Source organism: Melospiza melodia, chromosome 1 (genome assembly GCF_035770615.1).
Source record: "Melospiza melodia melodia isolate bMelMel2 chromosome 1, bMelMel2.pri, whole genome shotgun sequence".
In the NCBI taxonomy this organism is placed as follows: Eukaryota; Metazoa; Chordata; class Aves; order Passeriformes; family Passerellidae; genus Melospiza; species Melospiza melodia.
Genome location: NC_086194.1, coordinates 172,148,585 through 172,287,932, shown reverse-complemented (window position 1 = coordinate 172,287,932; position 139,348 = coordinate 172,148,585). Strand labels below are relative to the sequence as shown.

At 48.6% G+C, this 139,348-nt stretch overlaps 6 protein-coding genes across 8 annotated transcripts; 5 read left to right on the top strand and 1 right to left on the bottom strand.

Moving 5' to 3' along the window:
* Positions 1–27,226: 27,226 nt before the first annotated feature.
* On the bottom strand, positions 27,227–53,002 carry RHPN1 (rhophilin Rho GTPase binding protein 1). 3 transcript variants are annotated; one of them, XM_063175140.1, is made up of 15 exons: positions 52,140–53,002; positions 44,175–44,293; positions 40,226–40,354; positions 38,016–38,091; positions 37,659–37,736; positions 36,676–36,800; positions 35,848–36,014; positions 35,201–35,388; positions 34,939–35,095; positions 32,755–32,874; positions 30,688–30,882; positions 30,372–30,448; positions 29,514–29,660; positions 28,488–28,646; positions 27,227–28,401 (listed from the first exon to the last, which is right to left on the bottom strand). In XM_063175140.1, exons 1-15 carry the CDS (start codon positions 52,227–52,229, stop codon positions 28,204–28,206), a joined length of 2,025 nt encoding a protein of 674 aa, XP_063031210.1. In that variant the 5' UTR covers positions 52,230–53,002; the 3' UTR covers positions 27,227–28,203. The 3 variants fall into 3 exon arrangements, with proteins under 3 accessions (XP_063031210.1, XP_063031218.1, XP_063031226.1); XM_063175148.1 differs by having other exon boundaries at positions 44,175–44,290; positions 52,140–53,001; XM_063175156.1 differs by lacking the exon at positions 52,140–53,002 and adding an exon at positions 45,268–45,473 and having other exon boundaries at positions 44,175–44,290.
* Positions 53,003–61,850: 8,848 nt separating this feature from the next.
* Positions 61,851–74,723, top strand: TOP1MT (DNA topoisomerase I mitochondrial). The gene is made up of 14 exons (XM_063178625.1): positions 61,851–62,800; positions 64,634–64,749; positions 65,981–66,102; positions 66,678–66,800; positions 67,111–67,298; positions 68,052–68,196; positions 69,513–69,656; positions 70,182–70,367; positions 70,847–70,915; positions 72,052–72,166; positions 72,643–72,770; positions 73,452–73,546; positions 74,011–74,160; positions 74,360–74,723. Exons 1-14 carry the CDS (start codon positions 62,127–62,129, stop codon positions 74,460–74,462), a joined length of 2,358 nt encoding a protein of 785 aa, XP_063034695.1. The 5' UTR covers positions 61,851–62,126; the 3' UTR covers positions 74,463–74,723.
* Positions 74,724–87,108: 12,385 nt separating this feature from the next.
* Positions 87,109–90,812, top strand: LOC134430731 (lymphocyte antigen 6E-like). Its single transcript, XM_063178616.1, has 3 exons — positions 87,109–87,220; positions 89,287–89,406; positions 90,311–90,812. The coding sequence occupies exons 1-3, from the start codon at positions 87,169–87,171 to the stop codon at positions 90,466–90,468; spliced, it is 330 nt and encodes a 109-aa protein (XP_063034686.1). The 5' UTR covers positions 87,109–87,168; the 3' UTR covers positions 90,469–90,812.
* Positions 90,813–105,397: 14,585 nt separating this feature from the next.
* Positions 105,398–109,465, top strand: LOC134428409 (lymphocyte antigen 6E-like). The gene is made up of 3 exons (XM_063175130.1): positions 105,398–105,601; positions 108,074–108,193; positions 109,017–109,465. Exons 1-3 carry the CDS (start codon positions 105,550–105,552, stop codon positions 109,223–109,225), a joined length of 381 nt encoding a protein of 126 aa, XP_063031200.1. The 5' UTR covers positions 105,398–105,549; the 3' UTR covers positions 109,226–109,465.
* Positions 109,466–112,004: 2,539 nt separating this feature from the next.
* On the top strand, positions 112,005–118,396 carry LOC134428403 (lymphocyte antigen 6E-like). The gene is made up of 4 exons (XM_063175118.1): positions 112,005–112,208; positions 112,890–113,215; positions 116,963–117,082; positions 117,770–118,396. The coding sequence occupies exons 2-4, from the start codon at positions 113,164–113,166 to the stop codon at positions 117,976–117,978; spliced, it is 381 nt and encodes a 126-aa protein (XP_063031188.1). The 5' UTR covers positions 112,005–112,208; positions 112,890–113,163; the 3' UTR covers positions 117,979–118,396.
* Positions 118,397–120,479: 2,083 nt separating this feature from the next.
* On the top strand, positions 120,480–130,466 carry LOC134428395 (lymphocyte antigen 6E-like). The gene is made up of 3 exons (XM_063175106.1): positions 120,480–123,183; positions 127,633–127,752; positions 130,200–130,466. The coding sequence occupies exons 1-3, from the start codon at positions 123,132–123,134 to the stop codon at positions 130,409–130,411; spliced, it is 384 nt and encodes a 127-aa protein (XP_063031176.1). The 5' UTR covers positions 120,480–123,131; the 3' UTR covers positions 130,412–130,466.
* The last annotated feature ends 8,882 nt before the right edge of the window (positions 130,467–139,348 follow it).

Below are 139,348 nucleotides of genomic sequence, written 5' to 3'. Positions count from 1 at the left end.
GGATCTCCAGACACTGGGAGAGTTCAGGACCAGGTCAGGCAAAACCTTGGAAGGGCAACGTGGATCCTGCTACTCCTCCCTGAGGAGAGGGAACGACTCCATGGAGTCATGGAATGGTTTGGGTTGGGAGGGACCTTCAGGACCACCCAATTTCAGGGACACTGTCTGTTGCCCCAGCTTGCTCCAAGTCCTGTCCAACCTCTCCTGGATCACTTCCAGGGATGGGGCAGGCACAGCTTCTCTGGGAATTCCATTCCAGGGCCTCCCCACCCTCACAGGCAAGAATTCCTTCCCAATATCCCATCTATCCCTGTCCTCTGGCAGTGGGAAGCCATTCCCTGTGTCCTCTCCCTTCATCCCTTGTCCCAAGGCCCTCTCCAGCTCTCCTGGAGCCCTTCAGGCACTGGAAGGGGCTCTGAGGTCTCCCCAGAGCCTCCAGTTTGAACATTCCCTACTCTCCCAGACTGGATCGAGAGCAGATATTCCAGCCTTCTCTATGACCCTTTTAGTGACTATTCCATCCTCTTTTCCAGGTTTTTTTCCAGGCTGTTTTTCCCACATAACCAAAGCCCCAGCTAGAGAACAGTCACACCTTTGGTTTCTGCTGATCAAAGCCCGGCTCAGAGGGCTGATGGAGCTTCCTGACTCCAGGATCCCTCCTCAGTGCTTCCACCTCTAATGAGCTGTCTGGGAAGAGGAAACGGAGACAGGAAGGTGCTTTGCCATCCTGAGGTGACATAAACTTGTCACTGATGCCTCCTTTGAAGGCCTCTTGCCAGGGAATGTTCCACAGGGATGCTCAGCTTGTTTGGGACTTGTGTTTTCTATCCCTCATCATTATCAGGCTTTGATGAGTGACAGCAACAAGTGCCACCCTTTGGAAAGAGAAATCATGGAAAGTTGCACTGGCAGAGGATTCATGCAGCAAGAAGCCCCCAAAATATGGTCCTGTGATCCATCCAGCTTCGTTCAGAGCAGGCAGGAATGCCCAAAAACCAGGGATGTCACCCACGACATCCAATTAAAACAGACCTACTAAAAAGGAGCTTCTCTGCTTGTCCCATTCTCCCTGTCCAGATCTCTTCCCAGATGTGGCAACATTCCATGCAAATGTTGTATCCCCCTCTGCCTGCACAGATCCATGGGTATTTTCCAGCTCTGGATGCAGAGTCCCTGCTCCATCTCTGCCCAGAAAGGATACAGACACATTTGGGAGTGGAGGTCATGCCTTCCACAGAATCCAGGAAACACATCGCTCCCAAAAACTCAGGATATGCCACATGGAATTCCCCCCGGAATACACCAGAAGCATTTGCCAGTGAAAGTGATCAGATGTTTAATCAGGGACTTAGAGAAGGTTTGGGATCTTCATCCCTGGAGGCAACCAGATCTCAGCTGGAAAATCATGGGATCATTGAGGTTGGAAAAGACCTCCAAGATCGTTGAGTCCCACCTGTGACCCCAACTTGTCACCCAGACCAGAAGTGCCACATCCAGTCATTCCTTGGATACCTCCAAGGGTGGGGACTCCATCACCTCCCTGGGCAGCCCCTTCCAATGCCTGATCACCCTTTCCATGAAAAAATTCCTCCCATTTCCAAGCCTGAACCTTGCCTGGAGCAGTTTGAGCATTTTTTTTGTGTTGTCCTGTCCCTTATTCCCTGGGAGAAAAGGCCAAGTCTGAGCATCCTGTTCTAAGTCTAAAACTGAGTGTGTCTTCAATGTTGAGGGCTTTAAGCAGAGCTTTGGACAGGAGATTGCCAGAGGTTTCCATCCAAATATTTTTGGTTTCTACAATTTAGACAAAAAACTGTGGAAAATTCAAAACTGGCTTTTAGCTGTGAGATTAATGAGGATTTTGAGTGCTGGTCCTTCTCTCCAATCTCTGGGGTTAAAAACCATTCCCAAAACTCCTGCCTAATGCCACGTGTGATTCCGTTCATCAGTTTCCATTTCCATGGGATGGAATCCCATTTTATTAATTTTAAATTGCCCAAATAATCATTACCCTCTTAATTGCCTGCTTAATGAAGACCCTGATCCCCAAGGGCTTATTGAGGCTTATCTATTCCTGGGTGACCTGGTGGGTATTGATTATTTGCTCGTTAGTCTTCATTAAGGATGGGTTTTAATCAACCATTGGAAGATAATCCAGAAGCCAGCAGAGGCTTTTCTTGGGACACATTTCTCAGCTCCAGATAGGACATCCCCAAAACAAATTATGTTCATTTGCAGATCTTACAGGGAGAAAGCTGGATCTTGAATTTGATTTCCTGATATTTTTATGATCCCATCTTGTTTCTGCTTTGTGGTGTCCTCCAAAATGCGCCAAAATCAGGAAAACATCCTTAAAATTGGACCTAAGTTGCCGAGTTTGCAGCCTCTCAGAAAATTCAATTCACTTTCAGTGGGATCCCTGGGTTTTCCAGGCTGGATGTGACCAGAAATCACCAATTCCCTGTGTCCACAAGCTCTAATCCAATGTTAAGGGAATACCAGTGCCCTTTGTTCCAGGAATGTTGTGGATGTAGAAAAATCTCCACCCTGGGAGAAAAAAGGAGCTGCTTTTCTGTGTCTCCCTTGGTCCCCAGATGGTGGGACAGGACCAGCATCCCTGAATCCATGGGACACGGAGAGAGGGAAGATTCTGTATAGGATTTGGGATGGTAAACACAGCTCCTGCCTCTGTTTTTCCTCCCCAAGGCACCTCTTTCTCCTTTTCCCCCCAGGATTCCAGTGTGGGCTCGGTACAGAAATATCAGTGTGAGATCTTTGTGGAATCTGGGACACCCTCCTGGGGCTGCCACATGTTTTATGGGATCTGGAGGGAATTCCTTCTGGATCAGAAGCAGGAGGTCAGGCTGGGGAATGAGACTTTGCCCAGGTGAGGCTGCCAGGGAGGAGCTGGGCAGGTGTGGAGGTCTGAGGCCCCTCAAGAGGACCTTGCCAAGCTTGGTTTCTCACCTGGAAGAGCCAAAGATTTCTGGTATGTGGGTTTTCCACCCTTTCCTTCCCAATGGGAAGCACTGCCTTGCCTTGCTGCATTGGGGAGGGGGTGATTTTAAAGGCAGAATGATGAAGAGGTGGGGGAAAAAAAAGCAAGATTCCTCTTTTTCTTGGGGGCCAAATTAATGGAAAATCAATCCAGCCTCAAAAATCCATTAATGGTGGTAATGCACTGGTGACGTGGCAGGAAATCCAATAGTGGGAATTAAAGTGGGGCTCTCCCACTTTCCTGCAGCCATGGGAATTTGTGGGGATCGTGCTGGGGGCAGCAGATTCCAAAGAGTGCAGAAACCACTTTGCCTCTTTCCAAGATGTCCTGGATTCTCACCCTGGCTTTCCATGGCAGCTCCCTCTGTGCCCAGAGCGTCTGCTTGGAGGGTTGAAAATCCCTCAGGAATTTATTCCATGGGTCACTCAAGGCAGGATGGGATTAATTTTTAGCAAAAATCTCCATCTGGATGCGCCAGGATAGAGACAAACCCATCCTGATCACAGTTTGGGGCTCTTTGGAATTTGGATCCAAGGTCTCAGAGTCCCAGAGTATCCCAGACACCCTCAGGAAAACAGGTCCTGGGTTGCCTCTTCTCCTCTGCTTGCCTTCCACAGGGATTGGATACAGCTTTGGGAAGGAAAAAAACCTTGGATCAGGGCTGCCCCTCTGCAAAGAGGTGAAACCACACAGGGAAAAGTCAAAATCCATGTCAGCAATCTCCAGGATAAACACCACATAGTGCCAGGAATTTCACCCCTCTGCCAGTTTTGGGACTAGATGGATCAGTCTCACCAGGGGTCATGGAGCAGATCCCAGTGTGTCCCAGCACTGTCCTACAAACCCAAGGCTTGGGAAGATGAGGTGGCCTCTGGAATCCACTCTTGGATGAGCATCAGCCCCCACAAACATCGCATCCACATCCCCGCTCACTCCGTTGCTGATGGATCTTTCCAGTTCCACATGTAATGGAAGCTGCCTGGCAGGTCCATCCAGCCCCATGGAGGTTCCCCCTTTCCCCCTCCTTCCCCCAGCTCTGTCTGCTCCCCCCCAGCCCTCAGATCCCAGGATTTATGAGCCAGCCTTGCATTATGAGGTGAGTGACTTATCGCTCTGTCAGGGCCGGCGTTTTAAGACAGAATTATATGGGAGAGGGAAAAGATTTTTACCAAATTAATGAAAAATCAATCCAGCCTCAAAAATCCATTAATGGTCATAATGCACTGGTTCCAGATAGAGAGATAGCGGAGAATCCAATAGTTCCTGTTAAATACCTCTCCTGGAATGGAGCGCCTGGGATATAACTCATTCATTAGGCTGCCGATGTTTACTTTTTAAAGTGACACCAATCCCTGTCCCTGCAGGATTCCATGAAGAATTTATAAGCCCACATTCCCCCAGTGCCCATCTCCGGGGCCCAGCCTGGAGGAATTGACCCTCTGATCCCTTTTCTCCCCCTCCCTGGGACAATCCCTGCTGAGGCAGGGCTGGGATGGCTCCTTTCCTATATCTGATGTTTTCCAGGCTCCCCTAAATCCCAGGTTTCACCCCAAACTGCTCTCCCAGCATCTAATCTGCGCTGGGGTTAGAGTAGAGCTTGGCTTAATCTCCTCCCTGCTCAGCCTGGGACTGATCCTGCTCCCTGCCCAGCCTCATCCAGCTGTGGGGAATGGGGGTGGCTCCAGGGAACTGGGAATCAGTGCTGGTGCTTCCCCATTTCCCAGCTTTCTCAGGATGAACTGGGATCGCTCAGCTTGAAAAAGAGAAGCTTTGGGGTGACCAAGTTGTTGGTCCAGTTGGACCAAGTTGTTGGTCCAGTTCCTGAGGGGAATTTACAAGGAAGATAGGGCCAAATTATTCCCAATAGAAAGGAGTGACAGGAAAAGCAGGGGTGGGTTCAAGCTGAGAGTAGGTTTAGTTTAAATATTGGGAAAAGGCTTTTTCCTGGGAGCGTGGAGAGAAACTGGAACAACATTAAAACCTTAAAACCACCAGTTCATGCCATTCCTCCTCCATTGCTGATTCTCCATGCAGAGTTCCAGTCTTTTGGAGAGGCCTGATTATGGGGATTACGTGCCACTGTGGTGTGTCCTGTTATCTTTAGGATGCTGAGCCCCAGAGATGGAAGAGAACACATTTTAATTCTGCAAAGTGCCTGATATTCCAAGGAGAAAACTTGTCTAAGGCATTGCTCAGCATGAGGGGGGTTGGATGGACCATTCCCACTGCCCAGCATATCCTGATCATGCACTGGAGTAGATGAGAATTCTGCTTTTCCCAGAAACTGAACCAAAGTCCAAGTGCTTGGCGAAGTGAAGTCAAAAAAGAGAGACTGAATTTACAGCTTTTTATAACAAAAATATTTCCCCTGAAGGGGGTCTCAGTTGTTGCTCACTAGGAGGATCCTTGGAGATCATCAGATCAAACTAATCAAGCTCCAGCATCCTGCACTGGATGTTCCTGCTCTTTATCAGGCCTGAGAAAATCTCCTTGTCATGGAAAAGTGCAGAACTTTCAGTTCAGTCTTGTCCAGGAGCCAGAGCTGAGTTGTACTTTTGGATCTGCTCTGATCTCACCTCCCTTTGCTTTGCTGCTTTCCCAATCCCTGGGATTCCTGCACTGCCACAGATTCCTTCCTGATTTACACTGGGCTCGGGAAAGGCGGGATCAGGACCTGGCACACTGGGATGCAGTGCCTGGATACAGAGTCAGGTCCACACATCGACCCTGCTAAATGTCATAATGCACCAGGCTTTTGTTTCCTTGGAATCTTTTAAAAAGCAATAAAAGGCCCCAGAATCCCGGGAGCACCAAACATCCAACAAAGTGACAGCCTGTCAAAGCTGCCTTCCCGAGAAAACCCTGGGCCCAGCAAATTTTAAGCAGGAAAATTTATTCCCGTGTCGCTCATCTCTCCGAGTGAAAAATGGCCAGGGCTCCTCTTTTGCATGAGGGCTGGAAAACTCCACAGTGCTCAAACAAGCGGAGCGGCCTCCAACAGGACCATTCATCATCCGGAAAAGGCAGCGGCGACAACCCCAGCACCAAAAAAAATAAAAACTGGAAAAAAAATTAAGTTGTGGGTTTTATCCAAGCTTAAATGATCTCGGCCATTAATATGACACGACAGGCAGAGCACCACGCTTCCCTGGCTCCCCTGGTTTCCTTGGGATCTAACAGAGGTCTCCAGGACAGCGGCTCTATTACCTGGTCACCTTTGCTGCTGCGGTTTCCCGGTTCCAGGGGAGTTTTTCCGGGGGATTTTGGTCCCCAATGTTTGTGTTGAGCTTGTGTGGATTTCTAGGATGGGCACAGAGCAGGATGAGGAGTTGGGAAGGAGACAAGGGAGCAGTTTCCGAGCAGAGATTTCCACCCAGTTGGGAATAGATTTTTTCTGGAGATGGTTTGGAGTAGGAACACCCCAGATTTGCTAATTTATTTTTTTTTCCACAAGCCACACTTCCAGCTTGACTTCTGTTGAACTGTCTGAGCTTTGGGATGTTCCCCCATTGCCAGAAGTGCTCAAGACCAGGTTGGACAGGGCTTGGAGAAGCCTGGGACAGTGGAAGGTGTCCCTGCTCATGGCAAGGGTTTGGAATGAGATGATCTTGAAGGTTCCTTCCAACCCAAACCATTCCATGATTCTGTGACCACTCCTCAGCTTGGAGGGCACATTCATTGTAAAGCAATCAGCTGTCACGGTCCCCTCTGTTTTCCTTGTTTGTATCCCATAGGATTAGTCCAAACCATCCTAGATCTTCTCTCCAAATATCCAGGGCTAAGATCCTTCTGTCTGTCTTGCTCTTTTCCCTCAAGATGCAGAATCCTGGAATTATTTGTTTGGAAAACACCTCCAAGATCATTGGGTCAACCTGGGAGCAATCCCTACCTTGTCACCAGCCCAGAGAGCACTGAGTGCCTTGTCGAGTCATTCCTTGGATACCTTCAGGAATGGGGACTCCAAACCTCCCTGGGCAGCCCCTCACCACCTTTTCCATGAAGAAATTCCTCCTGATGTCCAACCTGACCCTGCCCTAAATGATCCTGTGATCCTGCATTTGGGAAGGCGAATACAGACTTTTCCAGGAGGTGACAACGACACCTCCAGATGGTCCCAGCTGCATCCTGAAGGTCTGACCTTCCTGCTGGGCACAGGTGAGATTCTCCCTCCTCCCGCCCTGCTGGGACTTTTCCAGGTGCTCACATGGGACCCATCACGGGGAGCACATCCGTGACCACCTGCGGGACCATTCCTTGTGTGGCAGGAGGATGTGGATCAGGATTGTATTTAGAAACGCTGACTGATAAGGAGCTTAGATCCAGATCCCGTGGATCTTAATCCTCTGGGAGTTTTGAACGCAGAAATGAAATCAAAACCAGAAGAGGAAACTTTCACTTTCTTCCCTCTCCAGGAGCTCTTGGAATGGGTGGGATTGGTCCCTTGTCAGCATGAGGGAGCTGAGTTGATGGGAATTTCTGGTCACTCTGTGTCACCCTCACCCAGCTGATGTCATCACTAGGTCAGGGAGACTTGAGTGGAACTTCCTAGACTCAAAAAATCTTTTCCCAATATTTCCTCATGGGCTAAAATAAGCCCTGAGGTTGCCCAAAACCCGGGTCCTGCCCTTGTGAGCCATCCTGTGCCTGGTGACAGTGACCTGAGGGGCTGGCAGGAGATTTGTCACCTGCAGGGCTACGTGCAGTGGATCTGTGGTGACGTTTTGTCCCCAAGCCGGCTGAGCTGTCCCACATTTGCAGCTCCACGTGGTGACATCACCCCTTCCACAACCCCACGTGAGCGTAAGACGCTTTCAGGGGCTTGCAGGGTGACGAAAATCCCAACAGGAGTCTGAGGATCAGTTTTACCAGTGGGAAAGTTTCCTCTCCCTGGGTGGAGACACTTTCCCACCATTCCAAACATTCAGCTTTCCCACTTCCTCAAGCCCAGGGAGATCCTGGAGAGCTCCGAATGTTGCAGCCCAAACCTTGAAGTGCCACTCACAAGGGTGGAAGGAGAATCATGGAATGGTTTGGGTTGGAAGGGATCTTTATGATCACGGAATTCCAACCCCCAACCATGAGCAGGGACACCTCCCACTGTCCCAGGTTGCTCCAAGCCTCATCCAGCCTGGCCTGGAGCAATTCCAAGGATGAGGCAGCCACAGCTTTTCTGGGAACTCCATTCCAGGGCCTCACCACCCTCACAGCCAAGATTTTCCCCCCAAAATCCCATCTAATCTCACCCTGTTCCAGCTGAAAGTAATTCCCTGTGTCCTGTCCTTCCATCCTTTGTCCCAAGTTCCTCTCCAGCTCTCCAGGAGCACCTTCAGGCACTGGAAGGGGCTCTGAGATGTCCCTGGAGCCTTCCCTTCTCCAGGCTGGACATTCCCAGCTCTCCCAGCCTGGCTCCAGAGCAGAGGGGCTCCAGCCCTTGGAGCATCTCCATGGCCTCCTCTGGATTTGCTCCAACATCTCCACATTCCTTCTGACATTGGAGTTCACAGAGTTGGATGCTCCAGGTGGGATCATCAAGGCTTCAACACCTTCAGGGCAGATCTCCAGATCTCTCTCTCCCTTTTCCCAGGATTTTACAGCTCAAACCCACAAAGGATTCTCTGTAGTTCAAGGTCTTTTCTTTGTCTGTCCTGATCTTTTTGATCCCAAGGATTGCCTGATTGCTGGGAGGGCTGAACAGGGAACAATGGGAATGACATCATGATGAGATTGATTTTATATTTCTCTTCTGTTGTCTCAGATCACGCAACAAAAAAAACCACCAAAACCCAGACCAGCTTTTCTATTTTAAACCAAATCTCTACCTTGGGCTTAGCCACGCTTGAGAACACCTCATAATTTTTCTTTAAATCATAAGTGGAGCATTTGTCAAGACAAGAAAAAGTGGGAAAAAGTCAAAAGTATAAAAAATCAAAAGTATCATTCTAAGGTGTTTGGGAAGCTGAAAAGTTCCTCATTACTCAGTCATGGTATCAAACAGCCTTTTCCCCATCCTTATAAAATAATTCCCTGGATCTAAATTTAAACAATTTTAGGCCATTTTGTGGGAAATCTTGGGGAAAAAAATTTAACTGGTGTCTTATGAAAGTCAAATCGAGTCAGGTCTTTTTCTTTCTTTTTTTTTTTTTTTTTTTTCCCTTTTCTTCAAGGTGATTTTCCCCTTTGGATTTTCTGGATCTTGGTGTTCTTCCTAAGGGAAGCAGGAACAAAGTCCTTGGGAACGGACGGAGCTCTTCCTTGGCTGCTTTCATACTGAGCTTAAATCTGAGGAGGAAATTCAAACAGATAAATTTATAGATAAGGATATGGGTATATGTGCAGGTATGTGAGCAAAACAGACTTAAGACAGGTCTTTGCTTTAGCTTAAAATATTAATATTTAAGCTGAGCTCCCTCTCCCATCCGCCTCATTCCCAATTTAATCCACTTTAGACACAGGGGAAACTGAGGCACAGCCATTCTGCACAAATTCCCAGTGACCCTGATTGCTCAGCTCTTTGCCTGTCACCTTTTGGGGCCGGATCCCGGTCTCCTGGAGGATGAGCATCCTCCAATGACAAGGAACAAACCTCGGGAATGTCACGAGGCAGAACCGCTCGATGACGCCGAGCCCATGCTGGGAAGTCCCTGTGGCTCCTGAGGTAATTTCTAAGCAATTCCCGACCACTCAAGCATTTAAATCCTTTGCAGACTCAATTAAAAGGTTTTGGGGGAGTTGCTGGGGTGTTTTGGGAGGTTTTTTTGGTTTTTTTTTCCCTAAAAACCTTTTAAACGCCACTAAAAAAGTCTTTCCTCATTTCTGCCGTGGGATTGGCGGAGTGAGGACAAGGAAAGCCTGGGGTCATTCCAGGAGTCATTAATCCTGCTGGACAGGAGCTTTGTTGGCAATATTTCCCTCTCCAGCTGGGTGAGATCCCACTGCTCCCGAGAGCCTGGAGGAGTCAGGCCCAGCTTTGGGCCCAGGCTGGAGCAGCAAAGCTCAAAGTCACCCAACAACACTAAACTGGGCTTATCTTTATCTTGTGCTGTGAGGCACGACAGGGTAGAGACAGAAATTTCTCCTTGCTGAGGAAGAAATCCGTGGTTGGAGCAATCTGGGATAGTGGGAAATGCCCCTGCCCATGGAAGGAGGTGGAATGAGATGGGCTGGAAGTGCTTTCCAAGGTGACCCATTCCATGATTCTAAGACATTTCTCCTTGCTGATTTAACTGGCCCCATAAAATGGGATCTTTCAGCTGTTCTGGCTTTCCTTCCAGGCTGTCATATCCATGTGGGAAATTCCCTACAGATGGCAGAAGGCAGGACACACATTGGAATGCTCTCAGAACCAGCCAAACATCTCCTGGCTTGGAGAGGAGGAAAAACTCTTCCCAAATCTCTGCCAATCCATCCTGGTGACCAGGCTGCTCCTTCATCCCCCTCCTGGGATCAGTCTTGGAGCACTTTCCAAGCAGTGGGAAGATGCTGTGAGTCCCCCTTTGCTTCCCCTTTCCCACCTGGGATTGTTTCTTGCATTCCTGGCAGTTTTGGGTCATCTTTAGGAAAAGCAAAGCTTGATCCTTCTCCTCTTTCCGCTCATCACTCCAGTCCTTCCAGGATTCTGTCCAGAGCAATTCTCATCCTTGTCAATACTGCCTTGGATGGCCAGGTCAATCTGGTCAGAATCCACCCCAGAATAATTTCCAGGCATATTTATTTTTTATTAATTTATTATTTTATCAATTTATTAGGGATAAAATTATTTTATTAATTTATTAGGGATAAAATCCATCAGCCCATGAATGACTCATTCCCAGCTGACACAGGCTGGGCCACCTGCATCCCATTGTGGGGTGACTTTTTGGGACAAACGAATTTTGTTTTTCCTTGCTCCACCTCAGTTCCCCCCCCAACCCCTTTCCCTCCAAACATTCCTGTTTCCCACCCCAAGCCCTGGAAGGTGCCTCTAAGGAGCCAGCTGGGCTCCATAAGCCCTTAAGCAGCTCGGGGCCATGCCCACGTCACCAGAGGCGCGGCTGGGATGGCCGAGGTGAGCAGGACAGATTTTCGGGAGCTCATCTCCCACCGGGATGCTCCAGGGCTGGGACAGACGTTGGATTAGGGGTTATTATCCCTCTCCAATTATAGCAACGCCTAATCCAGGGATGATGCTTTTGACAGGTGGAGATGAGGGATGGATCCATCCCTCCTGACATTAAGGAGCTTCCAGTGGCTCTGGCGCTGTCCAGACTTCCTGTTATCCACGGGGATCCCAGATCTGCTCCAGGTGAGGTCCTTGCTGCTGCTGGACCCTCACCTGGGGATAAAATTCCCCCCAAAAGAGTTTGGAACAGAGTTTCCAACAGGGAGAAACAGGAGGGATCAAATCCAGGCCCTTTTTCCTGAGGAAAGTGGCTTTGGGACACAGCAGCTCCAAGGATTTTTCCTTCAGTGCAGCACCTGACATGGCACTTTTGCATCTGTGTCCTAACGAAGCAGTGATTAATTAGCACTGGGATCCTCCAAAAAACAGCCAGCACATCCCAAACCCGGCCCTGGCTCCCTTGAAGTGGGGCTGGGCTCTCTCTTCTCCCCCTTCCTTGTTTTTCCACTCTGCCTTCCCTCTCCCACTAAATTAATCTCCATTGCTCCAAAGGTCTCTCTGGCACACGCCGCTGACCCAAGCTCAAATTGATTTTTTTCCCTCACCCCTCACCCCTCCCTGTTTTCTGCCAGCAAAGCACAGCGAGGATTTTATTTTTTTTTTCCCCACCTGGAATTATTTTGATTTTTTTTTAGTTTTGGAGGGACTAAACTTTGACCCTTTAGAAGTGAAAAGGAATTATTTCCATTTGGGGAAGTGGGGAAGGAGCCTGGAGGGTGGGGGCTCTTTTTTATGGCTGTTTAAAGGGTGAAATTATCGAGGCAGCTCCTGGGGATTCATTTTTCCTGTTTTTTCCCTGCTTGTCCTCATCCAGCCGTGAGTTAAGGCAACCGATTTCTCCTGTTTCCAAACAAATCAGTGGAAAACCATCCTGTCCCGTGGCTCAGGGGTGTTCTGGTGGCCCTGGTTTTCCTTTTTTTTTTTTGGAAAATCTTCAAATTAGGGAGAAATTCCTTATTCAGAGGGTGGTGAAATACTGGACCGGGTTGCCCAGAGAATCTGTGGCTGCCCCATCCCTGGAAGTGATGAAATCCAGGCTGGATGGGAGTTGCAGAAACCTGAGATAGTGGAAGTATCCCTGCCCCTAGAAAGGGGTGGAATTCCATCATCTTGAAGGTCTCTTCCACCCAAAACCATTCCCTCATTCCATGACTTCACCATTCAAATCCTCTCACTGACAAGAATGAAGCTCCTCTGACAAATCCCTGCCTTTGAGGAGGTTTTCCAAACCTCTGGAAAGAGATGGAAATGTTTCCTGCGGGTTTCCCTCCAAAGGTTCCCATGGGAATTTAAATTTTTCCATAAAAGAAGAAATGTTCCTGCAGATGTAGAGCAGGATGGTGGGATGGGACCTGATCCATTTCCACTTCCAATTTTTCCTCTTCAAGGAGGAAAATCCACCAGCATGGGCAGGAAGTGTCTCCATGAAGGAGAAGGAAATAATTATTATCCCTGTTCCATAAATTAGGGATGAGTTAAGAAAAAATCATGTTCATGGTGTGCCAGAGAATTCCCAGGATATCCCTACAGCACCAGCTCCCATTGGGAACACAGAGACTGCCAAGGGAAAAGAGGTGGATGTAGAGAGCAGGAACATCAAGGAATTACTCTGATCCCGTGGTCTCCAACTTGGATTTTTCAGCACTTTTCTAGGGAATTTTTCCTCCTGGGAAGTTGAAGAGGGATGGAGAGATGAATGTGGTGCTGGATCCAGCTTTACCTGCCTGGGATAGGCACTGGGAGAGGGAATACGCCTGCATTCCCAGGAATTCCACATCTTTTGTGGGGTCTCTCTTTCTCTTCCCATTTTGGAGTCTGGACACGCTGCAGGAACACCTCTCATGGAGGAGCACGTGGGAGCTTTAATCCTGGATAAAACATTCCAACATCCCACTTGCCGTGGCAGGGCAGCCTCCCTGCACAGCATTCCCAGGATGCTGCTCCTCGATGTGAGGCAGGGTGTTCAGGAATTCAGGAATGTGTTCCATGGGATGAGAGCAGCGTTCTCAGCCCTGGCATGAAACAGTGGATTCATCTTGGCCAAAATCCAGGAAAAATAGGACCCTATGGATCTTCTCATTCCAGGGGTTGGACAAGGAGCCAGCGATGCTCTTGGCAGAGGCACTGAGGGCAGTGTTAAACTGCATCAAAATCCAAGAACTTTTTGTCCAGGGAAGGGTCTTCCTGCTTTTTCTGGGTCTGAGCAGGTCTGAAAAGGGAGTGGGAATGTTTGAAAGCTTGGCCTGAGCCCACCACGGGATTTGGGAGCAGCATCCTGGAAGGGACAGGACATTCAGCATCATCCCAAGGGTCAGCCTGGTGTTGGATTTCAGCTCCAGGGCCCAGGTGGGGAAGCTGCTCCCAAAATTCCTCTGCGCAGCCAAGTCAGCAGCTCTGGAATTGGCTCCTCAGCAGGATCTGGGGGATGTCTCAAGGACAAGGCTCCCGCAGAGGCCACACGGGGCTGGGGACACCAGGATGTCACACACGGCACAGTGTGAGCAGGGTGGGATGGGTGGAGTGAAGGGAAGGCGAAAAGAGAGAATTTTGCAAGGAATTTTGGTTGGATTCATCCCTAAATTTGTATAGGACTGAATTTTGGATAGGTGGAACTGGGAAAGTGTCATCTCTAGAAGTGTCTTGGGGACATTCGTCCTGCTGAGAAGCACCTTGGGATTGAGACATTCAGGACATCCTTTCCTACATCCCTAAAGCAGGAATTCTGGGCAGAATCCCTGATCCAAGTGGTCTCCAAGATGGGACCTTCAGGAGGGGGAACCTTGGAATCAGCCATTCCCTAAATTGTGCTCCTTGCTGGGAGCTGGAAAATCCAGGTCCCCCTCCTGAGGTTCTTTACCCTTGACAGTTCACGTTCCAGAATCTGGTGGTTTCAGAAAAGGGTTGAAACATCCAGACAGGAAATATTTTGGGATTCATCTCCCGGACAAAACAGATCCAGGTTTTGTGGTGTCCTCAGGAGCTGCTCAGGTTTCTTTGGCTTTGCTGAGCCAAAACCCCTGGAATGGAGGGCAGGAAAAGGGAGAAGTGGTGGCTGGGGAGGAGAATTCCCAGCAGGGCTGCTGAGAAATACTGGGATGAAAATTCCTGTGTAATCCTGGCCTGCAAATGAGGGGTTGGAGCGGCTGGGAGAGGATTTAGGGAAGGGCTGAGACCAGGAGCTTCCCATGGGATATGGTGGAGTTGGAGGAATTTTGTCACCATCACATTTTTTTGGGATGTGCCCATGTGTGAGGATGTGCCCACAGTTGAGAGGATCAGTGCGGTTAGTCTCCAACAATCATGGAATGATCAAAAATAGACACAGCCCTGCTTCCAGAGACTTTGGAAAAGCTGGAAAATGGTGAAAATGGCAGCACATCCTGCCAGGTTAGAGCCGGGCCAGGCACTTTGGAATGATGCCGCAATCCTGGAGGAAAAATCTGTGTAGGCATTCCCTCCTTGGAACAGGATCCCCAGGGAATGGTCACAGCTCCAAGGCTTCCAGAGCCCTGGAAAAGTCTGGAAAATGTCCTCATGGTGGAATTATTGGAGTTGTCCTGTACAGGGCCAGGACTCAGACCCAGTGATCCTTATGGATGCCTTCCAAATCCAGATATTTTCATTCTCCTCAGGAATTGGGGTGATGGAGAGAGGGCAAACAGCAGTGAATTCTCCAAATGGAGAATCCCCTGGAAACCTGGCCTTTCCATCCCAGGAGAAGACGCCTATCGCTCCAATCCCAAGGATCCCCACCTTTCCTGAGGTTTTCCATGAACTCATGGCTTGCTTTTCCATCACTCATGAAGATGTTCCTGGGATGGGTCTCTTGCATTTTTGGGAACAAGTGGAGGCATCACCCCCCAAAGTGTCTCCAATCCCAATCCATCACCATCGACTCCAGGGATTTTGTGTCCCTTTTGCTGAGCTGGTTGGAATTCCAGGTGTGAGTTGGCATCAGGATCACATGAGCAGAGGGAAAACTTTCCTCTGGACATTGCTTCCCTTGGGTTTAGGATGGAAAAAACCAAAGTGGATCAACAAAAAATTCCTCCTGCCCTGAGGAAACGTTGCTGTGGATTTTAATCCCAGCAAATTCCAGACTGGATCAGGCCAGCCCCATTTTCACTCATTAATTAGTTAAAAATCCATTAATAAGGGCACAAAAATCTGTGGATTTACCTCAGGTGAGATTTTCTCTCATTCATCTTTATTTTTCCTGAGACTCTCTGTGTTTTCCATGAGAAACTGAAAAGGCCTCAATTCCCAAGATTTTCCTAAATGAAAACATTTCCTATCAAGTCACCAGAGGAAACCAGATGGTTTTTTAAAAATACACAGAAATAATATTATGGGATCATAATATCCTTGGAATGTCTGCAGAATTTGGGCTTTTAAAGTCCATCCAAACACCACTTTTTCTGGGAAATTTCTTTAAACAGCAAATTACAATTCCCAGCTCTTTCTTATTCAAATTCTGGAGGGTTTTCACTTTTATTTTCATTTGTCTTTTCCTTTTTTTCCATTTAAAAAAAATTCATCTTTTCATTGGATATTCCTGAAGGAAATCCACCATGAATCCACTCAAATTCTACAACTGAGGGCCAGCAGGTGTGTGGGGACAATCCAGCAAAAATGCCACAAATAGATTCCTAAGGGGAAGTGAAAATCCTGATAAAATATTGGCTGTGATTCTCTTTCAGTGGACTTGGAATGTTTAACATCCAGGGAGGATCGTGGGGAAAATGTGGGATCATGATCTTGTTGCCATTCCATAAATACAGGACTGGGGAATGTGGTTGGGACTTTTCCAGCTGTGGATGTTTGGGATTGTAGGAACAGGAGCAGTGATGCTTGTGTGGAGATGCTGGGGAGCATCATCCAGACTTTTTTGGGTGGAATCCATTAAAATCTGCTAGGGTCACAAAAATCCTTCCTGGTTATTACCAGTGAGACCTTCAGGGATGGGCACAAGGAAAATATTCCATGGGGAATGGTCAGATGAGGGATGAAATGAGTGGGAATTATTTGGGAAGAGGGAATGACTGTGGGATTCATTTCCCAGACTAGAAGGAGAGCATCTCCTGCTGCTGGAGGCTCTGGAGTTATGGGATTCATCCCTACCTTATGCCCGAGCTGCAGAAAGGATTTCAGATTTCTGGGATTTGCTGCAGGACACAGACCCCCCCCCCCTCCCCCCAGTCTCCAAAATCCTGGATTTTCTCCCTCCAAAGCTGCTCCCAAAACAAAGCAGCTCCGCGGGCAAACAGGGAATTTTGGGAGTGTGCAGATCCACAGGATTATTCCTGACCATCCCCACCTTTCTGAGCTGGACCTCACTGGTCCTTCCCCTCCTGATCTGAGTCTTGCACAGGAATTTTATATTCCAGGATTCCAAAGGATGAGGAAAGGGTTAAGAGGACCGGGAGCTGCCGCTGTGGGGCCGGGAGTGGGGGTTGAGGACACTCCCGGGAATTCTGCCTCATCCACAGCCCATTTCCAGAGGTTTTTTCCAAGCTTTATTTACCTGTTCAATATCAGGGAGCAATTCCCGCTGCAGCCTTAACATTCCACGCTGCAAAGTGCAAACTCCACAAAATCCCCGCTCCCTCTTAAAGGAGCACATCCCACAACCCCCTGCATCCCTCCGTGGGGCATCCATGCATCCCTAAAAACGCTCCATGAGGCACCAGCCAGCTGCAGGGACCATCTGCACACGGATTTGCACGCACAGCACTTTTCCAGGGAATTTGTGTGTGCTCGGAGTCGGATCCAGCCCCACTCAGCAGGAAAAGCTCATCCGTGGAAGCGAGGACTGAGCACACACAGGGAATTGGAGGGGTTTTCCTCAAATTCTGCCTGGGTGGGAGTTCCAAAGTGCTCATTCCAAGCCCATCCAGCTCTGAATGTGTCCCTTGGAGGTTATCCAGGGAGATGTGGAAATGGGATCCCACTGCGGTGTCAGGAAGTGAAGGAAAAACAAAGAACTACAAAGAAGGAGGGAGAAGAGGAATCTCAGAGCTCTCTGGGATTCTTCAGTGGGATCTGGTGAGTTTCAGGGAAAAAAGGGGCTGGAAAGCCACTGCCAGGATGAGGAGATGCCCCAGGGTGGAATTTCCATGTCCCCAGCAATATGTCCATGATCCAAAGGGACAGACAAGGCTCAAAAGGCCTCACTCAGCCCTGGCTGCTGCACTGGGAACATCGTTCCCAAATCCTGTGGAAAATCCAGGATTCCTTGAGCCACCAGTGTGTGACATCCCTGTCCCTCCTCATCCCTGGATTGTATCCAGAGTGAAAAATCCCATCTCATCCCACTGTCACCCCAATTCCCATCCCTATGAGGGATACTTGCTCCAGCTGCAATCCTTCACTGCAGCTCCATTCCCCAAACAGGTGCTTTTTCCTGGAAATCAGGATAATGGAGGGGTTTTTCTTGGACAGGGATGTCCCCCCTGCCCCGCTGCCAGATGTGCTCCACAGCTGGTGGCTCCAGCTGCCGGTGGCTCCTCTCCTCGTGCCAGGCTGATGGATGGGTTTTCCCAGCAGGAAATTGCTGGCAGCAGCTCAGCTCGATCCATCAGCTGCTCCTTGCTCCCCATTTTTCCATTTCCCAGCTGAGCTTGGCATCCTTGTCCTTTCCTCAAGGCTCAGAAAGGCCTGGGAATGGGGAATGGTGCAAGGAAAGGAGGAGCTGTTCCCAGGAAATTGGGACATCCTGGTGGGATTCGAGCTCCCCAAGGGCTTGATGTGGTTTCAGTGATTCCAAACCTGCCAGGAATCATCTTCACATCCATGTATTTATTCCCAGATTTTGGATGTGAAACTCAACACACCCCTGTTGTGTTGATGGGTTTTGCTTCCTTGGAAAACCGGATAAGAGGGGAGGGTTCCTTCTTTCCCCTCCATCCCTGAAGCTGGAAAATGGGTGGTGGAGAAGGGCAGAGGGGATGGAGAAGGGATTCTGCTGGGAGGATGCTCCCTGCTCCTTGGCAGAGCCGGAGCCTCAGGATTAATGCTTGTCCTTGCATTTCCGACGGAATTCTGTCTGCTCCGGAGGAGCCGGCTCGCCTGGTACTTTTCCTGCTGGAGCCGGAATGCTGGGACAGGGAAAATCCTTGCAAGGTGAGGGGGAAGGTGCTGGGGCTCCAGCTTGGATTCCTCATGGCATGGGAGAGCAGCTCTGGAGGTCGATGCAATGTGGATGCCGGCCTGGATTTGGAGGAGGAAAAGGGCAAATTCTTTCATTCCAAGGGCAAATGTGGAAGGGGCGGGATGAGGCTCTGAACAGCCAGATCTAGTGAAGGTATCCCTGATTATTGCAGGGAATTGGACTGGATGACCTCTAAAGGCCCTTCCCAAAACCATCCTGAACTCATGGAACAGGAATTGCACAAAATTCCAACCCAGCTTTGAGCCAAGACCCTCCTGTTCCCTCTGCATGAGGTTGAAGAGCCCAACTGGTCCTCCCAGCTCCCAAAAGCATCCTGGTGCCTCAGGAAGGGTCTCCCTGGAGAGGGAACTCCCAGGATCCTGCATCCACACAGAGATCCCTCCTTCCCACCCTCTCCCAGTGCTAGGATCAATCGATACCTCCGGATCTAACGAGTCACAGGAGCGGAGTCCGTGTGGGCTTGGGCAGGGTAATGGATGGAAAAAGCCCGTTCAGCGAGAGGGAAAGTGGGAAAAAAGGAAGGAAAAATCAATGGGAAGATTGAGATGACATCATAGCACCATTATTATGTCATCAGCCCCACTCCGAGAATTTATCGCTCTGGCTGTGGTTTTCTTTGGAGCTTCCTGCCCTTCTCATTCCAGAGCTTTCCCAAAGCTGCTCTTGGCTTTAAAAAAACAGGGAACAGGGACATTCCAGACCTTGTGTGCCTCCCCACCCACTGCAGGTGTTCCCAGAGGAATTTGGGAAACAATGCTGCTGGTCCTTCCCTATTTTCCTTTTCACCTTTCATCCTTTGGGAATGAGCCTGGAAGCCTTCCTGAGCCTGACCTCTTTTCTCCAACCATCTTTTCATCCTTTTCCTTCCTTTTCCTTCATTTTTTTCCTTCCTTTTCCTTTTCTGTGAAGAAAAACATGGAAAACAGAGCCCAAACCTCTTGGAATGGGCAGGTTCAGGGATCAACACCCTTCTTTCCATCATCTGTTCTACTGTTCTACCTGTCCTGATATCGGGATAGAAATCCAGCTGGATGAGTTTCCCACTTTCCCAGTTTCTTTTCCCATTATTTTCTGCTCAGTTTTGCTGGAAAAAACCATCAGGATGACACAACACCTGCAGTGTTTCCCTGTGGATAGGGAAGGGAAAAGACTATTTTGGGATACCAAAACCACAGGAATATTGGTGTTTGCCTCGGCCTGATTTAAAGGAAAGATTTAAAAAAAAATTTTAAAAAATCAGGATAAAATCAACACATCCCAAAATGGGTAATTAAGAAACCTAAGTCTCTGTAGGACCATTATCCGAGCAGCATTCCATGTGGATGGCAATTTTAATGGCTGTTCCAGCAATTTAATATCCACTTTAATATATCTGTGTTTTCCAGCACACAGAGCCAGGGCAGGGAGGCAGATTTGGGCTCAGCAAGGATTAAATGATGGGATTGTGTCCCATAAAAAGCTGAGGGAACAACTCCCATCCCTCAGCCTGGTGATTAGGGAAGATGAAAGATAAGGGGCAGCAGCAAAGCTGCCCCCCATGTGCCTCAGTTTCCCATCCCTATGGAGCAAATCCAAGGGATTTAGGGGGTCCAAGCCAACCAGGCATGGAAAAAGCCAAATTTTCTGGCAGGGCTGACCTGAATCCAAGGAAAACCCACCCAAATCCTTGCATGCCACAAAACCCTCCCTATTTTCTCCAAGCTTTGAGTCACCTCCTACCCCAACCAGTTCCCACTGTGGGAAGAGACACTGAATTCCCAGCTCTCCCAGTCCCACGTGCTGGAAATTTTTGATCTTTGCCAGGTGGTGACTCCCTGGTTTTCCTCACATCCCACACCGTGGGAACAGCTCCGTTCTCCCAGTTAAACCTGGATTTGTTATTTGATCCCGAAAATTCAGCACTTCCAGGCTGCGGAGGTGTTGAGGCTGCACCTGATTTCCAGCAGGGTTGGGCAGCATCCAGATGTGCTGGGCTGGATTTGGAATCCAGCTGTGGCAGGCTCTGGATTCCCATGTGGAGCTCAGCATCCAGATGTTCTGGATTCACTTTCCAGCTGTGCCAGGCTCCTCAGTCCCACATGAGACTCAGCACCAGTTCAGGATCAGCGCCCCCCATCATCCAGATGTGCAGAGCTCAGCATCCAGCTGTGCTAGAGCCATACCCAGCTGTGCCAGGCTCCTCACGCCTGTGCAGGATCCATGCCCAGCTCAGCATCCAGCTGTGCCACATCCAGCTGTGCAGGATTTTCCCGGGGCATTCTGGCCGTATGAGGCAACAGGTTTGGAATTGTTTTGGATGTTTTTGTCAGACATTCCCACTAAAAAAGGACTCCTGGGAGAGGCAGAGATAATCCACAGCTGGTGACTGACAGCGATTCACTCCAGGGAAAGGGCAGGGAAAGTCTGGGGAGAGTGGGAATGTCTCATCCCCGAGATATCATCAGGCTGAGATCTTTCCTCAGGGAATTTTCTTTTAACAAAACATTTTCCGAAGAGCTTTTCCTTGTCCGGAAGAAAAGGATACCTGCGTGTTGTGGGGATTGCAGTTTGGTTTTCCTTCAAAAAGTTGGGATACTCAGCTGAGCTGGTGGCTGGAGGTGACAATGCCACCACCCTGACCTGTCCCCCGGGCTCCGGAGGTGGGAATTTCCCCAGGGCTCGGCAGCACAAGGTTATGGACTCCGTGATTTTTAATTAATGCCATTGATTCTGAGCGTGTTGGGAAAGGGAAGGGCCTGGGATGGGAAATTGTCCCTTGGAGGGACAAAGCCTGACAACCTTGTCATCCCCAATTAGCAGCTAATTACCTCCATGACGAACATCTTTATTAATCCAATTAATAGTGCGGGTGGCGTGACCTCGGCAGAGCTGCTGACTCAGGGTGGGGCTCGCCAGCAGCGGGATGGGGGGAGGAAGGAGTGAATTCCTCCTTTCCCAACTCCTCCTCTTCACTAATTAATGGCTGATTCACACTGATCTCCCAGCCTGATCCCAAATATTTCCTCTTTCATTCCTCTTGTCCATCCATCTGCTTCTTGTCTGTCCCTTTATCCATCCAACTTCCAACATTTTTTTAGGAAAAATAACCCCATCTCCGGGTGTTAAACCATGGATCATGATGATCCAGGACACTGGGATGTCTCCCAGTTGGAATGTTGTGCTTATCCCTGGTCTCAGTGTGCAAATCTTCCCTGAGTGGGAAAAAGCTCGGGATAGATGGAGAAAGGGATGGAGCAATGGATCAGTGGAAGGATGGAGGTGTGTGGATCTATGGATGGATGGAATGATGGATGGATGGATGGACGGATGGGCAGATGAATGGATATATGGATAAATAGGAAGCTGGATTGGTGGATAGATAACTGTTAGAAGTGAATTAATGGATTGATGGATGAATGGATATTCATGGAGTTGGAGCAAATGGATTGATGATGTTGATGAGGATGGGACCAAGAATGCAATGGGAATATCTGGACACTGAAGGGTCACTGGAAGTCACGTGCAGGTCAGACAGGTGGGATGACAGGTCCTCATTCCTCCTGTGAGGCCAGTGCTGCCCAGTATGGACGGAGGCACTTCCAGCACTTCCCACTGGGCTTTGTGGATCCTCATTCCTCATCCCAAACTGGGATGTCCCCTCTCAGGGAAGGCACAATCCCACGGAGGCACCATTGAATGTTCCACATTCCCAGGGCCACCACCAGGGCTGGGAGTTGCTGCAGGAATGTTGTTTTTTCCCCCCAAGCTCTCTTGTGGAGTGACCTCTCCTCCATCTTCCCCCACAGATGGAGCCTCAATTAAATTCGGGAATCCATTTTTTAATAGGACTTTCACCTCAGCTCCCTGCCGGGCCATTAAAGCCATTATGGCAGAGTTAAGTAAGGAATCCTGGGAGCCTCTGGAGCTGTCATCCCATGTTTATGGCCCAGGCAATGTTTGCTTTATTAAAGATTCAGGAGCCATTTCCGAATGCCTCCGTTCTGTCCTTCCCATTACAGGCTGGACCCTGGCGAAAGGGTGACTGCAGGGAAAAAGAGGATTGCTCCTGAGATGGGAAAAAAAAACCAGGATGGGGTTGCTGGGAGAGTGTAAAGGCATGGCAGGAGCTTGAGAAAAGGAGGAGAGGTGGGAATTTCATCCCAAAGCGGTGCTGGGTGTTGCGATGAAGCTTTTCCAGCTGCTGCAGGGTTTGGTTTTCCCTGGTTTCCAGGGGTTGAGCAGGATCCAAAGGTAAATCCCTGCCTGGCCCAGCCACACAGGTTACCCAGAGAATTTGTGGAATCCCCATCTCTGGAATTGTTCAAGGCTGGGTTGGACAAAGCTCTGGAATAGGGGCAAAGTGTCCCTGTTCATGGAAGGGGTTGGAATGGGATGGGTCCCAACCCAAACCATTCCACGATTCTGTGATCCAGCCCTGCAGAGTGAGATGACACCACCTAGCTCTTTCTGAGCCATGACGGGGTCTCCACTGACTTCCAGGCCCCTAAAATTCCCTTCTTCCCACCAAAATCACCCATTTCCCCATTCCATGACCATCCTCCCTCCTCTTTTAGAATACAGAGCACAGACCCTTCAAAGCCACCAATATCCTACAGAAAACAGGGATCCAAGGAGATTCCCTTCGGCATCCCTGTCTTCCTGCCAAGCCAGCTCCACCTGGGCCAGGCCTAACCTGATTCCATATGGGAGACATTTGTTCCCATCCACGGGAATATGATGAAGGGATGGGATGGGATGGGATGGGATGGGATGGGATGGGATGGGATGGGATGGGATGGGATGGGATGGGATGGGATGGGATGGGATGGGATGGGATGGGATGGGATGGGATGGGATGGGATGGGATGGGATGGGATGGGATGGGATGGGATGGGATGGGATGGGATGGGATGGGATGGGATGGGATGGGATGGGATGGGATGGGATGGGATGGGATGGGATGGGATGGGATGGGATGGGATGGGATGGGATGGGATGTTATTCCCAGGTTATCCCCAAGTTCCCATGCATGAGAAGCTGGTCAAGCACTCCCCATGGATCACACATGGGATGGGAAAAGGGGTTATCCCCATCCCAGCTTTTGTCCCCCATAGAAAGCAGCTGAGGATGAGGAGCCTCAGGGACAGGCAGGTCCCTGCTGTCCCTCTGTCACCCCAATCCCAATTTTTGGAGCTGAGCACCCTTGGGTGCACCTGAGCCTCCACCTATGTGACACCCAAGGGTGGCCAGAGGACGTGGAGCTACACCTGTGTCCCACATGTGACAATTTGGGATCAGAGTGGCTCAGGGTGATGAGGGGAATGTGGAGAACAGGATCCAGCGTGTCCCAGCTCTGCCCTCTAGTGCAGCTCCACCAGGCGCCATCACCACTCCTGAACCTGCTGGTGCCACCCCTGCGGGTCCCACTGCCACTCCTGAACCTGCTGGTGTCACCCCTGCGGGTCCCACTGCCACTCCTGAACCTGCTGGTGTCACCTCTGTGGGTCCCACTGCCACTCCTGAACCTGCTGGTGTCACCCCTGCAGGTCCCAGTCCCCCAGCCCTGGTGGCTCTGGGGGCTTCACACCCCCCTGGTGAAGCCCCTCTTGGTGGCCTGATGAACTTCTCGGTGTTTTCTGCCACCTGAGGCGACACAGAAGGGATTTTGTACTTCCAAGGTGTTGGGGGGACAGGGCCAGGAGGGGACTTGGTCCAAAAGGGGACCTCGGACCAAGAGTTGACCTCGGAAATCTCAGAAAGCACCTTGGCAAAGCTTTTAGGATCAGCCCAGGGGAGCAATTCCCTCTCAGGGGGATGAGGGATGAACGCTCCAGCTTTCAGGAGCAGAGTGGTGCTCCCACAGCTTCCAGGAAAATTCCAGCCCTTCCTGGGATGGGGCTTGCTGTGAGCTCAGGGTGCAGCTGCATGACAAATGTTTGGTTTCGCTCCTTGCGCGCTTCTCCCAGCAGGATTTTTCAGGATATAGGGACGAACCCCGCTATTTATGCCCCTTTTTTTTTGGGATGCACCGGACTCCAGAGCACCCCAGGGACACCCGTGCCCAGCCTGGGGTGCCAGCGCGGGTGGGGGGTGCCCGGCTGGGCAGATCTGGGGGGGGCTGTGGGCAATGGCTGCATTGCACAGGCTGCTGCTGCCCTCCAGTGGGCTCAGGCTGGAGAGGAGCCTGGAATTCCACACGGACGCTTGGGAAGGCAGGGGTGGGGCTGAGGATGTCCCTTCCCATGGGGTGGAGCAGGCGCCGGACCAGGGACGATCCCAGAGGAGAAATTCTGGAGCAGGAGAAATCCTGCTCTGCCCCATCCCTCTGCTCCTGGACCAGGAGTGGTTGGAGGCAGCTCCAGCCCCAGATCCCTCTCAAAAATTCAAAATTTATTTGATTTATTAGCAGTGAGAGCACCTGGCCCGGCTCCAGCGTCCCACCACCAACCCACATCAGCTCTCTTTCGCTCTTTTCCCTCTGTTATCCCCAGGGAAAAGCAGGAGCAGGGATTTGGAGCCAGTGACAGCTCCAGAGGAGCTGCTGTGTGTCACGGTGCCAGTAGGATGTGAAGGGACAAGGACAACACAGGGACCTTCTCCTCTTGTCTTGTGTCATTAATGAAGGAAAGAATCAAATCCCCTTCCCACCAGGCTGGAAGGGATGCTCAATGGGCTGGGAGATTTTTATTATGGAGAGTGAAGCTCCAAGAGGAGGAAAATCAGGAAATTTGGGTGAATCCCTGTGGTTTTCCAGGATGGGATTTTCAGGCTGTTTTCTGACTCAAAGGCCCTGGAAATCATCAGTGATTTAAAAAATCCCCAAAATCCTCTTTCCATCTCCACTCTGGTCATAAGATCTGCATGAACTGGTCCCAGTCCAGGTTATCCAAACATTCCTTGTTTGCTGATTCCCCTGGAGCTCCTCTCTGCATGGACAGAGAGATCTCCATTTCTTAGTAAGTGTAAAATTATTTTTGCCCTTTTTTTTGGTGGTTTTGACCACGTTTCACCCTACAGAACCTCTCTGCTTCCTGGTCAAGCTGGAGAAGACAGGCATGGGCAGATCCAGCTCCATGGATTTCAGGAAAGAGGGAAGGAGCAGCAGGCTCTCGCTGATGGAGCACAGATCCCATCTGAGCACACGTCACCAGAGCGGGGAGGCGATGCCAGCTCCGGAGTCACGAGTTTCCCACATCCACTGGACGTGGGTGGGAAAAGGATCTTCAGCAGCACAACGACTTCAGTGTGGGTGGCTTCTAAAACCTGGCACAGGAGGGCTGATGGAAGGGGAAACTCCTTCAATTCCAAAATTATGTCCCCCCCCAAAAAAAGCTGTTTTAACCCTGGCTTGGTAGACAGGATAAAAAAAGCTCCCACCACATTCCATAAATAAATCTGATTTTGAAATTTCTGGCCTTGTTTTTTTTTTTTCACATTTAAGGGGCTTTAAACCCACCTTTCTCCTGTGGGATGTGTGTTCCCATAATCCAGCCCCAAATCCATGGGTTTGGTCATGCTCCCAGGATGATGGGGAGGTGGTGTCCAGGACACAAGGGAAAATAGGGGGTCCACCTGCAAGGATTTGCTACTTTCCAGCCTAAATTCCAGTTGATGAACTCTTACAAAAAAAAAAGGAATCAGAAACCCTTTGTGGAAGCAGAATAGCAGTTTAAAACCTGCTGTGTGAAGCAAAAATTACTTTCTTGACCAATTCCCTTTCTTCTTTTGCAGGGAAAAGCCCCCACGGGATCCAACCTGAGCCCCACCCTCCACTTCCCACATAATTTCCATGAATTCACATGACAAAGCCACCATCTCCCATTGCATCCCCCTGGAAATGGAGACCACAGCTCAGCAAACTTAATTTGGATACTTGGGACCTTGGTTTTCCTTGGAGCAGCCCATCCTGGACCCAAAGGATTTCTCCCAACAGATTTGTGTAAAAATGACCCAAAATTGACTCTTTAGGAGGATCAGCCAGGGCTTGTTTCCCATCATGGGTGGTGCACCTGTAATTCCCAACAAAAATGCTGCATACTGGATTTGAATCAGTGCTTTTTAATCCATAAAAGGTGAGAGTCCATGTACAAATTAAAAAAAAAAAAGGCAAAAAAACAAAACAAAAAACCAAAAACCCAAAACAAGCCCGACATAAAACCCTGGAATTAGGGAAATGACCCCAATCCCACAAAACTCAACCCCTTTGCCAACGCTGGGGTTGGGTGATGCGGGCGGAAGGCGACGGCTGCTCCTAAATCAATCCCTCTTCCAGCTCGGAGACGTCCATGTGGCATCCCACGTTTTTAGGGTGGTGGGAAGATGCTGCTGGGATGTTTTAAGGGCAAGGTGGCCTTTTCTGAGACCCCACCCCCTCGTTCCCTTCCCGCTCCCACGCCGAGCAGCCGGGAAGATGACGTGGGGAGCTCGGCTGCTACAGATGGCCCCGCGCTGCAAGGCGGATCCGGAACCTGGTGTGGTGATGCCTCAGGATATGGAGAGGCCTCTTGGACAACAGCAGAGATTAGAACCCCTCCTTGAGCTCATAAAATCCCAGGATGGGTTGGCTTGGATGGGATCTTAAAGCCCATCCTGTTCTAGCCCATGCCATAGGACAACTTCCACCACCCCAGGTTGTTCCAACCCCGTCCAACCTGGCTTTTTTTCCTGGAAGTTTTCCTTCAATAGAATCAGGGTTAAGGGCTTGGAAAATGGACAAGGAGCCACTAGAAGAAGTCACAATCCCAGGGGACACTGTGGCCACAAGATCCCATTGCTCCTTTAAACCATCCCTAAAAATTCCTTGAAAAGTACAAAAATACAATTTCATCTGTCCCAAGGGGAATTTCTACCTCCCAAGATCATTCAAGCACTGAAGACCAGACAGCTCCTCAGCCCTCAGAAAAAACAGCAGGCAGAAACAGGATGGAGGACATTTTGCCAATCTGTTTTGTGGATTCAGAGTTTCCCAGTGTTTCCAGGACAATTACCAAGATGCCTGGATCCATCAGGCCAGCCTAGGAATGCTGACAGCGGTGTTAGGGAATTAGCAACATGTGCAAGATCCAACAGTAGCACAAATTTAGGAGTTTAATAATCTGGAGGAGATATCTTCCTGGAATTTTAATCTCCTCCCAGGAAAAATAAACCCCCCTCAAGGCTCTTAGCTATTAATCTCCTCACAGAATATTTAGGGCAATCCACGTCTCCTGATTAAAAAAGCCAGACAACAACTGCACGTTAAGTCCTTCTCTTTTCTTCCAAAGAATCTGGCTGGGCAGCTGGGCTGGATTTTCTGAGTCAAGGTGGGAGTTCATTCCCCCCCAAAAAAACCACCCCAGAAGCACTAAAAATGATCAAACCATCCTGCTTTGTGGGGATAGCCCCACCTGGGAGATGAGGCCTGGGTTGGACCCGGTGATGGGATCACCACAAGTTATCAATGCCTGTGCTGTCCCCTCTCCCAAAAAATGGGAGTCTGGGAGGATTCATCTGAAGGATTCAACTCCTCCAGTAGCTCTTGGAGAGCAGCTCCATCTTGTACCTCGCAGAGAAAGCCCAGGAGATGCTACAGAAGGTGACACTTTTGCTTTAATGGCTGGGGCTGGCTTTGGCCAAGCAGAAGACACAAACCGGGCCCTGCTTTAGCACAGCTTCCCCCAACCCCCTTGAAAACAAAAAAAAAAATCATCCCAAAATTAACAATAAACCCGAGTTTCCCCCAGACTGAGGGGATCGTTGGACACAGGAGCTGGGAGGTTGGAGGTGCCTCGCTCACCTCTCGGCGCGGATCCGACCAGCGGCGCATTCCCGGGTCTGGGAGTCCTCACAGCCCAGCCAGGCTTGGGAAGCCTCCCGGGCAGGCAGCCAGTCCTGGAGCTCAGGGGACACCACGGAGCACGGTCAGTACATGGCCTCGTTGTCCCCCACGGCGGTGAAGGGGACACCGCTGTAGGTGCTCTTCTTGCTCCTCTTGCTCTTCTTGCTCCACACCAGCAGCGTGCTGGCGCTCTTGCTGTTCATCAGGCTCTTCCTGCTGTTCTCCTTGTTGCTCTTCAGCATCCCAGATCCCGAGGACATCACTGCTGCCTTCCTGTCCATCTGCTTGGGAAAGGTGGAGAGAGGAGTGAAGCCAGGGCAGCACCCAGAGAGCTCCAAGGAAGGAATCCCTGCGGGATGTGACTTACGGCTTTGGGACAATCCGAGCCCTGCAGGGTGATGACTCCAATGTCCACCCCCTCCTTCCCGGAGCTCTTCAGGAGCTGGACAACCTCGGCGTGCTTGGACCACTTGCAGTCCTTGCCATTCACTGAGATGATGTAGTCCCCCTCCTTCAGCCCAGCTTCCTGCAGGGATTCAGGGAAAACGTCCAAGAGAATCTTGGAATGGTTTGGAAAGGACCTTCAAGATCATCCAGTCCCACCACGGACTTCCTATCATCCCAGGTAGCTTCATGGACACTTCCAGGGATGGAGTAGCCGCAGCTTCTCTGGGCAACATCTGCTAGGGCCTCACCACCCTCACATCCAAGAATTTCTTCCCAATACTCATATAACCCTGCCCTCTGGCAGTGGGAAGCCATTTCTTCTCATCCTGGCACTCCATCCTTTGTCCCAAGCCCCTTTCCAGCTCTCCTGGATCCCTTTGGACACTGGAAGGGGCTCCAAGCTCTCCCTGGAACCTTCCCTTCTCCAGGCTGAGGAGACGACACAACTCTGCTCCAGATATCGACCATATCCGGTCCATATCCCAGTCTTTGGGGAGATCTGAGTTTTCCAAAGAGGAATGAGATCCTGCTGCTAAGGAGAGTGTTGTTCCAGAGATGCTGGGATTTGGATGGATGGGTTGGGAGTGGAGCAGAGAGACCCTTAGGGAATCTCACCAGGATTCTCCAGCATCTTCTCATGGAAAACAAAGCTACCCCTGTTTTTTGGATGTGCCATCCATTTCCAGCCACTGTCACATCCCAACACGAGGGACAAAGGAGCTGGATGGGCTTCCAGCAGTTAAAAACAGCAAAATTCCATGTTTTCTCCTTAGCTATCTCCTAAAAATTAATCATTTCATGACGCCCACCTGCAAACCCCAGGCTGAGCTCCAGCAGGGATGAGTCTCCTCCTGAACCGTTTTAAGACCTAAAAAACACCTGGAATCCCTCCAGGCAGCTCCCTTGTGGCATTCCCATGGGAATAGCAAGAAATTGGGGTACTCACAGCAGCGCAGCCCCCCGGGATGACCCCGGCAATGAGGACGGGGGAGTCTCCTCGGAGCGTGAACCCAAAGCCGTTCTCTCCTCTCATCAGGTGGACTCTCCGAGCTGGATACCACTTGTTCTTGGCTGAGAACACGGACAGGGGGCCCTGGGATGAGGCAGAAACATGGAATGCATCTTTTCAGCTCCCTGGAACTGTGCACCCTTGTAAAATCCCAATTCCAGGGATGGGGAGGGGGCAGCAGAAGAAATCCTGTCTTGCAGGGAAAATAGTTCCTTCATCCAGGAAGAAATGATGGGGGCTGAGGCTGTCTGGATCTGGGGGATGCCACCAGGGGTTGGTCCAGGAGCAGGGTGGTGGGACAGGTCCCCAGTTCATGGTCACTTTTCCCCAGTTCTTTCCAATTTCCTCCTCTTTTTCTGCTTTTCCATTCTTACAGGAGCAGGATATTCCTGCCTGCCCTGGGGCTGAGATGCACAAACTCTCCCTGGGGTACTCAGGGGATGACCCCACCACAGATCCCACCACTGTCCTGAATCCCAGGACCCTAAAAACCTAAAGAGAGCATGGATAAAGTTCCAGTGGGATTTTCCTGGTGCCTGCTGCCACCAAAACCCTTCTTCCCAAGGATCTCTTGGGAAAAGCCCACCCAAAATTCCCGTGCCAGAGGAGCTTTGTGACCCATTTGTGTCACAGACACAGATCCCAGCCCTCCTCCTGCTGCTCCTCCTTGCAAAATTGCTGGAGACAGGGAGAAGAGGCTGCAGGAGGAAGGAATCCAGGCAAGCAGAGCATGCAGGGGAGGAGGAGGAGACGGCTGCTCCCTCGGGATATTCCCGTTCCTGGAGCTGTACGTACCAGCCTGTGGAAGAGGTCGGTCACCTTCACCTGGGAGAAGTTGGGGGATTTGATTTCGGGTTTCTGGTGCGTTTTGGCTGATGGGAGGGAGAGAAAAGCACAGACAGGGGGTGACCTCAGGCAGCTGGGGACGCTGCTGCCATCCCAAAGAGGGACAGCATGATCCCATAAGAGCCAGGACCTCAAATCCTGGAATAGTTCAGATTGGAACTCAGAGATCATCCAGGCCAACCCCCCTCCACAGCACAATTCCCCATGGAGTCCTTCCCACCCACAAACCCCCTCCCCACCCTCAATCCCAAAAACCCCCACTCACGATGGATGTCCGGAGCCTCTCCCGTCTCAAAGAAATCCTCCTCGTGGTCAATCTCGGAATATTTGCTCAGGGAGCGTTTGTGGGCAAAGGACAGGACCTCCTGCAGGATATCCATCTTCCTTAGGATCTTGCACAATCCATGGATCCTCATGGCCTCCTCGTGCTTCATGATGGCTTTTTTGAGGTGAGCTTTGCCTGCGAGGGAGCAGAGGGAGCTCAGCCCGACGGAGCGGCAGCTCCGGCGCCGTTTCCCGCTCGGCTGCCCACGGATTTCAGGAGCGGTGCCACCACCCTGCTGTGATTCAGGGACAGCCCAGTCACGTTCCCAGCCCTAAATGGGGTCGGTCCCAGCCCGATGGAGGGCTGGGAAGGGACCTTGAAGGGTGACCTACTTCGCTCCCCTGACGGCAGAGCTGGCAGATGTTCCTGAAAAACCACCCCCGACGTCCCTCCTCACGCTTAACCTCAATCTCCTGAGCAAATTAACTTCTCTCCCTCGCCTCAGATCCCTCGGGAATGGGAACACGGAGAACAAGCCAGCCCTGTCCTCCTTGGGAAGGTGCAACACATCCCTGTTTTCTAGGCTAAGCCTTTTCCTTGTCCTGCAGGTCCTGCCCTCCACCCTCTGCTCTTTGCTCCTCTCCACTTGCCTTCAGCGTGTTCCCACCCTCGGGAAATGGAAGTGGTCGGGAAAGAGGAGCTGAAATTCCACTGACCCACGGATATCAACGCAAAGCATCTCCTCCGTGGGAAACTGCAACCAAGGCAGCCGTATCCAAGGCTAAACTCCCAGAAAAGCTCTCTCCGTGTGTGTCTCATGGAAACACGTGTGCCTGTGGCATTTCACGTTCAGGACACACGGTGGCAACAGAATCCAGGGAGATGAGGGCTGCTCCAGACTCGCGGAATCCACAGCCAGAGGAACTTAAATACCGAGGGAATGTTTTGGGGTTGGATGGAAAACAGAGAGGAGATTCCCCCCACTGAGAATTTTTATAAAATCTATAAATTGTGAAATGATGAAATTACGAGATCTAATTTATGAAATTGTGAAATCTATAAATTGTGAAATAATGTGTAATTATAATAATAGAATCATGGAATGGTTTGGGTTGGAATAGAACATAAAGCTCATCTCATTCCAACCCCCGTTCCATAGGGAGGGACATTCCCTCATCTCCCTTCCACCATTTCAGGTTGCTCCAAGCTCTTTGTGGCCTGATCTTGGACCCCTCCAGGGATGGAGATCCACAACCTCTCTGAGTTTTTCCCTTCCTGTAAACCAAATCCAAGCTGAGCTTGGTGGCTGCACATGTATTTTTTACCAGGAAGGTTGAACAGAGCCTGTTTTCCCCAGGAAAATCAGGCAGAGCTGGAAAAGCTGATGCAAACCACATCTGAGGGTGTTGGGGTGCTGTCACCATAAACCACTTGGATTTTGGGGTTTATTTGAAGGTTTCCAGTGAAAACCTGGCTGAGCATCCTGAAGGATTTTGCTGAGGCCAAACTCATTCCTGTTGGGATCAGCCTCCTTCCACACGTGTGCAAGGAGGGAAAAGAGCTCCTGGAGGAGGCAACACCCCAAATTCTGAGTGCTGAGTTTGCTTTTGGTGCAGCCTTGTTGAGGAGGGGCTGCCAAAACACGACTTCAGCTGAATAAGCAGCGTCTGTTCTTTCCCTGGAGCTGAAATCCCGCATGGGAAGAAGTTCTTGTCTCCCAAGAATTCGCTGCAGCTGAAAAAGCCACCCCCTGAGCATCTGCTGTGTCTTGTTTTCCAGCCAAGTCAGCCCAAACCAAGGAGCTTCCAGGATCTCTGTGTCCCTGTGGATTTCTCTGTAGTGTTGGGTGATGTTACCTGGTTTGGAATACCTGGAATTTTTCCTGTCAGAGCTGGACAGGTTGGGACAAGCACCACGAGTTGGTCCTCACACCCTCGTGGGGACTGTGATGATTTCCTACTTCCCAGGAGAAGAAATCTCCTGAGCAATTCCTCTTTGCATGGAGAGATCCCCCTAAAACCTCATCATTTGTGGGAATCAGGATGGGATCCAGAAATTCGTGCTCACCCAGCTTCCTCCTCTCCTCGGGATCCTGCAGCAGGACACGCAGTGATGGCCCCTCTGGCATGGTGACATGGAATTGCAAGAAAGCCTTCTCCTGCTCCAGCAGCTCGGCGTCCGAGGGAGCTGTGGGAAGGAAATGGATGGGGATGGGATTAGGGAGAGGTCAGGGCCACCCAGCCCCTGGTGGCAGTGGGGACAAGGAGGTCACATCCATATTCAGGTGGCCCTGGCAGCACCTTCCTGTCTTTCAACCACAGCCTGCAAGGAATCGGGGATGGGCCTTGGGATGATTCCAGTCAGGGATGCACCAGGATCTGAAGTTAAGGGCAGGATTTGTCCTGAACACGGCTTTTTTAAATCCTCTTTCCTGCCTTCCTTTGCTCCAGTGTGGAAGCAGGACTGGGAATAGAGAGCTCTGGGAGGTCGCTGACAGGGAGACAAATGAGACAACAAAATCAGGGAATCATGGAATGGTTTGGGTTGGAAAAGCTCTTAAAGATCATCTAATTCCAACCCCTTTCCATAGGGAGGGACACTTCCACTTGGCTGCAAGTCCCAGCCATCCTGGTCCCGGATAATTCCAGGGATGGGGCAGCCACAGCTTCTCTGGGAATTCCAGTCCAGGGCCTCACCACCCTCCCAGAGAAGAATTCCTCCCCAGTATCCCCATCTATCCCTGCCCTCTGGCAGTGGGAAGCCATTCCCTGTGTCCTGGCACTCCATCCCTTGTCCCAAATCCCTCTCCATCTCTCTAGGAGCTCCTTGAAGCATTGTAAGGGGCTTTAAAGTCTCCCTGGAGCCTTTTCTCTATCTCGCAGTGCAACCAAGGAGGTCATTCCATGGAAAACCAGAGATGGATGCAATTTTCCCAGGCTCTCCAAACCCCACACTTTAAATCCCACTTTTTAAACCCATTTTCCAGCCCAAATTGTTCCTAACCCTCTTTGGCTCACTTAGAGGCACAGCAGCCTCTTTCCCTGGACACAGACTGGGATAAGAAACAACCCAAAATATTCCTGGGAGTTTTGTTGCTCCAAACAGAGGATCTCAAAGCCTGGTGGACACAGGGATCCAGAGGGTTGGGAACTGGCAGCTCCAGGGCTGGCTCTCCCTGTGCCAGCTCCTGCCATGTCAGCATCCCTGAGGGACGAAACTGCAGCGTAAGGAATTTATTCCCAGCTGGTTATGGAAGCAGAAGATTTGTTATTCTGACAAGGGAGAGGTGGGAGCAGGAACATGAGATCCCAACAGCAGGCAAAAAAAAATCCTAAATTAGGCATCTCCTGCAGATTTCTGCTTCCCACAGTGCCTAAGGACAACAAAAATTTTAGGGGGAAGGTTCGCCCTGCCCCTTGGTACCCCATGGAATCCCATCTCCATCATCATCCTCTCCTGTTTGGATCTTTAAGCCCTTCCAGCTCCACATTATCCCCCCTCTCTCCCATCTCCTTGCTCAGCCCAGCTTCTGCAACGCCCACATGGCACAAAGGAAGATTTTGGGCAGGCTCTGGAGTGGGGGAGGGTGTGAGGACAGTCTGGCAGCCGCTGGTCACAGCGCTGGTTTTGGCAGCCAGCCCTCAAAAATCTTCCCAGCCACCCACCAGGTGTCACCAAAGGCCACCAGGAACATCTGCTGCCCACCCCCGGATCCTCTGCTCCATCCCAAAATTGCTCCCAGGGTGTTGGAGGTGGCAGAGATGGGGATCAAGGGTCACATCTTGAAGTCACGCTCCAAGTGACTCCATGGAACCACGTGTACCTTGCTGCCACCACCCTGAGGTTCCCAGGACGTCCATCCATGAGGCTGGAAGTTAAATCCAAGGTATTTTTGGATTTATTTTTGGATTTTTGAAGCCCTCAGCTGGTCCAACACAAGATGACCCAAAGCAGGTAGGTGACTTCTCATTCCCCACCCAGCCCCAAAGGGGACAGCAGGTGACATTCCTCCAGCAGCTTTTTCTTCCCCTTCTTAAGGACTTTTCCCTGTGGAAACCAGGAGTATGGAAAAATCTGCCTTGGGGATGAATTGCTGAGTCCACAAAGAAGATCCTCAGCTCAGAGCATTCTAAAAACTTTGGTGTTATACCCATAACATCTTTTTTTCTGGGAAACCCTCCTCAAAGCCCAGGAATAAAGTGGAATTAGTAGCTGGATGAGCAGGAAGCTCCCTCCAGGCTGGACACTCACCGGGGCAGTCACAGAGGGCGATGGCAGCGAAATAATGGGAGAGGGCTTTGAAATGCTCCGACTTGACTTGGACCATGGTGGTCCAGGAGAAGGGAACGTAGTCCTTGACGTGGGGCTGGCTCATGGTCTGGTGCACCAGGGAATAAACATCTTCCACCTGGGAAGAGGAGAGGGAGAAGAGATGGGATGCAGGTTGTACTCTCTGGGAAGGTCCTGCCAACCACAAAATCCCACCAAATCTCCTCCCTCCTAAAGTCCTCACCCTTGCTGCCTCCTGAGCCAGCTGCAGGCGGGCCAGGAAGTCGTTCTGGGCACGCAGCAAGGTCATCTTCTCAAAGACACACTCCTGGACCTGGGCCACCATCAGCCTCACCAGCATGGTCAGGGAGGCTGCGCTCATGTCCAGGCTGGGAGCGTTGGAGAAGTTTTCCTTCAAGTAGTTAAAGGCACCTGGAGGAAGAAAAAAGCTCCTGGAAGTGAGCTTGTGAGGGAGAGAATCAAACTTTGGGATCGGGCAGGTTTCCCTCCAAGAACAGGTTCCCCTCACCATCAGTGGTGGGTAAGAAGATCTAAGGTCCCACCCTTGCCATCTAAACCACAAGGATGGTTTAGATTCAATTCCTTATCCAAAGCCCTGAGTGATCCCAGTTCCAGGCTCTGTTTTTTCTACAGGGAGATGGATCAGCATCTCTCCTCTCCACAACTGGGACACCCTTTTGCACGCCATCCTTTTTGGCTGTTGGACCATCCCAACTCCTCTTCCCAACCCACACAACCAACGTGGAGCCACCTCACGCTCCATCTGTGACCCCTTGGGAGCACCTCTTCTACAACTGCTCCCACCCCTTCCTGAGCTTCTGTGGATCATTCCCACCTTTGGGAAGAGGAGGAAGAGGGGAAGGCACTCACCAGCTGCCTGCTGGAAGGCATCAATGGCCTGGTTGAGGCCGGGCAGGGAGGCGCGGTCCTGCCGCGCTCCAATCTGGGTGTGCAGCGCTCCCAGGTTGAAGAGGACACTTCCCTTCTCGAAGGCCAGAGCCCTCTGGTGGGATGGGACCCCCGTCAGGGAGTCGTACCTGGAGAAGGGAAGAGCCAACAGCTGCCCATCCCCTGGTCATGGTCCCCCATGCAGCCAAGCAGAAGTGTCCCTCCCCGTGGAAAGGGTTGGAATTGGACGGTCTTGCAGGTCCCGTCCAACCCAAACCATTCCATGATTCCCTGTCTCGTTTGTCTCCCTGTCAGTGACCTCCAGGTGGGGAAATCCCAGGGCTCTTCATTCCCAGTCCTGCTTCCACACTGGAGCAAAGGAAGGCAGGAAAGGGGATTAAAAAAGCTGTGTTCAGGACAAATCCTGTCCTTAACTTCAGATCCTGGTGCATCCCTGAGCCCATCCCTGATTCCTGTCCCTGTCATGCTCCACACAAAGTGTCCTCGCCCATGGAAAGGGTTGGACCTGGATGATCTTGTAGGCCCTTTCCAACCTAAACCACTCCATGATTCCCATGGATGCAGGAGGAGCCTGAAGGGTTTTCAGTGCTCAGGTGGGCTTGCAGACATCATTCCCATCATGGTACATCCCATGGGATTTGTGTTTCCCTTTCCCACCCCAAATTAACCCACCCAAGGCAACAGCAAATCCAGATCCTGGTGCCCACCAGCTCTGGCAGAGATTCCATAATGGAAATTTGGATCCTGACTCCCTCGCCACCCGGGTGGGACAGGGAAAGCTGCACCCACCAGTGGAAGAAGACGCCCAGGGTTTTGGAGGGAGGGAAGAACCGGCTGTCAAGGAAGTAGAGCTGGTTGTAATATTCCATCAGGAGCTCCAATCCGGCCTCGTTGCGGCTCGGGGTGCGCATGGCCTGCGGGAACGGGAGAGGAGACAGGGATGGGAAAAGAGGGACAGAGGGACAGGACACAGGGAATGGCTTCCCATTGCCAGAGGGCAGGGATAGCTCAGATATTGGGAAGGAATTCTTCCCTGTGAAGGTGGTGATTCCATTCCATTCCTGGCATGGAATTCCCAGAGAGGCTGCGGCTGCCCCATCCCTGGAAGTGCCCAAGGCTGGGTTGGATGGGGCTTGGAGCAGCCTGGGATAGTAGAAGGTGTCCCTGCCCATGGAAAGGGTTGGAATTGGATGATCTTTAGGAGCCTTTTAAACCCAAACTATTCCATGATTCTGAGTTTCATCCAAGGGGAAAGTCTGGGTGCTGGGACACTCAAATGTGGAAGCAGCAGCCTGGGAGTTGTGCTGGAAAAATTAATGGAAATTCTGATTTTATAAATCCTAGGGAATAAACAGGATTTTTTCCCCTCCTTTCCCAGACTGCTTTAAACTCCCTCTTCTCCAAGCCTATCCAGAGAGAGAGAAGTTGTTCAGCCTTGCCAGGTGTGAATTAACATCCATAAATAATGATTGTACTATAAATTTTATTGCTGCTCATTTGTAGGTCAGCAGGGCACTGAGGATAGGGAAAAATGAACAATTCCTGAATAATCTGTAATGTTTTGGAACCTATAAACCAAGTCCAATAATATTATGGAACCTATAAACCAATCCAAGAACCTTTAAACATTCCCAAGTGGGAATGCTGCAGCCTGAAACGCAAGGACAAATATGGAATTTGAAGAAAGGATGAGGGGATCCCCCAAAGGAAATGTGGCATCTCCAAGGAATGATCCCGGACAAGGCAAACTTTGGAAGCCAAGGGACACCAACCTGTCGCAGCTCCATGAATTCCTTGATTTCCTTTTCATATAGGACACCCTCCTCTCCATAGTGCTCACTGATGAAATCCTGGATTGGGAAACAAAAGAAAATCTTGATTTTTATTATTTAAAGGGATATTTCTGGCAATTTTGTGCAAGAACTTTTCACTTCTGCCCACAAGAAAACCTCCACTAAGTAATAATCTCCTCCCTTTCCTGCTCTCCAGCATCTCCAGACCTTCATCTCCTACTTTTCCATGTTTTAAGTCCAGTTCTTTACCATGCATTTATTTTTTTGGCAGCTTTCCCAAATGGGAAAATGAATTTCAGCCGCTTCAGCAACGATCCATGAAACCCCAAAGCTCACCTTGAGTGGTACCAGCAAATCCAGCTCCTTGGTCTCCTTGAGTCCCAGAGGGATCATGGGAACGCTGATGGATTCACTGCAAGAAGACAAGAACCTGTTTGGTGGTTGGATTAAAAATCTTGGATGGATCCTGTGGGTTGGAGATTAAAAGGAAGCAGCTCCTTGCCCTGGGCTGGTGCTGCTCCTATTAAGAGACTCCACATCGAAAAATGCTCTTCCCAAAAAGATTTGGGAATGGCAGCACAGGAGAAGAAGTGCTGAAAAAAAAACCCAAAATCATCTTATTGTTCCAGCTCCTGATTTTCAGAGGAATCCTGGATGTTGGGTGGGCAAGGCAGGATCAAGCCCTCACCAACACAACAGCTCCCTCTCATTATCCCCCCAGATTGCTGGTAACTCATTAATCAACCATTAACTGGGGAAGAAAACAAGCAAAGGAAGTTATGAAAACCAGGAGAGCAAGGCAGGGAATTAGCACCCACATTTTCCTTGGAACAAACAGCTCTAGGAGCTATAATTAGTGCAGAAAGCCATTACTGCTCATTTCCTAACGAGAATTCCACTGGAATCCAATGTCTGGAATAAACAAAGGGGTGTTTGTTTGGCCTGGGCAGGGTTTGGGGTTGTTGTTGCTGCTCCTGATTTCTTTTCAAACCAGGGCAAGCAAGTGGCAAATTGGGAAAACTGAGCAGCCTTGATAGGGAATGTGCCTGGAAAAGCACGTGGATGGACACAGAAATGTGGAATTGTGGAACTGGGGAATGGGTTGGGTTGGAAGGGGCTTTAAAGATCATCCATTCTCACCCACTGCCATGGATAGGGACAACTTCCACAGGATCAGGCTGCTCCAAGCCCCATCCAACCTGGCCTTGGACATTCCAGGGATCAGGCAGCCACAGCTTCTCTGGGAATTCCATTCCAGGGCCTCACCACCCTCACAGCCAAGATTTCCTTCCCAATATCCCATCTAATCTCACCCTATTCCAGTTTAAAGCCATTCCCTGTGTCCTGTCCCTCCATCCCTTGTCCCAAGTCCCTCTCCAGCTCTCCCGGAGCACCTTCAGGCACTGGAAGGGGCTCTGAGGTCTCCCTGGATCCTTCCCTTCTCCAGGCTGGACATTTCCAGCTCTCCCAGCCTGGCTCCAGAGCAGAGGGGCTCCAGCCCTTGGAGCATCTCCGTGGCCTCCTCTGGACCTGCTCCTGCTGTTGGAGCCCAGAGCTGGATGCAGAATTCCAGGTGAGGTCTCACCAGAGCAGGGCAGAGGAGCAGAATCCCCATTTTCCACCCTGTGGGATGAGCCTGGGACAGGGGGAATTTTTGGGATGTGAGCACATGTGGATGAGGCATTTCCAGCCTTTCATCCATCAACACTCCCAAATCCTCCTCCTAAGGGCTGCTCTCCTTCCCTTCACCCCCCAGCCTGGATTTGCGCTCGGAATTGCCCCATCTCAGGTGCAGGATGTTGCACTTGGCTTTGTTGAACCTAATGAGGCTCATGTGGAGCTTATCCAGGTTCCTCTGGATCCCATCCCATCCCATCTCTCAGCCACATCACCCACACAACACCTCACGCTGCCATCCAACACCGTCCACCTCAGGAAGGGAAAAGGAGGAAAAGAATCCCAGCATGCCAGAATTGTTTGGGCTGGAAAAGATCTACAAGATCATTGAGTCCCACCTGTGACTGATCCCACCCAGCCCAGAGCACTGAGTGCCACATCCAGTCATTCCTTGGCCACTTCCAGGCATGGTGATTCCCATCACCAAAATATCCTGTTGGGAAGAGCTCTGGTGGGATTGTCAGGAAAGGGGATCAGTACAAGGGAAGATGGTTCTTTCTTCCCTATTCCTCCTGCTTTGGGACATCAGTGTCCAAAGGATGCTCCATCTATCCCAAAACACCCCAGTATCCCCTAGGAAAAGCTGATTTTTCTCTCCTTGCAGCTCTAGAAGGGAATCAGGATGAAAATTTTCCAGGAATTCTGGCCCATGCCCAAATCCTCCCCTAACCTCCAGCCACCACCTTGTTGTCCCTGACCATGGAAAGTTTGGGTTGGAAGGGAACCTCTGAAGGTCATCCCAACCCTTGGCCATGGGACAGGGTGGACAAGCAGGGTGGACAAGGTGAGACCAGCCTTGCTCTCAGAAAAATTCCATAATAGCAGGAAAATGAAATCCCAAGGGAACAGGCTGCTCTTCCCAGACCCACCTCTCATTCTGATACACATCCATGCTGCTGTTGAGCTCTTCCAGCTCCTCCTTCAGGAGCTGAAGGTTGGAGTTGACGTAGCTCAGCTCCAGAGCCACCGTTTCCTTCACCTTGTGGTTGCTGGTGGCCCTGCAAGAAACCAATGGATCAAATTTCCCTCTTTTTATCCATTCATTTATTTTTTCCACTTCAAACTCAGTTACCCAGCAGGGCAATCCATGTCGAGCCCAACCCTCCCACAGGATTTTGCCTCTGGTTCTCCAGGTGATGCTGGAAAAGTTTGGATGGGACCTTTGAGGATCATCCCATTCCATCCCCTGCCATGGGACACCTTCCACTATCCCAGGATGCTCCAAGTCCCATCCAACCTGGCCTGGACACTTCCAGGGATGGAGCAGCCACAGCTCCTCTGGGAATTCCATTCCAGGGCCTCACCACCCTCACAGCAAAGATTTCCTTCCCAATATTCCACCTATCCCTGCCCTCTGGCACTGGGAAGCCATTCCCTGTGTCCTGTCCCTCCATCCCTTGTCCCAAGTCCCTCTCCAGCTCTCCTGGAGCCCCTTCAGACATTGGAAAGGGCTCTGAGGTCTTCCTGGATCCTTCCCTTCTCCAGGATGGACATTCCCAGCTCTCCCAGATTTTCAGGATTAGGGAAGTAAGTCCAAACATCCAGGTAGAGTCTGAGCCCAGGGAAAATCCATTGCAGTGCAGCATCCAGGCATTCCTGCTCCAGAGCTCCCCTTGCCCATTCCCACTTCACCTCCAGTGCAGTTCCAGCTTGGGCTGTGACCAGTCCAGGTGCTCCCCCATCCCAAATAAATGATGGGACTTGAGGAGAAAAAACTCATTTTTGGGTGCAAAGAATCCTTGTGGAAAAGAAAGGATTTGCGAGCTTCTGCCCTCCCTGCCCGGCTCCCAGCAGGAGCTGTAAACACCAGGGATTGATTCCAGCTGTTCCCAGCAGGACAAGCTCCCAGGCTGATTATTCCCTGCTTATCTCCTGCAGAGGAAAGCAGGCAGAGATAACCCAGAGCTGAAAGGGGCTCTGGCTGCTGAACCACGCTGGGATCCAGGGAAAACAACACATGGACAAGCTCTGCTCCACCAGGAAATGGCTTCCCTCCTGCTTTGCCAGAGTATTGCCTTTGCCATGGATTTTTTATGGATTAAATCCTTCTGGGCCCTGCCCTGCCCTGGTTCAGGGCAGCAGAAGGAGCTGCAGGGTTTTCCTTTGAAAATCTGGTGGTTCAGAGCCTCCTCCTGCCTCTCCTTTGCCAGGATTTTTTGATTGTAAACAAATGAAACCAAACCACAGCACATCCAAAGATCCCCATGGCTCTTCCATTGAAAAATCCTTCAGCATTCCTGCAATTCACCCTATGTTTCCATATAAACCAGTATTTAATTCACATAAACCAAGACTTAATTCCTATTTATCTCCCCCACATCCCAACACCTCCAGGACACTGTCAGTCTGATTTTCATCCCATATGGATTAAGGAGAGTTTTCCCTCCTTGTTCCCAGCTGCCAACAATTTTTTTTATTTTGCCCCTGATTATTTCCCAGGTGTCTTAGCACAGTTTGAGAAGGATCTGCCCATGATTTTGTCAGGAATCTGTTAAAAGGTTTTCCTGGGGTACTTGCAAGTGCCACACACAGCAAATAATCCTGGAATGCTTTGGGTTGGAAGAGACCTTCAAAATAATGAAATTCCATTCCTCTGCCACAAGCAGGGACACCTTCCATTATCCCAGGTTGCTCCAAGCCCTGGCCAACCTGGCCTTGGACACTTGCAGGGATGGAGCAGCCACAGCTTCTCTGGAAATTCCATTCCAGGGCCTCACCAACCTCACAAGGAAGAATTCTTTCCCAATATCCCATATAATCTCACCCTGTTCCCCAGTTTAAAGCCATTCCCTGTGTCCTGTCCCTCCATCCCTTCTCCCAAATCCCTCTCCAGCTCTCCAGAACTCTCCTTTTCCTGCTGCCCACCCTGTGGGATGAGCCCAGGACACTGGGAATTTCTGGGATTTATTTTGTGATTTATTTTTCTTTAGTTCCAAAACCTGGGCATTTTTATCTCCCCCGTTCCTCCACTCCATCCCAGTGTTTGAACAGGAAGGAAAAGGTTTCCTCTGGCTCTTCACATTTATTTACCCAGCAAACAAATCCACTGAGCAAATACCGCATGGAATTTTTTTCACAACACCCCATTCCTGCCAACTTTTCCAGGAAAAAACATGGAAAGGCTGAACAGGATTGTTTTTACCAAGCATCAGGCCAGTTTGTTTTTAAATTTAAAGGCAAAATCCCAGCAAATTCAGCTCCAAACTGCTCCAGGCTGGACAACCCACAGTTTTTTCCACCAGCACCAGGCTAAAGATCCAAAGGAATTTTATCCATGCACCACAAATCTTTAATTTCGAAGCAATAACCTTTAGACTTGCAACATAATCCCCCCCCCCCTCCTCCTCATCCTTGAATTTCAAGCTTGATTATTCCTTTTTCCAAAATTTCGTAAGCTCAGAGCACCGGAATGCCGAGAAATCGACTTTAATACTCAGCTGGATTTGTGGGAGGGCGGGAGGGAGGGAAAGTGGCTGCTCCGAAGGACACCCAGAGTGCTGAGCCAGCACAGAAAGAGCCCCCTCAGTGCATTTCCCTGATAATTAAGATGTGTTTTGCATCCCGTTTTTCCTCACTCCCACTTGCCACAGCTCCGGTTCCAACCCGAACCAGGCTGATTTCTGCTGAGCCAGCACATTTCCCTCTGTTGTTTGTTTGGTTTTGGTTTTTTTTTTAATATAACACAGGAGAGGCAGAAGTTGGGTGGTTCTGTGGCTTTTTTTCTTTAATTAAATGAGGCACAGCAGTGTGGATGGAGCAGTGGGATCTCCTCCCCCAGGAAAATACCAATTTTTTTTATGGCTTAACCATTATCCCCTTCTTCCAGGAACACTCCATTGATGTTAAATCACTCCAGTTCCAAAGTGGAAAGTTAATTTTATTTTATTTTATTTGGGATAAAAACAATCAACAAGTTAGTAAAATATTCCCAAAAGATTCTATTTTAAGGCAGATTCATGGGATTTTTAATACTAATGACCTGTCCAGCCTGGAATGTGCTCCAAATATTAAGGAAAAACGAAATAAACACAAAAGATGCTAAAAAAAGTTGTCCTTGGGATAAAATCCCTGTGGATGTGGCACTTGGGGACAGATGGTGGCCTTGGCAGTGCTGGGGGAATGGTTGGACTCAATCCTGATGGGATTTTCTGAGCTATTTATGATTCTAAGGCTGGATTTCACGGAATGGTTTGGGGTGGATCTTCAGAAACCTCCAGTTCCACCCCCTGCCTTAGGCATGGACTTCTCCCTATCCCAGGTCTGTCCAAGCCCCATCCAAGCTGGCCTGGACACTTCCAGGGACGGGGCAGCCACAGATTCTCTGGGAATTCCATTCCAGGGCCTCACCACCCTCCCAGGGAAGAATTCCTTCTCAAATCCCATCCATCCCTGCCCTCTGGCAGTGGGAAGCCATTCCCTGTGTCCTGTCCCTCCATTCCATGTCCAGATTCCCTCTCCAGCTCTCCTGGAGCCCCTTCAGACATAGGAAAGGGCTCTGAGGTCTCCCTGGATCCTTTTCTTCTCCAGACTGGACATTCCCAGTTCCCATCCTGGTTCTAAAGCAGAAGGGCTCCAACCTTTGGAACATCTGGACTCACTCCAGCAGCTCCATATCCCTTGGATCCATGTCCTGGGTTTTCAAACCAGAGCTCTGCATTCCAAGCCCAATCTCAGCCACAAATTCATTCCCATTATCCCATCTGCTCCCATCCTGATTTTTAACAATCTTCCACCAGCTGAATCTTGGATATCAAGACTCTATTCCTGCCTCCAACCAAATTCCAGAGCCAGGGGGATGCCAAGGGGGTCAGGACTCACCGGAAGAGGTTTTCTGCTCCCGCTCTCATCCTCATTTCCTTGTTGATCTGTTGGTTGATCCGGGCCCGGCGGTGCTGGAGTTTGCTGCGCTGGGTCTGGGCAAAGGGGTCACAGCCCTGCTGAGAAACAAGGGCAGGTTCTCATCCCAAATCCACATTTTGGGATTCAAAGAAGTCCCATCAATTCTGTAAATTGAGCACTTTCAGAGCCCAGAGTCACGGAATGCTTTAGGTTGGAAGGGAGTTTAAAGATCAGGGAATTTCATCCCTTATCATGGACACCTTCCACGGGACCAGGTTGCTCCAACCTCACCTTGGGCACTTCCAGGGATGAGGCAGCCAAATTTTCTCTAGGAATTCCATTTCAGTGACACACCACCCTCACAAGGAAGAATTCCTTCCCAACATCCCATCTAATCTCACTCTATTCCAGTTTAAAGCCATTCCCTGTGTCCTGTCCCTCCATCTCTTATCCCAAGTCCCTCTCCAGCTCTCCTGGAGCCCCTTCAGGCAATGGAATGAGCTCTGAGGTCTCCCTGGAGCCTTCCCTTCTCCAGGCTGGACATTCCCAGCACTCCCAGCCTGGCTCCAGCCCTTGGAGCATCTCTGTGGCCTCCTCTGGAATTGCTCCAGCAGCTCCACATCCCTCTGCAGTTGGAACCCAGAGCTGGATGAAGAATTCCAGGTGGGGTTTCCGCACCTGAGCAGGGCAGAGGGGCAGAATTCCCATTTTCCTGCTGCCCATGCTGTGGGATGAGCCTGGGACAGGGGGAATTTCTGGGATGTGAGCACACGTGGCCAGGTCACATTGAGTTTCTCACCCCCCAGACCATCCCCTGCCCCTGGAATAACCCTTTTATTCCCTAATCCCACGTGTTGGCAGCAGGGATTTCTTTCCCTGAGCTCTTCCCAAACTCAGCCCTGAACAAGAATTCCACATTCCATTCCCAGGCTCTGGACATGAGCCAAGACCCAGGGGGGCTGGAGATGAGCTCAAAGCGACCCCCAGAGCTCAGGAGGAGACGTGATCCCAAGGCCATCTCCAGGATGTGGAGCACAGGGAGTTCAGGGGGACGCAGGAACGAGGGGCTCACGGCGCTAAATTGATTCCATCCTTTCCGCGGCTCCGGCTCGGAATTTCTGCAGACGGGGAAAACACGCTGGATTCCCGACTTCAGGAAACAGCAGCCACCTGATTTCCCTCTGGCTCACAGGGTTATTATGGGATGCCTCAGGGAATGGGGCCTCTCCAAATCCAGGGCTATTAAAGCTCTGCCCAAGTGGGGATGGCTCCCATTGAAGATTCAGAGGGATGAGCCTCTGGAAGATCCCTGGATAAAAAAAATCCCTGGTTGGGAAGGCACAAAGCTGGGAAGTTTAAGAGTATGGAAAGTTCTGAGCCTGAAAATCACAGGAAGATCCCAAAATCAGGGAATGGTTTGGGTTGAAAGACACTTTTAGGATCATCTCATTCCAACCTGGCACAGGTTTCCCAGAGAAGCTGTGGATTCCCCTGGAAGTGTTCCAGGCCAGGCTGGATGGGGCTTGGAGCAATCTGGGATAGTGGGAGGTGTCCCTGCCCATGGAATGAGAGGATCTTTAATGCCCCTTCCATCATAAACCATTTCATAATTCCATGAAACGCCTGATCACCTCTCCAATGGGACCTGACAAGGAGGAAATAGAAAATTTTTGCATTTCCATGGACTTCAGCTTCCTTAAAATTAATTCCTCGTATTTGAAGTCCACCGAGCGCTGCTTCCTTTGGAAAAGGGTCTGGGATTAACAGTGGGATTTTCATTTAAGGGAAAGATTGGATCTTCTAATTGGTCCCTTGGAGACTGAGGAATCAGAGACACTCCAGCTGGTCCATAAATCTGTGGGATTAATGCTTTACAGTGATCCATGAATTTGATGGAAAGGAACAAGCTGTAAGCATAAGACCCCAATTATTCTGGAAAAGCAGTGGGATTTGAGGAAAACACCCCAACACCTCCATAAATATTGGGTCTGAGATACTCAGGAACACACAGAGGAAAGTTTGATCCAGAATTGTAATTTCTGGATTTGTCCTGGGGGGAATCCATCCATCTTGTTGGATCCCTAGGGGGGAAAAAAAAAATCTAGGAACCAGAGGAAAAAAGGGGAAAGGATCAGGAAATCAAGACAAGATGTAAAGAGAAGGTGCTCATTAAAATTTCAAGGTTTAATTTCAAATTTCAAGATGAAATCTCAGAGCACGACAGAACCAGAGACAAACATATGCAAATATATGCAAATGAGACAGTTCCAGGTTCCCTCTCTGGGCCTCCAGAGCCACAGAAATCCATGCAAAGCTCTGGAGGTGGGAAGTTTCTCTTCTCCATGTCTTCCTGCAAATTCCAGCACCCTGGAGTCCTTTCCACCTCTGGCAAAGATTTATTTAGAAGCAGCAAGAGGATTTTAGGGAATTTTTGTGAGGAAAAGGACCAAAAACCACCTGGAGACACAGGGAAGAGGCCTGGGAAGTGCAGGTGGGACGATGGAAAAGGCACAAGTAGAAGGATTATCCAAACCCAAAATAAAGATTTTTGCCTGGAGGGAAAGCAGGAAGGTAATGAAGGAAAGAAAGGAGTGGGATGCAGAAGACATTGGGATGGCTCCCCAAGATATTCCAAGAGGGGTTAAAAACCTCTTCCCTGCAGGAGCCATGAAAAGATTTAGCAAATTGATTTGACTTCTCCTGCTGGGAAGCACTAAAGCTGTTTGCAGAGCTCAGGGTTTTTTTTTCCTGGCTTCTCCATCAGATTTAATGGGATGAGTTCTCAATCCCTATCCAGGCTCCTAAGCCAGCAGCAAAAAGGTGCTGGAAAACCAGAAGCCCCTGATATAAACGCAAAGCCTTGTGAGGTTAAGTCAGGAATTCAAGGATTTTTTGTCATCTCCACACATTTTGTTTTCCTCTACATTTATGAGGCTGGAAAGGTGCAGGAATGTGAGATTGCTGCACATCTTCCCTCAAAAGGCTCTTCCTCGATCCCCAGAAATCATCCCTGGCTTGCACGGATCAATAGAAACATCATTCCATGAGGAACAACCCAGCTCCATCTGCAGGAGCTCCTGGAGCATCACAGGACTGTTGTAATTCCACAAATCTTGGAGCAAGGAGGAAATTTGGCTCCAGGAAAGCATAAAAGGCCATCTTTAAATCCAAATATAAATGAGGAAAATAAGGAGTCAAGCAAAGAGTGTTCCACCTTCCAACAGCTCAAAGGATCCCAAAGCTTTTCCTGTCAGAGCTCCAATGAAAACTAAAAACCAGAGAATGAATTTCCAGGGATTTAAACATGACTTACAAAAAGGGAAAAAAAAAATCCCACCAAAATTCCACTGTTGGGTTCCAAAAGGGATTTTCCTCACTGAATTCTTTGCTCAAGCTCTCAAGGTCACCCCTGTAAGGTCAGAAGAAAGAGAGGCTCTTTTATCCAGGCTTTGGGGTGTATCCTGGGGACACCTGGAAAAGGGAATTTGGGGAGTTTAAGAAGGGGCTCTGGAGATACTCAGACTTTTCCCTCCTGGTTTTAAAGGAAGAATGAGTACAGAACTCTTCCATAAATTGTGGAGGAGCCATGGAACAGCAGCTTTTGTTGGTACACAGGGAATGATGGATCAGAAATCCATGAAAATGAGCGAGGCGTGGCCAGCCCTGACGTTTATCGCATGTGACAAAGCAGGATTAGGGACAAACATTGGACTCTGTGATCCCAACAGAGTCCATTCCAACCCATATCTAATGATTTTATTGGAATAAGGCTCTTTAGGCCCAGAAAAATCAGGGGAAATCCCTCACATGGAAGCGACAATGGAACCAAAAATCCTCATCCAGCCTCTCCACATGAGGCAAAAAAAGATTCCCTCAGACCCTTTCCAGAGGGAATCAAGCTCCCCTGTGAGGGAGGGCAAAGATTCTCCAGCCTTATCTTTGCAGGGAATGTCTGGAATGACTCAAGGGCTTTTGTCACTTCCAGCCACCTCTCCCAGTTCCAGAGGGCCCATCCAGGGTGGCAATTTGGAGTCCTTAGGGAACGTTTACTCAGCGTGGACTTTGAACTTCCCACCGGCAGGAGATGAAGCCTTGGGTGACTCCTGGGTGACAGCCACACCCTGAGCGTGATTTGTGACCTCAGTGACAAAGACAAGGCACCAGAGACAAACTGAATCACCTGCAGGAAGATGTGGAAGCCAGTAATTCCACGGCAAAGGGATTGTTTCTGCTCCTTTGTAGCTGGAAGCAACAGAGGAGAAATGAAATGGAAGGATATTAAGTGAAATGTGGGAAGGGAAAAGGGGATCCTTGGAAGTCCTGCTAAAATTTCAAGGAATGGAGAAATGGAGACCCAGTTCCTGAAGATCAGGAATGTGTTGGTGAAATCCAGGCACAAATCCCTCCAGAGAAATGAGGAAGGGGGTGGTAACTGGGAGTTATACCTCCAGCAGGAATTGCAGGAAAAATCTCCTGAAGAAATGAAACTTGAAAGTGAAGGATATTAAGTAAAATGTGGGCAGGGGAAATGGGATCCTTAGAAGTCCTGTTAAAATTTCAAGGAATAGAGAAATGGAGATGAAGACCCAGTTCCTGAAGATCAGGAACGTGTTGGTGAAATCCAGCACAGATCTCTCTACAGGAAGGGGTCGGTAACTGGGAGTTACAGCCCCAGCAGGAATTGCAGGAAAAATCTTCTGAAGAAATGAAACTGAAGGATATTAAGTAAAATGTGGGATGGGAAAATGGGATCCTTGGAAATACTGTTAAAGTTTCAAGAAATAGAGAAATGGAGATGAAGACTCAGTTCCTGAGGAACTGGCAGAGATCAGGAATGTGCTGGTAAAATCCAGGCATGGATCTCTCCAGAGAAACGAGGAAAGGGTTGGTAATTCCCACCAGGAATTTCAACAAAATCTCCTGGAGATACCAGGAGAACCTGGCTGGATCCCAGAAGCTCCTCCACAGCTCAGCTGTCCAAGACTGGACCAAGCTGGGCCATGTCCAAGGCCAGTTTTGGCCACAAAGGAGTCGCCAGCAGGATTCCTCCCAATTAGGGAGGCTGGGGAATGCCCAGAGAGAAACTGAGGAAGTTTAATTTGAGCAGAGACTCGAGACATCCATAATGTGGGAAGAGGAGTCATCAGCTGGTGCTGAGCTCAGCTCCAGGAGACACCTTCCTGTTCCCAAGGACAGGGAATGAAGGAGAGCAGGACTCCAGCCAGTCTGGATCACTGTTGTGGGTGTGAGCAAACACGTAGAGGCACTTTCCTGACAGGAAAAAGGATATTGAAGGGATGATGGAAAGGTTTGGGTTGGAAGAGACCTGCAAAATCATGGAATTCCACCCCCCTGCCACAGGCAGGGACACCTTCCACTATCCCAAGGTTGCTCCAAGCCCCTTCCAACCTGGCCTTGGATATTCCAGGGATGGGGTAACCACAGCTTCTCTGGAAATTCCATTCCATAGCCTCAACACCCTCAGAGGAAAGAATTCCTTCCCAAAATCCCATCTAATCTCACCCTATTCCAGTTCAAAGCCATTCCCTGTGTCCTGTCCCTCCACCCTTTGTCCCAAGTCCCTCTCCAGCTCTCCTGGAGCCCCTTTAGGCTCTGAGGTCTCCCTGGATCCTTCCCTTCTCCAGGCTGGACATTCCCAGCTCTCCCAGCCTGGCTCCAGCCCTTGGAGCATCTCTGTGAACTCCTCTGGAATAACTCCATCAGCTCCAGGTCCTTCTGCTGTTGGGGAGCCCAAAGCTGGACCCCAATCCACGATCCCAACCCCATCCTCTGGGCCCATGGTCTGTGGCTCCAACCTCAACCCCATAAATTTCTCCCACTGAACACCTACATCCCACTCCAAAAAAAAAAAAAAAATAAATCAGGGATTTATTTCCCTGCCCTCTCAGCAGCACCAGCACTTCCTCACACAGATTTTTTTCCTCCAAACAGGAAGCTCCCAAGTGCACAGATGATTCCAGGCTGGAATAGGATAACTCTGAGCACCTGTTTTAATTCTACAACCACACTGATCTTTAAAGGATTTCCACAGAGTCACAGCTGTCAGCTGGAATTTTTATTCCTCTTTGGAATCCACAAGTTTTTGAGTCAGGCCAGCACAGCAGAAGTGGCCAAGTGACCCTGCTTTAGCCACATTATCCCGTGGGACAGAGAGGAAAACAAAAGCCAGGGAAGCATTCCACACACAAAAACAGGCTTGGAAATCCTCCTTTTTTTTTTTTTTTTTTTTTTTTCCCAGGGTTATCCAGAATTTCTTTCCTTTTTTTTTTCCCAGCCAGAAGCATTTAAGAAATTAATATGAGCTGTTATAAGACAAGCAGGAAGTGACAACAAGTGGGTTTTTACTCCCTGAAAATCCATTTAGATAGGAAATTCCCTGCCATGGAATTAATCTCATGGAGCACCCTGGCTCCGAGCTGCATTTCTGTGGGAGACAGGAGCAGCTAAAACCTCTAAAACCTTTTATTGCGAATATGGTTACATCACAGAGCCTTTGAACAAATGAGGGGAGGATTAAGGTTTTAAATTTCCCAAGTGGCCTCACTGGTGGTTCATGCAGTCAGCAAGAGGAAGGAAAAAAAAATAAACCCAGGGTGGGAATAAAAAATCTGGGGGATTGGGGGTTTTTAAACAGCACAAACTGCAGTTAAAAATTGAATTTTCGGAGAGTGAAAGTGCTCTAAGGAGGTGGAGGAAGCAGAGAGTCAGGGCAAGGTGCCAGCAGGAAACAGGTGGATTAAGTCTTCACTCCTAGGACACAAAACTTGGCAAAAAAAAACCCCAATAAGGATTAAAAATCACTTTTTCAGCAGCATTCAGGATCCCCTGCAAGACAGAAAATATGGATCCACGCTCCTGATGTTGTCAGGGTGATAAAAACAGCAGGAAAAGACTGTATTGATAATTTCTTTTACATAACAATAACAAAAATAAAGTAATACAGCCCATCAGGTGTTCTGCTGCTTTAATTAAAAAATAATCATATTATGACAGAGGCTGCTGATGGCCCTGCCCAGTTCTCCCTCCAAAGCTTGGCAATATTTTCCATGTTTTTCTTTGTGCTCCAGACCCAAAGAGAACAAATTGGGGAAAAAATTCCCAAATCCCTCCTGTTAATCTTCCCCCACAAGCAGCACCTGCTCCTTAGACAAGGCCCCGAGTTAAACCCCGACCTGGTTTAAGGTTGCAACCTCTTGAGCTGCAGCCCAGGCTCAAGTGACTCCAGATCAGATTGATCCAGGGGGGAAAAAAAAAAAAAAAAAAAAAAAAAAAATCCCTTCCAGAGCTTGGCTGAGTTCCCCTTTCTTGGTTATTTGGGATTTTCTTTTTTAAGGGTGTTTTAAGGTTTGGGACTTTTTGCAAGAAGAGCTCCGATTATGGAGTGAACTCGCTGCTGGTTTATCCTGTTGGACCTCAGGGGGCAAAACTAATGGGAAAAACACTTAAATAGGTTTAAAAATTAATGTTTTCCACATTTTCTTGCTCCCTAAATCCTCCCTGACCCCAAGAAATCAGGGGCTGGTGGCAGCCTGAGGACAATTGCCACTGATTCCATCCCAAATGTTGGTCATTGAACAACAACCCCAGAAGAGCAATCAGCCCCATCTCTCCTGCACATCCTGACTTTCCCAGGGAACACCTGCCTGGATCAGCTTCCCAGGGGCAAGAAAGAGGAAAAGAACCCCAAAATCTCAGGGAATGAGGTGAAAAGCAGGTGCTGGGAAGCTTGGGGATGCAGCCAGCAGAAAAGATGGGATTCAGGAGCAGAGTTTTAGGGATGAGGTGCTGGGAGGGAGTTGCTTAGGGCTGTTTATGGGGCAGCAACAGCATTTCCAGCCCTGGCAGGGGTTGGACATCCCTGTGCCCCCATCCGTGGGCACAGCCATCCCTAGGGATGGGACAGGGATATGGGGCCATCCTCACCTTGCGCGTGCTGCCGCTCTTCGGGCCGTGCAGGAGGACAAGGCCACCGTCCCTGTCCCCATCCGGGCTCTCCTCCTCGGGGGGCATCATCTCCAGGGATGCGACATCCACAGGCTGGGAATGGGGGGCTGGAGCTGGGGGGCTCCTGCTTGAGCTCACAGGGGGGTCTGGGGGCTCGGTGACCCCACCGGGGTCCAGATCCCAGCCCTGTCCTATCTAGGGGCTTAAACCCCTCCTAAGCCCTGCTCTGTTCTCTTGCAAAACCCCCTGCACTCAACATCTGGCCAGATGTGAGCCCACAGCTTCCCTCCGAGCAGAAATAGTTCAGGGAGAAGAGGGGACACAAACCCCCTTTGCAAAGCTACCCAAGGTAGGGGGATGTTAAATCCCACCAGACCCTAAATGGGGGAAGTTTAAAACTCCCCCAAAACCCGCTTGGATAAGGAGGATAAGGGAGTTATCCTGGATAACTGGATAAGGGAAAGAGAGAGTTTAACCCCCCCAAACTCCCCTAAATAGGGGGGTGTTTAAACTCTTACAAACTCCCCGTAAAATAGTTATTCTAAATGGAACTGGGAAGGGTTTAAACGGAGACCCGGAATGAGAAGGGAGCCAAACCCTCTTAAAACCCCTTTACAGGGCTGCCCCAAATGGGGGCGAACCCTCACAAACTCCCTTTTAGAACTATCCTAAATAGGGGGGGAGGGAAGTTTAAACCCTCCCAAAACTCCGTTTTAGAACTACCCTAAACACACCGAGTTCAAACCCACCTTACACAGCGATCCCAGACGGGGCGAGGGGTTAAACCCCTTTTCCCCTCACAGCGTAAATACCCCCAAAATCCCCCTCCCAAAGATGCCCCAGCAAAAGGGACCCTCCAAAACCTCCTTCCAGAGCCAAACCACAACTCCACAGCCCCGCCCCACGCCGGGGTGCCCCGGGACCCTCCGGCCGTGCCCCCGCTCACCCCCGGTGCCCCCTCAGGCCCCGCCAGCCCCGCAGCGATCGCGGCGGCTCCGCCGAGCGCGGGGCATAAGCAGGGCGGGGGGGCGGGGTTTAACCGCCACGCAACCAATAACAGCGCCGTGCAGCATTGATGGACAGTAGCGGTACCCAATAGATGCGCGGAATTGGGAGAGGCGGTAGGGGGGAGGAGCGGAGGGGCCGTTGCCCGTGGCAACGGTGGGAATTAGAACGCGGGTGACGTCACGGGAGGCGGGGTTCTACGCCCCGCCCACAGGCGCGGCTGGAGTCGGGCCGGCCCTCACGGCTCCGCAGCTGGGTGGGCTCCGAGCCCGGGCCGGACACATCTGGACGATCCCAGCTGAAACAAGGGGCGCCTTCCGCATCCCGACCACATCTGGAAGGCCCCCGACTCCAGCCAGGCGATTCCAGCCGCGTCTGGGCCTGTCCGCACTCGCTGCCTCACATCTGGGTGCTTGTATGTTCCTACCACGGGCACGTCTGGATGACCCCACTTACCACAAGGAGCCCCCAGCTCCCATCTCAGCCACATCTGGGCTGCTCAACTTCAGTCCTCCGCCACCCCCCTGGCCACATCCCTCCCTCATTTTGCCCCTGCACCCTCCTCTCCCTGGCTGCCCCCTCCTCTCCTCAACATCTGGGCTGCTGTGCCCTTGCCCCGTTGGTAGCTGGTCCACTGTAAGCCATAGTTTAATATTAAATGTAAGGAAAAAATGATGAAGAAATAAAATCAAATCCACTTTATTCCTTTTTGCAGGCAAATCCTGCCCCGTATTCCTGCTCTGAACCTTTGTCGCCGGCCACAAGAAGGTCCCTGAGTTTTACGTGGGCCACAATGAAATTAGTGAGTGATGAATCCCATTCATATTAATGGGACACAGGGAATTCTGTGCGGATCCAGCTGCTTATTGGGTGGAAAATGTTAGCCCAGGATGCATTAAATATTTTAGAGGGTGTGGATTTATTTTATAACTGCAGTCATTATGCCTGTTCTGCCTTTCTCAGTTATTTTTTCTCATCAGGGCTGTGTGATCCCAGGGAAGGGCTTCTCTCCCTCCAGGATTTTCCAATCCAAAAGGAACAGATGTAATAGAAAAGTGGAATTACTGATTAATCTGGAATATTTCATGGATACATCCCCCAACAGCTGCTGTGGAGTCACCAAACAGTGCAGGGATCCCATTCCACTTTGGTTTTCCCTAAGGATGAGCTAAACCCACTTTGTGCTCCAATTTTCCCAAGCAGAGCTCCAGTTGGAGCTCCCATTCAAATTCCATTTCCAATTTCCCATTGCAAAGAGCATCTACGAAGGGAAAAATACACAAAAATACACAAAAACTCGGCTTAATTTTTAATAGATTCATCCCAGGTTGTGCTTGGGTGGGACTGAGGAGCAAACTGGAGCTGCTCCAGTCTAGGACAGGTTTTGCCCAGCTCACATCCCTGCAGAACCCATAGTGGACATGGAAAACTTGGGAGAAAGCTGAGTAAATCTCATGGAACTCAGGGAAAACGGGAGAAATCCAAACCCAGGCTGCCCTTGGAAGGAGGCGGACAAGGGCGAGCAAGCCCCGGCTTGAATTTGTCCTTCCCTGCTCCCTTCCCCGGGGCTGGCTCCCATCCCTGGACAACCTCCACTCATCCAGCCAGAAAGGTGGCTTGGATGTGTTTTTTTTTCCTGGGATGGCGCAACAGGGATCAAAGAGGCTTTCCCAAATCCAGCCCTTCCTCCGGGGGTTTCCGCTCCCGGCCGCGAACCGGGCGGGACCTTCCCAAGGGAATGCGGGGTCCCCGCTCCTCATCCTGGCTGGGGATTCCACATGGAGCAGTGCCCTTCAGTGACCCAAATCCCTGAGTTTTCCTGCAATTATGGCATTGGTTTGGGTTGGAATGGGATTGAGAGGTCATCCAGTACAGAGGGCAGGGAGACCTTCCACTAGAACAGGTTGATCCAAGGCCTTGGACATTTCCAGGGATGAAGCAGCCACAGCTTATCTGGGAATTCCATTCCAGCCCCTCACCACCCTCACAGCCAAGAATTCCTTCCCAAAATCCCATCTAATCTGACCCCATTCCAGTTTAAAGCTCTTCCCCTTGTCCTGTCCCTCCATCCCTTGTCCCTAGTCTATCTCCAGCTCTCCTGGAGCTCCTTTAGGCCCTGGAAGGGGCTCTCACCTCTCCCTGAATCCTTCCTTTTTCCCCTAATTTGGGGAAAGCTTTTGCCCATTATCCCGATTTCCCCCATCCCATTCCCAGGTGTGCTGCTCACACCTGGTTTGGGATGGATGAGGACATTGGGAGGCTCAGCTGGGATGAGTTTCTTGATGACATCAGGGGCAGGTTGGAAGCAATGGACTTATCCCATGAAAAGGGCTGGAGAGGAGTGGGATGGGTTTCAGGATGAGGGTTCTGGGCAGTAGGACCCAGTGGGATCTAGATTCCTCTATATGCAACCATGGAGCTCTGATGAATGAGAGGCAGCTGGGAAAAGTTGGATTTGGGGATTAATTTAATTATGTAATTGAAGAGGAAGCATCTCCTGCCAAGTAGGTTTTTCCTGATTATTTTTTAAATCCATATTTTCACCCCCATTCTCCACCTGAGGGGTCCAAAGTATTTCCCTGCTTCCCAGGTCTCCTTGCTGAGGAGCTGCTGGTTGAGGGACACTCCCAAAATTCAGCTTTTGGGCTAAAACTTCATTTCCCAGGGTGCATCCTGGGCTGGGAGCCTCCAATCAGGATGAGGGACACTTTTAAGGAGTTTCCTGGGAGAGGGGGGACTTCCCTTAGGGAAGCAGGTGGGTGAGGAGTGAGGTCTTCTCCAGGGTGGCTGGGATTGGGAATGTTCTCCTCTACCAGCTGAGCTTCATCCCCACTGCAGCTGCAAATGCTCTTGGCACAGCAAAGCCTGGTAAAATAAGGAATTTTTCTAAGTGTTTTCTACTCCCAAAAACTTTTTCAGGGTATTTCAGACTGTTTTTATTTAACTCTTTGAGAAATACTGGGGGTTTTTCCCTCAATGTAGAGGTTTTTAATGGATGGGGACTAGGAATATGACCTGTATTCCTTGCATCCTCTTGAGTTTCTAGGGAAAACAGGGATTTAGGAGAGTCTGGCTGCTCCATGAGAAGAGGAGAGGGGAGGAGTGGTGGTGGGGACTCAATATCTCAATTTACCCAATTTCTCTGCTGTGCTTAATTGTTATTAATTGTGGTGGTGGAAGCTGTGAATTCCTGAACTATTTTAGGGAATTTCCTCTTACTGCCTTTTATTTTGCCACTTCCAGCAGTAGTTCGGGGACTGAGTTTAAGTTTTTTTCAACATGGGTCCTCATTAAATCTGAGCTTGGCCCTGTGGGCTCCAAACTTTGGGATTGAGCTGTTGGGGTTTCCTTGGAGATCAAAGCTGCGGTGGCACCAACCCTGTGCTGTTTCCATCTCGTTCCAGTGACCATCCTTGGATTCTGTGCCTTAGCACTCCCAAGAAATTGTGAATGACGGGGCCATGGGGGTGTCAAAAGCCAGCGAGGTGAAGAGCAGCAGGTGGGTACCATGGGGCATGGCAGGGAATTTTGGGGGGGCTCCTGCTTTGTTATCCCACTGGTTTTCCTGGGAGCTTCATGCTCAAGCAGAGAAATTGCTCCGGAATTCCTTTTGGGAAGCATTTTTTGGTGCTGCTGGGCATAAGGATTAGGAAGTATGGCATCATGCCATGGTTTGTGGCTACCACCAAGGGGTTGGTTTCAGTGGGGTCAATTCTTCCTTATCCCAGGAAGCGAAAGAATGAGTTGGAAAATGGGCAGGACAAGCCAAAGGAGCTGGAATGCACAGAGAAGGTACCACAACCCCCATCTGTGCTTTGGGGTGACCCTTGCACTTATCCCAGAAAAAATCTATGGGATTCAAACCCATGGCATGAACTTCCTTTTCCTTGATCCTGCTCTGTCCTGGTGCGAAGCCTTCCACAGTAAAAGGGAAGAAGAAAGAAAAGTCAAAAGCCAAGGAAAAGCCACTGCAGGAGAACATCATCAGCAGGTCAGTCCTTGGAATGGGCTTTTCCATCTGGGATATCCCAGAGTTGTGCATGGGAATGCCACAATGTCCAGCTCTGCTTTCCTTGTGTTGCCTTGATTATCAAAAGGAGTTTTTAATAGGGAAAAAATAAAGGGCATGCAGTGATGGGAAAAGGGGAATCACCTTAAGGTGAAGGATGGAAGGTTTCGATTGGATATTGGGAAGGAGTTCTTCCCTGGGAGGGTGTTGAGCCCCTGGCAGGTGCTTCACAAAGAAGCCATGCCTGCCCCATCCCTGGAAGTGTCCAAGACCAAGTAGGATAGAGCATGGAAAAACCTGGAATAGCAGAAGGTGTCCCTACCCATGGAAGCAGCATGGAACAACATGATCCCTTCCAACCCAAACCATGATCCTGAAATATGTTTGTGTCCCTTCTCTGTCCCCTTTGTGGCCAAGAAGCTCCCTGGAGCAGGAGGCTGTGGATGGGAACAGCCTTGGCTCGAGCCTCTGGAACGGGATCCAAGCCGAGGAGGGAGCTGCACCCTCGGTACGTGGTGGTGGTCGCTGTGCTGAAGGACTGGGGAGCATTCCTGGGGTTTGTTCCCAAGGGAATTGGGAGGGTTCTGTCTTGTGGTCTCCTTCCAGCTCCTGGAAGGAGCTTTTGAGCACCTGGAATTAAATTAAGGAGGGAATTTCCTGGTTTTGGGGTTTAATACGTCACATTTTGGTGGCACCTGTGGGGAGCGTCAGGATATGGGTGACTCTGACGTCCTAGGCAGGAGGTTGGGATTGGGAATCTCTTACTCAGGAATTTGATTTTCACTGCTTTCCTTGTTCACACTCCCCCTGGAAGTGTCCAAGGCCAGGTTGAATAGGGCTTGGAGCAACCTGGGATAGTGGGAAGTGGGAGGGAAATGAGATGATCCTTAAGATCCTTTGCAACCCAAACCATTCCATGATCCTTTCCTTGTGCTGGAGAGCACAAATCCCAGGAAATCCCCGCTATATTTTGCTTTCTCCTGTGTTAATTTCTCCTCTTGGTGGAGATCATGGATCTGGACACTCTTTGTCCTGTTGTGTAAATCCAGCAGAGATGCTTTTCCTTTTTCCCTCTTTCCATCCTTCTCACAAACAGGATCCCAAATGTCCCCAAACTCTCCTGGATGGATCAAATTCATGGAGAAGCCTTGAAACCCCCTGTGGTCCCAACATTCCCAGTACAACCATCCAGGCATTTTCAGGCAGGAATGACTTTGGAAGGCCGTGCCTCTTCCTGAATTTCCCAACAGCTTTTCTGAAGGATTGTGAATCCAAGAGCAGGCGTGTTCCCAGGGAATGAAAGTTTATGTGGACCTAACCAACCTGTAATTAACTCAGGGTTTTATTTTCCCCTTAATGAGTTCACCCAGCAGCTTTCAGGAGAAATCCCTCTGTGGTTTTGGCTTCCCTTGAAAGCCTTGGGAAGAGAAACTTGAGGAAGTCGGGATTTAGAGTGAGAACCTCGGAGCTTGGCAAGCCCTGGATGAGGCTGGGATGAGTTTTGGGATGCCTCGTGTGGTCAGGAGCAGGAGAAGATGGTTCCAGCTTGGAAAACAAGTGTAAAACCAGTGGGATGGGATTTCTGGTGGCCTCGAAGGGACAGAATTTAAGTCTCTGTGTGCCCTACAAGCTCGGTTTCTTTTAGGTTCTCATTTATATTTTGATGGTTTTTTTTCCTTTCTCTAGGATTTCTGGTGCCCTCCATGGGTCACATTTTAGGGCTCTGTGTCCCCTCTCTGTTTTTTTAGTTTTTAAAAATTTCCTTATAGGTCCCCATTTTCCCTATATTTTGTAGTTTTTTTCTTTTCTCCAGGATTTCTGGTGGCATTCATGGGTCAGATTTTAGGGATCTGTTTGTGTCTACTAGAGCTCATTTTCTTTAGCTCCTTATCCCCATTTTCCATACATTTTGATTTTTTTCCCTTTTCTTTAGGATTTTTAGTGGCCTCCAGGAGTCAGATTTTAAGGATCTGTTTGTGTCCCCTTTGAGCTCATTTTCTTTTAGCTCCTATCCCCGCCCCATTTTCTCTATTTTTTTTTCCTTGCTTTCTGCTCATCCTTATTGTATTTCCCACCCCATGGCTTTGCTCCCCACCTCTCTTTCCCTCTTGCCATCTGCTGCAAGGGTGATTTCATCTTCCAAGCACCTGGAATTTGATCCATCTTTATTTTGGAGCCCTCCCATCCCTTCTGTTCCCTGGATTGCTCTCCCAGCAGTGTTTCCAATGAGCAGGTGGTTGAGGAGGGAGTTTATTTCCTTTATTTATCCATAAAATTCTTTTATTGTGCTGTTGGAAGGAAACCAGGGATTTCCTAACCACGTAAAACCTCAAAACTTGGGAAAATCTGGTATTTTGGATTCCTGAATTCAAGCCAAGGGGGCTGAGGGAGGGAAAAGTGCTGGTTTGGGGGTGATGCTGCTTTGGGGTACCTGTGCCAGGGGACCTTTCCCAAATCCTTGATATTTTCCAGGAGGAGACCAAAGCAACCTCCCCTCAAGGGCCAGCAGTGGGGCTGGAAGGCCCTTCCAGGTGAGTTGGGTCATTTTTTGGATTATTTTTCTTCCAGAGAACTGGAATTTTGTCCTTTTTCTTCTCCTCACTGTGGAGCTGCACAATCCTGGTTTTCCCTGCTGAATCACCGGTGCCTTCCCGGAGCATCTTCTCCACATCCTGGTGTTTTCAGTGACTTTAAACCTTTCTAAGACCAATCCCAAGTGGGATTTGAGGCTCAGTCCTGGGATTTGAGGGTGGAGAGGGAAGTTTCAGCCCCATCCACCCTCCCCAGTCCAGCAGGGTGTGATCGCTCAGGTGCACATTCCTACATAAATGTGGGGAAGTCCTGGTGGGAACAGCCACCCTCCCAAATCCTGGGGAAAGGCTGTTCTTTCCCTCTAGATCCTGGCAGAGATAAGAAACAGAATTCCTGAAGCTGGTTAGTCCTCTCTGCCTCATAAAAATTCCCAGTTGAGAGGCCTCTAATAAAACCTGGGGAGGAAGGAGCTGATCCCAAAAGGTGCTGGAATTTTGCCTTCTGAGTCATGGATCTGCTCCCTGCCAATGGGATTGGAGGGGCTGAGCGTGTTTTGCAGGATGCTTTTCCCTAAGGAGTTTAGTGGGATTGTGTAACAGTGAGCAAAAAGCATCTGGCTCCTGGTTTTTTGGTTTTTTTTTTTTTTTTTTTGGGAAACTTGTTTCCATCCCAAGCCAGCTCGAAGGTTTTCCTTGCTTTGATGTCCCCCAGTCTGGTAATTAATTATCTGCCTAGATTAATTTATGGAAAGGGGCCAAAATTCATGCTTTCTGTTGCAGAAATTTTGGCTAAAAGCAGGAATTGTGGCTCTTCTCTATTTGTCCAGGAAGAGAAATCATTATCCTGCTTGGGAGGAGGAAGCTGGATTTCCAACTCTTTTTTTGGGAAGGATCAGGGTAGCTGGCTGTGCTTCCTAAGGGATCCTGCTGCAGGATCCAGGATCTGAGAAAAGCAGGGAACGGATCTGATCCGTGGCTTGAGCTTAGCTAGGATGGACCAGAGGATTTGACTGGGAGGTGACAATGACCCAGAATGGAAAGGGACACCATCACCTCAACATTAAACTCATGGAATTCTTAGGGATGGACAAAATATCCAAGATCACCATTAAACCATGTCACTAAAGCACCACATCCACAGGGTTTTGGAACACTTCCAGGGATGGTGATCCCACCTGGACAGCCTCTTCCATAGCTTGACCACCCTTTCAATGAGGAATTTTTTCCTAATACCTCACCTAAATCCACCCTTTGGAGTTCAAGGCTCAGCCTAGGAGACATAAACTTGGTTTAGACTCTGCTGCTGTTTCCTCATTCTCATTTTGCTTGATTTTTTTTTTTTCTGGAATATGCACACCTGGAAGACTCACAACTCCCTGCCTTGGGAGAAAATATAGGGGCATGTTGGTGCTTTATAAGGGTTGCAAATCACACAGAATTCCCAAAGATTCACCTGAGCTCTCTCTGAGCTGAGCAGGGAAACACTCCTGGGTTCCTCACCCATATGGATGGTGCAGATCATGGATCTGGACAATCTTTGTCCTGTTGTATTGATGAGGCTCCTTCCCTGCCCATTCCCCATTGGAATCATCCCCAGGAATTGTGTCCCATCTGTCTCCTTTTCCAGTGTGTCCATGGCTGGCCTGATCCCTTCCTTTGTGCTATTGGTGCTGCCGAACCTTTTCTCCCGAGGTTTTTCTGGGAATATTTCCTTAGGACTTCCCCTGTTTTGTCTGGAGACCTTGTGGTTCCGCTCCTTTGAGCTTCCTCATCCCATAAAATCCAGCTTGGGGTCATTCCCTGCTGCCTCAGGATATCTCCATCTGTGGTGCTGCCGTGGTTGGAGGGAATTGAGGCAGCAATTCCCTAAATTGGAATTTGGATGGAAAAGGGGAATGCTGGTGGTGAGAACTGGCTGTGATGTCGTTGTAGGTCCCAGGACCAATCCCAGGGAACAGGACCTGCAGTGGGAGAGCAGCACTTGGAGACCCAGAATGGAATTGGGGTAGGAAAACTTGGAGGGGAACGTCACCCCTTGGACCTAATCCTGCTTCTCCACCATTCACTTGGGATTTGGGATAACCTCTCTGTTTTCCCAACGTCTCTTCCCTTTATTCCTGCTTCCCACAGGTCCCAAGTGAAGGTGTTGCTGGTGGGGTTGCATCCCCCTCTGGAGATCCTTTGGAGAGGGATGTGGGGCTCACAGCTGTGAGGGAGAGTGAGGAGAAGCAGCTGGATCCCCCTATCCCACAGCAGGAAGAGGATTCCCAAGCCCCAGAAAGAAAAAGAGGGAAGAAACAAGAGGAAAACAAGCAGGAGAGGGGATTTAAGAGAAAAGGAGGGAGGAAACATGAGAAAAACAAGCAGGGAAAGGGGTTGAAGAGAAAAGGAGGGAAGAAACATGAGGACAACAAGCAGGAAATGAGACTGAAGAGAAAAAGAGGGAGGAAGGAGAAATTTGAGGATTTGATGGATGGCATTGAGGAGGAGGAGGGGGGTGAAGGCAGGAATTGGGAAGGGGGACGGGGAAGAGCCAAAAAGCAGAGAAGCAACAGCAGCCAAGGATGGGATGAAAGGAAGAGAAAGCGGGAGAAGGGGAAAGCAAAGAAGCCCAGCAGGGGGAAAGTGAAGAGGGTGGAAAAGGTGGGGAAGAGGAAAATGAAGAAGGAAAAATTGCTGAAAGAGGAACAAGAGGTGGAGAAAGATCAGGAGGGAGAGAAAGGAGTGGGAAGTGAGGAGCAGAGGGTGGGAAAGGGAAGTGGAAAAGGAGTAGAGAAGGAGGAAGAGGTGGATGAGAAAGGGAATGAAGGATTGGGAGAGGGCAGGAGTTCAGAGATGGGGCAGGAGGTGAAGGAGGAAAAGGATGAAGGGAAGGGAGATACTCAAGTGGAAGAGAAAAAGAAGAAGAAAAAGAAGAAAAAGCCAGAGGTGGAAACAGAAGAGATGGAGAAAAAGAGTGAGGAGGAGGAAACCCCAGGGAAAACTGGGAAAAGGAAATCTAAGGAAGGAGAAGAAAAGAAAGAGGAAGAAAAGAACAATAAAAAGACTAAAAAACAGAAGGAAGAAGAAAAAGAGGCGGAAAACAAATGGAAATGGTAAATTCCAGTGTGCCTTTGGCGGGTCTAACCCTGGATTGGGATTTTAATTTTATTTTGTGGGGTAAAACAGTGAAAATTCCTATTTTTAGCTATTTTCCTGTATTCCTTTGAGCCTTGAACTTGCCACTCTTGGAAATGGATGAGAGATCAGGGAAGGTCCTGAATGCACAGCAGGATTTGTATCATAATTATTTTTACTTTAAAATTTATTTGTAATATTTATTTCTCTTCCAATGATTTACCTGGTGCCCATCCTGGGAAGGGAGAAGCTCATAATTATTGGAAGGAAATAATAGTAATAATAATAATAATAATAATTCCAAGACAGCAGCACCTCTGTCAGGGAGCTGTAGAGGGTCTGAATTCCTTTCCCACTTCCTCCTCCAGCAGATTTGGGCTGATCCAGGCAGGTATTTTATAGGAAAGGGTGTGGAATGTGGCTGCTGGACGCTGGATTATTTTTTGGAAGTGCAACTTCAGCCACTTGGTGTCACTCTCTCCCAGATCTCCCCAAGACCTGGGCCAGAGCAGGAGGATTTTTAGGATTTTAGCTTTTTGGGAGTCTGTGGCAAACCCTGATCTGGGAGGAGCCGTTATCCCGGACAGGGATATCCCTGGAGCTTTGAGGTGGCCTTTGAAGGATCCAGGGTGACGTGAAAAATAAGATTTTATGTATTTTTTTCCTAATCAATGCCTTGTTTGGAATGGCTGGATCCTGGCTGGTATGTAGGAATTCAATCCCCAAAAAATTATCCACAACTACATTTCCCATGAGGAAATTCCCTCCTTTGCCTCTGGATGGGCTCAGGGGAGCTGTGCAAGGTGAGTGTGGGGGATGCTCTGCAGGCATTTGTGATCCCAGAATTTTGGGAAGAGAGATGATCACAGAAATGATCCTGACACTGCCTTTCTCTGAGGCTTTCAGCCCAAATTCCAGAAGTTTGTTGGTTTTCCTTGACTATTTAATTTCCTCTGTTTTTACGGTAAAATGCACCTTTGGGTACCATGAATTCATTCCACTCTGCTTCCCATGGGGAAGAAAAAAAATCACAAATAACTTTTGGGGCATTGTTGAGCGAGAAACAGGAATTCTGCTTTCTCTCTGTGGAATCTTGCTGTCTTTCCCCAGAAATCCTTGGCTTTTTCTTTTCCCTGGAGCCTGGCTGTGGGACACAGATCCTTGCCTGTCCCCTGCTGTCACCAGTGCTCTTCCTCTGACTCTGACCTGTGGTTTTACCCTTCTTTTTAGAGTCCTGCTATCCCAGTTGGAATTTTTTACATTATTTTTGTAATTTTTAAATTTAATTTTACTTATTACTAGTAATTTTTGTTGCTATTTTTTAAATCTTCACAGTCAAAACTTGTAGTGGCTTTAAAATCCCATTTGCTCTGACAGGGGGAAAGATTTTTAAGGCCTTATTTGTGTTAAAATTTAAGTTTTCAATATTTATGAGGCATAGGTTTCCCAGAGAAGCCCTCTCTGCCCCATCCCTGGAAGTATTCCTTGGATTGGATGGGGTCTGGAGCGACCTGGATTAATGGAAGGTGTCCCTGCCCATGGAAGGGGGTTGGAATGAGGTGACTTTTAGGATCTCTTCACTCCCCACCCTGAGTTCCTCCATGTCACCACACCTCAATTTCATGGATTCCATTCCAGTTTTCCCTGTTTTAAAGAACAGGGAAACGGAGGCAGCAGCGCAGAAAATGGGATTTCACCTGGAATTTTTATCAGCTGTCTCTGCTCCGAGCATTCTCCCAATGTGACCTTGGGAGGTGGTGCCAGGTGTCAGATTTGGGACGTTCTCCTGGACTCCTGTGTGTTTGTTCCAGGTGGGAAGAGGAGAAGAAGGAAGATGGAATCAAATGGATGCAGCTGGAGCACCGAGGGCCCTACTTTGTGCCCCCCTACGAGCCCCTGCCCAAGGATGTGCAGTTTTATTACGATGGTACAGCTGTGGTGGGGCCTGGGCCTTGGGGTGGTGCCCTCTCCTCAGGGAATGTGAATATCCCATTGGAAAAGCCATGGGTTCAAGCTGGAGGATCTTACATGTGGTTGGAATTATGTTTTTTTTGGAGAGCTGATCCTAATTGCTGGTTTTTTCTCATTAAGCTACATTTTGGGTTTGAGTTTGGTCAGCTCATCCATGTTTTTCAACGAGCTGGAAAAATGGGATTTTACTGATCCATGGCCTCAGGGACTGACACATCCGAGGATTTTGGCTGGGCTGCTCCAAGCTCCTGATGTCCCCAGGGTCACCTCACATCACACTCAGGGTGTCACTGGCAGGACAGATCCAGGCTTTTGCTGCCTCCATGTTTTCCTGACATGGAGATTCCCATGGGTTTCCTGCCATTCCCTGCTCTCAGTTCATCCCTGAACTCATTTCTGATGGATCAAAGGGTGGGGGAAATCAGGACATTGGGGGTCAGCCCAGGGATGCTGGAGATGGAAAGGGGTCACATTCCCTTGGTGTTCCTCAGTTCCCTGGAGATTCCCATACTTTTTTTGCCGTAGGAAAAAGGCCATTTTGGGAAAAGGAGGTGCCTGGCAGCACCAGTGGGCACTGCTGGGACATCCATGGGGCTGTCAGGGATTTTGGCTCCATGAGGAGGAGCCTTGAGCAGGGTTTGGACCTTCTCTGTGATCTTTGAGGTGTTGTGGGTCTGGGCTGGTGGCTTTGGAATTTGGGATCTTTGATGTTGACTTTTTTTTCCTCAAAAATATCACTGTTCCTGGATGGAAAATGTTTGTGGACAGGCAACAACCCCAAGTAGGAAGGGCCCATGGATGAGCTGGTGTTTGGGGATTGTCATGGAGCTGCTCCAGAGCTCCATTCCCTTCAGTCCAAAAATCCCAAAAACCAGTGGTTCAAGTAGGAATCAGCCATTCCCTGGACATCTCCAGAGGACTTTTTCCTAAAAAAAGTTATTTCCAAGTTATTCTTAGGATGATCTAAGATATTCCTTGGTTTTGTTGTATTTCTCCAGCCAAAGAGCTCAAAAGGGGATAGTGGGTTTGCCTCCAAGAAATGATTCGAGATCCTTAGAAAATCTAAGAAATAATCCAAAATTCTGCCCAGAGAAGCTGTGGCTGTCCCATCCCTGGAAGTGTTCTGGTTGGACAGGGCTTGGAGCAGCCTGGTCTAGTGGAATTTGTCCCTGCCCCTCTTTTGCCAGGAAAACCCTTGAAGCTAAGCCTGGCCACAGAGGAGATCGCCACGTTTTATGCCAAAATGTTGGATCATGAGTACACCACCAAGGAGATCTTCCAGAACAACTTCTTCCATGACTGGAGGAAGGTACCTTCCCTGGGAGGGCTCCTTGGTATCCATCAAACCTATCAGCCCCAGGCTGTGGTGTGGGATGGAGGGAATGTGGGGATTTATTCCTTATTTAGAATTATTTGTAATTGTGAGGGTCTAAATCCTGATTTTTTTCTATGGGGGTTTTGTTTGTTTGGGGTTTTTTTTTGTTTTTGTTTGTTTTGTTTGTTTTGTTTTTTTGTTTTTGTTTTTTGGACTGGGATTTGCTTTCTGTGCTCCCTCTGAGTTTAGTGATGGGTACAGGTGGTAGATCTTGCAAACAGCTCCAAAACCAGTTTGGTATACCAAAGATTAAAGGAATAACCTTTGATCCCAAAACAACCCTACACTCTTTCTAGGGAATGTTTACACCTCCCAAATATATTTGGTGCTGTCCCTGCAGTTGTGTTTGGGGAGTTTTTTCCATATTAGTTTCTTCTACCCCAGAACTGGCTGTCTTTGTTAAAAAATGAGTCTCTATTCCCTTTTCTAAGGACAGGCACAAGCAGAAGCTCCATGTGGAATTAGTTTTCCCTTCTGCCTTTTCCCAGCCTCTCTCATCTCTTTCCCAGGAAATGACCTCAGAGGAGCAAGAGATAATCAAAGACCTGGACAAATGTGACTTTGGGGAGATCCACAAATATTTTGTGGACAAAAATGAGGCTCGTAAAGCACTTCCCAAGGAGGAGAAGCAGGTGAGGACTGGTTCCTATGACACGTTTTGGGAATTTTGTCTTCCTGGTGTTGTGCTCTGAGCTTGGATTTCTTTAATCCGGCTCTGTCTCCATGGCCGTTGCCCCTCTTTGCCTGAATTTTATCTGCACATTCCATGGCTTTTCAGGGTGCCAGTCATCCTTGGATCATGCTTTGGAGTCCTTCCCTGTCCAGAGGATTGTGGATTTTGCCAGGGGAATGATGGCACTTAGACTTCTTGGTTGGAGTGTTAAAGCTCCTTTCCAGTCCAAACCATTCTGATTTATTTTTTTGGTGGTGTCCTGGTTTCAGAAGCTGAAGGAGGAGGCGGATAAGATCCAGGAGGAATACGGGTACTGCATCCTGGATGGGCACCGGGAGAAGATTGGCAACTTCAAAACTGAACCTCCAGGGCTCTTCCGTGGCCGTGGGGAACACCCTAAAATGGGGATGCTGAAGAAGAGGATCATGCCTGAAGATGTCATCATCAACTGCAGCAAGTGGGTTTTCCTTGGAAGTGCTGAGCTCCTGGGGCTTCCCTTGGGATTGGGGGGAACTGGGAATTTCCTCTACCCAGAGCTGGAGTCTTTCCATCTTCTAAAATCCCTGTTTTCCACATCCTGAGAGTGTTTTTCCCTCTGAGTTTTGTGAGCTGGAGTGGTCTTAGCCACCCATTTGAAGACCTTGATTCAAAACATTCCCCACCAGTCCAGCAAGTTTTCCTGTTGTTCCCAGCATCCAAATGATAAACACCTGATTGTGGGAAGGGTCTGGAGCATCCAGGAGCAGCTGAGGGAGCTGGAAGGGCTTAGACTGGAGAAAAGGAGGTTGGGGGGGAACCTTCTAAAACTCCCTGGACAGGAAGGTGGAGCCACATAGGGCTTGGCTTCTTCTTCCAGAAAAAAAATGATAGGAGAAGAGGAAATGTTCTCAAATTGTGGGAGAGGAAATTTAGGTTGGATATTAGGGAAAACATCTCCACAGAAAGGGTTGTCGGGCACTGGATTCCACCCAGGGCAGTGGTGGAATCACCAGCCCTGCAGGGGTGTGAAAGCTGTGTAGATGTGGCCCTTGGGGACGTGGTTTGGTGCTCCTGGCAGTGCCGGTTCATGATCAGACTCAGTCTTGGAGGGATTTTCCAACTTTAATGATTCCATGTTGTGAAGTAATTCTAGGTGAATCCCATGCTTTCTCAATCTTTGGCTCACTGGAAACTTCATGGTCTGAGGGCTCTAATCCTGCTCTTCCCACAGGGATTCCAAGATTCCCGAGCCCCCAGAAGGCCACAAGTGGAAGGAGGTGCGCTTTGACAACACAGTCACCTGGCTGGCCTCGTGGACGGAGAACATACAGAACACCTTGAAGTACATCATGCTGAATCCCAGCTCCAAGCTGAAGGTTGGAATAATGCCCTTGGTCAGGTGAAAAAAATCTGGGGAAGCCAGGATGTGGAGTATCAAAAAAAATTTTTTTTTCCTGTCTCTTCTCTTAAAAGTGGATAAAAAAAATGAGGGGAACGACAGATGATTGTGAAGCATCAAACTTATTCCAAGGAATGGGTTGCTCCTGGCAGAGTGATCCTGGTGCCACGTTGCTCATGTGTGTCCAGGGAAGGCTGTTGGAAGCCAGATGAGGGATGAAAGGATCCACAGGGGCTAAGAAGATCTGCAGGCACCAGAGTTGGGTTAATTTATACCAGGAAATGGAGGGTAGGAAGAGATGGGATTGAACTCTGTGGGAAGAGAAAGGGGATTTAAGGCTGTTTCCAAGGGCTCGGGGGAAGTGGGAATGCTGTCCAGGTGTTCACAACTGAGCAAGTGCTCTGTCAGTCCACTCTGGTGTCCAAGGAGCCACCTTTGGCCATGTTTTGACTACTTGGTCCTTGCCATGCTCTGCCTGGTGGAAAACATCCTGACTTGGCCAGGATTCAGATCCAGCACGACCAGCAGAGGGCACAGAAACCCTGGATGAGCTGTTTGTTTTTTAGTTTATTCCCTTCATGGATTTTTTTTCCCAAGAAAACAGTGGGATTTTGTCGGAATCTACTAAATCAAGGGTTTTGGGAAAGCTTCAAAAGGCAGGCCTCAGAGACAGCAGAACTGTGATTAGAGCTAAGCAGTAGCCATGAGATAGGTCAGCAGAAAAATTATTTAAAAAGTAGAAAAGCAAGGACAAATAGAAAAATGGTCTGTGTATTAATGCTTCTCTAGAATAACTCCTTAAGCTACAGAAAAGTTTATCTAGCAAGATATCAGGAAGTTTGAAGCTTAATAATGGAGCTCTGTGCATTGTGTTTTAAGGCTTACAAACAGGTATTGTATTCGAAATAGGCAGGTGTTGTTTTAACCAAAGGTACATGTGCTTATGGTGATTAGATAGAACTACTGTCAATGTGCTTTTGCTTTGTGTGATTGGTCAAAAAACTTATAAAGTAAATTGTAACATTAAATTCTCGGTCTGCTGCCTGGGGTGTGAGCTGATGGCACCTTCCCGTTGTCATAACCATGTAATGAGACTGATGCTGGAAAATAAAACAGCTCAAGGCACGTTCCACAGCAGTCCCATCCCGTCTGTGATTTGTACATAGACCCCTGGCCAGCAGTAGGGCTTGAGCAGGATTTGGATGCTGGAGGTGTTTCTAGAGCAGGACTTGACTGGTAGGGGTAGAATAAAGATGGGGAATGGAATGGAAAATGTCCTGGTTTCCATTCCAGGGGGAGAAAGACTGGCAGAAATATGAGGTCGCTCGGCGCCTGAAGGATGTTGTCCACACAATCCGGGCTCAGTACAGGAAAGACTGGAAATCCAAGGAGATAAAGAAGAGGCAAAGAGCAGTGGCCCTCTACTTCATTGATAAGGTATCCACAGCCTCCCCCCAGGTCCTTCAATCCATGTGGAAATTGGGAATTCACTTCCCTGATCCATCCTACCGTGTAGTTTTTGGTTTTGGCTGGTTCTGCCACCCAGGGTGGCTCCACATGAAGAATCTAGGGATGATTATGGAATCCTGGAATGGTTTGGTGGGCTGGGACTTTCAAGATCATTTTGATCTTTATCATTTGAAGGTTGGACCTTCAAGATCATCTCATTCCAACCCCCTACCATGGAAAGGGACACCTTCCACTTGACCAGGTGACTCCAAGCCCCATCCAGCCTGGATTCAAAAATTTCCAGAGGTGTGGAAAATGAAAATTGTCCCTAGTTGAAGGTGTCCCTGCCCATGGCAGGGGGTTGTAATTTGATGATCCTGAAGGTCCCTTCCAAATCATTCTATGACTCTATAGATGGAGATGATCCACTAGTCCCGATCCACTTTATCAACCTGGCAAAGGGGAATTGAGGTGGAATGGCGCAGGATGGATGACTCCTTACTTTCTTTCCAGCTGGCCCTGCGAGCTGGGAATGAGAAGGAGGAAGGGGAGACTGCGGACACGGTCGGCTGCTGCTCCCTGCGCGTGGAGCACATCCAGCTGCACCCCCAGCTGGACGGGCAGGAGCACGTGGTGGAGTTTGACTTCCTCGGGAAAGACTCCATCCGTTACTACAACAAAGTGTCCGTGGAGAAGCCGGTGAGTGGGGCAGGAGTAGAGGGATTGCTTGGTTGTCTGGGTTCCCTCAGTGTTTATCAGTCCCAAACTTCCAGCCAAAACCTATTACCAAGTTGTGCTTTGAAGCTGGCGAACAGGAGAAATTTTGGGATAGAGCTTCCAAGGTTGTTCTGCTCTGTGAGGGAGGAGTTCCACCTCTTGCTGGAGTACCCTCAGATGGGTTGTATGTGTAGGACTTGAAATGTCTCCATTTATATTGAATAATTTTCCTTTGTCCATGGGAAAGAAGATTTTAATGGTGTTTGTGGAGAAACTGGAATGTCGGAGATGAGAAAGATGGGGGGGAACACCCAGTGGCACCTTGAAGTTGAGAGGCTTGGTGGGATGTGCCAACACGAGGGTGAATCAGAGTCCTTCTGGAGGAGGAGAGAGATGAGGGAGATGTCTGGCAGCAATTCATTCCTTGGCCATGACCAGGGCTGTCCTTTCCCCCTCCTCAGGTGTTCAAGAACCTGCAGCTGTTCATGAAGAACAAGGACCCCAGTGATGACCTCTTTGAGCACCTCAATGTGAGTTGTCACCTCAGAGCTTTTCAAACAGTACTGGTGGCCCTGAAGGAGGAGAAGCCAAGCCATGACACCCTTGGCCACCTTTGGTGGTCGTCTCTTTGCCTTATTTTACCTCTCTGCTCTCCAGGGACATCATTGTCACTGTTTGAACATCTTTTGAGGTTTTCCAGCCTCTTTTTGCGCTGCTTCCATATGTCCTTGTTGAGGAGCTGGATTCCTGCTCCTTCCCTCCTCCAACTCACCCACTTGGGCTTTTTTTTAGCCTAGGAAGGTCTGCCCACATTTTGGGGAATTACTGGAGGTGCCAGACCTCAGCTTTTTGTTGCTTTTGCACCTCATTAGGGCTCCACAGAAGTGGGAGAGGTTGCTGGAGGAATGTGCTGCCTTCCCTCCTGGAAAAACCTCCTCCCTCATCTTCCTCGGGATGGGATATGGGATCGATGAGCAGCTCCATGTTCTCTGTAGAACAGGGATGTGATATTGGATGTGAGGTCAGGAATTATTGTTTGGAAAAGACCTCTAAAATCATCAAATCCAGGCATTAACCCGGCACTGCCAGGTGCAACACTAAACCACGTCCCCAAGTGCCAACGTGTGTCCTCTTGGACACAGGTGGGCAGAAGTTGTTGACTTCCAGAGAGATTTTTGTGGATTTTGGTAGAATTTTTAGGCTAGTTTTGGGTAGATGATGATCTGACCCCACAAGTAGCTCTACAAACTGCAGGATTTAATTTTTTGTTAATGCCTAATTTTGGTTGCTTAGGCAGAAAATGGTCCAAAAAGAGATTTGTCCCAGCTTCTGCTTTTTCTGTTACTTCATGGAATCATGGAATGGTTTGGGTAGGAAGGGACCCCAAAGACTGTCAAGTTCCAAATCCCCACCATGGACAGGGACACCTTCCACTATCCCAGGTTGCTTGAAGCTCCATCCAACCTGGCCTTGAACAATTCCAGGGATGGAGCAGCCAGAGCTTCTGTGGGAATTCCATTCCAGGGCCTCACCAGCCTCACAGGGAAGAATTCCTTCCCAATATCCTATCTAACCCTTTGTCATTTTAAAGCCACTCCTCCTTGTCCTGCCACTAGAATTCCTAATGGTGAGTTTCCCTACGCTTTTCCGTTTTTCCCTCCTCCAGACAACCTTCCTGAACAAACACCTCCAGGACCTCATGGATGGTTTGACGGCCAAAGTCTTCAGGACCTACAATGCTTCCATCACCCTGCAGGAGCAGCTCAAGGCCCTCACCAACCGTGAGTTCCAAGGCTGTGGTGTCTCCAGAGCATGGCTGGGACCAAAGGGCTCAGGAATGCCCATCCATTGCTGTGGGATCCCTAAAACTGCCCATGTCCCACCTGGGCGAGTGATGTTCCTCGTAGTGGGGTGGGAGTGACATGTGGGGGTGAGCAGCAAGTAGGGGATGTTGGTAAGTGAGAAATTGTGAACTTGGGGGATACTCTGACTAACTGAGGGCCAGGATAGAGAGATTTTTCCCTCTTTTCCTTGTGTTGCTGGCTGGTTGCACTGTTTCTGCCTCCTTGGGTAGGTGAGGGATGAGTCACAGCACCAGATTGTGATGCTCAATTGTCCTTCCCCAATTCCCACAACCATTATTGCTCTCCCTGGAGAGAGAATGTGACAGCAACTTGTTTGCCTTTCTTTTTGCTGTATTCCCCGCTTTTCCCAGCTCCTGGAATGGAGTCTGAGTGATGTTTTCATTTCTTTCCAGCTGAAGACAATGTTGCAGGAAAGCTCCTGTCCTACAACCGAGCCAACAGGGCCGTGGCCATCCTGTGCAACCATCAGAGGTCTATACCAAAAACCTTTGCCAGGTCCATGCAAGTCCTCCAGGAAAAGGTGAAATGGACCCAGCTGAGAGATTCCAGACCTAATACATCCTTTATATTTTATTTTTGGGCTGGGGTGGTACCTGAAAGAATCACCTTGGTCACGAACATCAGGGAATGTCCTGGGAGTAGTGGATTGCAACCCAGAGGTGGAGAGGGATGGGGTGACCTCAAATACTGGGGGAAGCAACTTAGCACAGAATTTGGGTGAGTTTTTATGAGTTTGGGGCATTTTTCATCACTCTGTCTTCAAACCAAGCTGGGGGCTTTTTGTGATGGCAGCTCTGGCCCAGTTGGATCAAGATCAGGGAAATTGTTTTTTCTGTCTTTTTTGCAGGAGGAGTAGCTTGAAAATACCTTTAATTACCACTTTTAATTGTCCTCAGTTTTTGCTCACACCCCACTGAAGGGCTGGGACGTTTTTGAGCGCTCTGGTGCTGACACAAGTCCCTCAGTCTCAGGCAGGTGCAGAAGATAGACAGATTTAGGAGCTCCAAGTGTTTGTGGCATCTGGGCTAGGATGATATTTTAGAAGATGCTAAAAAATGCTAGAGCCCAGAAAATGCTGCAGGGACAAATTGGGAAGTAGGGTTGGTAACAAACTGAGGAATGGTGTGTGAAGGAAAAGAGGGAGGAAGCTGAAACCCTTCAGGGAGGTTGGAAGTGTTGTCTGAGTTTTCCACCTTCACAGATCGACGCCAAGAAGAAACAAGTGGAAGAAGCCCAGGAAGAAGTGAAAAAAGCTGAAGATGAGTTTAAGGACACAAAAGAAGCCAAAGCAGAAGTGTGAGTGACTTTTCCTTGGAATCCTCCCTTTTAGAGGGATCCAGAGGGCCCGTGGATGGGGCTGATGTGTTCCCATCAGAACAGAAATGCCCATGTTTGGGATTGGGTCCTTCTTGTCCCATGGACATTTGGAAGATGGTTAAAATCTTGTGGATGGTTCCCTTCAGGGACACCTCCCACTCTCCCAGGTTGCCCCAAGCTCTGTCCAACTTGGCCTTGGACACTTCCAAGGATGGAACAGCCTCAGCTTCTCTGGGCAACCCATTTCAGGATGCTGGATTTTATTTGCCCACCTTTGATGGTGGAAATTACATTTTTATTGTTAATTTTTAATATTAAGAAAGCATCTCACCAGATCCAAACCCTTGAGAAATGGGTTAGTGCTGAATGGCACCTTTGACTCTGCCATTCCAGAGAATTTCTGGACTTTGGGACAGTCTTTGTTGTTCCTTCTCTGTCCTCAGGAACGTGGAGAAGAAGAAGAAGCTGTTGAAGAGGCTGGAGGAGCAACTGGCCAGGATGAACATCCAGGCCACGGACAAGGAGGAGAACAAGCAAATAGCTCTGGGCACATCCAAGCTGAATTATCTGGATCCCAGGATTACTGTGGCTTGGTAAGTCTGGGGTGTGAAACCATGGAATGGTTTGGGTTGGAAAGGACCCTAAAATTTGGAGTGTTCAATGGGCAGAGACCTCCCATTGTTCCAGGTTGCTCCAAGGTCCATCCAACCTGGCCTTGGAGACTTCCAGGGATGCAGTGGAGAGGACACTGCTGGGTAACTGATCCCCACTCGTGTCTTGTGGTCTTCACAGGTGCAAGAAGTTTGGGATTCCCATCGAGAAGGTCTACAACAAGACCCAGAGGGAGAAGTTTGCCTGGGCCATCGACATGGCTGGCGAGGACTTTGAATTCTGAGCCGGTGCCTCCCACGTTAAATCCCAAATCCTGCTCATTTGGTGCTGTTGGGAAGCTGTTTTGTTTTTTTAATTTGCTGCTGCTGGTGGCTGAGGGTTGCCTGAGTTTGGTGCCCTTTTTTTTGGATGGAAAAGCAAGCACCTGGATTTCCAGTTGAAGCAGGTATTGCTGATTGGGATGTTGGACTTTGGGAACTCTTAATTCCTCTTCAGAGTTTCCATGTACTTGGCCTTCTCCTGGAGTCCTGGAAGGAGATTAAAAAGGAGCCTTAACTGTGCTGATCAACAAAATCATGTCTAATGCTGTCTCATTGGTGTAGTGGAGCTGTGCTGTCCTTTCCAGACTGAGTGGGATGGATGGGGAAACACGAGGTGATGACAGCAGGAAAACAGGAACTGCAATAGATAACCCAGGATTGTGTTGGGGATGCACTGGGGGAAAAGGAAAAAATCTCAAGGTTTTACATTTCCAGGGACTTTGTGCTCTTTCACTTCCAGGAGAGAGGAGAAAGTTGTGCAATTGCAGGGATGTTAAATGGAAAAACCATGGGAGAGAATTTGTGTCACGTCAGGAGAAGGTAGAAGGGAAGATTGGATTTAAAAGCAGTTTCACATTGCAGGGGGTTAAAATTCACCTTGGCCATGAACAAAGAGCATTTTAAGCACCCCCATGTGGTAAAATTTTGTCTGGGTGAACACATCTCACTTGAGGCCATGGTAATTTCCTTATTTTCTTCACTTGGCTCTGGCTCAGCTCCTGTATCCAGAACAGGATTGCTCTGTCCAGACAGGGGCTTAGGAAATGGGGAATTTCCTAGGAAATAGGATAATGCTGGGCCAGGCTCTGTGGGATGTGTGGTGGGGAGTGGGACCAATATTGCTGGAGCTGCTCCTGTGTTGGGATGATGCCTTTGGCATCATCCTTCCCACTCCAGCTGGGAATGGAGCAGGCAGGGATCAACAACATAAACTGGTTGTGTTTGCTGCTTAATGGGCTGCTTTCCACATCCCCCAAAAAGGCAGTATCAGCACATTCCTGGCAGAATTCCCACGTCCCAGTGAATCCTAGGTGTGAACAAACTTGGCATTGGCAGCAAAACCTTCTTGCACCTCAGGGCTGCTGTCCAGGGCTCTGTATTCCAAAGCTCCTGGTGCTTCCCATGTGTTTATTTCCACTCATTCTTGTGTTGAAATTGTTGCTGTTTCGGTTGGAAATTGAGGTCTTGGAATGCATTTCATTAAAACCAGGAGTGATTTTGGAGGTTCTTTTGCAACTCATTCCACGTGTGGTTCTGGGTGTTTGGAAGTGTCCAAAGCTAGGTTGGATGTGGCTTGGAGCAAATTGGGATAGGTGTCCCTGCCCATGGCAGGAGCTTTAAGTTCCTTTCAATCCCAACCATTCTGGAATTCTATAAAATAAAGGAGTAATTCCAGAGAGGCTGAGCTGTTGCTGTTCCAAATGGTCCTGTCCATCCTCACCCTGTTTTTTCTGGAGTCCTCCAAGTGTTTCTGGCAATATTCCATAGACCTTTCCCATGGCCTAATGCCCAGGAGCTTTTCCTACTGCTCAGAGCCCTGTGGAGCAGGATCATGCTCCCATCCCAGAGGGGAGGATCCCTCTCCCACCCCAATAATTTGGGGTTATTTGGTGGCTCCAGGCAATGCTGATGTGCTCAGATGACCCCTTCTCACTTTGTCCCTTCCAGGCATGGTTTCAGCTCTATTTTTCCAATGATTTCCTGAAACATTGCACTCCATCCCTGGAAATGCTCATTAAAAACCTCTGGAAATGGCACTTGAGGATATGGTTTAGTGGTGAATGTGGTGGTTGGACTTGATGATCCTAAAGGTCTTTTCCAACTTTCTGTGGTGTTTCAGGCAGAGGAAAACCTGTGTTTGTTTTGGTAACCCAAGATCATGACAGCATTTGGTGAAATTCAAAGTCAAAAGATTAGCATGTTTCCGTTGTGATTACTTCCTCTTTTTATTTAAAAAAGGGAGGTTGTGGTTTGTGACAAAACCAGAAATGACACCTTCCCATGTGATTTCTGGTTGCCTAATTTGCTTTTCATAAAAGCCTTCTTTTTCAGTGTGGGTGGGAGGAGACCTCACCCAAAATCTACCAGGGATTAAGTTGACTGCTCAGGCTGGTACTAGAACTTAGGGCTGTTCTAGGTATGTAATGGAGCGTTAATAAACAAAAAGAAAAAATAAATAACAAAAAAAACCCCAAAAAGCCAACAAAAAAACCCCCAAACAAATTTAAAAAATCCCCAAAAACCATGTGAGGGTTGGGAAGCTTATACCCTTCCTGCAGCCTGGGGATGTCCTGCACTGATGGCTCTGGGCAGTGTTGGTAGAGGAGCTGTTGGAGAAGATAAATTTAGGGGTGGGAGGAGGCGATGAGAAATTCCTCTTGTTTTATTTTGGTATCTGCTGCCCCTGCCCAGACTCTTCCCAGAAAATCCAGTGTTGGGAGAATCTCTGGAGGGCTCAAGTTCAACCTTCTCCTCAACGAAAAGTCAAATCTGGCTGGGTTGTTCTGTGTTGTCTCAAACATAATTTCAATGTTTCTGTGCAGGGAGATTCCTCCAGCATCTCTCATTGTTTTGGAAATGAATCACTGCCCTGGCAAAGCTTTTCCTTCCCTGTGTCTGGTTGGAATTTCCCTTGATGCTTCTTAGAAGCAGCTGCTTGTCCTTTATGCAGAGCCAGATTGGACATCAGCTCCATAATTGTTCCTGTTAAAGGCAGCAACTTCATCCCCCCTCAGCCTGTCCTGTTCCATGGGATCACTTAGCCCCAAATTCTGGGACTTGGAATTTAAAACCAAAGGATCATGGAAGGGTTTGGGTTGGAAGAGACCTTAAAGATCATGGAATTCCACCCACCCCCTGCCACGGGCAGGGACAACTTCCTCTATCCCAGGTGGCTCCAAGCCCTGTCCAAGCTGGCCTTGGACACTTCTAGGGATGGAACAGCCACAGCTTCTCTGGGAAACTTCTGCCAGGGCCTCACCACCACCACAGCCAATAATTCCTTCCCAGTATCCCATCCACCCCTGCCCTCTGGCAGTGGGAAGCCATTCCCTGTGTCCTGTCCCTCCATGTCCTTGTCCACATTCCCTCTCCAGCTCTCCTGGAGCCCCTTTAGGCACTGGAAGGGGCTCTGAGGTCTCCCTGGATCCTTCCCTTCTCCAGGCTGGGCATTCCCAGCTCTCCCAGCCTGACTCCATAGCAGAGGGGCTCCATGGAATATCTCCATGGCCTCCTCTGGATCTGCTCCATGTCCTTGTGCTGATGATCCCAAAATTGGATTCAGTGCTTCAGCTCTGGTGCCCCCAATCTGAGGACAGCTCTACAGGCAATTCCTCTTCCCACAGAAGCTGTTTGAGCAGCTGGAAGCTCCAATGGGATCCATCCTTGCTCGTTGCTTCTGCATCAGCCTCCTGGAGATTCAGGAACATAAATCCATTGGCCAGAGCTGTGCACATCATGAACCTGCCCACGTCTCTCTCAGAGGGATGAGTCAGAATCTTGCTCCGTGTCCAACTGATTATTGGTCCTCATGGATGAAAAAAAGCCTCATCGGCCTCCTGTTTTCCAGAGCTGCATTCCGTACTTTCAGGTTGGCAGGGCTCCCCCCCTCCCCTGGCCCATCGGATGCTCTAAATCATGGAATCCTTTAGGTTGGAAAAGCCCTTTAAGTTCATCAAGTGCGGCCGTTTAATTGCTGTGTTCACCACAAGTCGATGTCCCCAAGTGCCACATTTCCATGTCTTTTACATCCCTCCAGGAATGGTGACTCAGCCACTTTGGGGAAGGGAACTCATCAGCTCTTCTTGGCTGCTCTCTCATCTGCTTAATGATGGGGCCTTCAGACTTGAGGAAAAGTGGAATTTTGGCTGATTTATCTTAATTAGTGCTGAGAGGGGAGGGGAGGTGATGGAGCAGTTGCTGCTCTGCTGCTGCAGTCCCTGGAGTGATGGGATGAAGGGAAAACCACCCACCTGAAGCCTGTCAGACTCATAAAATACGGGAAACCCCGGTGGAGTTTTGAGGAAGAAAAAGGTGAAGGATTTCCAGAGGGTTTTTCCTCCCTGCCCTTCTCCCCACAAGGTCTGATGTTGTAAAAATGAGGAGGGAAAAAAAAAAGGGAAATACAGAACAGAAACTTTGAAGAGAATGTTTTGTCAGTTTGAGAGGAAAGGGAAGGACGTTTGAGGCTGTGGCTGCTGTGATTCAGATGCTGTCTCTGAGCTCAGTGAATGGAGACGTTTCCTTTTCCAACCATTTTTAGTGGGAGACAAGAGAGCGTGGCTGTGGTTTGGCATAAATAAAACATGTGCTGAAAAAGCTCCCTGGATCTCTGTCCCTTTACACTCAGCCAGGCTCAGATGGATGGAAAATCAGCCCCAAGTGCAGAGCCATTATCCCAGGCCACGTGTTGGGAAGCGCTGATGCCAAGGAAAGTGGCTGCAAGGAAAGCAGCCTGGGAGAAATCGGATCCCTGGGTTAAATTGAAGGGCAGAGGAAAGGCTTCCAAGGAAGGATTGAAACTCCAGGATCTCAGGTTTTTACCCTTTGAAAGAGCTGACACTGGCTGTGGGGTGAGGGTGGCTGCACATCCTGGGTTTCCCACTAGGAATGAGCGGATAACATCCAGCCTGGCTCTTCCTATCCCTATTTTTGGCCAGTGGACACCTCTGTTACTCAAAACAAAATGAAGAATCAGGAAAAGCTCAGCTGAGTTTTCCCAAGCCCTGAAATTGGCTTCTCCAGACTTTATTCCTGAGCCATTGCAGGCTGGGGCAGGAGAAATCCCAATAAATTACTTTGTTAATATTCTTAATCCAAGCTGGGATTAAGCTGTAATTGTGATTTGATCGGCTTGGCTCAGGAATCACCTTTGGGATAAAGGCTCTCCCAGCTGCAGGGAGGCTCCTAAATTCCTTCCGCTGCTGTGAGTCTGGAAGGAAGAGGGATTGTGGAATCATGGATTGGTTTGTGTTGGAAAGGGTCATGGAATTCCATCCCCCTGCCATGGAGGGATTGCTCCAAGCCCCATCCAATACTTCCAGGGATGGGAGCAGCCACAGCTTCTCTGGGAATTCCATTCCAGGGCTTCACCACCTTCACAGGGAAGAATTCTTTTCCAATATCCCATCTGACCCTGCCCTGTGGGAGTGGGGAGCCATTCCCCCCGTCCTAGTGTAAAAAAGTGCCTCTTCCAAGTGACGTGATGTATCTCCAGACTGTAGGAACTTCCAGAGGTTCCATGGGATCGCCCTGTGTTGCAGGAGGCAGACAGCTGATTAGTTCCCAAAATATTTCCAGGTGGATGGGTGGCATCCAGGCTGCCCCTCCTCTTGGAAACAGGGCAGACAGATTTTCCTGGCAGGATGGGACAACAAGGAAGTCTCCAATCCCTTCCCAGGGTCACTTGGGAGTTGAGTGAGCTCATTCCGTGGAATCTCTTCCATCTCTTTCTCAAGGTTTTTTTGGGATTTTCTACTTCTGAAGGCTGTATTTGACAAGGTGGAGGAGAATGGGGTGGCAATTAACTCAACCAGCCTTAATTTGGGCTCCTGTTCCAGTCTGGACTCTCCCCCAGGCAGAAACAAATTCTGACTTTCCCACAGTTCATTCCTGGTGCAGGAAGCAGCACTTCAGTTGGAGGGGACACCTGGAGGGCTCAAATCTCCACTTCCACCCCTCTCCTGGGCATCCCTCGATCCAATACTGGATTTCTGATAAAAACAGGCTTGGAATGAACTCAAAGGCCCTCAAAGCAAATTCTGCTGCTGCTGGGGCTGGGAGTTGAAGGTGGTGAGGGGAGATAAACTGGACCCAGAAGGTCTGGCTGCTCTTCCAAGCCCAGGAACTCGGCACAATCCCCTTTTTTAAAATTTGGCTTCTCTTCCTTTGCCTGTGGGACCCTCCACTGGATGGCTACAGCCACAATTTCATTCCATTTTTCCTCCAGCCACTAGGGCAGGCTTTGGAGTGTGGCCCTTTCAGCAAAAATCTGGCTGAACTGAGGCTGCATAGCCCCTGACTCCCTTTTGTTATTAAAGAAAAAGCTCTATGTATTTTTTATTTATTTTATTTGTTTGATTTTCCTCTATGTTCTCACATTTGACACAGCTCTTCCAAGGGGCTGTGCTGGGTCATCCTCGCAGGGCCCTCCTGTGTGCTGGGAAAAATAAAATAACACCACAAAAACGACAAAAGCAAGAGATAAAACTCCAGAAATAGAACAGAGAATTGTTCAAGCCAGGTCTTTCTCTTTTGAGTCTAAGACAAGGTTGCTCGTTATCCCTTTAATTTGGGATAACAAATTTTATTTTCTATGGATACTCCTCTGCCCCGCTCAGGTGAGACCCACCTGGAGCACAGTGTCCAGATCTGGGATCAGAAGGATGTGGAGCTGATGGAGCAAGTCCAGAGGAGGCCCTGGAGATGCTCCAAAGGTTGGAGCCAGGCTGGGAGAGCTGGGAATGTCCAGACTGGAGAAAAGAAGGATCCAGAGAGACCTCAGAACCCCATTCAATGTCTGAAGGGGCTCCAGGAGAGCTGGAGAGGGACTTGGGACAAGGGATGGAGGGACAGGACACAGGGAAAGGCTTCCCACTGCCAGAGGGAAAGGATAGATGGGATTTTGGGAAGGAATTATTGGCTGTGAGGGTGGTGAGGGGCTGGAATGGAATTCCCAGAGAAGTGGTGGGTGTTACTGGACCCCTGGAGGTGTCCAAGGCCAGGCTGGGTGGGGCTTGGAGCAACCTGGGACAGTGGAAGGTGTCCCTGCCCATGGCAGTGGTGAAACTGGATGATCTTTAAAGCCCCTTCCACACAAACCCACACAAACCATTCCCTGATTTTACTACCAGGTCACCAGCTTTGAGTTTGTAAAACCTCTGGATTGAGGCTTCCTAGATTTGCTCGGACTGAGTTTGTCTTGACCTGCCTGCAGCTTTTTTTTTCTTTTTTTATTTTTTAATCTTGGCTGAGTGGGGAGAGCAATTTTCCTAATTGACCAAGTGGTTCTGGCTAATTAGCTCTGCTTTTGTTTAGTTTCGCATGGAGCAGCTGTAGATTTGTATAAATAGCAGCACCAAGCCATAACTCAGTGCAGGATGAAGGATTTGTGCCTCTGATTCAAGGACACAGAATAGGAAAACTCCGGCTTGGAGGCCTGAAGGAGGGGAAATGTGGGATGGGAGAGAAGAGCAGGTATGGAATGATTGGATGGGGTAAGGCCCTGGCACAGAGAGGCTGTGGCTGCCCCATCCCTGGAAGTGTCCAAGGCCAGGCTGGATGAGGATCTGAGTAACCTGGGACAGTGGAAGGTGTCCTTGTCCATGGCAAGAGGCTGGATTGAGATGATCTTCAACAACATAAACCATTCCATGATTCTATGAGTTGTCTTCAAAACAGGAGTTAACATTCATGGAAAAGCCTCAATCCAGATTTCTCCCTGTTGTTCAGCATAGGATTAGTCCTTATTTTCCTGGAGTGGGCAGCACTTGGATGATCCTTGAGATGCATTTCCACCTTAGGATATTCTGTGGAGTCACAGGAGAGAAATCCACATGGGCACAAGCGGGAACAAGCCCTTCCCAAGGCTCCAAGATTGACTCCAACTGGAAAATCAAAACTGGGGTCCTGGTCCTCGCAGAGTGGTTTCTCCTGGCTGGATGCAGCGCCATGGAAATCCAGGAATTCCCATCCTGGGGTGTTTAGGAAGTCAATAAAGAGGAATATGTTAAGAGCTGGGCTAGAGATCGATTTTCCTTCTCCTTGCTGTCACAGCTCTCAAAAAAATTTGGCCTACATACTTGAAGTGCCCTTCGAAGTTTCTTGTCCCATCCTGATTCCTCAGAATCATGGAATGCTTTGGGTTGGAAAAGCTCATCATGTTCCATCCTCTGCAGGTGGGGACACCTTCCACTCTCCCAGGTTGCCCCAAGCCCCATCCAACCTGGCCTTGGACGCTTCCAGGGATTCCAATTTATGTGGAAAACCTGTACCAGGGCCTCACCACCGTCACAGGGAAGAGTTTGTTCCCAATATCTCATATAAACATTCCCGCTACATCTACCATTAAAAAAACCTCAACAAACCAATTCCAAGATGTTTATTGTTTATTCTCTTTTTGTGGAGAGCTGACTCATAGCAGGGCTGGTGGCTGGGAACAGGTTGTTCATGGAATTACACAGGGAATAAAACAAATGGAAGTGAGTAGGAGGAAGATGCAATCCAGATCAGCACAGCTCCAGCTCTCTGCGTGTCTCAGCCAGATGGAAATTTCAGGAGGTTTATGGCAAAAAAGTCTTGAAAAATAATGGATTTACAGCTCCAGTGGTATTGTTCTTGTGTCTCTCTGGAGAAGGTCTGGGATTTTGGATTTGAGATTTTCAGGGATGGTCCTACTTGGTCAGGTCAAAGCCAAGCTGAGGAACACATTAACAATTAAAATGTGTGGACAGCTGTTTGACAGCCCTTGGAACTGTGCATGGATTTTCCATGTATTATTGGTACAGATTCCATGACAGCTCCTCTGCAGTGATTCCAGCCCCAGGGAAGCTCGAAGTGCTGTTGGATCCCCCCATTAAGCCCCAGGTATAATCCTTTTTGGGACCTAATCCAGATCAAGCTGGGATTTGGGCAATACAGAAGCACCAAAGACACCATAAAATCACGTAATATCCATCACCAGGGATTTGGGATGGCCCCGGGGCACCATTTTCCTGCCCTGCTTGGAAGAGAGGAAGCCAAAGGGCAAAGTCTCAGGATTTCAACACCTTGCTTGGTTCCTGATCCTGAGCGTCTCTTTCCCATGGAAATAGACATGGAGAGCATCCAGGAATGGGGAAGAGTGTTGAGGATTGGCAGGAGCAGCCACAAGGATCAAGTCCTCCCGTGATTTAGGACTTAAGCAAAGGACTTAAGCCTGTGTGGGATGAACTCCAAGCTCCTCTTGGTTTCCCTGGAATCTGAGCACCTGTGAGGGTCTGAGGTGAGGCCAGGTCTGTGTTGGGGACATGGTGGTGGCAGCTCACCTCGGTGTCCTGATTTTGACAAGGTCACAACCAGGCAGGATGAAAAGAATGAGCCTTGCAGGATCAGCACAGAGAAATCCCTGTGGAGAAGGGATGGGAAAAAAGAGGGTGGGAAAATCACTTTTCACTGTTGTTGGGTTGAGGAGGGGAAGAGCTGGAGCTCTCACTCATCCAAGAGATGCTCAACACACACAGTTTCTCTTCTCCCAGGGCCACGTGTCCTTCAAAGTGCTGCAATTCCTGGCAAAAAGTGGTGCCATATTTGGCCTCTTCCCCCCTCAAAAACTCCACAAAAAAAATGAAGGATGGGGAGAAAGACTCTGCAATTACTTCAATGGGTTTTGTTCAGGGCTGGAATATCCCTGGAGCTGAGAATCAATTCCATCCTGTGACCTCTGATGTGCTAGGACTGGGTGGGGAATGGCAAAACAGAGGGACACATGGAATTATCTGGGAATCCACCTGAGAAGGGATGAGGCAGGTGTGTCACCCTCTGACCACAGGGGAGCTGAGTGGGTCAAAACTTCAGGACATATAACAGGAAAAGGTCCCACAATGTTTTTGTCCTTCCTCATCATTGGATTTCCTACGTGGAGATAAAAAAACTTTTCTGGGGCCATTTTTGAGAAGAACCTTGTATAAGGCTCCCGAAAAATGAGCAGATCCCTCTTCCATGACTTCCAATCTCTGTTCTACATCCAGGAAGATTCAACAGCCAGAACATTCCAGAGAGTCAGGCAAACAAAGCCACATTTCCATGGCTCCAACACAGGCATGGAGTGCAGTGTTGCAGAGCCAAGAGTAAACTCCAGGATCGAGTTCTCATCCTGAAGGATGTGATTCAAATGCCTGCAAGGGCCTGATCTCCAAGGATGAACCTGAGCTAGGGAAATAAACAGTTGCTAGGAACATCCCTGTTCTAGAACATCATCCACAGCGTTTAATTAGTTGGTTTAATTGTTGGCACATTCCCTGGCAAGGTTCTAGGATGGATCAACCATCATTACTCCGTGGAATACCTGGAATTAAACAGAAGAGGTGGCACAAAGGAATGATTATTCCCAAGAGGCTGATATCCACCTCTTGGCCTCTGTGCTGGAAATGGTCCTGGAAAAGCTGAATTTACTGCCACAGCTGTAGCCTGTGGATACTGGGACACCTTTTTTCCAGATCTTTGCCCTGACCCAGTCAAGCCTTCCATGCTCCAGTCATGCTGCTTCCATGTGCTGGCCATCCAGGGTGACACCACCATCCTGAGGAAATGCCAGCCACGGCAGTGCCACACCTCACTCCTGCATCACACATCCCCAAGGCTGGGATGGTAACTTCCCAAAAATCTGGTTCAGTGGGCCACTGGCAACCCCCAAAATGGGAATTGACCCATCGTGCACTTTTGTCCATCACCCCACTTGTCCCTCAGGCCATTCCTGCCAGTGGACCTGTGGTGGACCACTTCCCATGGCCTTGGAGAGCCTCTTCTGGCTGTCAGTGAGGAGCAGATTTTAATGTGGATTTGGTGATTTCTCTCTGGATCTGTGTCAGGCAGGAGATTATTTGTGTCATCGCTCCTTGGAACGGAGGGAATAAACGTTGTTAATCATGGAATGGTTTGGGTTAAAAGGGACCTCAAAGACCCTCTTCTTTCAACCCCTTGTCATGGGCAGGGACAATTTCCAATATCTCAGATTGCTCCAAGCCCTGTCCAACTTTGGGTTAAAAGGGACCTCAAAGACCCTCATTTCAACCCCTTGCCATGGGTAGGGACAACTTCCACTATCCCTGTCCAACCTGGCTTTGAACACTTCTAGGGGTGGAGAGTCCACAGTCCTGATCAAACTGAAGAGTAACACAATTATTTTCCCATTTTTTTTCCTCAAAAAAATAGCCAGAACTGGTGAAAACAAAAGGATAGAGCTTTTCCAGGCTGCTCCCACCGCTGCAGGACGCAGAGCCTTGCCTTCCCAGGCTGACTCCCAGACTCCCCCAAAGAGTCACCCCTGATGCCACGATGAATCAGGCTGGCCAATCCTTATTCCCTGGAACAGGTCCTGCCCTTTGGTCACTGCCTTGTGACACCTGGCAGCACGGACACATGGACACACCTCCGGCATTCCTGGGGCACGCCGTCCCCGAACCTGGCATGGCTTCATCTCTTGGGCAAGAGATGTGGTTTATCCTCCCCACACCCAGGTGTAGATCCATGGGTGAGGATTGGCCAGTGCTCCTGAGGTTATCAGGCATGACTTCCCCATCCTGTTGATCCAGTGTTACGTCAGCAGAGCTGGTGGTGTGAGAAACCTCCAAAATATCTGTGAATCGAGCAAAAAAAGCTCTCTGCAAGATTTCCCCCAGCTTTTGTTTCCTTGAAAAGGAAGATGTGGTGGGTTTTGGTGTCTCTGAACTTCCTCTGGCTGTGCCTTCACTGTGGTCAGTGATTGATCCAGTGATGGATGTTCTGAATGTCTTAGATGAGCATCTCCTCTGTTTCAGGGAATTTTGCTCATCTCACTTGGCTCCTGACAAGAAAATCATGTTGACCCCCAATCATTTTAACCCTTGCCTCATCCATCTTTCTTCCACGTGTTTTTGGACCCTCTGCCTCTTCTGCTTTCCCATATCCTAAGTCCCAGGCTGTGTCAGTCTCTGCTCTCTTTCCAGGGTGGAGAAGGAAGGGATAAGCAGACACCTGATGGCCCAAGTGGCTTTACTCCAAGGGGCTCCTCCTGCTTCACCCTCTCTGCTTCTTGGTGGCTTGGTGATTCATGGAGGTGTCAGCTGATGTCCAGCACTAGACATGCTGATAACTCCTTCCTTGGAAGCACAAGTGTGACAGGCAGTTGGATTGAAGCCCCAGAAGGGATGAAGTTATCAGCTCCAGCTCCTCCCCTTTCATGCTGAGAAATTGTAAAGGCTGGGAATGTTTTTGTCTGACTGGTATTGAGTGGGACTTTGAATTCGATGCTCCATGGAAAAGGGGACAAAGATGTTTTTAACCCTTGCTGGAAGTGTTCAGAGCCAGGTTGGGTGGACACACTGCAAGGTGTCCCTGTCTCTGGCAGGGGTTTGGAATGAGATGGTCTTTAAGGTCCATTCCAACCCAAACCATTTGATGATTTTATGATTTAAGACTTTGTAGGTAACCAAGTGAAGCATTTCCTGTCCCCGTGTATATCCAGCTTGGTTTACCCTGCCTGTAGATATTGGGAATTCTCCAGGTCTAACCCTGGAAATGGACTTGGCATAATCCACCCAGACAATTCCATTAATTAATAGCATTTGTTCCCATTTTCCTTGGAGAAAAGGAAATAACCTGGCCACAGATGCAATGATCAGAACAAAACCCCCACCCAGGCATCAACAGCACTGCTGGCCTGACCAGAGATGAATTAAAGGATTAATCCCAATACATGGTGTGAATTCCCAGAGTGCTTTCACTGCTCCCTGGAATCACCAGCCCAGCCTGAAGGCAATGCCGAGGTGAGAAAACAACCCGCGAGCATTCCTGGCCTCTCATCTAATCCATGATCCCTGCCCACTCTTTCCAAATCGTTGGCTTCCTCATCACCCCGTCCAAAGGCAGGGGAGATTTATATCCTGTCCCCGGGTGAGGGTGTTTTTCCTGGGCTGCGGAGACGACCGGGAGAAGATGAAGTTCTCCCTCCTTGCGGTGCTGGCTTTGGTCCTATTTGCAGCTCAAGGTGAGGTTTGCTCCTAGATAAAGTATAGCTGGGTGTTTTAAAGTGAGGACTGCCTCATATCCAGGGAGAGAAATCACGGAAGAGAGCTCCTCAGCTCTTGGAACGGTGCAGGTGAAGGATACAGTGCTCGTCTTGAGGTTGTTTATCTAGAATCTCAATCTGGGTGTGTGAAAAGTTTCATTTTTAGTTGGAATTTTCCTTGTCCTGTTGGATTTTTTATGGAAACAAGACAGAAAAAAGGAGGCAGTTCCCACTGGGCTGCCTTTGAGAGACTTTCCAGGGTGTTGTCCTGTCGGGGTGGTGCAAGGCTGTGGTTATTCCTAAATCTTGATGAAGACAGCACAATGCTCTGTGTTCTTGGTCCATGAGGGCCACACCTCCAACATCTGGCCCTGTGCAGCTGTTTATACCCATCTACAAGAGCCCACACCTTGCTGACTTCAGAGATTTTGGGACAAAATTGGGGAATTAGGGAGAAGTTGGGATGTGGGCTGAATGGGTTAATGGTGGTGGGTATTTGCATAGTATTTGTGTTGTAGATGGTGCATTTTATTTCAAGGAGAGACGGTAAATTAAATCAGAGCCTTCTTTAAGGAATACGATCCTATATCCTCTACAGAGCACAGAGAATAAACCTTTTCCTCATTTTGGAGAGCAGGACAGGCTTTGCCAGTGCTTGGAACTGTGCCACACGTCTAGTGCAGAAAAAGAATTCCTTGGAATAGTTATTTCTGGTTCATTGTGGCCTAAGAATACCTTTCTGCTATTTAGCTTTGTTCACTCACCAGAACAATGATCCTGACAGATTTCCAACTGTTAACAAGGCCCGGGAGACAGGGAGGTTGTCCTCAGTGCCAAAATGAAGCCTTGCCTAATCCACATTGGATTATCCAGGCAGTAAAAATTAAGCATTCATTGCGTGTGTTTTTGGGCTGAATTCTCACAGCAAAGAGTAAAAATTCCTTCTCCTCATCTTCTCTGCCCTTTAATCAAGGTTCTGGATTTATTTTTGGGGGCATTGATGTCCCATCCAAAGACAAAGGTGGGGAGCCTGGCTTTTCTAAGTCATGGAGGTCCCAATTAACCCTCTTCATCTGCCAGTGCTGATGAAGCTAATTAGGCTGCAGTTTAATAGCCCCCAGGAAGTAGAAAAAGTGACCCCAGGCCTTGGGACATCCTTGGAAACTCCTCCAGGAGTCCCTGCCCTTCCCTGCTCCAAGCATCTCACTAAACTTGAGGCCCTCGGCCTGTCAAATTGAAGGAGGGGAAATTTAGGTTAGATACATGGAAAAAATTAGTTTGGATATATGGAAAAAATTCTTCCCTGTGAGGATGGTGAGACCCTGGCACAGGATTCCCAGAGAAGCTGTGACTGCCCCATCCCTGGAAGTGTCCAAGGCCAGGTTGGATGTGGAATTGGAAGCGTGGATTGATTATTTCAGCCCCATGGCTTTTATCAGACCTGCACCTTGTGTATTTGGGATTCCACGAAAAGTAGGGGATGATTTTTGCTGGCATTTCATAGAATCTAGAATCATTTAGGCTGGAAAAGATCCTCAAGTCCAACCTTTGATCACCACTCCGAGTGCCATGTTCAGCCATTCCTTGGACACCTCCAGGGATGGGGACTCCATCACCTCCCTGGGCAGCCCCTTCCAATGCCTGACCACCCTTTCTGTGAAGAAATTCTTCCAGATGTCCCACCTAATGTAGTTTGAGGCCTTTTCCTCCTTTCCTGGCCCTTGTTCCCTGGGAGCAGAGCCTGACCCACACCTGGCTGCACCCTCCTGTCAGGGAGTTGTGGAGAGCCAAAAGATCCCCCCTGAGCCTGCTTTTCTCCCTTTCCCAGCTCTCTCAGCTGCTCCTGGTGCTCCAGACCCTTCCCCAGCTTCCCTGGACACACTCCATCCCCTCAAAATCTTGTCATGAGGGGACAAAACTGGACACAGGATTTGAGGCATGGCCTCAGCACAGAGGAACAACCCCTGCCCTCCTCCTCCCAAGCCTCAGCACAAGCCAGGATGATTCCATCTCCCCCTTCCCTTGTTTTGTGTCTCTTCCTGCAGCAAATTCCCTGTACTGCTACACCTGTAACTGGGAGCAAAGCAACTGGAACTGCCTGAAGGCCGAGAAGTGCTCGGACAAGGATGAGTACTGTGTCACCAACGTGGCCTCCGTAGGAATCGGTAGGTGCTGCCTCTGCATCCCCTCCTGGGCACTCAGGAATGGGATGTGAGGTCTGGGCTGGATTTGTGAGGGGCTGAGGAGTCGTTGGGAAGAACAAGTTGGAGGTGGAGGCCTTTCTAACCCAGCCTGGCGGTGCTGAAGGTTTGGAATTCTCCTCCCCATCACACATGGAGATTTTTCTCTTCAGCTGTTGTTTTATTCCTGCACTGAAAATCAGGGGATATTGAGAAAAGAAGAAGTATCCTTCAGAAGAATAAATAAATTTCAACATTGATTCCTTGTTCCCTGTGAGCAGAGCCTAAACCAAACCTGGCTGCACCCTCAGGGAGTTGTGGAGAGTGAAAAGGTCTCCCCTGAGCCTCCTTTTCTTCAGGCTGAGCCCCCCCAGCTCCCTCAGCTACTCCTGGTGCTCCAGACCCTTCCCCAGCTCCATTTCCTTCTTTGGACAGTCTCCAGCTCCTCAATTTGTTGCTGTGAGGGCCCAAAAAAGATTTGGGGTGTGGCCTCAGCAGTGATAAGAAAGGGGAAAAATCACTTCCGTCGTCCTGCTGGTCACACTATTTGTGATCCAAGCCAGATATAGCAGGAAACAGAATTATTTTCTTCAAGCAGAGAAGCTTTGAAGTGTGATTTAAATCATGAATGAACGTTGTCATTGTACACCTAAAAAAGTCTTGATATGAGGATCCATGCTGGGAAGTGCTGGATGCCCAGCATGGATATGGAATTCCTTGTGTAGGAGGTCACCAACAATTCCTAGGCTGTGGTGGGACTAGGATGGGTCTCATGCTGATCTCTGGGGCTGTGGGGGGACTGTGGGACTCATCATCCCAACTCCATCCTGCACAAGGATCCCTCAACAAACCCCGTTGCTAATCCCACTCTCTCCCTTCTCTGGGCCAGGCTTTTTGTCCATTTGGAAGAGGATCACCAAGAAGTGCTCCAGCACCTGCCCACACCACAACTTCCTCCTGGGCCTGGCCACCTACACCTCCTACTGCTGCCAGAGCTTCCTGTGCAACCTCAGTGCGTGCCCAGGGCCCCGGCTGGCTCGCCCATGAGGTGCCAGGGTGTCCCATTCCGTGTCCTTCTTCACCTGCTGGGAGAAAATGGACCCTGAAGGACTGAAGAGCTTGGCCAGATTCCCCCAGGAGGGTTTGGACATCAAACATGAGGAATAGATAAAGTATTGTGGTCATTGTCTTGTCCTGTGGTGCCTCCCAAGCTTCTTCTCGTTTTCTTCTCATCCCTGAGCTCTGCAGCTCCAGCTTCCCCACCAGAGCTCTGAGTGCCACATCCAGGAGTTCCTGGGACACCTCCAGGGATGGGGGCTCCACCACCTCCCTGGGCAGCCCCTTCCAATGCCTGACCACCCTTTCCATAAATAAATTCTTCCTGATGTCCATCTTGAACCTTCCCTGGAGCAACTTGAGGCCTTTTCCTTTCATTCTGTCCCTTGTTCTCTGGGAGCAGAGCCTGACCCAGCCCTGGCTGTCCCCTCCTGTCAGGGAGTTTTGGAGAGTCAGAAGGATCTCCCTGAGCCTCCTTTTCTCCAGGCTGAGCCCCTTTCCCAGCTCCCTCAGCTGCTTCAGGTCCTCCCTGAGCTCCATTCCCTTCTCTGGACATGCTTCAGCCCCTCAATATTTCTCTTGTCATGCTTTGTCCTGGAGCTTTGGGAGGGAGATGCTCCTTCTGCACCTCCTGCATCTCCAGAGGAGTTTCTCCTGGAATTTTTTCTTATTTTGGGTGCAGCAGGAGTTACAGAGTAGAAATTTCTGGGCAAAAATAACAACCTCTCTTATGTGCACATCTGTTTCCACCTCCACTTCCAGCATCCCTGGGAATCCCTTCCTTCAGGTTGCTTTGCTGTTGTTGGAGCCACGTGGCCTCACCCAGGGCCAGCAGCTCCCTAGATTCACAATTCCTACTGCTTGGAATTGTGTCTTCCACACATTAACTCACCATCCATTAACTCACCTTTTCCTCAGACATCCTCCAAGGCAACAGCAGGGTAATCATGGAATATCCTGAGTTGGAAGGGATCCACAAATATCATCAAAGTCCAACTCCTGGTCCTGCACAGGACAAACCCAACAATCCCACCCTGTGCCTGAAAACTTTTTCCAGGCACTTCTGGAACTCTGTCAGGCTTGGTGCTGGCACCACTTCTCTGGGGAGTTCCCGTGCTCAAACCCCCTCTGGATGAACAAGCTTTTCCTAAAATCCAGCCTAAACTTCCCTGACAGATCTCCAGTTGTTCCCTCAGGTCTTGGGCACCAGAGAGAAGAAATTGGTGCCTCCTCCTTTGCTTCCCCTCATGAAAAGCATTTGCAGCACTTGGGTTGAGCTGCTGAGAAAACTTGGAGAGGTTTACAAGGAAAAGAGATTCCAGAGAGGTCAAATATTTGATAGAGATGTTTCCAGAGGCTGCAGAGAAACAAGGGTAAAAAGAAGCTGGAAAAATAAACAATGACAAGACAACAGAGGTTTTTCTTTGCTAGATGTGCTCTGAGTGCCTCTCCTTTCTGCTAAACAACACTTTTTGGAGGAATTTCACCCTGGAAAAATCATGGGAATGCTTTAGCTCGAGTCAAATCTCCCAGATCTGCAAAACATTGCTCAGCCAACAGATGACACTCTGTGTTGTGCTTCCAACCCCAGCCTGGTAAACAACGGGGACAAAAGGGGCTTTGAGCTGTGCTGAGCCAGGCTGCCTCAGGCTGGAGCCTGGGGCTACTCAGATTGGAGGATTTCTTTCCAAATCCTCCAGAACAGGGAATTTTCAGGGGCGTGTCTCTCTTTTATTAATCAATTTGTGCTTTCCTTCACACCCTCCTGCCATGTGAAGGAACCTTTTCCTCTTATTTACAGCACGATCTCTCCCCAACCCTCTTGGGGAATTTTTATTTCCCACCCTAAAGTAAATCAAGCCCTCTCCCTTACCTCAACCCAAAGCTCTTAATTTACTCATCGCACAATATTTCCTCACAAACACAAAACAAAACAACAACAAAAAGGGATTTGTGTGGTTCTTTTCCTGCGTGCCAGAATTTTTCCACTCTCTGAAAGCACTGAGGAATCCCAGTTGGACAGACGCTAATAATTAATATTTCATTGGGTTGGATTTATTCTTCCTGCAGTCGTGGAGACAGAGGCTCCCCCAGCCTGCAGGAAAACACAGTTGGGAAATTTTTTTGCTGCTTTAAAGCAAAACTGGCTGGGTTTTTTTCCTTGATTTGCTGTGCCTTTGCTGCAGAAAAGCTTCCCTGTATCCATGGATAATAGAAAGGGAAAATAAATCATCCTGGGCATGGTTGAAGAATAAAGGGTTATTTTTTTTTACAGCATTAAAAATAAAGTAAAAGAGAGGAGGTTTAGATGGGATATTGGAAATAAAATTTTATTGGGAAGGGAGTGAGAGCCTGGAATGGATTTCCCAGGGAAGCTGTGGCTGCCCCATCCCTGGAAGCGTCCAAGGCCAGGCTGGAGAGGGGTTGGAGCAATCTGGGACAGTGGAAGGTGTTCCCATGGCATGGAGTGGCACTGGATAATCCTCAAGGTCCTTTCCAACCCAAACCATTCCGTGATCCTGTAACTCCCACTGCAGCTCAAGGATATGGAAGTCCCTCCTCCCGTAATGCAAATCAACCCTGGTGGCAATTACTCCTCTCCAAGACATCTGAGATGCACAGGAAGGAGAGGAGGGTGTGATTCCCAGCCACTAATTTTGGCCAGGAATTAGGGCCAGTCGGGACCACGGAGAGATGGGAGTCATTCCCCCACGGATGAGGCTGCCCAGAAAATTACCCCGAGCTGTGTCCTGTAAGGCAACATCCACCCCTTGGATTGGGAAGGTGTTTGGAGGATCCTAAACAAAAAAGGGTTGTAAAAAATGTTTTATCCTTGCTCCAGACCGCTCTGAGCTTCTCTGACCCCATCCAAAGACTTGGACAGGGGTGAAGATGCTCCAGAGGCTCATCCCCGTGTCATTGCAGGAATCTGGGGAGGGAATACCCAAACTGATACACATAGGGACAAAGGAGAGGAGGAGATATTGTCCTCAAAGGCATGGAAAAAGCTCCCTGGAAGAAGAATTCCCTGAGCATGGCACTGAGAGAGGCAGCACAAAGCAAGCACAGAGCCCTTTCAGCGTCTGGAGCTGGCAGGATCACGTGGAATTGAGATGGAGCAACACTTCCAAATGGAATGATAAATGCCTGGCTGTGGATAATCATCAGTGTAAATACCTCAGAGACGTGTTGGATGGAGTTGTGACGTGGTTCCTTCATGTCCAGGATGGTTGTCACCCTTCATCTCTGCTATCAGAGCCACCAACAGCCAAATCCCATGGAAAAATTGATCCCTCTGCTGATCCATGTGTGTGGGAGAGGCTGAGGAGTGCTGGGAGAGAGGAGGGAATGAGACAGAGACATCAAACCTTTAAAAAAGAGGGAGAGCAATTGCCAAGGCAGGGATCCATGATGAGGGGTCATCAGATAGTGGCATGTGACCAGAGGCCACCCCACTGTCCCCCTGCCACCCCCACCATGAGATGAGTGTTTGCCAAGGCAGGAAAACCCCAAACCTCCTCTCTGAGGTACAGCAAGCCCAGAGCTGTTTCCTAACTTTCTGTAGGGTTCAGGGAAGGGGGTGAGGTCCTTATTTGGTTTTGGGATAACAGAGTGACTGGCTGGATCACAGAAACCAGGGAATATGGAGAGGGGAGAAGTGACCTGGCTGTTCCCAGCCAGGGATGGATAAACACATCTCTGAACTTGTGACACTTTTCTGCTGGGAGTTTGGGTGGAAAAAGTGCAGGAAATTCAGCTTTGGGGGAAAATTCCAGCTTTTTGGGGAAACCAGGAGTTTTCCAAACCAAAAGCTGGAAGCTGGAACCTCTGGAGCTGTTTGCAGTCAAGATGGAATGAAACAAAAAAACCAAACCAAACTCAAGCAAAACAAAACAAAAAAGCAAACAAAAAACCCCAAACAAAACAAAACAAAAAAAAAAACCCCATAAATAAAAAAACCACAAAACAACAAAAAACAAACCAAACCAAGCAAACAAAAAAAACCCCAAAAATGTGTTTTTAAAAATTCTCATTCCTCTTTTTTGTTAACTTTTGGATTTCCAGCATTCCAAACTGAAATAACTTTTGGGGATTCGTGTCCTGGCCTTATTTCAATGCTGGATGCCTCAGGCTGTGTCTGCCCCACAAACTGCAGATTTTGGGATGACTCCCCCTTGCCAGGACACCTGAATGGCTCCATGGAGACCCCCAAATCTTTCCAGAAGTGAATCCGAAGGATCAACCCCTTCCATGCCTAAATGAGTTGTTTTGAATCCCAGACTGAGTGAGGAAAATAAAACCAATTAAAAAAAAAAAAGGTGGCAAAACTATAACAAGCTCACCCACCAACAAGGTGGGATTTGATGAAAATTGGCACTTTTCCGTAAAATTTCCATGCCTGGGGCACTAATGAATATTCTGAATTGCGGGAAGGCAGGGGGAGGACACACAGCAATAAAAAACCCACTTTTTTAGAAAATTCTGGCGGCTTTCCAGCACGAAGAGCCAGACAAAGCCCACGAGAGGGAGCTGCTGCCTCTGTCCATGGGATGCTCAAGCCCATGGAGAGCCGCTGATCCTGGAGCAATTTCCAGGGGAAAAAAGCGAGCAGCCGTGCGAGGGATGAGCCAGCTGGGCTGGAAGCAGCCCAGGCAAGGATCCGTCCAGGCTGTGTGTCCATCCTGCTGATTCCACCCGAGCTGACAGCAGGTCCTGGCCATTCTCCAGCGTCTGCTTGCTCCATGCCGTTGGCAGTCCGGGATGTGCCTCGCTTTGGACTCTGGGATAATTCTGTGCTAGAATAGGGGGAATTTCCATCCGAATCCCAAAAGCCCTGCAAGGTTTTAATCCAGAGTTTGGGCAGCTTGGAAGGGGGTGTGACCCTCTGTCCCACTCTTGGGAATGCCCAAAATTGTTGGGATGGGCCTGGCAGCGTGAAAGGAATTTTATTTTCTTAGAACCCATGAAGTTTTGGGGAGTGAAGAGGGGATCAGATTGGATGGGGCTGTGCTTTTTTAGCCCCATTCTGGGTGATTTTTCCTGATTTTCCTATGCATTCCCTCTTTGCAGTGACTCCTTGTGCAGCTTCCTGCCCCTCCAAATTCCACTGGCTCCCTCCAGGAATGGTCACAGCCAAAACACGGGGCAACTATTTGGCCTAATAATGGAAATTCCACTTTTCCCCTCCTTTTCTCTGAGCTTTCACCCTGTCTTCAACCTGATTCCTTCAGCAACTCCAGGGAAGTGGAGCAGGGAAGAAGTTCTCCCAAGTTTTTTGGGAGAGCATGGTCCTGGTGGGACTTCAAGCTTTCCCACCACTTCCCTGTGTCCAACCTCAGGAGAGTCACTCCGTGTCTGATTCATGTGATAAAAATGGAGATAACAACTCCAGGTGACCTTAGGCGTCTTCAGATCTCCGTCCCTTGGGAATGTTTCATCCAGGAATGACCTTAGAACAGGATCAGGAGGGTCAGGTGCCCACTCACAGTGTCTGGGCCTCTCCCAGGCCTCTGCAGCTCCGTGCTGCTCCAACTGCTGGGAACGCTCCTCCTTCCCACAACCTGTCCTGGCAACGCTCCCACGTCGCTCCCTCCTCCAGAAATGCTGTTCCTTGACTCACTGGAAAGCTTTTTTTAGGAGTTCTCTTAGGAGCCAGGCCTGCAGAAAGACATGCCAGCCCTCCTCCTTATCACAAAGGAGCTCGGTGTAGGCCCAGAGGTGAAGATAAGGGTGTGGCCATTGCTCAGGGCCTCTTTCACTTGGCCACTGCCTGGTTTGGTGTCACTAGGGTGACAGGGTGAGGTTGCCCAGCAGGTCTGGTGGGTTAAAGGACCCTTTGTTCCACTTGGAGGGTCCTGATGGTGGAAACAGAGGAGCTCTGAGACCAGGGTTTGGTCCCTGAAATGTGTTGTGTCCTGATGGTGGGAACAGAGGAGCTCTGAGACCAGGATTTGGTCCCTGGGGCGAGGTGGGTTCCAGGATGGGATGCAGAGCCCCGTGTCCTCAGAACACCTCGCAAAGCTCCATTGATCTGCTTCCCCCTCCAGCAGCTGCCCACGCCCAGCCCTGTCACAGGTTTGCCACACAGCAAGGAGGAGCTCAGGGATCAGCTCCACCCTGGAAAATTGGGAAACCTGCTTGTCTGCTCCTCAGCCAGCTCCCAGCTGGATGTCAGCAGGGAGAAAGGGAGCAGCTGGTGCTTTACCCCCTCCCCACAGCAGAAAAACCCCAGAGAATCCCAGAATGGTTTGGATTGAAAGGGACCTTAAAACTCATCCTATTCCACTTCCTGCCATGGGCAGGGACACCTTCCACTATCCCAGGCTGCTCCAGACCCCATCCAAACCGTCCTTGAACACTTCAATGGACGGGGAAGACACAGCTTCTCTGGGAATTCCATTCCAGGGCCTCACCACTCTCATAGGGAAGAATTGCTTCCCAATATCTCATCTAAATCTCTTCACTTTTAGTTAAAAAATGTTTCTCTTCTTCCTGTGCTTACAATTCAAAGCTTTTCCTGGACACGTGGTCCTTGCTGCAGGGTCGGATTATCTGCAGACTGATGCTCTTCCCAAGGTTTGCTGCCTGCTCTGGGGCTCAGAGAGGTTCAGAGGAAGCAGAGCTTGGTGGTTTTCTACATTTAACCACATTTCATTCCCCAAAATACCCCCAGCCCCACAAGGTTTGGTGGCAGTAACACAGAGCTTCCCCAGGATGCAGTCCTGCTTCCAAGGAAACCAGCAGCAGTGGTGTTCCACAACTCCCAGGCATTCCCAAAATGTTCTTTCCTCTTCTCTGCAGCAAGAGGGAGCCGTGTTGGAGGCTGTCCCATCAGTGTCCCCACAGATCGTGTCACTCCCACCCCAAATCCTCCACCCTAAATTTGGCACTGCAGGAATGGAAAGAGGCAAGCACGTGAGAAAGGTCCTGAGGTTAAATCCTACAGGGAGAGGCTCCAAACAAGCAGATAAACAGCACAGGGCAGGAGATGTCCCCCAGCTGTGAGGACACGTGTCACAGCGTGCTGGTGGCACCCTTCCCTCCACAAAACATCCAAATCTGTGCCCTGGGCACGGACTGGGAGGAGTTTCTTGGCACAGGGAGTGTTGACAGTGGGAAAATGCCAAGTTTTTGACTGATTTACTGGTGTAGAAGTTGATTCACAGCTCTTCTTCATTATCAGAGTACTTTGTGAACCTGCCCAGTGGATGAGAAACCCAAAGGAAGCAATTCCTGAGGATTCCTGAGGACTGCTTGGATGGCATGGTGCGTCCCCCTCTTCCCCAGGGGAATGAGACGGATCAGATGGGGTGGGCAGGAGCCATCCCAGCATCAGGACTAGGTAGCAGTGAGGACAGAGGGGATGCCATGGCTGGATTTTGGCTCTGGAAGTGCCACCGGAGGCACTTGGTGCTGGGGAGGAGAGGAGATTCCCAGGATGTTGCAGTGAAAGCCATTCCCAGGGAACTGGGGCAGAGCTTTTGGCCTCCAGGTGCTCGGCCAATCCCAAATTTGTTTCTGTTGGCGCTTCCTTCATCCCATCTCCCTTTCAGCTTGAAGGAAAGTGGATTTTCTACCACGTGGGGAGTCAGGGAGCAAAACCTGAGCCCGATGCCAAGAAATGGCATTCCAGAAATGGAAGGACAAGTTTCTGGAAATTTTCATGGACCTTTATCTCCACTGGAGATCCTCTTTCCTTCCTCCTCCCCTGCTCCTTGAGCAGTAATTGGGCTGCAAAGCAAAGCTGGAGGAACCAAAACCACCACTGTTCCATGCCTGTGACTTTGGGAACAAAACTCAGCTTCAAGGCTTTGGAAATTCTTTGCTGAAACATTTTAGAGTCCCCTCAAGACCTGGTTGTGCTTTCCCTGACAGTTTAATAATTTGGGAATGAGTCAAACACAATCAGCACAGGGTGAGTTTTTCCTACCGTGCCCTTTCCTTGGCATGCAGGTGGTGCCTGCAAAGCCAGGGTGGATTTGGAACACTTCTGTTGTTCCCTGGATCGTGTGGGTGGATTTTGATTCCCATGCCCCTCCCAGGCTGCCATCCATGAGGTTTCCAAGCCCTTGTTTCTCCTCTGGGCTCAGAGGGGATCATCTGCCAGTAGATGGATTTGACTTTGGCACTTGAGCTGCCCTCACCAAACCCCAGGGCAGGTGGGAAGAAGCCAAACCCAACTGAAATGTGCAGGGATGCACCTGAGCTGGACTAATCCCTTCCCCTTCTTCTGTTCCACCCTCACAAAACCATTCCCTGCCTTCCCAAAATAATAATAATAATTAAAAAAAAACCTAAACCCAAACAACAACGCAGCCTTGAATTTTTTGGCCAACCCTCCTGGGAAAATGCCCATTATCTCCTCCAGTGGAGGACACGATTGAGCTCTCAGATAGGACTGTTTGTTTCTGTGCCCTGGTGGCCACACCCTTGGGGTTGGGATGGTTTCATCCAAGATTTTTTCCTGGCTCTGGAGCTCCTCCGCCAGCGTGGGCTCTCCATGGAGACATCCTTGCTGTCCCTGGCCGTGGCTGGGGAGGTTCCAGCAGGGCCATTACACGAGGTGTGACAAGTTTCTGGACGTAACAAGGACCAGCCCAAGCTCTGGTTCTCACCACCCAACCGGGCTTTTGACGCTGTGGCAGTGGGAGTGGGGCAGGAGAGAAACCGGAGCATCCGGATCTTCCCACACGTGGGCTGAGTTTTTCCACTCTGGTTGAGTTTTTCGGCTCTCAGTTGGGATCTTTCTCTTAATTTATTCCAACTTCTCCCGACTCAGAGAAGTTGGAATAAATTAAGAATAGTGATAGGATGAGGGGGAATGGATTAAAAGTGGAAAAGGGTGGATTTAGATGGGATATTGGGAAGGAATTCTTCCCTGGGAGGGTGGTGAGGCCCTGCACAGGTTTCCCAGAGAAGTGGATATTGCATCCCTGGAAGTGTCCAAGGTCAGATTGGAAGGGACTTGGAGCAACCTGGGATAGTGGAAGCTGTCTCTGCCCATGGCAGGGAGCTGGAATTCAATGATCTTTAAGTTCCCTTCCAATCCAAACAATTCTGTGATCCCACGAAGAACAGACAGATTTTCTGTGGAGCTCATCCCACATTTTCCACAGATAAAAATGAAATTATTTATCTCATTTGATTCCCAGCTTTCACCCCAACCTTGGAAATTCCAGCTCTTGGCTCCAGAATGGAGCCAAGGATCATGCTCCAGATGGAGCAGAGGATCATTTCCATGCTTGGAACATCCATCATGGAAGAGATGAGTCAAGAACCCAAAGCACATGAAAATGGGCAGACATGGAAAATGTTGTTCTTGTTGAAGATGACCCAAAATGCAGGAGACTGAAACTTTCTTGGAGGCCCTGTAGACACGTGGGGATGCCCTCAAAATGCCACCAAAGCCGTGTCACACCAGCCTGGCAGGTTTGAGCAACACCCTGGATCTTAAGGTTTAATATAAAACCATGCAGAAAATAAACACAGAACCCCCACAGTGCTCACAAAGGTGCTGTGAAGAAAAACACAGCAGGTGCCACCAGCCTGTCTTCCTCAAACCCCAGACAAAACATTCAGTGGCAAAGATTTCGGGCGTTTTTTGGTAAATATTTGTCCTGGCATGGTTGAGATCTATCAGAGGCCAAGATTAACAAAGAGGGATCAGAACTTGTCAGGGCCTGTGGGATCATGTGGTGCAGGGGACAATCCCATTTTAGCTCCTGCATGTTGACTCCTCGTGTTATGAAACAGGATCAGGAGGGTTGGAATCGGACGAGGGGAAATTCCAACCTTCAGTGAAAGAAACAATGGCAAACATGGGATTTGTCAGGGAGAGGGGTTATTTCTTTCCAAAGGCTGTTGCAGCCAGTGGTCCCCTCCTTGAGGGGGACTGGAATTAATTATTTTTGGGGAATTCCAAGAAGATGTTGGATTTTTTTCCCTCTCTTTTCTTCTTTTGCTCCTATTTCCACCACTGCCCTTTTCACTGCCCTTTTCCTCTCAGACCCTGCAGGTCTCCAACATTCCCAATCCTGGCTGTGGAGATGCCACCACCAAACAGCAAACCTGGCTCTGAGGAGGATGATTCACATCCATAACTCCACAAACAGGGTGGTTACATCCAAGTGGCTTCCAAGCACCAGCCCCATGCCAGGGGACCATCCAGGCTGGGGTGTGCCCAAGCCATGCCTGGTGGCCCGATGGCTTGGGTGGCGCCGGGGCCCTGCTTGATGACAGAATCTGGATTTGGCCTTTCTATCAGGATTTTGCTGGGGGTGTGAGTCATGGAGGGTGACTCTGAGCATGATGGAGCTGTTTGATGTCACTCCAAGCTGATGGGGCTGAAAAATCCCTTAGATCTTGGAGGCTGAGGGAATGTGACGGAATGGCTTTGGTTTCCTGTTGGCTGCAGACCCAAACTCTTGCAGCCCTGGTTCCTGCTGGGAATTTTAGACTTTCTGTGCTGACAGGCACTGACCCCCATGAGAACACTGCATTTGAGGGCATGGAGAAGGCTTCCAAAGTTGAATTATAGATTCATTATAGAAATCTTGATGGGATTATGGGTGTGTAGTTTGAATGGGAGTGTGTAATATCACATGGTAGAAAACTTAAGAGTTCAAGGTTTTAGAATATAGTATTATATATAAAGCAAGATAGAGGTTTTAGGGTGGAGGCTGGTCCTTCTTCTTGCTTTATATATATTTCTATATTGTAAAACCTTAAACTCTAAGTTTAAGGTTTTAGACAGAAAGTCTAAAATTCTCAGCAACCAGGGTTCCAACACCAAGGGACTCAAGTTCCTCAAGTCTTGAGATCAACAAGGAGGTTGATCCTGGTGCAGATCACAGCTGCTGAGTTGGACGTCACCAAATCATGGAATGGCTTGGTTTGGAAGGGATCTTAAAGACCATCTCATTCCAACCCCAGCTGTGGGCGGGGATGTCTCCCAGTGCCTCGTGGCACTCCAAGCTCCCTCCAGCTGGCCTTGAAGCCAGCCTTGATCACCTGGTATTTCATCCCCCCATGGTGGATTTGGGCTACTCCTGTCCATCCCAGCTGTAAATTTGGTAGCCTCTGTCATCTGCTGTCAATAATCTAAAACTACTCCTCATAAGTCTTGTTGCAATACATCTTTCATGTAGTTGTTTCTCTAAAATATCTAGTCTTATTTACAAAACCATCTTTTAAAACTTTTTTCTAACTCCATTTCTCTCTCAACAATATCTATCTTATTCCGTAACATTTCTAAATCAACATTTCTTAATTTAAAGTTCACATACGAATACATACTGTATAAACCTTCTATTAAACCCCCAAAATTCTCTACAAATCTGTTTCCCACAATCTGCCATGGGAATGACCTGAGGAGATGCGTCCTGCTGTTTGGAGCCTGCCAGAACAGCTGTGCCAGATGTGCTTTGGGAAAGGAAGGAATAGAGCAGGCTGCCTGCAACAGGCCTAAATGGAAAACGCAAAATGTCACACTTATCTTATTCCATAAGATATCTATCTTAACATATCTATGCATATCTATTCCATAAAATATCTATCTTATTCCATAACATATCTATTCCATAAAATATTTATCTTATTTTAAAGTTTACATACAAATACATACTGTATAAGCCTTCTATTAAACTCCCAAAATTCCCTACAAATCTATTTCCCAAAATTTGCCATGGGAATGACCTGAGGAGCTGTGTTCTGTTGTTTGGAGCTTGCCAGAGCAGCTGTGCCAGATGTGCTTTGGGAAAGGAAGGAATAGAGCAGGCTGCCTGCAATGGGCCTGAGTGGAAAAGGCAAAATGTCTCGCTCAGCTTTTTCCTTCTTTTCTACGTGTTTCTGAACCCCACAATCTCCCACTTCTGCTTCTTTACCAAACCCTGCTGCTACTGCAGGCCCAGATGAAGCAACCCAGCCTTCCCTGACCCTCCAAGGAAGGAGGAGAGGAAACAACCAGAGCAGCCTGGTGTTGTCTGGAGTCAGGCTGGACCTCTTGCACCATCTGCATGACTCAGGGACATGGGGAGCACCATCCCTGTCCTCCACCCTCCCACCTTATCCATGGCCCTTCTCCTTCCCTCTTGGCTGCACTTCACAAGCCCGAGCTGAAGCAGAGATTCCTCCCTGCACCATTGAGGGGAGCTGAGACTGCAGCCACCCTCTAGAGAGAAAAAAGGGGGGAAGTGTTGACATTGAAACATCCCTGGTCTGCCTCCATCCCATCCCCTCCATCCCGGGTTGAAACCACGCTTTGTCTGGCTCCAGTTACACAAAAGGGCCTGGCCTTGCACAAGGCATTCCCAAAGTCTGGCACAAACACCCTCTGTGCCTGCCAAGCCCCAAGTGGGTGAAGGTTTCTTTTTCCTGAAACTTCCAGGCCCTGTTAACTGTTTAATTCCCCTTGTGACACCCACTGGGTGATGCCCAGCAGGTGACACCCACCTGGCCCAGTTTCTGCTGCCAGCCTCACCCTGCTGCCCTCCCCTCAACCCTGCTTTTTTCATGTCCCTGGGAAATGGTTTTAACACCTCCCTGCCGTGTTCATCTGGCACCATTTACACTCCCACTCCCTCAGTTGTCTTTGCCCTGGATTTTCTTCCAGCTCTCTTCACCCCTTGCTTGGAAAAAAACTGGATTTTGCTTCCAAAGGCACCGTTCCCTCCGGTGTCATGGTGCTGCTTGGAGCCCAGAGCCCTTGCAGTGGCCCTGGGCGTGACTGCAATGCCAACAGGGCCCAAGAATAGCTGGGATTTGGGACCTGGCCAGAGCCTGGGATGCCTCCCAGGGCCTTGGCAGCCTCCCCTGGGGACACAGGGATAGGGGTCAGGTGATGCTTTCCCCATCCAGGTCACACAGGAGCCCCCAGTAGTTGGGATTTGGGGAATTCCGCAGGTTCCCAGCCCCTTGAATGGCTGTTTTTAGCACCTGAACAGGGTCTGCACATAAGAAAAATGCACATTTTCCACACAGCAGGGACTTCCCTCCCATCCCATCTTATTCCTTTCCCTCACTCTGCCTGTCCTTAATTATTTCCCCCCAAGCTTTGTGTGTTTGCCTCGAATTATTTTGCTTTGCACCAATTTATCTCCGCTCCCTGCTTCTCTCTTTCCACTTCTGTCTGAAATATTAATCTTGTTTATTATTATTATTATTATTAACCTCTCCTCTCTCCAATCTATTTAAAAGCTTTCTCACATTCCCACTTCCCACAGCCCATTTCTCACTTGACATTTTTTCTATTCAGCTGCACTTTGTTTTAACAGCCTCATTTATTTACTGCTCATTTATTTGTTTTAATTCCAAAGCTTTTCTTCTTTCTTGTTTGTGGGCTGTGTTCAAGCCTTGTTCCCTCTTCCCGCTGAGAAGCTGCATTTTTCTGCTCGATTGGCTCCGAGATGAGCTGGATTTGGGGTGATAATTCATTTTCATTTTGGGATTTTTGATGGGATGAAAGGGAAGGAAGTCTCATTTTCCATTTTTCCAGCTGACTGAGACAATTCTGGTGTTATACTTTAAACAAACATGTGGATTAATACCTGTTTTTTCCCCTCCCTGCTCCAGCAGATCCCGTTTCCTGCCTGATGTTCTTCATGCCTGCATTTATAAAGAATCTTGCTCAGAGAGAATGTTTTTTTTTCCCCAGATTATTTCTGAAATATTGTTGCTGCATTATCTGTCACGTGGGCCTTTCACATCCTCGCTAAAAGATGAAATAATTCAAAATTCCTGCTCAAGGTCAGACCAGAGAACAGAATAGAAAACTTGGAAAACTGGGGGCTCATCCCCCTCCACCCTCTGGACACTGAGACAGAATCACTGATGGTTGAAGCTGCTGTAGAAAAAAAGGAGGAATTGGGCAAAGAAAGAATTATTAAAAGCAAAAAAACTCCTAACAGGGGTTGGGAATGGGTCCAGCTTCCCAAAATTCTGCCTGAGCAGGGCAGGAATTGGCCTCGCTGCTCCTTTTAGGTCCCTCCCAACTCAAGGCATCCCGTGATTCTGTGATTAATTTGGGGAAAACAAAGAGCACCTGGATGTTATTTCTTCTGTTTCCCCACCATTTGTGACCTTACAAACCTTGACCCTGAGCTCCCCTTGCTAATTTCTCTCTCCAAAGGACCCTGCCAAGACTTTTTGACCACGATTTCTTTTATTTCTCAGTCATTTTCACTGCCATTTGTAGATTTTTAACTCCTCCATGCGCTTTGTCCCTCTCCTGCAGCCTGAGTCATTTGGCTCCTCTGCACCCTGAGTCAAGAGGTGGTGTGGGAGCAGAAGGAGGGAGCCCAGAAAGACTGGAAAGGTCATGGGGGACTGGAAAAACCTGACAGAGTCCAGAGTTGGTCTCCAGGGAGCAACAAACATTGTCACCTGGAAACCCTGGATGGTTCTGGAGGACAGGAGAACAAAACAAAAGCATCAAACCCCCATCCCTGATCCCTGCCTGGGCTGTTGGAGCCTCTGAGTGACATCTCCAGGGAGAAATAGTGGGATGAGAGTGGAACAGGAGGAACTTTACGGTCCCTTTCAGCCCAAACCTTTCTATGATTCCATGATTGAAGGAATGCGGCTTCTTCCTGCCTAAAGCATTTTGAACAAGGGAGATAGAAATTCTGAATGGCTCTGGACAGCCCAAAAATCTTTCCTTGCCTCCTCTCCCACTTCCCAGAGATATTAAAGCTCCCATTCCAAGGCAGAGAGAAAGGATGGAGGGTGCCAGCAAATGCCCTGACTCACTCCAGGTTTTGTGGCTCAGCCCAAATAAGGGACTCCCGTGTTTGGATCAGCTCAATTACTCCACAAATTAGCAATGCAGACAGGGGCAGGCCTCGGAAAAAAAGATTGGATGGGAAGGAGAGGTAAAAAAACATTGCTATCTGCAGCCTCATAATAGGTCCCTACGCACAAACACACCCAGCACTGATCACACCTTGGGTGCTGCCACTGCCCAAACCTCAAATTATTGCAATCAAAGGAAGCCAGGGACGAGGCAGGGCTGGTATAAAACCTTCCTGGGGTGCATCTCCCCACACTGCTCCAGCTCCGAGGGCACGAGCACCAACCATGAAGGCTTTTCTGGTGGCCCTGCTGGCTGCAGTCCTGTGTGCCCAACAAGGTAAGGAGGCTGGGAGAGCCGGAGGAGAGGAAAAACAAGGAGATAACTGAGGGACGAGAGGGTTTGGCAGCTTTTGTTGCAGCTGCCGAGGTCTTGGCGGGGAATTTTTGGTGTCAGCCATGGCCAGAAATATTTGGTGTGGTTGAGTCCTCGCTCTTGGGTGGGTTCTCTTGTGACCCAGAGGAGATGAATTCTGGTTTCTCACACCCTCAGATATCCAGCTCCAACCACTCACAGCTGAAGACACGACCTGAAAAATGCTGACAGGAATCAAGCAGGGCTCAGGGTTTTTGCCTTTGCTTTGATTTTTGTTCCTGAATGAAACTCAAGGAGCTGTGGTGGACGAAAGCTCGGGCTGGTCTTGGCACCGCATCTCCTGCCAGCATTTCACTTTATTCCCCACAACTCCAATTAGGTAATGAGGCTGCTGGCAGGTATTTGAAAGCCTCAGAGCTCTTTGCTCATAAATTGGAAGAGCTGTTAAGTGCCTGGGAGTGTGTTTGGAATGGGATGCACAACCACGCTCTGCTCTTGTCCTCTTTAAAAAAGGAGGCCCAGCCGTACCTGGATAATTGTGGGGGAATATCCAGTTGGGAAATCTTGGCTCTGGGCACGGATTTGCCAGCCCGAGGAGCACAATTTGCACCTTTAAGGTTGTTTCTGGCTGCATTTGCAAAACTCCAGCTAATGGAGGGTGGAGGGCAGACGCAGGAAAGGCTTTAGAGCAGCTCTAATGGTTTGAGCTGTTATTGCTTCCTGGCTGGAAGGGATTTTCCTTGGATCACTTAGGGAGCATCAGCACTTTCAGTCGCTCTCAGGCACGTGTTGAGAACTCGGCTCCATCTGCAGCAGGAAGTGGTTGGGGAAATTTGGCAGAAAAGCAGATCAAGGAGAGCTCCAGGGTCTGTAATCTGCAATAATCCTCGCCAGGCCTGGGTTTTGCTTTGCCTGCAGAGGGGCAGGAGCCCCCAGATTGGGGTGGGGAAACTCCACAGGAGAGGTGGGAGGCTGAAAATTCCCAAGTGATGGAGAAATAGTGAGAGATGGAGGGGAGAACTTTAATACAGTTTGCAACAAGGCTGATTTAGCCTCCTGCTACAGAGAGCCCCTGAGCTTCCAACACCTGGCACTGGAAAAGAGCAGAGAAACAGAAAATTATTAAAGGGTTTGGATTGGAAAGGACCTTAAAAATCATCCTGTTCCATCCCCTGCCATGGGCAGGGACACCTTCCACTGTCCCAGGTTGTTCCAAACCCTGTCCAACTTTCCTTGAAGCATCTGGGAAGGTTTCAGAGCAAGCCAGTCCCGTGCTGAGACACCCAGAGCTCCCCAGGTCACAGAGGGAAGGCCCTTTTCCCTCCTCCTCAGGATAGTTAGAGACTAAAAGGGCTTTCAGTTCTCTTTTAAAACTGCTTCTGGAATTGTTTAACCAAGTGTCACGGGCAGAATCAGCCTCAGATGCCAGCTTGAATCGAGAACAAACATTGCAGGGCCACTGGGAGAGGTTTTCTTGCTAAAAACAAGATCAAGTTTGATTGGAAGGGGTGTTCTGTGAGAAAAAAATAAAAATTAGCCTTCCTGGGCTGAGAAAGTCAGGAAAAACAGAACCAGGAAAATCTCAGCCTCATGGAGACCCCTGGCTGGTTTGTAATTTTTGTTCTCCTTCAACCAAGAGCTCTTCACTGCTGGTGACAATGGAGCAGGATTTCCTGGCAGCTGCCCCAAAATGAGGAGCATTTCTTGGAATTTTGGGCAGGAGGGAAACAATTTCCACCAATTGTGGATCCACCTCTGGGGAACGAGAAGGCACATCTGTGTTCCAATGGCCAGCCTGGAAGTTTTACTCAATTTACTTCAGTTGTGCCCAATAGTATCCCACTTCTTTTCTGGCTCTGGGATAGACCTGGCTCGTCACTGAGGAAAAATTATCATGGAGAACACCCTGTTCCAGGTGCTGATAGGAACAATCCATCCATTGTCCAGGGCAGCCTCTTCCAGGGAACTCCCTTTACTGTGGTGCCTCAATTTGGCTCCCATGGGTGTCTCCAGGCATTAATTAATTCATGTCTGGGCAGGGTTTTGCAGATGTAGGGTGAAAATATTTAAAATTGACCTCTAGAATTGGGCCAGTTCCTCCTCTCCTTGCCAGCACTTTGCTTTTGGAGGTTGGTTTTTCAACAAGGCCAATGTGGATCCTGGGGGAAGAAAAAAAAAATCACCTGAAAATGATGCTCAGGCTGAAAAATGTAAATTTAACCCCTTAAAATCTCCAGTCCAGAAAGAAAACTTCATTTGCTCTCTACATTTGTTTTCTCAGCTCCATTAATCAAACCCAAACTTATTTCACTTGCTGGGAAAAGTTGTTCACACCAGACTTTCCCCCTTGTATTTTCCAAGGCTTTTGACACTTTTTTTTTCCCAGGAGAGAATTGCTGGGAATCACTAATCTGTGTTGTGGGTGTTTTTTTCCAGCTTCCTCCCTGTTTTGCTACATCTGTGACAATGAACATTCCAACTGGAACTGCATGAAAACCTACAAGTGTGAGGACCATGAGAAATACTGCACAACCACGTACAGCACTGTTGGAATGGGTGAGTCCTAAAAATGGGATTTTTTTTTTTCTTCTAGAAGTTGGTGGGCAACTTTTTTAAAGGGAATTGATGGAAATCGATGGTTTTGTTGGAAAGAAGTGATGATTTTGAGGTTGAAGTGTCTCAATGTGATGAGTGTGAATATTTTGAGATAGAAGGGACCTTCAGGATCATCTCGTTCCAGGCACTACTCCCACTAGACCAGGTTGCTCCAACCTGGCTTTTGACACTTCCAGGGATGGAGGAGCCACAGTTTCCCTGGAAAACCCGTGCCAGGGCCTCACCACCTTGCAGAAGGGCTGGCTGGAACACCCAGATTTCAGGAGCAGCCTCTGTTGTGTTTTGGGATGGAGAATAGCAAAGGGTTGGCTGCCAATAACTTGGTTTTAAAAAATGCACTGGAATTGGAATGCATTGAAAAAATGCTTTGGGAATGCATTGGAATTGCTGTCCTGCAGGAACCACAAAATCATTTAGGTTGGGAAAGACCTCCAAGGTCTTTCCAATGTTTTGGGAATGCATTGGAATTGCTGTCCTACAGGAACCACAGAATCATTTAGGTTGGGAAAGACCTCCAAGGTCTTCAGGCCAAACTTTGACTGGCCACCACCTGGGCAACCAAATCTGTGTGGGTTTCAATCAAGGAGTTCCCAGCGTCCCACACTTGATCCAGGACTTGTGGATTCACACCCAGCCCTGTCAAACTCCCTGAGAGCTTTAACTGAGTGGAAAATTAAGGAAATTGCAAATCCCTCTCCTCTGGCTGGCTCTTCCAACAGAATCCTAAATCCCAGCTCTCCTTTTTCCCCCCTTCTCCACCCAGGCAAGGACGTGGGGCACCGCATCACCAAGAAATGCTCTGCGGACTGTCCCGAGACCAACGTGGATTTCGGGATGGCCGCGTACTCCACCAAGTGCTGCAAAACCTCCCTGTGCAACTTCAGCGGCGCCAACAGCATCCGGATCAACTACGCCGTGGTCCTGCTGGGAATCCTGGGAAGCTTGATCTGTGTGCTCAGGGTGGGATTGTGATCAGGCCTGGCAGGAGATTGTGACCACCCGAGGACCCACGAGGAATTCCCCAAGTGAGAAACCTCAAGACGAAGGTTTCCAGCAGCGACCCTGTTGTATTCCAAGACGTTGCTTCAGATCCCAACATGACACCTATTTTTCCCCCCCCCGTCGTTTTATACTAATTTTTCCCCTGGAAAAGCTGTTTTGATAGCACGTGTGTGATAATTGTCAGACAAAATAAAGATTTGTGTTATTCTAGAGTGTGTTTGTTGCATCCGCACCAGGGCCAGCCTGAGAAATCAGAATTCCTCTTTTTAGCACTTGGGAGCCTTCTCCAAGCTGCCTTTCCTAACTTTCTTCCATCCAGCAGCTCCAGACACTCCACAGAGCTGGATGATCTCCCAGATCCCTCTGAGGTAAAGAAAGGTCAGAGATGTTTGTGTTGTTCCCATTGCAAACAACAGCGGGAATTGTCTTCTAGATGCTGAGATACGACCAGGAATTTGGCCCTGCAGGAATTTGCACTGGGAAGTCCTCCTGGGATCTCGCAAGGTGGGTTGCTCCAGATTTTAAAACAGGTAAAGATCCCACCCCAAGATGCTGTAGATGCCCAAGGTAAGGAAAATGCTACTGGAATCTGGAAAGGAGACCCCTGTGCCTGCTTGGAGAAGCTGCTGAGTGATTGCTCCTGATTTTCCTGTGGGAAATGGACAGGAAGAGCCTGGAAAAGGTGATGGTGTCTGAGGTGACTGGGGAGGTCTCTGCTCTGTCCCTTTCCAGGGTTCCTGGTGCATTTCCAGGCTTGGAAATGGTGGGAATGGGATGGAGATCCCCTTCAGCTCTTGGAGAAGCAGAACTACAGCTAAAATAGTCAAAAAAGATAATCTTGGTGCTGGAGAGTGAGGAAAAGTGCAGCACTGAATTTTGGGAGGGTCTCTATAGTGGTACTTGGAAAAAAAACCTCCAGCCCTGTTTTATTTGAGGGGAATCTGGTGCTGGATTTGAGGGGAATCGTGAGCTGGATTTGAGAGGAATCCTGTACTGGATTTGAGCAGAATCTTGTGCTGAATTTCAGGGGAATCTGGTGCTGGCTTTTAGGGGAATCTTGCTCCAGATTTGAGAGGAATCCCACACTGGATTTGAGAGGAATCCTGTGCTGTATTTAAGGGGAATCTGGTGCTGGATTTTAGGGGAATCTTGCTCCAGATTTGAGAGGAATCCCGCACTGGATTTGAGAGGAATCCTGTGCTGTATTGAAGGGGAATCTGGTGCTGGATTTGAGGGGAATCTTGCTCCAGATTTGAGAGGAATCCCGCACTGGATTTGAGAGGAATCCTGTGCTGGATTTGATGGGAATCCTGTGCTGGATTTGAGGGGAATCCTACTCCAACAGCACTGCAAATTCCATGTGTTTCCATGCAATGGGGAGAAACCGCAGTGCTGGGTGAAAGTTGTAGAAATGGGATTAGGCTTAGTCACCCTATAAAGATTTAATTTCTGGCTGGGAAGGATGTTCTGGAATTTATTTCAATGGAGTAACTGAAGGGGAATTGTTGCAGAATTTCTGAGGGGACTATTTCCCCAGAAATTTAGGGCTTTGCACTTTTAAAAATCACTTTTAACATAAAATCACTTTATGTTAATCACAATAGTTTCTGAGATGCTTCTCGAAGCTTTCAGCCAACTTGAAGTTCTACATTTAGTAACAACATCTGAGTTTCACAGCTACTTTTGCATTTCAGCACTTGTTTGATGAAAATTGCATTTTCCACCCAAAATAAAAAATTGTTTGCCCTTCTCATGTGACGATTTCAACCAGGTTTAGAACAATATAAGCAAAACATTCTCCTCCTTTCCTCCTCCACTCCTCTGTGCCAAGGGAAATAAATCTTTCCACCTCACCTTCCACTTTCACCTCCAGTGAAATCCCCTGTTGCTTTTTACAAAATCGTCCTGAATTTCATGAATTCCAAATTCTTGTAAACTGGGATTTTAACTTCTCCTTTTTCTCAGTTCTTCTCGTGTCATCTGTGTCCTTCCTGCCCTCATGGGCTCCTCTCATTCTGTCACCTGGCCCTGGTAGGGACAAAATATCAGAGGGCCATATGGACCAGCTGGAAGATTTCAGGAGCATCTCGTGGAAAATCTGTCAGGAATCCTGCAATAAAGCCTTGAAGAAATCCATTCTGTCCCTCTCCAAATCTCAGCAGCTTGCAGGAGACAGGAGATATTTTGGGGCTTGGCATGGATGAGATTTTGAGGGAAGAGAAAAAAAAAAAGCAGTGCCTGAGCTGCTATTTCTGAACCTGTCAGGGGATGCTGCTGGAGATAAACCCCAACGTGGGCTGGCTCTGGGATGGAACAGCATCTCCTCGGGATTGGAGCCTTCCAGATAGGCCCCAGAAAACATGGATTTACCAGTAAAACCTCATTAAATCTATCCTGGCTTGGAGAAAATAAAATATTTTGCAACATTTTGCACTGGCATGGAGGGAGCTTTGTTTTCCTCCTGCTGGCTGCCACGGGGAGGCCGACAGAGCCAAACCTCGCCCTTCCTTGGAGCTTTTCTGGCTGATTGCCACCCCTGCTCCAAATTAGTTTCGTGCTCTGCCTATTGGGAAAGCCAAAATTCCCTTACTCACGCAGGGCTGCAGAGGGACGGTGTTTATAAGTCCAGCTTGGAGGTGTTGGAAAAACTGACATCACTTCAGGAAACCTGGCGTGTTTTCCTGGTGAGAGGAGGGCTGGAGGTGGGGCATGTCAGAAGCCCAAAATATTCCATGGGAGACGGGGATCTGGGCGAGTTGGAGAGGAGGAGAGAGGGGACAAAGCAGATGGAGAGCAGCAAGGGCGCTGGCAGAGGATTTGGGGCAGCTCCTGCAGCTCCGAGGGCCACGTGAGAGGATCCAGCTCGACTTTTCCCGGGATTGTGCCTCTGTTCTGCGACTCGATGGCAGAAAGGCAACAGTGGGAGGGAAAAACAACGACAATCCCCGAGAAGGTGGGAGAGGTTCTGGTTTTATTCATGGAGATTGGATGAAACATGACTGAAAGGAAAAAAAAAAATTAAAAAAGGAGGGATAAAGAGCACAATGTGGGAATCCAATGGAATAATCCTGTTTGGCATTTCACAAATTTTCTTTTTCTGAAGATATAATGAGTTAGGATCATTGAGCAGCCAGCCCCTCATTCTCCATGCTTTAATTAGTTTGTGTTTTTCTCCCTGACTTTTTTTTTTAAATGAATTTGTGAAAAAATTCCCAGCTTGTTCCATGCCATGGGAGTGGGTGTTATTTCTATTTTTTAACTTACATGGACATTTTCCTTTGCTCTGTGGAATTTATTTTTTTATAAGATAACATTTTCTCCTCATAAAAAACATCTCAGAAATATTTCTGATTTTGAACTTAAAAAGGAGACAGAAAATGATGCCTGGCCCCTTATGAAAAGCAGTGGAAGGATTCTGCTCTTCTGATCTCACTGCCTTTACAATCCTGTGAGACATTTGGGAGAAGTTCCCATCCCAAATTCAATTTTAAATTTAAATTCCCTCCATTTCCATATGTGCAAGGACACGATCTTGGAGGATGCAGCCCGCTCCGAGACCTGGAAAAGAAACCCTTATTCTTTTGCAGGGAAAATTGCTTTGTTTTCATGTTTTGCTTTTCCCCCACTTCTCCAGAATTAGAAACCGTTGCAGAGTTCAACGTCAGCTGGAGCAGCTGCATTGTGAAACAACCAGGAAAAGGAGAAGTTGTGGTGGAAAACACACCCCCCTCCCGACTTCCAAAAAAACGCCCTTCTCCATACAAGCCCGGACACGCTGCTCCCAATTATCCATCATCTGACACAGCAGCCTCTGGTTATTATCTCTGGATCAAAGCGAGCGCTGCAGAGGTATAAAACCTGCCCTGCCCGAGCCCTGCTTATTTTGGAGACTCCCAGACCTCTAAAGGATGAAGCTTTTCCTCCTGGTCGTGCTCGGCGTCGCCCTGTGCACGGAAAGTGGTGAGTCCCGAAAGGATTGGGGAGACATCCCAAAACTTTGGGGCATGGCTTTGGTATTCCAGGATTTCTGCAGTGTGGACGGTGAAGCTGGAGGGTCAGGAAGGAGTTATTCCAGGAGAAAGGGGACAGGGGGTTTAACCCCACCTGGAGTAGGAGGGGTGATGAGGAGTGGGGGGTGAGATTCCCACCTCAGATAATTCCACAGACCCAGCCCAGCCCCTGGGATGGCTCCGTGAGAATAGGGATATCCATGAGGGATATCCAGGGTAATATGTGCAGTAAATCTCTGGATTTGGCACTAAAGCCTGATTTTTTAATTTTTTTTTTAATTGGTTGCATCTCAAACCATCATTTCCTAAATTGATGAGGTGGTTGAGCCACAAGAAGGTGCAATTCTGGCTCCCAGCCCTTCCTTGTTGCTTCCAGGTGCAACTTTGCTGATCACAGAGTCCCTAAGGTTTTAAAAGACCACTAAGATCATGGAATCTGATCTATTAGGAAAAAATTCCATCATGGAAAGAGTGATCGAGCATCCAGGCTGCCCAGGGAAGTGTTTGGGATCACATCCATGGGAGTGTTCTGAAAATCCGAGGATGTGGTGCTCAGAGCCAGGGTTTAGTGCTGAACCTGGATTGGAGGTCTTTCCCAGCCTTAATGATTCCAGGATTCCCAGCTGATCCCAGGTTTGGGATGGAGACACAGAGTCCCATTCTCACTCTGTTAATTGTCTGGGGGATTTTTTGGGAGAGCACTGGGAAGCTGCACCTCAATTTTCCTGGCTGGACTCTGCCAGTGACCACACCTCGTGCTCTGGGACAGGCAGGGAACAGAAAGTGCAGCCTGGAATATCCCTCTGTTTTAGGGGAATGGTTGATTTCCTCAGCTAGGGGGGCTTTTGCCTTTTTGCAAACTGAATTTTTCCCTACAGGATTTGACCGGCAAATTTTTAGCCATTCTGGTCCTGGACTAACAGATCTTTTTGGCTACCACTCAATTTGAGGAGGGAAATGTTCCTATTGATGGATTTCACAGGCTTGAAACTTGGAATTACGCATAAGCTCAGGATGTTAAGGCAAATAAAAGGATCTTTTCCTGCAGCTTTACTCCCATTTTTTTTTTAAAGATCAAGGAACGAGACAGCAAATTCCTTGAGGAATGATTTTCTCTTCAGTTAGAGCAGAGCTCTCGGTGAGTGTGGAGACATCCCAAAGTAGCCTGGATTAACTCAAGGTTTGCATCTGGAAGAAATAAAATTTCCTCCCACTCTCAGCCCTTGTTGCAACAGATACCTCAAGAAATAAAATTATAGTGTTTTTCTCTAGCTTGACCAAAATTGTCCTCCCTGACTTCAGGGTGTGCCAGTTCAGGAGCCAATCACAGAGTTCTGGATTAATTGGTGAGTCAGAAATCTCTGGAGCATAGAGAGAGGTGGAAAAATCCATCCTTGAGTGGTGCTTCCCCCTTCTCCTGCCAAGGAGTCTCCGAGGGCAACTGGAGTCTGAAATTAGGAGTTTTGGGAGGTTGGGATGAAACAGGATTTGGGCGTGGAACCAGCTCCACTGTTTCCTGCACTGATTCAGGAAGATTTCCTGGGAATTGGCCTGGATTAAAGATGCTGCATTTATTAAGGATTAAAGTGAGCTCTGTGTCTGGAAAATCCAGTTTGGGAGCTGAGTGTTTCTGTAAGGAAAGGGTGGTTCCCAGTGGGGTGGAGGTGAAATATCCCATATCATATTCCATAGAAGAGAATTTTGCATGAGAAAAGAGAATGAAACCAAAACACTTTGGACAAGGACAATTTAAAGGAAGGTCCCAGATTTGAAAAAATAAATTTGTGCCTGAAAGGTCAGGACTAGGCAAGAGCCAGGTAGGACAAATGGAGCTTCTGGAGATGGGTACGACCACGACAGGAAGCAAAATGAAAAAGTCTGAATATGAAGTCAAAGAGAGCTGGGTGCCAAGTCTGAGACTTTTGGAATGACCACAGGAATGGTGGGAGGTGAAATCTGAGTTGTCTGGTGGCCTCTGCTCAGTGCCAGCCAGTGAGGGACAACAAAGGAAGAGTAGGGAATGTGAGGGCTGTGGGCCACAAGAGGAAAGGCCATGGGGATGTTGGCTGGAGTGGGAGAAGAAGGCAGAATTTCCACACAGGCAGAGGAAGAATAGAGAGCTAAAAGCAAAACAGTGATCCTGCAGTCATGGGCTGAGCTGGAGCCAGATCTGGACCTGCAGGACACTCAAGGGGCCGATTCTGGGCTAGCAAGACACTCAAGGAGCCTGTTTGGGCCAGAAGAACATGTCCAAGGTCAAATGAGGGCAGTGGTGAGGTTGGGACATCGCTGACAAAGCCACAAAGAAACCTGGGTGAGGGCGAGGAGTGAGGAAGATGAAGAGCAAGGAAGGCAAAGCTAAAGGACAAAGCTGCCGCAAGAATTAGCGCGGCATTAACTTCCAGTAGCCAGGGATATTCTTGAAATGAGGATGAGTTTAATCCCTGGAGGGTGACATTGCAGCCAGATAAACAGATGAGGAGGAAATTCCCCTTATCATGCAAAGAATCCTTCCCCAAGGATCTCTTTGCTCTCAATGATGCTTCAGCCTCGTTGAGTGCCAGCTGTTCTCATTCACTGATTTCAGCAAAGCACTTTGCAGATGCTGAGTGTTCCAGATGTGCACGTTTTGTGGAGCAAGGAAGTTATTCCCCATGGATGGCTGGGAAAAGGAATCTGCTGCAGCCAAGGCAGGGATTTGCTGAGCCTGGACTTCTGCAGATCCAAGATTCTCCCCCTGGCACAGGAGAGCTCTGAAAATCAACCCAAATCATAGAAAGGTTTGGGTTGGAAAGGATCTTTAAAACCATTTCATTTTAGTGTTTGGTATTCAGAGCAAGTCCTGGACAGTTGCTACCTTTGAATGTTTGTCTATATTGTCTTTTTATTTTTGTTTTTTTTTGTTTTGTTTTTATTTTGTTTTTTGTTTTTGTTTTTGTTTTGTTTTGTTTTTTTTTGCATGGCACATGTCCACACCCCATTTAAGACACAGTTTAGACAGTGACAGTAATCCTAACTCAAATTTTTCTGGGGTTTTGCTGGATGACCTGAGAGAAAGAACCATTCTGATGCCCACATAGAATAAATCATAGAATCCTGAAATGGTTTGGGTTGGAAGGGACCTCAAAGATCATCCAGTTCCACCTCCCTGCTATGGGCAGGGACACCTTCCACTATCCCAGCTTGCTCCAAGCCTCATCCAGCCTGACTTTGGACACTTCCAGGGATGGACCAGCCACAGATTCCCTGGTCCAGTGTCTCCATACAAGAACCAGTGGCCAGAAACTGAGGCTTGGAGGGGCCAGGTTGGAAAGAAAACCCAAGAGCTTCACACTACAAGTGGTGGGAGACTGGGCTGCTCTTCCCAAAAACACAGTGGAGATGCCAGATGTTTTAATGGATGCAAGGAAGAGTCAGCCAAACATCCAGAGGGAAGATCCCTGAAGGTTCCTAAAAGAGCAAACCACAGCTGTGGCAGCAACTTGAGCTTAATGTGGCTCCTGGAGAGTCACTGGGGCCAAGTTTAACCCATGCAGGAATTTTTTGCCTGTGGCCACTGGGTTTGATGGATCCTCCATCCATCCACCCCTAGTTTTGTGCTCCTGAGGATATTCCCAGAGGCACCTGATGGATGTTTGTGCGCTCCTGAGAATATTCCCAGAGCACCTGATGGATGTTTTTTGTGCTTCTTTTGCAGCTTTCTCCCTGACCTGCTTCACCTGCAAGGATGCTACTTCCAACATCCATTGTCTCAGCACCACCAAATGCTCGGATCACGAGAAGTATTGTCTGACAACCTATTCCACCTCAGGAACTGGTGAGTGTGGAGCTTTCCCAAGGCCCTGAGGACAAGGTGGGGCTCAGGTGGGGCTGACACTCATCCTCCTCCCACCAGGCAGTACAATGGAGGAATTAATGAGGATTTTAGCATGCAGAGAACAAATCTTGGGAAGGTGGGAACTTGGCCCTGGTCTGTTGCGACATATCGCAAAAATACTTCTGATTAAACTCAGAAATTAATACTGCTGATTAAACACTCTCAGGACAGGGAGATGCTGGAATAAAAATAATTATTTTTTATTATATTTTTTATTATTAAACTCCTTGTCTCAACTCCAAGCTCAAGTTTAGGCCCATGAAGTGGTGGAAATGGAAAGTGCCGGATGCTGTGGAAGAAGCAATCCCAAGGCACGGTGCCAAAGTCTTGCAATCTCACATTGTACAAATAAGTCCCAAATTCTTGCCCTCAGCTGGCCCTGAAACCAGCAAAGGACTTGTAAGGCCTGGAGAGGCTGTCCATAGGTCACACATACACAAATAATGATGGAATGTGATGAAACCCAAGGGAAAACCCAACGGCATCGAGGCAGAATAATAAATTCCCCACAGGACTGCACGGCCAGGCTATGACTGAAACCTGCCTAAGGAAAAAAAAAAAAAAAAAAAAAATTGAGATGAAAAACTGAACTACTTTTCCTGCTGTTTTCTCTCCCTCCCACTCCAGGCAGTGACCGGAGCCAGCGAATCACCAAGAAATGTTCTGCATTTTGCCCAACAATTGACCTGAACATTGGCATAGCCGGAGTCGCCACCAGCTGCTGCGAGAGCTCCTTGTGCAACATGAGTGGGGCCAACAGTGTGAAAACCAGTTCCACCCTCCTCACCCTGGGCGTCCTGGCCAGTCTTGCCTGCATCCTCAGGATGGGTTTTTGAGGGTTTTTTTTGGGGGGGGAAAATGAGCTGCTTGGCTTTGCATGGCATGGTTCAAGCTGCGATCCATCAGGTGGGAATGCTGCCCTGTGCCTCCCACTTGGAAGGTCACCTCCCATCAGGAGGGGTTTTTTTTTTTGCTCTTTCCACGCTCTGATGATAACATAAAATGATGTTTGGGAGAGAAAGGGGTAAAATGAAGCCCTGCACGTGCAGAATGGCCCCATGTGGCCACCATCTCTCCTACTCCTGGCATTTATAACTCCGTGCATTTTTTGCCTTTCATTCTATCCCCGCCATTCTCTCGTGCCAATATTTTTTTTTCCCCATTTTCGACCCTCTATCATTTTGCTCTGAGAAAGCCTTTAATATTCCAGTTGTTAAACAGAAACTGGGCACAATAAAGTGTTATTTTATTCTATTGTGTGGCGGCATGGTGTGGCACACTGGGTGTAGCTGCTGGATGTATCCATGTTTTGGGATAAAAGTGGAGGCGTTTTCGCCTGCAAGTTGAATGGGAATAATGCTGAAATATATTAAAATTACTCTGCATTCACTTCAGGAAGCCTCTCCCCAGATTTTATTTTTTCTGCACTGGCAGAAATGGCATTTTTGTGACTCCATTTTGGAATAAACTGAATTCTATTTAACTTCCTTTCAATTCCTCTCCTGGGTCAGCTGCCTGGAAGGAAACAGCTCTTGAGCTCTCCTGGAAACAGGGAACAAGGCAGGGAAGGGATCTGGAGCATTTTCTTTAAACTGGTTTAAGATCTCCCAGTGGAAGTTCCTTTAGAAGCATTAGGATTATTCAGAAAAGGGAGAAAAGTATCTTGCACCATGCTTAAAGGAAAATCATAGGAAAAGACAGATGGTTTCTGGAAAGAAACCTGGAATTTTTCAGACTCATCTGTGAAAAAATATTCACACTGCAAATAAACCTTTTATGTTTGCTCATCAAGGTAAAATTGAAGGGACTCATTACCCTGCTCTGACCTTCCCTGTGGATAATCTTAGGAATGAGAGGTTTGCTCCCTCCAACCCTTTCAGGGAGGCTGAACTTTCTCCTGGGAGGAAGGAGCTCTGCACAAGGATCATCCTGAGGGAGATCTCCCAGGGAAACCAGTCGGGTGCAACTCACCCAGCTGGTTTTCTCTCCCTAAGTTCCTTGCACAGCTCCATTTGACAGGCATTTTCTGGGATTAGAGGAACAACAACACTCGGGAAAAGCCACATCTTTGTTCTTTCCAACAGCTGTGCTGAGGAAACCTGGGCTTGTGGCTCCAGCTCATCCCAACCTGGTCTTACCCCTTCCTCTTCGCCTTCCTCCCATTCACGTCCAACCCCAGCTCTGCATTCCCTGATTGTTTTCTCTCCCAGATTTCCTTGTTGGCTTCTTCCTCCAGTCTTACTCTGGGTTTTTCCATCCAAACTCTATTTTCTCGCCTCAACACATTGTTTCCTCCTCAGTCTAAATGGAAGATTGGCCAATGATACTTTGATTTTGGGCATGAGTCTCCCCATTCTCCCCAATAAAATCCAATAAGGATTTTATTGCCTTTTCCAGCTGAGCTGGCTCCATCCGTCTGCCCGATTTATTCTCCTCACCCTGCATCCCTTCCTGTCAAATCTAGGGATCCAAAAACCCCAAACAAGCCAATTCCGTGACCTTGGCTGGCCATATTCTGCCCCACATCCTGCTCCTAACACGGTGACAACTGAACTATTTGGAACAATCTTCATCCCGTGCCATCCACAAGTTCAGGATTTCTTAGGGACAATGGCTGGCACAGGGAAGGGCCAAGACGGGGCTGGTACGGCCTCAGGTCTTGTTCTGCTAAGCTTGGGAGTCCAGACCTGCCCTTGGCAGCCAGGTTTAAAATAAGGGTCATGTCTTGAGCTGCCTGGACTTGGCAGGTGCCTCTGTTTTGGGATGGGAAGGATCCTGGCATGGCAAAGGGGATGGAAGCACGTGGGGCACCCCCTGGAGCTGTTGCATGGAAAAGTTATAAACAACCCTGGAAATCCAGAAGTGCCATCCCTAAGGGAGTAGCTCCATCCTGGCTGCCTCCTTCTTGCCTAATTTCCCCTGACCCCACAGGTTCTTCCCTGGTGCCCAACAAAATGCATCCATGTGCTCCAAAGCTGACCCATGTCCCAAAGCCCTTATCTGGAGGCGGGAGCAGCAACTTCCCTGAGGCACGGGAGGACCCAAAAACATGAGAGCTCCTGTGGTGAACCCTCCCCTTGGATTGTTGTGTAAGAGGAGACTCTGCCAGCCTTCCCGAGAAATCCTGATTGGCACCTCCCACGCGGGCGCTGCTCCCTAATTCCAAATCTTCCCATCACCCCGGGTTTCTGGTGCCTCCCATGGCTGCACACTCCTCACATGGGAGCATTCAGCTGCCCCATGAGCAGAGACATCTGTGATGCCTGGAGGGCTTTTGGGAAGGAGATGGGAGCCTCATTCCAGTGGCTGGGATTGATCCTGCGAGGTAACTGCCTCTCTCTCCCTGTGGATTATATAAAAGTCATTCTTCAGAGCTCTGAGTCACTGCACCAGGACCTGGATCAGGCAAGGAGGCCTTTCCCTGCCTGAATGAGGCATCTGCACAAGGTGCTTTAACTTTGGCCCTTCTTTTCCCTCCCTTGGGGCCTTCCCACCATTGGTTTTGAAGGATCTGTGCTGCCTGCTGCTCTCCTTGAATAATTCCCCTGCCTTTTCCCCCACAACGTGAAATTTCTCCCACTTTTCCCTGTTTATTTGCCCGGATCCAACACGGTGCCTCAATGCCAAAGCATGAGACAGGATGGAGGCAAGAGGTCAAAGCAAAACCTTCAGTGAGTCTAAAAATCTTCTGGAAGCCATGGAAAGGGACAAAACCAACCCTTTTTCCAAATCTGACTGCTGCTTTCTTGTCACAGAGCCAACCCATGGCTCCAATTTGAGCCCACTGCCAACTCATGGCTCCAATTTGATCCACTTTAATTTTCCTGTATGGATAATAAGATTACTCCAGAGAGGTGACTCAGCTTCCTTGGGGATTTTTTCCTCCCAGTCTTCCTCAATTTACTCCTCACTTGGTGTCCCTGCTCCAGGCCCTTCTCCAGGCTGTGATCCCGGGTTGCAGGAGACACCCTCTCCATGCTGGATCCTTGAGTGAAGCCTCTGAGTGCTTTTGAGTTTTGCAATCTGCCCTGTTGGGAAATAAATATTTTTTCCATGCTCTCCATGCACTGGGAAGAGGGAATGCTCCAGCATTCCGAGGTACCTCAGAACCACAGTGCTAAGGAAGACATTCACGTCCCGGAGACAGCTCCCAGAAAACTCAGCAAATTTTCCCATTTCCCACCCAAATTTCTCTCCTTGGTACATATTTGTTGGATGCGCCGGGAATGTTTCAGTCTCACTGCTCCTTCAAAGTCAAAGTCAAAGTCAAAGTCAACGTCAAAGTCAAAAGTCCAAGTCTAAGTTTAAGTTGACTTGTGCTGATCCTATTCCCAGAAGATTCGTGTGGGAATAAAATGGATGTTGGAAAAGTCAACAAAGCCAGGTTGGATGGGGCTCGGAGCAGCCTGGGATAGTGGAAGGTGTCCCTGCCCATGGCATGAGGTGATTTTTAAGGTCCAAGGTGGTTTTTAAGGTGCCTTCCTACCAACCCAGTCTATGATTCTATGGAAATCAACGGGAGCAGGGATATGGAAGGGGAAAGGAATAAACAGAACAAGTCTATGGGATAAATAAGACCAAAAATAAGGGAAAAAAAGGTGCTTTCAGCCCTATTGCAAAATGCCATCAAGGAGCCACACCCACTAATGAGGGAGAAAAACCTGTTTGCAAAACACTGGGGCAAAGGACCAAGTTGTCCTGTGTGAAGCACAAGGCTCAATTTGATCATCACCACTGACCTCACCAACCTCCAAAACCCAGGGAATGTCTGTTTGGACACAGGGCTTGGACAACTCTGGAATTCACCACCTGATGACATCATTCCAGGATCAGGAGGGCCTGAAAAAATGTCAGAAAATCACATGGATTGGTAAATCATCTAGGGTTGGAATGATTCATGTCCGAAACAGTCAAAAATGCCCTGCTGATGGCTACGTGCAGGGAATTGCCAGTTAAATTAATCCATAATTGCCAGAAAAAGCGGAGTTTGACAATATTTTCTTTCTGCTGTCCAGGACTAATCTTGTTTTAGAAGAAGCTCTGTGGACTTGGCAGCTCGAGCTCTTACAAGATGCATCTTGAATGAGGGTCTCTATCCCAGACTGTCATGAACACATTTTAAGGAATTCAGAGGAGAGGAACAACACAGAGGAATAAAAGCAAAAGGGTTGATTTAAGAGGAGAGTTTGAAAAAATGACACTTTGAGGGATGGCTCTTTCCAGAGCAGAGCTGCAATTCCAGGGTGCCAATTTGTGGGCTTGGAACTGGAAGCCTGATTTCGAGAAACTGTTGGGCGTGGAAAAAAAGCAGCTCCTCTACAGAATCCCTGGATAGCAGCAAAACTTCATTAAATCAAAATTGTACAAGGTACTGGAGGATTGCAAGCAGGAAAAAGAGCGAGCAGAGGGATTAACCAGAGGAAATTTGATAAAGAAATGAAGACTGACATGAAAATTTGAGGAAAATCTTCTGTTTAACCAACCATTAGCTAATTTAATTTAGTGTAAAACACACTGATTTTGAGGTAAACCAGCTTAGGCCAGCTCAGAGGCTGAGTCTGGTGCTGTTGAATAATTAAAGCCAATGAATGGTGCAAACCCTGGAACATCACGTGCTGTCCATGCAAAGGGACCAGAAAAATTCATTCCTAGGACAATCTCCCCATGCCTCCAGGCTCTGCCTTCATCAGAGCAGCGGCTCTGGAAGGGAGGAAAGGAAAACATTCAGAGGAGGAGAGAGCAGATCCAAACTTCTTATCACTCACACGACCAGAAGAGCAAGAAATGTGTGGCTGAGAGGGCTTTTCCCCAAGGTGCCAGCCCTTTTCCAAGGGCCCTGGTGTGGAAAACTCCCACACACGAACATTCCACACCCTCGGGTTGATTTCATGTCCACCTGGAACCTGTAAAACTGCCGCTGCTGTTGGGCTGGGGTATAAAACCTGCCCTCCAAGCAGCTTCCCAGTGCTGCTGGGAGGATCTGCTGGAGATGAGGACTCCTCTGGTCACCTTGCTGGCTGCTGTGCTCTGTGTGGAACAAGGTGAGCCTCTCCTGCTGCTCCTACTTAAGACAAGGATTAGGGGGAAGGTGGTGTCATTTTTCCACGTGGCAAAATTCTAGAGGGTTGTCACCATCTTTGCAGCGTTGTGATGGTGTCACCAATGTCCTTTTGCACCCCAATCAATGATTTGATGCCTAAATAAGAATCTGATCAATTGATTCTTCTTTCCAGTGCTGGAGCTCTGGTGGTGCTCCAACCATTAAATCCACACAGTGGTCCTTGGGATCTTCCAGAAGAAGGCAAGCTGGAAGTGATAGAAAGCATAACAAAACTTTTTTTTTTTTCCCTTAATAATTTCAGTTTTTGAGTATTTTAGAGACTTTTCCGTCCTGCTGCTTCCTCCCTCGTAGTGGTTTGCCACGTGTCTTCCTAGAAAATGCAACACTGGGAATTTTTGTAGATTAAATCAGCGGCAGAGGTGAAAGAACTTTTCATGTTAAAGGCATCCTGCTCCCAAGTGTTGTCCTCCTTCTGGGAGTGAGACACACACGTTGCTCCATCGCTCCTGGCACGCGGGAATGATGACCAGAGTGCCAAAATTTCCCCCACACACGATGGTTTCCCAGAAACCACGATACGAATCTGGTTGAGAAAGAGGCATCTAATTAATAAATTATCACTGATGTATCAACCCCCTACTCCTACATCCTTTGGAATGGTTCTCCAGCCTGCCTGGAAGAGCAGGACCTTCGGCCAGTTTTGGGTGTGGGAAAATGACTATTCATTATTAAAAAAAAAAAAAATTGATTTGGTGCCCACAGTTCCTGACTGAAGCAAAGTAACATGGGCAGAAGAGGAGAATTTTCAATTCAATTTCAATTTTCAATTCTCAGTGTGACCCAGGATGAATTGGAAAGCTCACAGAGATCCAGGATCACAGATTCATGGTGGGATTTCTCACCAGTGACATTTGATATTGGCAGCAGATTCCCAATGGATTTAAGGACTTTTACACAGCACATTTCTGTGCCCAGCCTAGACCCAGAATAAGAGATTTCAGCTTTCTGGCCTAAAAGTGGGACATAAGAAAATGTGGAAACTGGCATTTGATCCTTCTCAGGTACCCTGGATCTCATCCTAGACCCTAATGACCAAATTTTGGTCAAAACTCTTGATCTCTCAGCCGATCAAAGAGGGTTTTTTGCCTTTTCAATCCATAAACTCACTGTTTTGTGAGTTTTGTGTCCAGCAAAAATCATAAAATGTCTTGATCCTCTTCGCAGAATCACATTAAAGGTGGAAAAGACCTCTAAGATTGTCAAGTCCTTGCTGCAATGCTGGACAAGACCAGGCAGATATTTGCTTAAGATGTCCCTGAGAGTTTCCAACAAGGAAGATTCCTCAGCCTGGAATTGCTCAGAGACTGTGATCCCTTTAGGAATTTAATTTTAATATCTCTTAGCATCTGTTTTTGTTCTGTTCTCCCATATTTCCACCACAGGGCACATAAATTATTTTATTACTTTCTTCTTTGCTGCGTCACTTTTCTTGCATCATGAAGAAGATTCTTGCAACTTTCCTCAGCATATTCTCATTTTCAAACAAGCAAGCAAACTAAAACCCTTCCAACCTTTCTGACAAGGTCACATTTCCAGGATCTCTGACCTTCTCTCCTCCCTCTCCTCTGGTCCCTCTCCAAACGCTCTGCATTTTTGGAAGTGCTGCGGAGAGATTTGGGCACCGGGGCTCCAGATGAGGCTTTGCCAGGGTGGAAAGGCCACTTTGTGTATCTTGCACATGACATTTCTGCCCGTGTCCCCTTGGGTGACGCCTGTTTCCGTGGCTGGAATGTGACACTGTAGACTCCTGATGTTGTCACTGTGGTTCTGTGTCACAGACATCTTTTATGAAAAATTCTTTCCTTAGGATTTTTTTCTCCTGAGAAGCTGAGAGGCCTCAGGAACAAAATGTAAATAATAGTTATCTGCTACTGTGGAATGCAACAGGTGGATCTGTGATTGGTCTCATGTTGTTGTTTCTAATTAATGGCCAATCACAGTCAGCTGGCTTGGACTCCCTGTCTGACACACAAGCCTTTGTTGTCATTCCTTTCTATTCTATTCTTAGCTCGCCTTCTGATGAAATCCTTTCTTCTATTCTTTTAGTATAGTTTTAATGTAATATGCATCAAAAAATAATAAATCAAGCCTTCTGAAACATGGAGTCAGATCCTCGTCCCTTTCCTCATCCTCGGACCCCTGTGAACACGGTCACAGTTGAATTGTAACTGAATTGTAACTGAATTGTGACTGAACCAGTTATTTGTCACCCTACATTTAAGTGTCTAAGTTTTATCTACTGTAATTTATTTATCTTGATTTAACTGCATCCAATCTTCTTGTTCACTCTTTTATTGCATCCATCTGTCAAAATCACTTAAAATCACAGGGATGGTTTGGGTTGAAAGGGAGATTTAAGATCATCTCATCCCAACCCCTGCCATGGGCAGGGAGACCTTCCACTATCCCAGGTTGCTCCAAGCCCTGTCCAACCTGGCCTTGGACATTTCCAGGGATGGGGCAGCCACAGCTTTTCTGGGAAACCTGTGCCAGGGCCTCACCACCCTCACAGGGCAGAATTCCTTCCATTGCTCCAGTTGGTTTCACCAATAATCCTCGGGAATTACCCTCTGAGTGTGTTTTCATGCCTAGCTTTGTACCCATTCCCTGGAATTTTCAGCAGCTCGAGAACATCATCATTCAAAGTTGTGCCAAAAACTCCATAAAACCTCCTTGAATCTCCTCTACTCTGCACATGAAAATTCAACTTCTTGTAGAGGAGAGTGACACAAAAAAAAAGCTGCACAAGATCAACAGCTGGGGACTTTTTCCTTCCTTCCTATTAGAAACTTCTCGTTTCATGGTGTGACCTCTGCTGTCCTTCCACCTTCTCACTGCCAACTTCTTATCGGGCAGAAGTGCACCCACAGGGATGTGTCCCTTAGTTGCTTTTGCCCTTTCCAAAGTGACAGACTGGCCCCAGACTCAGCAGGAACTCAGCCAGCATTTGGCTTTGTTTCCCTCCAAAAATTAGCTTTGTTTTTAAAGGAACTCAGTCACAAAACCCCACACTTTGCTCTGGGTGATTCACAAGCTCTGAACTCAACCACCACTATTAAACCTTTCCATCTGCCCGGCTGGGGAGTGCTCTGCACATATGTTGGGGTGATTTTGTTCTTCTTATGAGGCCTCAGGTTTTAGATTTTATGTTTTTCAGATTCTGTGCTGCTTTAGTGTGTAGTTCTGAGCTTCATATTAGGGGATGGTGAGCTCTCGTCACAGAGCAAGGAAAACAAAACAATTCCTGCTGTAGCTGAGGACCAAGGACAAATGATCCAAATTTCAGGCCCAAGAGCATAAACTGTGGACTGAAGAAAGAAAAACAAGAAGGATTGGACTTCATAAACTAAAGCTGTAATTGAACAATTAACTCCAATATGCAAATGGACCAGAACTTATAAAAATGTGAGACCCCGTGACTGGCCGTGCATTTTGTGACCATTTTGGGTTTATCTTGGGTGTAGCCCTGGCTGGGCTCTTGTGCTGCCCAAGGCATATCCATTAAAGCCTTCTAATCAATCCCTCCTTTATTCTTTACCTCTGTCCAGTCTCTGTTCTAGGTCAGCCTTCACAAGGCATCATTTCCTTTTTTTTTTAGTACTTTCCAGAGGTCTGGCCTACCCCATTCTGGTTTTGAGGGCAGACACAGACATTCTCGGCAGGAAACGCTGTGTAACCTTCCTGCCAATCATCTGCCACTGCTGCAGATGTAGGAATTATCTCACCAAATCTGCCTTCAGCACTTAAACCAAGCTTTTGGTTTAGATTTTCCATTCATTCCCGATTTTATGCTAGAAACAGGAGTTTGACAGAGCATCTGAGGGCTCTCACCAGACCTCCTAGAACTGAGGTTAGGCCGGTTCAGTGATGTTCAAGCACAAAAAAAGAGATGTGACAGCAGTCCCTGAGCCAGATGAAAGAGAAGTAGGACACTGGGCATTGTCCACCTCCTCAAAACGCTACGGGCATCTTTAAATTCTCCCTGCCAAGCCCTGCCCAGGAGAAACCCTGAGCAGTAATTGGCAATTCCCGTGGCTGAGCCCTCAGGACCGAGCTGCTATGGCTCGGCAATAATCTCCTTCATAAAAGCCCCCAAATCCTTGAATTCTGCTCACATCTCCTGCTCCCAGGGATTGCAAACAGATCGATAACACTTCTCAGCCTGAGCCAGAGGAGACAGAGAGGGATTTAGCGCTGCTGCCACGGGTCAGGAGATAAAGAAAGCCACTGGTCATTCCCACAGAAACATTCCTCAGGCTGTAAGGAGGGAAATGGAGATCTCTGCAGTGGGGTTTTTGTAGCCTTTAAACCTTGTAATGTGCTTTTTCACTGTTTTTTTGTTGGGTTTTTTTTTTTTTTTTTGCTCCAGTTTATCCATTCATGTGCTACACCTGCCAAGAACAGGAGTCCAACAAGGACTGTTTGACCATTTCCATGTGTGCCAAGGAGGACAAACACTGTGTGACCATCCGGAAGGATGTCGGGACAAGTAGGTTTGGGAACAACACCTTGTTTGTTTCGTAGGAGAGCAGTCCCAGGAATGGGATTTCATCCCAGTATGAGAACAACAGGCCTTGGTGACCAACTTTTAGGAGACACTGACATTGTGGATGCTGCCATGTCCAGACACCCTTGATATTCCTTCTGGAAACTGGGGAAAGGATGAGGACATAGGGAGCAGCACCAGGGAGTGGATTCACACCTGGAGCTGGGTGTGTTTCACTCTCAGAACTGTTTTGAGAAGTGTTTTGGCCAAACACTCACTGTGGCTGACTCCCTTTGCCAAGGACAATCCTTCAGGCCAGGCCTGGGGGCTCTGTGCCCTCAAAGACCTCCACATGCACTTGTCCCAAATCTCAGGTTGTGCAGAGTGTTCCTCCTGTGTTTATGCTGTAGGAAAAACCATCCTGGTGGGAATGACCCAGCCTGAGCATCACTTCAGGTGGCTGGAGTTGAGAGCCACAGGTGCTAATTCCACGTTAGGATTGAAAAAACCTGAAAACATGGAGCTCAGAGAAGTCCTGGTTGGACTTGATGATCTTAAAGGCCTTTTCCAACCTTAACAATTTCGTGATTCTATGGCACTGTAGGTTTGGGAACAACATCTGGTTTGTTTTGTAGGAGAGCAGTCCCAGGAATGGGATTTAATCCCAATACAGGAACAACAGGCCTTGATGACCAACTTGTAGGAGACACTGACCTTGTGGCTGCTGCAGCGTCCACATACACTTGATATTCCTGCTGGAAATTGGGGAAATGATGAGGACACAGGGAGCAGCACCAGGGAGTGGATTCACACCTGGAGCTGTGTGTGTTTCACTCCCAGAAATGTTTTGAGAAGTGTTTTGGCCAAACACTCACTGTGGCTGACTCCCTTTGCCAAGCACAATCCTTCAGGCCTGGCCTGGGGGCTCTGTGCCCTCAAAGATCTCCACATGCACTTGTCCCAAATCTCAGGTCGTGCAGAACATTCCTCCTGTGTTTATGCTGTAGGAAAAACCATCCTGGTGGGAATGACCCAGCCTGAGCATCACTTCAGGCAGCTGGAGCTGAGAGCCACCAGTGTTAACTCCAAGTTAGGATTGACAAAACCTAAAACCACATAGCCCAGAGAAGTCCTGGTTGGACTTGATGATCTTAAAGGCCTTTTCCAACGTTAACAGTTCCAGGATTCTATGGCACTGTGGCTGCCCCATCCCTGGAAATGTCCAAGGCCAGGCTAGATGAGCCTCTGGGCTACCTGGTCTGGTGGGAGGTGTCCCTGCCTGTTGGATTTTTCCTAGCTTTTATAGAAACTGGGCAACTCAGAGGCATTTTAAAAGATTTTATTCCATTACCAGTCTCAATGAAGGGTGAGATATAAGAGATGTAAAACTCAGCACCATTCTATCAAAAGTCAACCCATTTCCTGGTTACAATATTTTATAAATGTTTTTTTGCCTATTAGCTTTTGCCACACAGTGCTGCTAATACTTCTAACACCAATCACCAATATTTTTACCACACATGGTCCTGCTACAGTGCATCTTTCACAGTTCTAATTCTCTAAAATACGTGGGCTTTTTGCAAGGCCATAGTTTGAAACTTGTTTCTAGTTCAGTCTCTCTGTCTACCTGGTCTGGTGGAAGGTGTCCCTGCCTGTTCGATTACTCCTGGGTTTTATAGAAACTGGGCAACCAAGAGGCATTTTAAAAGATTTTATTCCATTATCAGTCTCATAGAAGGGTGAGACATAAGAGATGTAAAACTCAACACCATTCTATCAATAGCCAACTCATTTCCTGGTTACAATATTTTATAAATGTTTTTTTGCCTATTAGCTTTTGCCACACAGTGCTGCTAATACTTTCAAAACCAATCACCAATATTTTTACCCTACATGGTCCTGCTACAATGCATCTTTCACAGTTCTAATTCTCTAAAATACCCGAGTTTTTTGCAAGGCCATAGTTTGAAACTTGTTGAAACTTGTTTCTAGCTCAGTCTCTCTCTCTCAACAATGTCATCTCTGTTCCATGGCCTTCCTAACTCAGCACACTTTATCTCAGTGTTTGCATACAGATGCACAAGACTGTGTGAGCTTTCAGTCAGGTTGTGAGAATTCATTACAAGTCCATTTCTCACATCTCTCCCTCATTTTTTGGATTGTGAAAACTTTTTTGATGGCTTACTTATCATTTGTTGTACATAGTGAAGTATACAAGTATACAATTCATCACAAATCCACTTCTCACGTCTGCCCATGGATAGTTTTTAAGGTCCCTTGTAATCCAAGCAATTCCATAATTCTATGGTTATTCCATGAAATTTGCCTTGAGGATTAATGCCTGGCCTTCCTTTATTCACCGAAACAGATTTAGCCACAAAAACATTTAAATAATTATTTTTCATCCTCCTTTTTCTCTTCTTTCCCCCACTTTTTTTTTCCTGCACTAGAGCCCAACAAGCCTAAATACGTCATCTCCAAGATGTGTTCTCCAACGTGTCCAGAAACAGGCCAGCAACAAATCCAAAGCTCCCAGAATGTTTCCTGCTGTGAGAAACCCCTGTGCAATGTGAATGGAGTCAGCAGCAGGCAAAGCAGCCACGGAATGATGTCCCTGGGTGTCCTGGCCAGCGTCACTTACATCTTTACATATGGATTGTGATGGGTTTGGAAGAGCTCCCTGTGATGGCTGAAATAAAAGTGTTGTTCTGGGATAATTTTCCACTCTCAAAGATTCGTGTTTTGCGGTTGAGCTTCCCCCTGGGATTTTTGAGAGAGCCTGGATAAGTCAGGTGCTGAACTCCCATTGATTTCCTGAGCCTGCCTGAATCCACAGTGTCCCCAGACATCCAACTCACCTAAGAAAACATATAGAAAATGGCCTTTTTGACATGTTCAAGCCTCAAATCATTATTGCTCCGAGGAGATCCTTGAAGGCATAGTCTTGTCTCTCACTTTCAAAGCTCTGTGAGGAATAACATCCCACCCTGCAATGGCTCCACAGTTGTGTCAGCACAGGGGATGATCAGTGAATTTGTTCACAGTGAGTCTGGGTTATCAAACATCTGTTTATAAACGAGCAGGTGGAAGTAAAGCTGATTTGTGGCAGTGTTGTGGACTTTTCTCCGGCCTCAGTGGGGAGAAATTTCTGCCTCCTCAGGGTCTTTCCTCCCATTCCCATTTTGAAATTAGCTTCTCTCAGCAGAGAAAAGGGGGAAAGGCAGAGGGGGAAATATGTGGCTGACAAAGGAAAGGCAGTGGGACGGTGGGAGGGAGAAGGGAAGGAATGGGGGCAGCCCGCTGAGCTGGGAGTTGCTCTCACACTGCCTCCTCATGGACCTCATCCAGCTGGAAAAGACATCCCCAGATCCATTCCCCTCTTTCTCCCCAGGGCCAAAACAACCTCACACAGCTGTCACCAACCCCTGTCATTCAGAGCTTGTGAGAGGCTTTCTACAGAGCCACGTTCCTGGCAGAGAAACCATCGATTGTGTTGAGCTTTGTTTGGTTCTGCCCTCCACGCTCTCTGCTCCCTCCTCTCCCTGCAGGAGCTGCAGCTGAGGGGACACAGAAAAGCTCTGTGGGAAGCCTGGGGGTGTCACAGTGAGAAGAAGAAGAAGAAGGGCAGTCAGCCAGGGACTCACACAAACAGCTCAGAGCTTCTTGGGTCACAGCCCCAGCTGCAAGCTCCCATTCCTGGAAAACACACAGAAAAAAATAAAAAAAGGGAAAAGAGAAAAGGAAAAGCTGGCAGCATCCCTAGCTCAGCTGTGTCCTGGGAGAAACCAGAGCTGGTCCAAACAATTGAAGGGTGTTGGGTTTTTTTTTTTGTTGTGTTTGATGGTTGAGTGAGATCTTTGCTTTCTCTGAAGCATTGCCCTGGAACTCTGCTGGGTTTTGGTTGCACATGTGGGTTTTTGAGGCATTTCAGAGCGCCTGGATTTCAGTTTTCCAGGAGGACAAAAGATTTCACATCAACTTCACAACAAGTTTTGTGCTGTGAGCTCTGGATCTGGTGACTGGTTTTAACTATTTTGTTTAATGAGGGGAAATGGAGGAAATTAAGGAGGTGACACCACAGTGGTGGGCAGGGATGAGAGGACACTCACACCCCACTGAGCTGTGCCTGGAGATGACAGATGTCAAAAGACCAAAACAACAGCAGAACCTGCTGGTAATTTTCTCTCACCAAACACAACCCTCAAAAGGGAAGGTAAAATTACATGAAGAAGGAGAAGAACAAGTTTTTAAACCAAAAAGAAGGAAGAGAAGTCCAGCTGCTCAGGGCAGGCGCTGGTAGGGCTGTGGTGGCTGTGCTGCATCCCAATCCCAGGTGCAATTCCTCCAGGAGCAAGTCCTCCCTGCCCTGCACAGTCTTCCCCTGCAGGACCTCAGGTGCTTTTAAAAAACTCCAATAAAGTTGAGATCCAGGCCAAAGCTGCTATTGTTTTACCACCTGTCATATTGGCAGGAGAACGAGGAAGTAGAAGGAGCAATTTGTATCTCAACCAGTTTTGCTGGACACAAGAAAGCAAAATCTTGGGGGAGAGACCATCTGGAGGGGAAGGAACAAGTGGAGGGTTGAGAGAAGTCCAGTGAGGGTGTGGGGAGCCAGGATGGACACAGCTCAGGATGGAGAATGAACTTTATCCTGATCTTTTACAGACCCTTACTCCCAGCTTTTCCCCCAGTTTTCACCACAGCAGTCCAAAAGCTCAAGTGAGAGTGGTTTCCGAGAACTGTCTACAAATTTAGAGGAACCCTTTCTCTTCCTGAAATTTCTGGATGCCAAAGCAGCTGAAGTAGCCGGGATTATCCCAACTGATTCTCTGGAGGTGAAGGGATTGTGTTTAACAAGATTTACTCCTTGTCTTGTCCACCCACCTAGCTCCTGGACTGAAAGCTCTTGGTTGTGGGAGCTGAAGGTCACAGAAAAGTAAATCTGGAGGTGGGAATTCTGGATGGACTTTGTCACCACTGATCCTCCCAGTGGAAGATTGCTGGAACTCTTTCAAATAAAGAAGGAAGAGGGACAATTTAAAATTTTCCTTCTTGATTGGAGGTGAGGAATGGGCTGATTATGAGGTCACAGCTCCTTTTCTACACCTTTTTCTTTCCCTGGACTGGAGGAAGGTGCGGGTAAAAGATCAAGGTGGCTCAGCTTTAGGCAAAGCCAAAATCTCCTTTTTTCCCCTGTGGATTAAATCAGTCCCATTTCTCTTTCCAGTGTGAGTTTTGGGTGCTGCTGCTCTCCAGGCTGAGCAGTCTGGGAATAGAATTCCAGGTGATTCTTGGAGCCTCAGTGTAGGATTTGTTTTGCCAATGCCAGAGCTTTGAGCTGCACTTGCAGAGTCAGGAGTTGTGTTTGTGCTTCCACGTGTGGAGCAAGAGAGAAAAAAGGTGTGGAGACACAACCACATCAAACACAACAGCAAGAGCCACTTTGCTGCCACAGATATTAATGAGATGAACTAATTAACACATCAAAAGTGAATAAAATTAGTGTTTTCTGTGTAAATATGCAAATCAGTGGGGGTTGTCAGCCAAAGTGGTGTCCAGGAAAAATGGGGAAAGAAATCCATCACAGCTACCAAACCCAGCCTGTTTCTCCTGCTCCTGTTCCTTTGCAAAAGGGAAATTTGGGTGTGTTGAGAGACTGAGCAACAACAAATCACAGACTCATTTAGGTTGGAAAAGACTCCCAAGATCATTGAGTCCAACCTGTGACCAATCCTCACCTTGTCAACCAGACCAGAGCACTGAGTGCCACCTCCAAAGCCTTTCCATGACAAAATGTGGAAATAATCCATTATTAAAAAGGGCATAGAGACACACAGAGTAGCCAAACCTAAAGCGGGTAAAAAAGCTCTGAAATAAATCATCAATCAACAGTGTAGGGGTTATCAAGGAGGCAGGGATGATCAGCGAGGGTTTTATGACAGGTGGGTGATATCCCTCCCTGTGACAAGATAACAAAATCTGTGAGGGTAAAAGTGGTACCTGTCACACAGCTCAGCCTTAATAAAGCTTTTGGCACAGTGTGACGTGATGGGCTCAGGAGCAAAACCAAGGAAACCCAGTCGGGCTGAAATCACGAGCAAACCACAGCCAACAATTTGCTGTCAGGCTGGAACGATCCATTAAAAGGCTCCTCTTGGCTCTGGGATGATGCAAAGTTTTAATTGCTGGTTTGGATGATGTATTAGACAATAAATTCACTGAGCTCACGGGTGATGAGCTGAGAGAATCTGCAAACAGGAGAATTCTGGGTGATTCCAGTAAAATGTAAGTGGTAGGTTGAGAAAAGAGGGTGTAATTTAGGAAGGACAAGCACAAAAAGCTCTCCAGTTAATGTGGCACAAGTATGGGATGAGGGAATCTCCCTCGCAGCAATCTGGCAGGAAAAGAAGATGTGCTGGATCACAAGTTTAACACGTGTCAAACTTTGGGAAAAAAAATGTGAAACAAAGCCCTGCTGGAATTCTGCACTCCATGGAAAAATCTTACACATTGCACTGGGAAGTGTGAAGTGGTGTGTGATGGGATGAGAGCCTTCCAGATCCTCCAAATGGAAGGCTTTTTCTTCCCACTTTTTGTGCTGGGGTTGATGCAGTAGGAAAGAGGATTTTAGGTAGGATCAGAGGGAATTCCTGGCATCCAAAGTAGGGTGAAGAGCTGGAAAACTGCCTCCAGAAGCAGCAGCTTTAGTACCACAATTAGGATTCATCAAAGCATGGAAAAACTCTGGTCTCAGCGTCTCCACTGGGGCTGGAGAATGAACTCATTCCTGGTCATTCCCATTCCTGCCTCTCTCTGTCACCTTTCTGTCATTCCCATGTGGAGCTGGTTCCCTCCACCAGAGCAGAACTGGGTTGCTCAGGGCTGGGTTTGGCTTTATCACAGAACCATGGGATGTTTTGGGTGAGAAGGGACCTAAAAGATCTCGTTTGGGTGGGAAGGGACCAAAAGATCTCGTTCCAACCACTCTGGCCATGAGCAGGGATCTCTTCCATGAGATCAGGTTGCTCCAGGACAAAGGCTGAACAGCAAAAGTGACCCAAAGCTCTTCCAGTGATGTGGAAAGCAATTCCATGTAGGAATTTTTCACTCCAAAGGATGCCCAGCTCCAGGGGTCCCAGGATTTCAGTCAACACTAAATAAGTGCTGAGGCAGAAGGTGGAGAGAGCTCTGCACAGGAGTGATGATTTCCCCATTTTCCAGCTGATTCCTTACTCAGGCAAATCCTTAAATTCCACACAAAGAATTGGGGGTGCCAGGGGTACAATTTTCCTTGGTCCAGGAGAGGCAGGAACAAGCCCTGGCTCTGTGCCCAGCGCTCACAACAGCTCACCTGGGACCTGCCTGCAGCTCCAGGATGCAGAATTTGATGTTAATCAGCAATTAGATAACGAGCAGACGCTGCTCCTGGGAATGAGAAACTCCCTCCTGCAGTCACAGCAAACCAGAGGAATAACACTCCCCACTTTGAGATCTGCGGGGAGAAGAGATTTTATATTTGGTAATATAAAAAATCTTGGAGAAAGTGGGTTTTGCCTTCCACATTCTTCCTTCTGGATTTCATTGGGTCACAAGCACCGGTGTGGGTGTGCCCAGATCATCTGTCCTGTCTCATTTCTGTGCCACCAGCAGCCAAAAAAGATGAAAGCCAAAAGAAGATGAATTCTCTTCGTGCCTTTAAAGTTGAGCACAAGGTGAAGGTAAAAGGTGAAAGGCAGAGCAAAAAAACCCCAATTTTGGGTTTTTTTACAGCTTTTGGTGAGACAGTACTGTCTTTGCTCACTTTCTGTTTAGTTTTCCCCCTTTGACATGTAATTCCTGAATATTCCAGCTCTTTTGTTTACTTTATCTGGGATGTTTTATGGCTCTCACCCTGCTCTTAGTCCTCTGGAGTTTCCTTGTCCAAGGTCAGCTTGTTCTTTCTCTACTTTTGAATGAGCACAGGCACTCAGCAAATGCCTTTGCTTTTACCTTTTGCTCTGCTGGTTCTTCTGGTTCTTCCACACATCCCCATTCCTGTTTTTTTACACCAAGTTTAACATTTCCACTACAAACCTCCATAAGTCTATCACCTTGCCTACAGCTTCAGCATATTTTTGTGCTGCCTCCTTGGAGCCTGGTGAATTCCTTGCCCACAGAAAAGTGCATTTTTTTGGGTGGAAGGAGTAAGGGAAAGGACTGAAAATCCTCTTCATACCCCAAAAAACCTGGAGATGAGGTCCCTGTTGTGGGAGAGGAGGTGCCCAGAAAATTTTCTGGGTGGTCCAGAACCTCTGATGGTACAAAAAAAAAGTCAGGATTGGGAAAAAAGGCTGTAAAATAAGTCCAGAGTTCACCCAGGAGATGGAATTAGGCCTGGAGACAGGGATAGACATGATATAATTAAGGATTAGTGTTGGAGAAGAGAATCATGAAATATCCTGGGTTGGAAGAGCAAAAGGATCAGCGATTCCAACCCTAAAAGTCACAACCTGAGGCCAGAAACAGATGGAGACAAACCCCAGCACACGGCCAAGGTCATCCAGGACATGGCTGGAGACAGGGACACTGACAGGGCCTAAAGGGTTAAGCTTGAGCTTAAAGGGGTTCCTGGAGCCATGAGCACAGTCCGAGGAGGGCCCTGCTGAGACTGCCCAGGGAAATTAAAGTTTTTTGCCCGGGAAACAAGATCTTAAAGAGTCACAGTTGTTTTCCTGTCAAAAGCCTAAAACAAGCACGGCTGAGGGTGACTCACACAGACTTAGGAAGGAGGAAGTGTGAGAATTCCAACACCAGCTGAGCCTCACCAGACAGCAATCCACTTTCACCTCAGGCTCAGAGAGAGAAGGGAAAAGGAAACGTGGATGTCGGCCAAAAGTGAAAGTTCATCCACCTGACAGCCAAATTCTGCTCCAGGTTGTGGTTGGAGGGGGCAGAGAGAAGTTTTATTCCATTATCTGTAAAAAATATAATAAATGGTGTGGCCCAAAGATCTGGTTGGGCACCTTTACTTCAGGAATTTTCAGGAATCTCAGAGCCTACCTGAGAGAAATCTCAATTTTTCCCCCACAAGATGCAGCAGAGGTGTAATAGAGGACAGTGACCTGTTTGGCACCACAGACAGCAAAGAATAACCTGCAGCTTGGTTTGTCCACGGAAAAATCTATGTCTGGAGCACCCTTGGGTGCTCCAAATATGATCCTGAGGGTCTCCTGGACAACTTTGATCCAGAGAGATCAGGAGGGACTTCAGGAGGAGGAAATATTCAGGGTGGGATGAGGAGGAAGGGCTGGGATATGGAGCTGCGCTGGGATATGGAGTCGGGCCTCTCATCCAGCAGGATGGTGGGAGCAGGAATTCCAGGGATTCCAGGGATGGAATTCCAGCTCTAGCATTCCATGGAGTGTTGAGGGCTGTGCCAGCACCTGGAAATGCACTTTGTTGCAGCAAAGTGCTCTGGACAAAGAGAATTTTGGGGATGAGAGGAAGCGGCAAGGATCCTCCCAGTCCTCTCCACGTTTTAGCAGGTGAGAGCAATTCCAACCCCCTCTAGAAGAAACCTGAACAATTCCCAACTCCAGAGCATGATGCAATTGCTGGGAAAAAAAAAAAAAAGGTCTCTGTCCCCTTCGTGTGTCATTGGAGGAGGAAAGCTGTTTGAGCAGTTCTGCTCCACTGGCAGGGGAAACGTCTCATTTGCAAATTCCTCTGGGGTTTTGGTGCCTCTCAGGTGCACAGCCAGGCCCAGGAAGTCTCACACAAACCCTGAAACACAAGCGTGGTGGGGACAGAACCTCTCTGTGTCCCACCTGAAGCTGAGCAGGCTTTTACTGACCCTCAATTACAAGCTTTAACTCGTCTAGTTCAACATCAAACCCTTGCAGGCCTAGTTAGTCTAGGTTTAATTTCTGCACCATCTCGGCTGCCCCCACCCATCAAGGGTCCTGTGACACATAATTTCCTGATTTTAACTGTACCCTGCATGCCACAGCCATGAAGTATTTACCCCAGCACCACTTTGCCCTCTGATCCAGCCACCTCCTTATTTCCTTCTCCCTCAAGTGTGTTTTTAAACCTGTCTCCACCTTTTCCCAGCACGTGTCACATTCCTGGGCCTGGACTCTACCCCTGCTGCCTCTCTTGCTTCACCCTCCTTTTTGTGAAGAAATACTTTTTGGCCTTGCACTCACACAATTAAGCCAATGGTTAAATAAAGTCCTTCAGTGACCTTCAAACTTGCAAGAAGAGGCTGGAGCACTCGGGGCAGTGTTTTGTGGGCTGGGCTAGAACAGAAATCTCTGCCAGCAGAGTTGCTGAGTTGAGTCTGTCCCACACAACAACCTTGGGGGGAGGTGGGAGATGATCTTAGACCAGAGAATATAAAATATTCTCAGTTGGAAGGGACCCAAAAGGATCATGGGGTTCTCAGAAGGGCTTCCTTCCTCGCCTGGTGTAATCCCCACCACAGAAAACTGGTCCTTGGTGGCTCTGGTCACCTCTTCCTTTTGCAGCATCCTGTCATTAGTGCTGTCCCCGCCCAGCCATTCCAGCAGTATCGGGATGAGTCCAGATCCCGTGCTGGGTTGTGACCTCTGTGACTCTTAGGTCCTTCCCTGTTCCTTCTTATCAGCAGACAGACCCTCTCCAGGAAAAGAAAAAAAAAAAAAAAAGGGGATGATAATGTTAAATTTAAGTGTTGGAGAAATCCTGGAAGCTGTAGATCTTGGGGATGAGGAGAGTGTAACATAAAAATCCTAAATCTGGGTTGGAAAAGATCTTAAAGATCACCCAGTTCCAGCCTCCTGCCATGGACAGGAACACCCTCCACTATTCCAGGTTGCTCCAAGCACCATCCAATCCGGCCTTGGACACTTCCAGGGATGGGGCAGCCACAGCTTTTCTGGGAAGCTGTGCTACGGCCTCACCACCCTCACAGGGAAGAATTCCTTCCCAATATCCAACCAAAATCTACTTCCTCAGCCTGTATAAAACAGAGGTTTTGTAAATGTGTCTGAATTATGTTTTTTCAAGTTACCACAAAGCTGAAACTTCCCATATTTTTAGTAATTGGTTTGTCCCAGCAGCCTGTTCCAGAGGAAGACATGAGACCACAGAAACTGCTCGGAAGTCAGTTCCTGCTAGAATATCTGGCAGTGACAAATAAAACTGAGCCACGGGAAAGAAAAGGGAAGCAGGGGTTTGCAGGCATGGGTTTGCTTCCCAAGCAGAGTGCTCTGAATGCCTCCGACAAGACAGGAGCCGGAATTTCTCCTGACAGATGCATTCGCCGAGAAATGCTGACTCTGCAGAATTAAACCCATCTGTGGCACAGAGTTTGTCAAGCCTGCTTGTTTCCTGCTGGCTCACCAGCCTCATCCTCCATTGCCAGGCTTTCCTTAGAGCCAGTTTCACAGGGGCCCTCCCCCACTGCCCCTCCTGCAGCTCATTTCCTAGAGGATTTAGTTATTTCCGTGGGACCTACTGAATTCGGGACACTCCAACATCAGGGGACTTATTTACAGTCTGAAGACTCATCCTGCCAAGCAGCCCAGGCTGTCCCATGCCACCCCAGCTGCTGGGCCCTTCAAGCTTCTCTATCCTG

Excerpts from the sequence above, each read along its gene's own strand:
- RHPN1 (XM_063175140.1), bottom strand. The coding sequence starts at position 52,229 with ATGATGCCCCCCGAGGAGGAGAGCCCGGATGGGGACAGGGACGGTGGC. Across the intron at positions 38,092-40,225 it reads GATGTGTATCAGAATGAGAG|TGAATCCATCAGCGTTCCCA; the intron begins GTGGGTCTGGGA and ends GTCTTCTTGCAG. Across the intron at positions 29,661-30,371 it reads CCGACCTCTTCCACAGGCTG|GGCCCCCTGTCCGTGTTCTC; the intron begins GTACGTACAGCT and ends GCCTCATCCCAG.
- TOP1MT (XM_063178625.1), top strand. The coding sequence starts at position 62,127 with ATGAGACTGAAGAGAAAAAGAGGGAGGAAGGAGAAATTTGAGGATTTG. Across the intron at positions 67,299-68,051 it reads GTCATCATCAACTGCAGCAA|GGATTCCAAGATTCCCGAGC; the intron begins GTGGGTTTTCCT and ends CTCTTCCCACAG. Across the intron at positions 68,197-69,512 it reads ATCCCAGCTCCAAGCTGAAG|GGGGAGAAAGACTGGCAGAA; the intron begins GTTGGAATAATG and ends TTTCCATTCCAG.
- LOC134430731 (XM_063178616.1), top strand. The coding sequence starts at position 87,169 with ATGAAGTTCTCCCTCCTTGCGGTGCTGGCTTTGGTCCTATTTGCAGCT. Across the intron at positions 87,221-89,286 it reads GGTCCTATTTGCAGCTCAAG|CAAATTCCCTGTACTGCTAC; the intron begins GTGAGGTTTGCT and ends CTCTTCCTGCAG. Across the intron at positions 89,407-90,310 it reads CGTGGCCTCCGTAGGAATCG|GCTTTTTGTCCATTTGGAAG; the intron begins GTAGGTGCTGCC and ends TCTCTGGGCCAG.
- LOC134428409 (XM_063175130.1), top strand. The coding sequence starts at position 105,550 with ATGAAGGCTTTTCTGGTGGCCCTGCTGGCTGCAGTCCTGTGTGCCCAA. Across the intron at positions 105,602-108,073 it reads AGTCCTGTGTGCCCAACAAG|CTTCCTCCCTGTTTTGCTAC; the intron begins GTAAGGAGGCTG and ends GTTTTTTTCCAG. Across the intron at positions 108,194-109,016 it reads GTACAGCACTGTTGGAATGG|GCAAGGACGTGGGGCACCGC; the intron begins GTGAGTCCTAAA and ends TTCTCCACCCAG.
- LOC134428403 (XM_063175118.1), top strand. The coding sequence starts at position 113,164 with ATGAAGCTTTTCCTCCTGGTCGTGCTCGGCGTCGCCCTGTGCACGGAA. Across the intron at positions 113,216-116,962 it reads CGCCCTGTGCACGGAAAGTG|CTTTCTCCCTGACCTGCTTC; the intron begins GTGAGTCCCGAA and ends CTTCTTTTGCAG. Across the intron at positions 117,083-117,769 it reads CTATTCCACCTCAGGAACTG|GCAGTGACCGGAGCCAGCGA; the intron begins GTGAGTGTGGAG and ends CTCCCACTCCAG.
- LOC134428395 (XM_063175106.1), top strand. The coding sequence starts at position 123,132 with ATGAGGACTCCTCTGGTCACCTTGCTGGCTGCTGTGCTCTGTGTGGAA. Across the intron at positions 123,184-127,632 it reads TGTGCTCTGTGTGGAACAAG|TTTATCCATTCATGTGCTAC; the intron begins GTGAGCCTCTCC and ends TTTTTGCTCCAG. Across the intron at positions 127,753-130,199 it reads CCGGAAGGATGTCGGGACAA|AGCCCAACAAGCCTAAATAC; the intron begins GTAGGTTTGGGA and ends TTCCTGCACTAG.